This window comes from Strix uralensis, chromosome 19 (genome assembly GCF_047716275.1).
Source record: "Strix uralensis isolate ZFMK-TIS-50842 chromosome 19, bStrUra1, whole genome shotgun sequence".
Taxonomy (NCBI): domain Eukaryota; kingdom Metazoa; phylum Chordata; class Aves; order Strigiformes; family Strigidae; genus Strix; species Strix uralensis.
In genome coordinates this window covers 9201798-9337301 of record NC_133990.1, presented here as the reverse complement: position 1 = coordinate 9337301, position 135504 = coordinate 9201798, and the positions used below count along the sequence as shown (strand labels likewise).

The 135504-nt window shown below is 44.6% G+C and overlaps 4 protein-coding genes across 22 annotated transcripts; 3 read left to right on the top strand and 1 right to left on the bottom strand.

Annotated features, from left to right (window-relative positions):
• Positions 1-15557: 15557 nt before the first annotated feature.
• MYO15B (myosin XVB) lies at positions 15558-60682 on the top strand. Its single transcript, XM_074889119.1, has 67 exons — positions 15558-17891; positions 17967-18028; positions 18925-18988; positions 19749-19858; positions 20469-20543; positions 20920-21040; positions 21588-21691; positions 23458-23521; positions 24034-24147; positions 25711-25872; positions 26224-26337; positions 26745-26803; positions 26894-27017; positions 28780-28875; positions 29469-29600; positions 29779-29904; positions 30382-30459; positions 30796-30944; positions 31069-31114; positions 31467-31591; positions 31728-31845; positions 32345-32520; positions 32936-33029; positions 34085-34213; positions 34714-34791; positions 34875-34967; positions 36351-36408; positions 37967-38097; positions 38206-38301; positions 40110-40345; positions 40430-40608; positions 40754-40826; positions 41269-41472; positions 41580-41659; positions 41849-41946; positions 42122-42209; positions 43577-43687; positions 43857-43951; positions 44553-44780; positions 45250-45352; positions 45703-45849; positions 46148-46337; positions 46470-46557; positions 47105-47309; positions 48669-48922; positions 49477-49536; positions 49777-49852; positions 50354-50472; positions 50722-50840; positions 51281-51422; positions 51559-51670; positions 51993-52153; positions 52422-52534; positions 52651-52714; positions 52958-53030; positions 53412-53488; positions 53868-53944; positions 54520-54650; positions 55258-55352; positions 55630-55707; positions 56024-56120; positions 56467-56615; positions 57016-57143; positions 58132-58265; positions 58749-58882; positions 59314-59454; positions 59722-60682. The coding sequence occupies exons 1-67, from the start codon at positions 15558-15560 to the stop codon at positions 59797-59799; spliced, it is 9969 nt and encodes a 3322-aa protein (XP_074745220.1). The 3' UTR covers positions 59800-60682.
• A 947-nt stretch (positions 60683-61629) lies between these two features.
• Positions 61630-100878, bottom strand: RECQL5 (RecQ like helicase 5). 9 transcript variants are annotated; one of them, XM_074888896.1, is made up of 20 exons: positions 100756-100878; positions 100055-100185; positions 98673-98794; positions 96366-96884; positions 95539-95644; positions 94983-95094; positions 92626-92788; positions 92184-92266; positions 70485-70712; positions 68887-68986; positions 68358-68394; positions 67501-67559; positions 67277-67353; positions 66715-66808; positions 66105-66245; positions 64971-65644; positions 64699-64774; positions 63566-63817; positions 62999-63071; positions 61630-62895 (listed from the first exon to the last, which is right to left on the bottom strand). In XM_074888896.1, the coding sequence occupies exons 2-20, from the start codon at positions 100173-100175 to the stop codon at positions 62774-62776; spliced, it is 3159 nt and encodes a 1052-aa protein (XP_074744997.1). In that variant the 5' UTR covers positions 100176-100185; positions 100756-100878; the 3' UTR covers positions 61630-62773. The 9 variants fall into 9 exon arrangements, with proteins under 9 accessions (XP_074744997.1, XP_074744998.1, XP_074744993.1 ...); XM_074888897.1 differs by having other exon boundaries at positions 61630-62874; XM_074888892.1 differs by having other exon boundaries at positions 100780-100853.
• On the top strand, positions 73847-90373 carry SMIM5 (small integral membrane protein 5). Of its 9 annotated transcripts, none has more exons than XR_012631507.1 (5): positions 73847-74498; positions 80576-80661; positions 82877-83030; positions 84421-84746; positions 89665-90373. XR_012631507.1 is itself a non-coding variant. In XM_074888913.1 (4 exons), the coding sequence occupies exons 3-4, from the start codon at positions 82904-82906 to the stop codon at positions 84540-84542; spliced, it is 249 nt and encodes an 82-aa protein (XP_074745014.1). In that variant the 5' UTR covers positions 73847-74498; positions 80576-80661; positions 82877-82903; the 3' UTR covers positions 84543-85677. The 9 variants fall into 9 exon arrangements, 2 of the variants coding, with proteins under 2 accessions (XP_074745014.1, XP_074745016.1); XR_012631504.1 differs by having other exon boundaries at positions 89662-90373; XR_012631506.1 differs by having other exon boundaries at positions 84421-85382.
• A 29-nt stretch (positions 100879-100907) lies between the features above and the next one.
• SAP30BP (SAP30 binding protein) lies at positions 100908-132107 on the top strand. 3 transcript variants are annotated; one of them, XM_074888911.1, is made up of 12 exons: positions 100908-101063; positions 101227-101336; positions 104405-104452; positions 118291-118333; positions 124781-124869; positions 127366-127457; positions 127929-127989; positions 128474-128525; positions 128925-128983; positions 130199-130283; positions 130943-131127; positions 131790-132107. In XM_074888911.1, exons 1-11 carry the CDS (start codon positions 100949-100951, stop codon positions 131122-131124), a joined length of 936 nt encoding a protein of 311 aa, XP_074745012.1. In that variant the 5' UTR covers positions 100908-100948; the 3' UTR covers positions 131125-131127; positions 131790-132107. The 3 variants fall into 3 exon arrangements, with proteins under 3 accessions (XP_074745012.1, XP_074745011.1, XP_074745013.1); XM_074888910.1 differs by lacking the exon at positions 131790-132107 and having other exon boundaries at positions 130943-131467; XM_074888912.1 differs by lacking the exons at positions 104405-104452; positions 131790-132107 and having other exon boundaries at positions 130943-131467.
• Positions 132108-135504: the final 3397 nt, after the last annotated feature.

The following is a 135504-nucleotide window of genomic DNA, read 5'->3' as shown; positions in this document are numbered from 1 at the left end:
GTGGACCTCTGTTTTCCACCTCTTGTACCAGGCACTGATGCTGCAAATTTACAGGAAGTTATGGTTTAATCTGCAGCTTCTGAGCTGGTGTGATCCTGTGCATGTGCATCATCCTGGTGTACCCAGCGGCTTCTTTCTGCTCCTCACAGATGGACTCATTCTAATGCCTTTTCTGAGTATTTCATTTGCTGGCAGGCTTGGGGTAAGCGACATGGCAGTCCAGAAAGGGCAGAAGCAATTTGTGATTTCTCCCCATTTTCACCCATGTAACTTGAAAAATCCAATAGGTCCACTGAAAGAGTTAAACAAGTCACAGAAATGCTATCGTAATTTGTGTACTTTAAAGTGAATTTAGATTTAAAAACAAACCAAAAAAACTTTATCCAGGCTACTTGTTATTTTCCTGAAAGCACAAGCCAGACTATTAATGGGATTGAGTAGTTTAGGATGTGTGCTGATATATGGCAGATTTTTTCCTAGCAATGCTTTGAAACCTACAGCTGAAGGACTCACTGGAGTAAGCTGCGTGACTTAATTGATGTGAGCAGGGGCATTAAGAATCCTTTTAGAGCTGCCATGCCTAAAATACAGGAGAAATAGCAAAGGGACAAAGCAGGAGAAGACCGAAACTTGTGTCTTGTGCTTTCAGTTATATTCTGAGCTGAGTACAAGAGGATGGAAAGTCTCAACATTCAGAACCAGGGTGCGTTTTTTTGTGCTGTCAGAAAACCACTAGCAAGTAAAATCAGTGATGGGATGAGGTGTTCATGAAGGATGCAGTCTTCAGTGAATATCTGTAAGCAGGTTTTGAATGTAATGATGAAAAAAAAGTCCCTCTGTTTCTTCCTTTCAGGAATTGCCTTCTGAGTCTTGCTGTTACCCTTAGTCTGCCTGTCAGCTGACAGTAATAATAATAGCCTGTTTCTGATCAGAGGATTCAGCTGCTGCCAATGTCCTTGAGTTTTGTGCCTACCTCTACTTTTCACTTGAACTGCCCTTGTCTAGGATCTGATAGAAGCTTGCTGTCTCCAAGAGCTAAAGCTTAATGCTTGGAAGCACTCTGAGGGCTCATTGGCCCCTATTAATGTTATTGCCAGTCAGGCTTTGGCAGTGCTCTCCCCTTCTGCTTTATGCAGTCTCATTGGGGTCTGGCACTGTAAGTGCCCCTTCACTGCAGGAGCTGAGCTGCTGTTAACACTGGCTGCCAGTGCTTGAAAAAAATCCTTTCTTATAGCCATGCTGGCAGCATGTTCCCTAACTCTTGCAGACCTGTTTCTCTGCAGAGGGAAAAGTCTTGGATTGCAACTAAAGAACAGCCCAGATTTTCCACATCTGAATACACATATTGGGTACCTAATATGGGATGCTGTTTTATAGTGGCCTGAGTTTTAGGTCAAATGCTTTCTTGTAATGTGAGCTCTTTTATAGGGTTGCATATTTGGTGCCAAAATTCTCTAGTCCTAGAAAAGCTTGGCCTGTGGCTCTTTTTTTTTTTTTTCAATAGTAATGCAAGCTTTCCTCAGATGTTTAGCAACTGAATATTTGCTGAATTTCTCTAACAATTCTATTAGAAGAACATAATGTTGGAAGGAGAAGTACTTTTCATCCTAGTCATAAGGCCTGAAGCATGTCTGGTTAGTGAAATGAATGAGATTTTTTTTAGGGCTTAATTGGTCTGTTTCTTAGAATATGGTTTGTATCCATTGCAGCTAGAATAAATACATGCCTGGACTGTAGTCCTAAATTCAGCCTGCAAAGCACGTCACTGCCGATGTGGCCCCATGAACTGGGATGTCTTTAATAAGAGCAGGACTGGGATCTGGTGTTGAATTGGCATGGCTGAAGAATGAGACAGACTTTAGTGGGAGTTTTCTTCTAAAGCCCAACAGTCCTTGCTAAGCCACATTATTTGACTTAGTGATCTCTCTCAAGCAAAGGCCAAGGTTGTGTTGCAACTGTAGCTGGTTCCCTGAGGTAAACCAGGTGGAGAAGACTGATTCCTTCAATAGCTGCCAGAAGCCCTTGCTCGTAGAAAACTCGATGCCTTCACTAACAGCTGCAAACCCCAACTGCTTGGATTATTTCCACACAGCACATTGACCTCTTCTGACATGATGATGATGGGGGCATTTGACAAGCTTTCCAGATTAGGCACAAGTTACAAGAGGACCAGCAAAAGCCAATGTGAAAAGACTGCTGTAGCAGTAGGATGGCCCTAGAGATCATCCTGCTGTTGATTAATTTGCTCCAACTGTTGCTTGGGTAGAAATGGTCCCTCTCAAGCAGAGCCACTTGCTAAACACATCTGGGTAGGGGTTTCTGTTGAGAAAGGGCCTTTTCTTTGTGCTGTACCTGTGGAGATGGGTAGAGGTGGCCTGGCTTGCTTTGGTGGCAGGGGCAAGCTCTGTGATGATAATAGTAGATGGTTGCAGTGAAAGGGGATTATTTTCTCCACTTAACTAGATTATGCCATCTTTCCCATGGCATGGGAAGTGGAAAAACTGAAGTAAATGCTCTTCTCAGTGTGAGTGGGCACCTTCTACTGACTGGTTGCGCGTAGGTGCGAGGCTGCATAGGCTTACGCGTCAGAGGAGAGAGGGCTGAGACCACGGCTGGGGTGAATTTCTTCCCTTCTTGGCTGGGTGCTCCCCAGCCTCGGGAGAGGTGAGCCTTCGTTGCTTTTTATGCTTCCTGTCACGACGGCCTCTGTTCAGAGACATGTTTCCAGAGTGGGAGAGCTGAATCTGCCCTCTCGCAGCTGTTGCAGGGTCTCAGCTCTCTCCTGCTGCTTCCCCTCGCCTCAGGGCGGGCCGCGGCGCCTTTTCCCGCCCTTTTCCCCGTGTCGCGGAGGCGGCAGAGGGCGCTGCCGCCCGCCATGGCCGCTCCTGGCAGGCGGCTGAGCGCCGGGCCGCGCCCTCAGGGCAGCTTCCCCGGGCACGCAAGCCCTGGCACTGCAGTCACTCTAGAGATATACCGCTAAAAAGCTTTCCACATTAGGCACAAGTTATAAGAGGATTTTTTGTGATATCTTTTGTGATAACGGTGGAGCAAGAGCTACAGGAGTCCAGGTCAGTCCCAGGAAGCACCTTTGCCCCGTAGAAACGTGCTGAAGTGTCCTGGGTGAGGTCTAGATGCTGTTCATGACTGCCGCCATTGAATGCCTTCTGAGCATGGTGTAAACGAGTAAAATGCTTCACGTTCCTGATACTTTACCCTCAAGCTGGGCCCCAATGTCCATCCCCTGCTCAGCAGAGGGTCAGCAATGCTGTTCCTTATACTGCCTTTGCAGCAGCCTTGCTTTTGCCACCTAAAATAGGACTGTGAAAGCTACAAAGCAACAAAGGTGGGAGATGGGAAATTCAATCTTCCACCACCATCTCTGAGCAGAAAAGGAGACTGCCCTGGTGCTGCGGAAAGTCATACCCCGCAAGGTCAGTCAGCTGTGCCAGGGCCTCCAGAGGGTCTGATTTTCTTGTAATGAAACTCTTGTGTAACCAAACTCCTCCTTTTCCTCTTGCAGCTCATGAAGATGTGCTTTTTATAAATGTTGACTGAACTGTGGGAATGGCAGGAGGAGGGTTGCTAGAAACACAAAAAGGACAGGAGAGTTAAAAGGCTCCTTCCACTTGTGGCCTGTTTCAGTAGAGAGTAAAATAGCTAGGAAAAGGTACTTTGATGTGTGACTGTTACCACTGCACACCTCTTCCCCAGTTAAATGTGTAGAGACTGCTACTCTCCAGCTTTTTGCGGCAATGCTTTTGTGTCTAGAGCTAAGTTACATTTTAAAATGGCTTTTTGGTGAGGGGGCTCTCTTTAAGATGAATAATTCTGAACACATGCTGACAAGCAGTCAGGGAGAGTCACCCTAGGTAGGAAGGACCTGTATCTTCATGGGCAGAGCCCAGCCTGCCACTGACTCTTCCCCTTCAAAAGATACAGATCTCTTCTTCCTGTATGCTCCTGTGGCAAATGAATCTGTACGTTATGTGCTTATTCCTAAAGAGACTCTGAATGTTGTTCATTCGTTTGAAGTCAATGTCCTGTTCTCTGCTTATGCTTAGGGCAAGAACTTCAAAAAATGAAACTTGGATTCTACTCACACTTTCCTTCCTTAAAGGGAACTTAGCTTTATCAGATTGCTGTGCTGAGCCCTTGAAAAACAGGCCGAGCTCTTAAAAAACCCAGATCTGCTACACAAGTACATGCCTGGGCTGCTGAATGCCACCCCAAAGTCAGATGTTACAGCTCAAGTCCTGATGGAGGTAAGAGTCCAAGGAAACAGAGAATATGCAGGTTCAAGTAAACAATGTTTAGGAGAACCTGCTAGCTTAGGTGGTATATTGAATTGAAAATGGTTTAAGCTATTGCTGAGGGAGCTTTATTCCAAACTGCAAAATCTGAAGATAATTGGGTTTAGAAGAGTGTCTGTGCTGTTAACCACGCTTGAATTTGGTGGAGATATTCTTAAAGGATGTGATTGTTCTGCAGACAAGTACATCCTTCTGTCTTTATTCTGACACAGATAAGAACAGATGAAGTGCAGGCCTGTGATCAAAGGATGTATGATACCCCTTAATTGGTTTGATGGCCTGTGATGTTGTCACTGCTGTGACAGTTTGCTCACAGTTCAGACCTGATGACATTTGCATGTACTTTCATTATAGAAAGACATCTTGAATGCCAATGAACAGCAATGAGGACTTAAAAAAATCCATCTCAAGGAAATTCAGTTCTGTCAAGTCAGGCCCATGAGGCACAGTTTCTGGAAATAATAAAACTTAAGCACTAAGTGGTAGTCACCTACTATTAACCTTTAAAAAAAAACTGGTTTAATTTCATACTTGGTTGACTTGCTGGAGACTCCACAGCAGGTGGCAATGCCTCAGTCCTAAGGGCTTGGGAAGCACAGAAAGAAGCCTTTACTACAAACAGTCTGAGAGTCCAGACACTATGACTTCTGTTGTGCAACATTCAGGGTCCGTCCTTAAAAAGGCTTGTTTTGACTATGGTAAGTGGGACATAAGAAATTCAAAGTGAAATAATGTCATCTCTATGAAGTGCATTGCACTTTCAAAGACTCTAACCTTGGGTTGGATGGAAACCACTTCTAATCTGTTTCAACTGTGTTTAATGCTGTTGCATAGGCAGGTTCCTCCCTACTCTTCTCTGTGCCCATTCAACTGTTACTTAAAGGTTGGTTTGTTAAACCATTAGAAAACCCTGTTTGAGGGTAAGATCTTCATCTAGCATTTTTTTTTAGTGCACAAGAAAAATGCTAATTTCTCAGTAGTTTACGTCACATCTGTGAATGAATGTATCAGAGCTCCATTTGCCTCATTAGTTCATAACATGGGAGGCAGGTACCATTAACACTGGTAGATTTTCTCTGACGAGAAGCAGCAGCTAGTAGCTGTGATCTTTTCTTGTTTCATAAGGCTGAAGGGACTTGGTTCAGCAGGTCAAGTTGCTCACTGATGTGTTTGTCTTAGGACTTCTTATGTACAGAAAGGGAACTTCCCATTAGAATGTACACTGCATGGAAGTGACTCAAATTCTATAAACCATTTCCTTGTTAAAGTGATATCTATTGAGAGGTATTTATTACTTATGAGGATATCTCCTGTGCATAGGGACAGATGAGACTGCACTTAAAATGAATAGGGATCTATCTACAGAAGATTAAGGAAATTAAATATCTGCAGTGGAATAAAGCACAAGATACTGACAGGCTTGTTAATATTAAATAGGAGAAAATGTTGATCATCCTACAAAATAAATGTCAAGTTTTGGAGGCAATCCCTTTGAGAAGAGTCTTTGAGTGTGTCTTCTAATGCCTGGCTAGGCAAACCACTCCCAGTTTGTCCCAGATCTTTGGTAGCAAAGCATACTAAGAGTGCCTATGCTTGCAAAGCTGTAAAGACAATATAACAGGACACAAAAAGCATGAGAGGACCAATATCACACTAAAGTTTCTGTTGTTCCACTATAGAATAACCTACTTTAGACAGAGCATCTGTCAAAGTTTCAAAACCAGGCCCTCTTTTAGGTACTCTAACCTCCCTGTACTCTCCTCCTCGTTCCCTCCCAGACCTTAGGAGCACTAAAAGAGTTTCACATCTGTAGTGTTGTTGCTAAGAGCTGTTCCACCCTCCTGTGTCACTTGTTCCTGCTCCCTTTCTTCTCCTAGTACATATTTGTGCTTTTCAATTTTATTTTTAACTATGTTAAATTTTTGCTGTATCAGTCAACTGAACCAATGCCTTATGGTCTTGTGTTATTATCTGGAGTAAGGGAATAACCAACAAGAGCAATTGCAGGCAAGTGGGCTCACTCGTTTAAGAGGAAGCTCACCGTTAGATCAGCTTACCTTTAAAATCAAACTGCACCGAGATGACCACCAGAACTGGTGCAAAAAAACCAACTGAGGAATATAGAAGACACTGGAAGGAAGGAGCGGCCCCTTTCAGATGGCAGTTGTAAAGTCAGTTGAGCTGTAATATGAAACCTCACCCCTAGCTGCATGGTTCTTTTTACCTTTATCTCCGCAAGCTTATTAGCATCTGCTGGGGATTTTCAAATACTTGGGTGTAATCATTTCAGTCTGGACAATCTAACTTTCCTCTTTGATCCTTTGATTTATACTTCAGGGGCTATGATGCTTTCTGCAGAGAAGTAATTTCTCATGGGAGAACAGGCCCTGTGGGCAGCCACACACCAGGGCTGTGGCCCACACAATTGGAAAGTCTCTTGCAGCCATGTATAATTGGTTTGAAAAACAGTTCAAATCCAGGGGATTTCACCAACTCAAATGAGTTCTGTATCAAACCCATGTTTCTCAGCTATGCAGAAAGGAAGAGAAACAAGGACTGGTCCTTATTTGAGGCCACCCAGGAACCTCAGTGTGCCCAGGAAAGAAAAAGTATGATGGAAGCGCAAAGATTACATCCTCTTTAGTTATACTCTAGCTAACACAGGACACAACAGCAGCGAAGATGCAGTAGAATGACAATGGGCCTGTTTGCTGGTTTCTAATCATGCCAGAGCTCCTGCTGTTTTCATTACTCTACCAGTTACTCACTTTTGTTACCTGCTCTGGTTACCAAACCAGCAAGACTAAAGTTAGTACAGGCTTGCCTGGCCTTGCATCTGCAGTTTGCTCTTTTTAGACGCTAACTACAGAGGTAGGTCAGGGGATTAAAAGGAAGAAGCCTGAGCTGTGTCTTAGCATAGTTCAGAGACTTTTGGCTCAGACCCAGATGAAGTCCATCCCCCAGTAGGCTGTAATAGCATCTGTACAGTGTGTGGGTCTGTCGTTTTGGCTGACCTCTGGGTAGGGGCCATGGGACCCTGGCTTCCAGTGTAACAGGATCATCCAGCCTCACTGAATGGCAGACAATTGGGCAACAAAGTGCTCCTGAAATATTCAAAGAGGCTGTTTTCAAATGTATGTAACTTAATTGTTTTGGTTTCTTCTTGCAGTCATGAATACTTTATTTGGCTTCCTCAGGTTATTGCTGGGGACGAGGACCTTGGAGACCTTCTAGCTCATCTTAAAATAGCTGGAAGAAGAGAGCAGAGGCCTTACCAGTTTGAAGCAGTGAGAGGCCAAGAATTCTCTCTCAGTAGCCTGGGGTACAGGCTCAAGGGAGAATGTTTTCTGTCATTATGAGGCAGCATGTGATATGGAAGGAACAGAGTAGGTGTTTTATATTAATGCAGTGAGACCTCAGGGGCAGGGGAAAAAAAAAAAAAAAGGGTACAAAAAAGAGGAAGATAATTTTAAACAAGCCTTCCAGACTGCAGGGTCCTGACTGGATTGTCAATTCTACTTTCTATGGAACAAAACCAAGAAACGAAACCAAGAGGAGACCCTATTTATACATTTCTCAACCTTCATCTTAATAATAGTTAGGAACAGTATTGACCAGCCCCCTTACCCAAACTACTACCAAACAAGGTTGTTGTGAATTTATGCAAAACATCATTTCTCTGATCAATCATGACCAGTTTCTACTCTTTCATTCATGTGATTTAGCCATTTTAAAAAATTGAGTTACCTTCTTATCTCTCTTTTCTGTAATAGCATCAATATTTTTATGTAGTTGACTTGAAGAATTTGCAGTGGAAAATCTGGATCTGATGTGTTATCCCTTTCTAACAACATTTAAAAATAATAGTGGCCAAATACTAGCTGAAAGGACCTGGTATTTTGCATAAATAAAGAAATCTTTAGGAAACTGGGGAGCCTTGTACTTTCTCAAGGAATGTAGCCTTCTGTTCCTTCCATCTGCTGCTGGATTCCTGGGTCAAAGCAGTTTCTTCAAGGTAAAAGAGATTTTAAATCAGTGGAACTGGCCAGCTGGAAATTCCCTTTGGTAGTGGTATCCTGGATAGCACATCGCTGGCAAAGACTGTACTTCCCAGCTGCTTACTGCACCCAGCATTGCCTTCTCAACCCTGCATGTGCAGACAGAAATGGGCAGAGAAGGGCAGTAAAATTGGGCAGCACAAACAAGATTTTAGTTCAAAAGATGACTTGTCATTGCATGTACCAAATGTTGAGGGTGCTGTGCATGAGGGTAAGTTGTGTCAGTATTCATACTCTTGTCTGAAGTGAATCTGTCTTGTTATTGAAGCAATAACTTGGGCAAAACTACATGGCAAATCGGTGGTTAAGGTGGGCTTTGAACTCCAGCCTCGGGCCACAAACTCCCCTGTCTGGTCTGGTCAGGGATCTGGAGCTGAAATCTGGAAATGTTTCATCTTTCCTGGTGCTTACGTCCCCCTCCCTTGAAAAGATCTGAACAAACTGCCAGCATCTTACTAGGGGCGCTTTAAAAGACAAAGAAGTGCAGTGTTTAGTCTGTGCAGAGAATTCAGGTTAGAGGTGCTGAGGCAGACAGGCTTGAGACTGAGGTGGATAGGGAATATTTGCACAGCATCAATTTAGCCTTTCTCATCTCAGTGTAGCTCAAAGCAGACAGTAGTCTGATAACAAAGTGAACCTGATCAGTAAGTACCTTTATCTTGGCCATCCTCCTCAGGCAAAACCCAATCATATTGTCTGAGACTTCTGACAAATCAAAATCAAAGAAACAGAGGGCTCCAGTTCTGCCTGGGGTATACAGAGACCTGAAGAGGCTCCAGCTAATAGCAGCATGAAGTTTCTTAGAGCCATTTCTTCCTCAGGAACTGTGAAGGGTTGGATTTTTCAAAGAAGTTTCTCCTCTCCACCATGCATGCATTAGAAGTTTAGAGCTAAGAGCCCCAGGGCTTTTTTCAAGGTTGGGTAAGGAATTCATGGTCCAGATGACATCAGTCATTCTGGGCTCTACAAAAGAGATCTCTCTTTTGTGCAGAGAGAGATAGAGCATTATTTATAAATAATGCAAAAAGAATGTGATGAAATAGTTAACTAAGCTGTTACTCTACAGCCTCATGAGTTAAGAGGACCATCCAGTGACAGAAAGCTCAGGTAAAGTGTGTTTCTTAAGTTCTCCAGCTCAGTGTCCAGTTTTTATCTTTGCTTCTTAGTGGATGAGCCCTCAAAGTACAGTACATAACAGCCAGGGGGTTCTTGGAAGGAGATAGGAAAACAGGCCCCACCCAAACTAATGCTGCTAAGCATCTAATATCTTATCTAACAGCACTCATCACATTTTATGTTAGGGTCTCTTGTTCTGGTTGCTGGCCACACCTGAGTTTATTTTGTTTAATCTCCAACTCCTCTGGAAAGCCTTTTTATTAGGGGGTAGAGGATAGAAGGGGACTTTGCCTTAAAGAACCAGGGTCATCCTCAGGGTAGTTAAATCCTGCACTAACCATGCTGTCACTTGGCGGTCTGGTGAGTGCAGAGGGACACTGCATGTACAGACTGCACTAGACTGTGTGCGTTTGTGTTTGCTCTGGTACCTGTTTCCTTGAGAAAAATCTAGGAAGGGGAAAACCACCCCTGAATTAGACAGCAATGTTGCATAGACATAATCACCTGCTGTGAGTAACCTTGACCTGTCTGCAAAAGGGGAGCACAGCTTTATTTGAAAATTCAAATTGAAAGGAGATTTAGTCATTCTGCTTGATTTGGACTGAGATTTAGGCATAATGAGGACAAAAATGGTGCCAGTGTTGCTGTCTTTTCAGTGCTGAGCTGGAAATTACTTTCCTGTTGTCAACAGAGAGCTTGGCATTGGCAAGAAGAGGGCACAGGCTGAGATAGCCATGCTTGGCTCCCTGAAATAAAGCTCCAGGGAGGCAGAAGAAAGAGGCCTATGATTTAATCCTTTTCACTAGCCTAAGCTCTTATTTATTCACTGTGCCTTGACTGGTAGCCTCTTGGTTTATAGCAGACATGTTTTGGTATTGGGATTGACCTCTGCTTTTCAGCCTTTCTTTGGAGATGTACCTAGTCATATCACGTTCGAGCCTGATTCTTGTCTGCATGAAATCCCACCTCTTCTTTTCTCCAAAACTCTGCCAACCAGCTGGTGATATTGCTGGTTGAAAAGTTCAAAGGTGCCATGAGAAAGTTTGAATTATTGATGCCACTTTCCTTCCATATGCCTGTAATCATCTGCTGTTTGGGCACAGCCCAGCCGGAATTGATGTTAGACTCCACAGCTGGGCAGGCTTGCAAGGACACTGGAACGGACTCTAGGCTGCATGGAAGCAAGGTACAGGAGAGTGGATATGTTACCATGTACATGAATGTGACCTATGATATGTGGTACTGAGAAGCTGGCTGGAATCAGGATGGATGGCGTAGGTACGTTGGAAAAGTTACTGTGCAGAGTGATAAAGAAGGAGCTTGAGCAATTTGTACAGGTAAATGAAAGCAGAAACTGTTAAGAATTAAGTTCCAAGCACTACCCTTTAAGATTAATGATTGTACTTTTTCCTCTGTATGAGTTTGGAGAAACCACTGTGTTCAGTGAAGATGAGACTCCTGGTCTTAAAATAACAGCATGAGCTATCTGCTTTTCTTTTTGTCTGTAGGTTCATGCAGTGTTTTTCAATAGCATTGAGGTTCTCCTTTCTCTGATATAAACTATTCTTATTTGTTCTAAAACGGAAGAAATTTGAATTGTTCTTTTCCTGTAGTTATTTAGATGAAGTTGGCATAGTGAGGGGAGTTGAAAAACTGATGATGAGGATCTTTCACCTGCTCTAGTGTGTCCAGGAGGCAGATGGTCCAGGGCAATTAATCAACGCAGGTCTAATATCAAAGGAATTGTTTATATAAGCAGTGATTCATTTTACCATTTCCAATAATAGTGGTGTTACAAAACAATCTGCTCTAAAACCTTGTCTCAGAAGAATTGCGAACTCCAGGTTTTCATGTTCTAATACAGATTCAGAGTCTGGGGTCCTATCTTTACAGTGAGTCAAACTGAAGTCCTGTGTCTAAGCCCCCTACAAATCTGAGCAGTGCTCCTGATCTTCCTCATCATCCAAGTACTGCAGCATTTTTGTTTTGTCGAAGGCTTTAGCTTTCCAGACACGACTATCTAGCAGTAGCACATAAAAGTAGACTTTTAAATTTATTTTTTTTTCTATTGCATTTGGCATTGTAGAGAAGCAGTCTCAACTTTAAGCCCCCAGGAGAATAGAATATTAGAACTATTCTGTACTGAGGATTTAGGGTCCAATTCAGCTGCCATTAATCTCAGTAACAAAATTCTTGTTGCAGGATTTAGAGATCTAGGCCACTAGTATTGGCGTATTAAGCAGGGAGGGAGGCTGAAATAAGGTGATCAGACACCTACACATTATAGAGAGTGCTGTTTAAAGGGAAGGATTAAAGAAGAGGATTTGATGTTGAGGTAGAACTCTGTAGTATGCAACATACATGTCCAAGGTGTTTTGAATATTGTCAACTCTAGACCAGAGCAAAAAAGCAAGTTTAGAGGAAACACTAAAGGCACTGATCGTTGAAAAATCCTTAACTGTACATAACAGTGCTTGCAGGGCAACAGCTTTTTCCTCAGCATCAGAGGTCCAGCTGGAGATACTTTTTCCAGTTGTGGAAGATTGTTCTGTCATGCAGAAGAGTACAAAATGGGTAATATGCAAAAAACCCATTTGCAATAAAACCATGTGATTTACATGAACTTAGTGTGGTTTTTTTAGAGCACGAGCCCTTCTGGACTGTGTAAATCTCAAATGTGGTTTTGCTGCCCTCCTTGGGGTGATTGAGGTGAGACAAACTTTGATTCACTGAGTTGTTTTTACCAGTTTGTTCCCAGAGCATTGGAGTGTATTTTTTAAATGGCTTTTTGGTTGGTTTTTCTTTGGTTGGTTGGTTGGTTTTTTAATAACTCATAAGGATGCTTGGACAAGTTTTAGTCTGCAAGTAAGTCATAAGGTATTCTGGAGAGTGGATGGTTTTCCATCCAGCAGAGTAGGCTGTCTTCTTGATGTGCTAAATGTTAAAAATCCTTATTCCTTTTCAGACTTTATAGTAGCTGCAAAGATTTAAAGCTTTATGCTGAATTGCAATCTTGACTGTGTACTCTTTCCTCATCGCTCTATCCTAGGGCAAGGAGAGGCCTGTGGATGGAAGCAAGTTTCAGCAAACCTTGGCCAGAAGTCTTTTGGGCTTGTACATGTGTACAATAATCAGCAAGGGTATACTTTTCATTATAGGGAAGAAAACACGTGTACCATATGGTATAGCTAATCCTCCCAGCTCAATCCCATCTCTCATGAATTCCCCACCAGCCCTTGTGTGTCTTTGCAGTCCCCATTACTGTTGAGTATGGCTGTCAGAGCTGGTACACTGCAAGCATGATCACTGAAATGCAGGGTTCAGAGCTGTGAGATGGGTAAATATGTTGCCAGCATCCCATAATAGTCCAACATGTGAGTGAAAACTTCCAGACACTGTATTTCAGCCTTTAAATAAATAAGTTAATGCTTTGTGGAGTTACGATGACGGTAGGAATTAGTAATAAAATCTTGACTGCTAGGTCCTCTGTTACCTATTGAGAGAAATTGTAAGGCTATGATGGGTGGAAGTTTTTCTCCTGCATGTAGGGAATCTATGGAGTTGGCTGAAAATCAAAGAGAAAGAGAAAGAAGGAACAAAGGGAGAGAAGAGTTTAACAGAAAAAGAAGTGAGAGGACAAAATATATAATGGAATTTCCCCGTGGTTTGTTCATTGCCCATCATTGGCTAAAGTAATCGCTAAGGTGGTTACAAATGGCCCTAACAGGAGACTTTTAAGCTTTTTTCTTTGGAAAGATGTTGCAGACTGTTGGATTTCCTTCCTATAAGATTTTTTCTTAGTTCCATTCTCCTCTTCCATTCACCTCCAAGTTTTCCTTTCTCTGGTCCATCATTTCCTTTCAGTTATGCCCTCTTTTCTGGTTTGGACTTTTGCCTTGAAGTGTTTAGTGACTGGGGAATCAAAACCAGGCTCTGCCATTAGCACTTCATTCAGACAAAGGGGTAGAAGTGGAGTCTGGAGCCCAAGTGGTATTTTGGTCTGTCTGAAGCAGCAAGAGGTTGACTCATAAAATAAAGGATCTTTATAACTGGAAAGGATAGAAGTGATATTTTCCAACAGGCTGAAAGGTCAGGACTAATCCTTTGGGCACTTGTACATCCTTTATTTCCTGCCTATGATTAGAGGAAAGATAGAGATAAGCCATGCTGATTAACACTTAGAACACTGGACATTTCCTAGACTGTCAGCTAATAACAGTGCACTCAGGAGGAGTTGTGTGGAGTAGTATTTTTCAGCAAAGTAGTATTTGCTTTGGACGACTTGCTCAGTTTAGCCAGTTCCTGGAAGGCACTGAATGTTTGTTCATGGAACACACCATTCAAAAGCAGCCCCATCATGCTAAAAGAAAAGATGGAGTCAGGCAACTCAACAGGCATGCCCCAGGTCTGCATTAGGAGCTTTCTTTGGCATACAAACACTTGCCAAGGTTTATGCAGTGTGTTTTTGTAGTACAGTTATGTATCAGCAAAAATCCTGATGTAGAATCAGTTATAATGATTTGAAAATCGTTTTGCAACTAACATACACTATCCTAAAAAAAAAAAAAAAAGGCAATCTTCTGTCAGTATTTTATGTCTTCAAGCAATTCTGCATGTAGGCACGCTACAAAGTTAACCTAGTTTCAACTGCCTTTTCCTGCAGAGATTCAGTTTACATGATTGGATTGTTATTGTTGTTGTCCACTCTTTTTCTATTACTTTATTTCTTCTCTCTTTTCCTCGTTCCTCACTAATTCCCTTATTTATTTAGCCTTCTCTCCAGTAAGATTTCAGGAGACCTGTTCAGGGACAGATGTTATTTACTATGAGAGCTGGTTTCCTCGTAAATTTTGCTATTTGGGCTGAACTGTTTTCATGACAGGCCCAATCTTGAGTATGATCTGTTCATTAATGTCCTTTTCTTGCACTGCAGAAAATTTAAAAGGTTATCCCCTGGAAAATCAGATATTGTTTAACTGTAGTTATGATATATATTTAAATTTACCAAGTACTTATTTGCTTGTTAAGAGACAAACGCTCAAATAAAAGGGGGAAGAATAATAAATGAACACAAAAAATAGGGCTTTGTCAACTGTGAAAAATCATGGACATTCATTCAGTTGCCTGTATATGGCTGTCCTTTGGAAGAGTCTTAATAAAAGAAGAAAATAAGGGTGATTCGTGACAAAATAAAACAGATTAACCTGGAAGAGGACAGTCAGTTTGGCACTCCTCAGCTGCACAGGTATGATTCTGCAAATGTTTGTTTGGTTCTATAGAAATGAGGTAACTTACCGCATAGGAGGATCTGTCCTCTCTTTGTAGCTTATTTCACAGCAAAATGCACAATGTTTCCTTTCATAGGTGAATTGAGATAGACCCTCGCATACTCCTGAACATTGGAGAAATGCCTCCTTCTCGATCCAAGACTCGGCACAAAAGGGCTGCAAAAGAGAAAATGAAGAATTGTGAAAAAAAGGCAAGTTCCCCAGGAGATTCAAAGATCCACTGTGGGAGACAGTGGGAAGGTAAGAGTAAAGGCCAGGTGAAGAGCAAAGAGTCATTGCCTGAACAAGATGACACCATTGAAGAAGACCCCTTAAAAAGCCAGAGGCTGGTGAGGCTTCAGGGAAGCAAAGAAAATGGCCACAGAAAGTTATTCCGGGGAAAAAGAGCCTACAAGAGAAATGATAAAAGAGAATTTGGTTTGGGGAGAAAACATGGAGAGCAGTTAGTGTCCAAGTTGGAGGGGAAAAAAGGAAAGGCTTGCAAGTGGCGGGAAAAGACATCAGGACGAGAAAGTGAGGACAGTAGCGATAAGGAAGAAAAAGCCACCACAAACAGCAAGAAACACAATTTAAAAAAGAAGTGTGGAAAGCGTCTCGCTGTTAGCAAAAATGTCACTGAGTCAGAGTCTGTAAAGTCAATTGCAGTGAAAAGTGTTGAAGGCTCTTTTCAGAAACATGACTGGCCGCAGAAGGCACATAATGCCAGGCCTAGGGAAAAGCACAATGAGAATCATGGCTTTAATGAAGCTTCTGAGCAGAAGTCAGGCTCTCAATCCCAAGGCGGTATGGTGCAGGGAAAAAGTGAGAGAACTGGGAAAAAGCAAGTTGGAAAACATACCAGGATTATTGTCACTGAAAGTGCAGAAGAAAATATCCTGGAAACCTCAGATAACTCCTGCTCTGACTCCAGCAATGAAGGCAATTGGATCCATAAAGAAGAGTCTCTAGTGGACAGCACTGCAAGCAGTGAAGAGAAGAGTAGTTCTTCAGAGGAAGGTAGCATCAGTGAGAAAGAAGCCATGCTTGAAGATCCTCCTGCGGCTCAAGGAAACGGCTACAAGGAACTGCTTGATAAAAGCAACGAAGCATCTATTGAAAGGGAACAGGTGACCACAGATGGAAGGAATGAATCTGAGGATGAAGGCACAGACTTTGCAGGATTGGAGGCAGAGGAGAGAATGAAGAAGCAAGATGACATGCCAAGACAACCAAAATCTATTCTAGCTGAGAGCAGTGAGGAAAACGATGATGTAAACATTTCAGGATTCCAACTTGAAAGTCTTAAGAACAGAGAAAATGTCAATAATGAAGTAGGCAAGGAAAGTATATTAGAAAATGACAAAATTCAAGATATGTCAAAAGATGCTCGTGATAATTCTGATGGCAATGGCGAGAACAGTACTGAAGAGAGCATTAACAAAGGAAAAGAAAATGCAACAAAACAACCACTGCCTAGTACTGTGAAAGCAAAACTCCACGTTTGCCTTAGCAAAGTACTTCAAGGAACTGAACAGGAAGAGAAGGTGAATGATGAAGGCAGCGCACTGGAAGGTAGCCCTTGGCTCTCCAAGCAACAGATGACCTTGAAAGAGAAATCTGGGAGGTGTGAGATTGCAGAACAAGGTAAAGTGATAGGACATAGACAGAGGGACAGTTCATCAGACTGCAGCGAGCAGGAGTTAGCAGCGTTGATGCTTACAAAGAAATGCTCTTCTCAATCCCAAATCCTTCTCAATCTGAAAAACAAACATAAAAATGCTAAGACCAAACTATTAACAAGCTGTAAGCCAAATCCTGTCCAGATGGCTTTGGAAACCAACTCTGACCTGAAAAATGTTGAAAGCATCTGTTCAAAACCCACGACTCTAGAAACCCTCAGTACACAGAAAGAACCCAACATAGCTCAGAGTTTTGGAGAGACAAGATTAAATCTTTCAAATATTCCAAGATGCTCCACTATTACAAAAAAATCATCTGATAAGCAGCTCCTTGGCAAGAAGAAGAAAGTTGGAAAAGTTGTTGGAAAAGTTAAACTCAGTTCAGGCCAGACTTTAGAGGCAAAAAAAGAGAAAGCAGAAGAAGTGGTTGCAGAGGCAACTTCTGAAAAAGAAAATGTGCATGATGGGAAAGGATCCAAGTACTTGCACACCCATTCTGCTTTTAGAAAAGTCACCAGCTGGCTTGGTCAAAAACCTGCCAAGAAAGCAAGCCTGAAGGCCCGTCTTCTGAGTGTGGCACGTGCAGTTGGTGTTTCAAGGTGGCTCTTGAAGAAATTTGGGAAGAGAAAGAGGAGCAGCAAACCTTTTGGATTCAGAAGTAGAGTGGCGATACGGATTGTAAGCACTGCTGCGTGGCTTGGTCGGTCTGGCAAAGCCTTTCCTGCTGCAGCCAGACATCTGGGGAAGGCTGAGTTGAGTGACAAAGAATCTTCTCCATTAGTGGAGGGGAAAGGTGATCCTAAAATGGCAGAGGAAGTGGGACACAGTGATTTGCCTTCTGGTGATTCCCCTCTTCATGGAACAAGTTCCTTTCCATACTTACTTAGCTTGGATGAGGAGAACAATGCTCCTGATACCAAGTTTGCTATAGTATTCCCCAGAGTCCACAGCATGATTAAGGCAAAGACCTCCTTGTCCAGGGGCTCTGGGAATGGTTATTCTCTAGAGAAACTGAGATCTCGATCAGAGGGAAAATCTGTGATGTCTGTACAACAGAGTTGCAGATTCAAATCTGACCTTCCCAGATCTTTGATAAATCAAAGCCCTCAGAGAAACAGTGATCAGGGCTTCCTTCCGCATCAAGAAGAGGATCCAATATGTACATCAGATTGTTCCAGTGAGGCAGATGCCAAAGAGGGTTCAGGTGTCCTCCAGACTGCAGGGTCCATGGTCACACCTCGTGTTCACTGGTCTCAGCCACAGGCTCAGGGATGTGATCCTGCAGCATGGCTGAACGCTGAATTGCTGCTGCCACGACTAACCATTGAGAACTTAAGCAAATGGGCCATCTACAAGGACCCACATCTGGCCAACAGCCATGTGATGAAGGTCTGCAAGGGTCAGTGGGAGGCAGAAGACATCACTGACAATATGCTAGAGATGGAATTCATGCAGAAACAGGTACGGGTGTTGTCTCCAGTTTTGGAATGAAGGTGAACTTCTCCTGATTTTCAGTAATGTATCTATGCATTTCAGGTGTACATGTGTGAAGACCACTGTGTAGAAGTTGAGGAGATTGAAGATCTAACCAGACTGGAGTATGTGTTGGCAGTGGTATTCTGCAGCTAATTCAAGGTCACAGGGGCTTGCTTGTTATACTTCAAAGCTACTGTTGGCTCAAAAACAGCAAATGCATTATAGTTCCTTGGCTACCATGTGAGAAAATAGAATTAATTTGATGCATATCATAGCTGAGTAACTGATGCTCTGCAGTAAAGCTAACTGCATTGCACTATTTAAGTTATGGACTGAATCACGTGGGGAGGAGCACAGCTGCAGAGGGAGCTCCTGACCATTGTGTATAGTGTGTCCCCCAGCTCTGCTGCACAGAGTGCACATTGAATCTCCACAGTCACACACCAGAGACAGCAGCTCATCCTAGTCAGCAGACTCTTACAGATGCATCCAGGGAACTCTAGCTCCCCTGCTAAAGCATTCCTACTCCTGAAATGGGTTCCAAAAAAACCAAATATACTTTATGGGTAGGGGAAACAAGGTTTAGAGGCTGTGACTTTTACTGAAGAGGGACAGAACTGGGAATCTGACATACCATTGCCTTCAGCTGTGGCAAACTCAGGCCTTACATCTTTATCAGCTTTTAAATCATGGGTTCACTGCTGTTGTTGAAAGAGAAGCACTTAACACTGCTTCTCACATGTCCTGCACCCTCTACCCTTGCCATCCTGTTGAGATAAACAGCTGTAAAGGCTATGTGCAAGGAGGTGTGCTCACACAGAGATGGACAGCCTGAATGTTCTGAGCTTTGGCTGCTCTGTTCTCTGATGTGTTTAAACCTGGACATGTTGGAACCACGTGAAAGCAGTGAATAGTTTCAGATCCCAGCCTCCTACAAAATCCTTGGGAGGGCAGAAAGGTTAATATGAACACGTGCAAGTGAATCTTATGGCTAACAAGTCCTTTCCTCTGTTTGTAGGGAAGTCTGTGAGAGCTCAGTTCTGCTGTGTCTGAAGAAGAGGTTCCATCGCGACTTTATTTATGTATGGGTAGTGGTGTTTGGTTTTGTTTTTTTTTTTATTTCAGTGCTTATTCATTCTGACAAATGAGCTTGAAGAGAAAATAATTTCTATCATTCCATCAAGCTTTAATAATGCACCAAATAACTCAAGAGCTCACTCATTACCAGGAACAGTGATAAGAAGTATACTCGCACTCTTTTTGCTCAGAAAACAGGTAGCATGAAATATTTGTGGTAAAATCTGAAAGTCCCAGAGTTTCTCTTTAATTTTGGTATTTGTTGCTAACCCATGAGTACACTTGGATTCAGTTTTAGCCTCAGCTGCTCCTTGTGGAACTCTCCTGTCTTAGCAATACAGTTCCAACTAAAAACTGTGGATCTTGAGAAGAAACTTCAGAGTTTCTGCAAACATTTCACAGTGTTACAGTCCAGAGCTAGTTCTGGATGGCTAATTGTTCCCTTTTTCATTTGCTGGCTCAGGTGTTCAAACCTGTGCCTGTAATTTCATGTGAAGCTTGGAAAATAGACAGTGACTGGTGAAGGTGACCGTGGACTAGTAAGTGCGCACTTAGCCCAAAATATTAATGACAGATCTTTGAAAACAGCCATTGAACAATTGTGCTATGCCCTGAAAAAGTTGGCAGTATAGTCAGTATAGACAGCATTCCTTTAAAAGTCATCTTAATCTTTGTGTTGATATATGTGTTCTGTTGCATTCCTCATTCAGAAAATTCTAAGAAGCCACCAGATTTTTTTTTTCCCCTTTCTTATTTTTGTCCTAGACTTACATTGGGCAAATTTTGGTTTCTGTGAATCCTTTCAAAGACCTCAGTATCTACTCTGAAGATGTGGCTACCCAGTACCACCAAGGGACTCTCTCAAAAAATGCCCCGTATGTTTCTCTTTATCAAATAACTCCCTAAATTCTGTTCTGTTTGTGCTCCAGGAAGTATTTTATTTTCCTCCAGTTGTCTGATAGAGCAGGATGAATGCCACAGGAAGTGAACAATCCATTTGGCAAAGCTGTAGTTGCTCCAACCTGTAATGCTACAGAGCTGAACTCTTTAGGTCAGGTTTCTTCAGTATTGCTTGAAGGTCCTGAATTCAATGCCTGCTGGGATTGTACCTGAGGAGTTCTGTCAGTATGTGCTCCCCACTGCTAACACTGGCACAGGCCTACCAGAGCTAGCAACGTAGGCAGGTTCCTCTAGTGCAGTTAATACTGTTGGTGTCCCTTATATTAAACACCACAGCACAGGGATGTACTCAGGTTAGGCTGAAGAGGTCCTGGAGAAACCTGAACTTTGCAATAACTTGTAACAGTGGTATTAACCTGATGTCAGCAAAGAACAAGGCTCTGATTTTCCTGGTTCCTCACATTTCTCAGATCAAGATACTGGCCCATCTGTAATGTAGATCACTGATGAGTAACCTTTTGGTGCTGTATTTGTGAGGTAGGAATGTGAGGTTGGTTAACTGGGGTTTTCTTTCTGTGCATCTAGACACATCTTTGCCATAGCAGAAATGGCCTACACACTATCCCAGTCATCAGACCAAGAGCAGTGTGTCATCATCAGGTAGGTAATAAGGGTACTTTTTTGAAGGCTTGTTAATGTCTTTATGTAAGACTTTCATCTTTGTATTTTACTGTCCATAAGTTTATCATTCTGGCTCTTGTGAGAAGGCTGTCAGTAGAGAACACGAATAAGATGGATTTTTATTTCACTCTGTGCAAATACAGTTTGAATTTAGCTTCACATCAGTTTGGAGGATTGGAAGAGAAGGCGTTTGGCATTCCACAGTGGAATCTTATTTGGGCTTATTTTGTCAGGTTGTCTCAGTGTTTCTAACAATATGTGATAGATCTTCATTCATTGCAAATCAGTACAACACTGATTTACAGTAACAGGTTCTCTGATATGTCTAAATGAAGTAATTCTGTTTTGATGCCAGCTTCCTTACCTCTTGTTCCTCCAGTGGACACAGTGGATCAGGTAAAACAGAAGCTGCCAAAGCAATTGTGCAGTACCTGACCATGCTGTACCAGAGATCAGACAGCCACAGGATCAGACAGGTAAGAGGCAACTGAGACAGGCTTTATGCTGTGATGGTTAGGCAAGAAGTAGAAGCCAAAGACAGGGTAAAGAGGCCATACAGTTTATGTTATTTCTTTGTTCCTGTTTAACTGAGCTGGACTTTGGATGGCTTGTGGTTCAAGGTGAAGCTCTCCGGTAAAGACATGAGGACAGCTGATGTATTTATTGTTCTGTATTTTAGTATCTGGGAGCCCTGATGCTGTATAGAGTGCTGTATCTGTTTGAACAGAGAGATGATACCTGCCTTAGAGACCTTATAGCAGTGTCTGGGAGGTGAATCTGAACAAACGCAGAGCAGAACTAAAGTGAAATATCATAGCAGTGAAGGTAAAGATCTCACAGAGCAACTCACCAATGGTTAGAGGCAATGATACCAAGATAAATTTTAAAAGAGACTCTTTAGCCAGGGCAAGAATTATTTCAAGAAAGTCCCATTTTTCTTGCATTTTCAAACTAACAGTTACTTAAGTTCCTTTGGGTTTAAAAATCTGGGATTGCTACTGTTCTCTCCCTCTTTTCTTCAAGCCCTGCAATGTCCTACCCATCTTGGAGAGTTTTGGGAACGCCAAAACCATCCTCAATAACAACTCAAGCCGTTTTGGAAAGCTTCTGAATGTCCACCTGCGACAGTGAGTTAAAGGAACATCTTGGGGTGCTTGTCCTTCCCAGCTGTCAAGGGTTGCTTGGGTGAGGAAAGGTCTATCAGTGGTTAGAGCTCATGCAATAGTCCTTCCTCCCCTGCACTCTTGTTACCATCAGGATAGTAAGTGGGTGAGTTTACACCCCTCTTGGGCTTTTATGTTTCCTCCACAAAAGAACAGATCTTCACCTCTCAAGATGGGTGATAAATTAAGAACATAAGAATGGCTGAACTGGTTTATACCAAGTTATACACAGTGTTATGTCTCCAACATTGGCCACAAGCATTCACTGAGGCAAAAGTCAGAACAGGCCAAATATATATAATGATTTTCTCTAACACTCTGTTAGCTCTTAAGCATTTGCAGCAGCTTGGGAGTTTTTCTGAGACTCTTGTGGTTTTCCAGTTTCCTCTTGGACTTATATAAACTTTATGCCTCTGCAACAATCTTTAGTAAGTGTTCTACAGGTCTAACCAGTTCCTTGAAAAACACCTTTTTTTGTTTTGAACCTGCCTCCTTTCTAACTTCTGGTTTCTTTTTTTTTTTTTTTTTTGACTGTTACCAAGCACTGAACTGATATTTTCACAGAACTGTCTATCATAACCCCAAGGTCTCAGTCCTAAGCAGCAATGGTTAACTTGGAGGCTGCCAGTTTATATGTGAAGCTGGGATTACTTCAGCCTTGTATGCATCACTTTGCATATATCTACAGTGAATTTCATGTGCCATTTTCTTGCTCACTCTGTATTGTAAGGTCTGTCGGCATTTATTCACAGTTGGCCTTCATCCTCACTGCCTTGAATAATTTCATACAATGAGGAAGCTTTGTCGCACTACTGTTCAGTTCCTCTTTTAGGTCACTTATCAAACCTTGAGTTACACTCACAGGTCAGAGCACAGACACTTTGTGGAACCACCTTCCACTGTTAAGAGGATTAGCCATTTACTCCTACCCATATCAGGACCTTTCCCTGAAAGTTCCATAGCTTTGTCAAAACCTTTTGGAAACTCATGGAGACTATAGTCCTTAGATCATTCTTATCTGAAAATTTGTCATCTCCTTCAAACAACTCCAGGAGGTTTGTGTAGCAGGATCTCCTTTTACAGTAGCCATATTGACTCTTCTCAAATCAACTGCATATAATCAGGTGGCCACTAATTTAGCCCTTCATTACACATCTGCCTAATCTGCATGGGACACATTACATGCTTAAAAGCCTATAGATCCTTGCATGCAGCTTGACTCCAGGTTTCTGGCTGCATGGCCCACTATTGCTGTAGTACTTGGACATCCTGGTTTTGGTCCAGCATCGCTTTGTGCAAGATGCAATTAAATTACAAAACAAAAAGTAGTCCCTGTCCCCACAGGCTATCAGCCTGACATATGAAATGGGTGGGTAAGGTCAGGTGGGGGAGTGGTAATGCAACAGCAATCAAATACGGCTGAAGGGGTGTGGTGTGTTCCCTGGACTATTTTCAAGACATGTTCTGTGAGGATCATTCAAGTTCAAGCTCCTTTGTACTCTGGAGGCTGTTCAGAACCCAAACATGAATCTGTATGTTTCATAACTCCTTTCTCTGTAATAGTCTGATACAAAACACCAGTGCTGGAAAACTTTGAAATTCAGACCAAGTTGGTCAGGTCATACCCTTGTTTCTCAGCAACATTTCCCTCTGCTAAACCCTCAGAGAAATGTATCTACAGAAAACCTCTCACTAGCTGCTGACAGGATCTGTTGTTGTCTTATGCTCAGTGGCATCGTGGTGGGAACATCCGTCTCCCAGTACCTGCTGGAGAAGTCTCGTGTGGTATTTCAGGTGAGGACCAATGAGCCCCTCCCTCCTAGAGGGGTCCCTCTCTCCCTTATTCATATTTAATCTTAAATTTACTGTTAAATAACAGGGATGGGAATAAGTATAAGAATTGCCTCCCGTTTCTTGTTAGCAAGAAATATGCCTCCCCTGTGTAGCACAAGGTGATCGCTTATTTTGTTTGAATAAAACAGGAGGTTGCTCTGTCTCAAACAGGTTGAATTAAGCCACTTATAAGGGATCGCTTGAAGTTAAATCTTTCCTCAACTATTTTTTCTGAGTGTCTGGAGTGTGGAAAAGGTCAGATATTGGGGCTGTGTGAAGGCGACTGCTCTCAGGTGGAATGCTCTTAAGGTGTCAGTGAGAAAGCCTGGAAACTTTTCAAATTAAATAGTTCTTGGGCGGCTTCTGGCCTCATCTTGCTGGCCTCAGAGTTTCAGTGTCCTGCTCTTTGAGTGTATTCTGTAGGGTTTTGGAACTGGATATGAGTCAACTCTATGAACTGTGTTCCCTGTCAGGCCCATGGTGAGAGGAACTACCACGTGTTTTATGAGCTACTGGCTGGGCTGCCTGTGGAGCAGAAAGAGGAGATGTACTTGCAAGAGGCAGAGTCCTACTTTTACCTGAATCAGGTGAGGTGAGGATGCCCTGCAGCAGCTGATAGAGTGAAACAGCCAAGGCATCACTTCTGTTTGGTTAGTGAGGCACCTAACAACTTTGCTTCCCTCCTGATGTGTCCCTCACAGGACTATGCTAAAGTCTACTCTGCTCCTTCTCACATCTGACATAAGAAGGAATACCTTTGTTTCTTACGTGATCTTCTTCTCACCTTTCAGGCCCTTTCTGCTCCTAAAGAAAGCCTTTCAAAAAAGGAGTCATGGTGTAGGCCCGTGGCTCCACCCTGTGGTGAAGAAATCCTTTTCTCGTTGCCATTCCTTGCATTTGCAATTTATTGTGGGACTGAAAAGAGCAGGGGGTATTTCTTTCTACCTTCGGCAAAATAGTTGCTTCATTGAGTCAATGGGTGGAAATTTTAAACCACTGAAATGTACTGCTGATTACAATCTATTTAAATTGGAAAATTGTTTGCCAGACTTACGGCAAGCCACCACCTTGAAGCATGGTTTCTTTGTTTAAGAATGCTTTCCATACTCAAGAAGTTCATAGCAATAGCAAGATATCTTTCTTACTTCAGCTGTGTGGGTCAGCTTTCCCAGGTGGGCAAACTCTTTACAGCAGCTGTGGTCATGTGAGGAATCCTTGACAAATGATTGCTATTGTCTTTCCTTGAGGCAAGGAATGAACAAGTGTGATTAATGACTCCAGGATGGAGGGCAATTAAAGACCCATCCCTTAACAGGGTGATGTTCCTAGTTGGCAAAGGACCTGTATTGTAAATTAAACTCTTCAAGGTGATAGTTAACAGGAGTGTCTCAGCCTGCTGCAGAGAAGGAAAGGGAAAAAGATCAGACCATGTGTAAAGAAGTTAGCAGAGACTGACAAAATCTCTCTTGGATCTTGGTCTTGGCAAGAAGAAGCCTAAGGCCTGCCTGGACCTCATTCTTGTCCTCACTTGAATCTGGTGATCAGCTGGAAACTTTTGTCAAAGAGTTCGCTTGTACACAAACAGGTTCTACAGGCTCCCTTGACCCAGGATTTCCATGAACTTCAGGGTCACAGGTGGTTGTTAGGAGTGTCTTCTTGTGGAGAAAAGCACAAGAAGAATAAGAGTGATATGCCCACGTTGCAGTGAAGCTCTGTGGCAGAGGTGAGTGAGACTATAACCCAGGATGACTCTCCAGGTGCACAGAAACCCATTTGCTTTGATACATTGGGTTCTGGTACCATCTGGGGTAGCAGCTCTGACATGACTTGAACATAGATTCTGGCATCCCTTCTTCTCTCAAGCTGCACTCCAGCAGTGAGCAAGGGGTAGCTGGGGTGCCTATATTGGAACTATAATAAAAACTTAGCATGTGTGGGCAAGAGAGATCTTATTCTCAAAAACTCCGGAGAGACATGAGACTGGTCTGTCATGAATACTGAGCTCCCACTAGTGGTGTCTTGGTCTTTTAATTTCAGATTCCTCCAGTCCTTAAAACTTTGAACAACTACTCTGAAGATTGCTGCCGGTAGCTCAGCTCCAGCCTGGGGCAACAGGGACTGACCACAATTATCTGTCCCTATTCTCTCAGGGCAGAGCATGTGACATCCTGGGGAAGGAGGACAGTCAGGACTTTCTGGTCTTGGTGCAAGCTCTGGAGGGAATCAGCCTTTCTGACGACCAGCTGACTTCCACCTGGGCTGTCCTGGCTGCCATTCTGCAACTGGGAAATATCTGCTTCACCTCCTACGAGGTACACTAACCCTTGACAGCTTGGGAATGGGCTATTTGTGCTGAACATTGCTGTTATCCCATGTGGTGTGACAGGGGACATTATTCTTGACTGAAGATTATGTCCTTTGAAGACAATTCTGTTCTTTTGATATTAGGCTCTAGACTGACCTAGGCAGGGACAGAAGATGGGAGGCAACCAATGGTCATTAGAGCTTGGGTGGCTCTTTGAGGAGCCAAAATGAACCTAGATGCTGGTGCTTTGGCCTGGCTGTGACCAGCTCTGAGCAGCTGAGGTGCTGTCAAGAGTATTAATACTAGTGGAAGCTTAGTATCCCATCCATAGTTGATTCTGTTGTTCTCCATTAATTAGAAAGAATCCTATGAACATGCAGCTATCGCCAGTGGCACCGAGATTCAGATTGTGGCCAATTTGCTGCGTGTCTCAGCAGATTTCCTTCAAAGTGCTGTCACTCACCGTGTCACTGTGAGTACCTTTTTGGCAATTTCTCATTCATCCTGAAGCATGTAAAGCCCTAGCCCAGTGCTCTGTCAGCAGAAGTGCCACCACCTTAGAAGGTCCAAAATCTGGGAGGTAACAGCAGGAATAAAATGGTTGCTGTGCTGGATCAGTAATGAGGATGGCTGAACCCCTCAAGACAGCTCAGTAAAGATGGCAGAACTCATATCTAGGAGGGCTCTTTTCTGACATGAGGTGGCTTCAGGCTTAACACTTTGGCCAGCTGACTCTCACCCTCAAATGTGGCAGCAAAATTCTCAGGTCAAATAAAAAAAAATCCATTTATTAACTGGGCTGACTTCCTTGTGGATTTAAAAAAAAAAAAAAGTGTATTTGTGAGATAATAACAGTAAATGCTGTCTCTTTATTATCAGGTGACATCTTATGATCGGATCTTCACCCCTCTGTCTGTAGAAGGAGCCATCGATGCCAGGTGATTTCTGCTGTTGTGGTCTGGGTTGGGGAGATGCACCCAAGGGTGCTGTCTTTGCAGTAACTGGTTTTACTTCCCTCTCCTACTCAGGGACTCCATTGCCAAGACTCTGTATTACCTGCTCTTTGAGTGGCTGCTGCTGAGAATCAATGAGTGGTTGGCTCCCTGGGAATCAGACTGTGCCTTGGGTGTGGTGGACATACATGGTTTTGAGGTTGCTTTTCCTATTCTTTTGATATTGTCTGGGCTGCAAGTGCATGTGCTTGTTCTCCTCGGTCACTGCCAGAAAGGGGATGGTATCTGATGGGTGGGTTTTCTTTCTGGTTTTGTTTTTTCTGTTTTTTCTTTTTTCTGGAAAGGAGACAGAGCACTTTTTTTTTCAGAGGCAGTAGAGAAGTCCTTCTTTGGGGTGTGATTTAACACTTTTACTATAGACTCTTGTTATGAATTGCTATCTGGAGGAGCCCATAGTCTTCCATGACTGTGTGGCATAGGTAGAATCCTAAAGTATATAGGACTGGGTGGATGGCAAACAGTATTGGTGTGTGAGTGGAGTCCTAACAATCATAGGCAGTTAACAATCTAGTATTAATTAGAGGGCTTTCTAATGCTCCCACCATGTCAGCCTTACTTGTTTGATACTTTTGCATTACTGACCAGTATGGTGCTGCATAGATAGTGCACATCACTGGCTTTGGTTCTGTCATTCTAAGGAAGAGGAAAATTATTTGGTTTTAAATCAGAACAAACCCAGCACTTTAAGCCAACTTGGACCACTGGGTTAGCTCATATGCTGTATTAAATACAGATAAAAACTGTATTTTCAGCAAGTGCACTGGAGTTTAGAAACCAAGTTATGTGTGATATTGAAAGGACATATGGAGATTTTAACTCCATGGTTGGATTCTCACCTAAAGAAGGTTTGACAAAACCCGCAGAGTTTCTTAGAACGTTCACTTATACACAAATTCCCATAAAAAGCAGCTCGGAGTCCTTTCCCTGCAGCCTGTGTTCTGTTGCTCAGCAGTGGCTTGGGGAGCCAGATCACTCATCAGCCTGTTCTGATAGACCAAACCCGGAAAAATACCTAGTATAAATTTGCTGTACTGACGAGGTGAGCTGAATAAGCTAATTCTTAATGAATCACATTTTAATTATTCCCGGTGCTATTACTAACAGAAAGAAGAGAAACATTTCTAATGTTGTTTTAATCTAACTGTTCCCATTTTTTCCTGAAGACATGGATTAAGCTGAAAATATGTTAACACTATATTTTACAATTTATTTCTTTTCACATGCTTCAGCATATCCTGTTTTTCTGTTATTCCCAGCCTGAATAGGGAGAAGTCCAGAATCCACTGAACTTCTCTGAAGAGATTATCCCTGATCCACTAGGCTTTGGGTCAGGTCAGGGATAGGAGAAGTGCAAATAATTTTGTAAGAAAAGGCCCTGCAGGGTGTTACTTTTTGAAATTGAGGTTAGGGTAGCATGTAGAGGGGTCAGGAGTTGTTACCCTGTGGCAGGTCTCTCTCAGTGAGCTTCTGGGGGCTTCCCAGACATATGGTAAATAAAAAACCAGGCAGAGCAGGGACTTAGGGTGATATGCGCTCATCAAGGCCTGAGAGTTTTATACTTAGATTCCTGTTGAAAATCTGTGTGCTCTGATGAATGCTGAAAACAACGGAGCACATACAGGTGGGGGTGTGCAGCCCAGAGTAGATCTCTTTCTTTGTGCTTCTTCGCGGCTTGTCTTGCTTCTTGCTGTGCAGCCTAGTCAATAAACCAGGCTGAGACCTTGCAAACCAGACATGAGATGATTTGAATTTCTCAGGTTCATTTACACTTACTGATCAGGACAAGCTGCCTGAACCAGCACCTCAGATCAGCACCATCTGGTGCCGTGCATTATTCGCATGAAGACACAGCCTCCTGGGAGGGCTGTGGTCAGAAGTGTGATGTCTTTTTGTCTTTGCAGGATCTAGGTGTGAACAGCTTAGAGCAACTCTGCATCAACTTTGCCAATGAGCATCTCCAGCGTTTTTTCATCCAGACAGTCATTGCTCAGGAAGAGGTAAATGGAACTCATGTCAGCAGGTGAAAGGCAGCACACATGGAATGAGCTGAGGCAGCCTCAGCTGGAGAGTATCCTTTAGTGGGAAAGCAGGAAGCTGAATAGACCTGGCCCTCTTAAGCAGTACCTGTGGAATCCTAGTCTAAAGAACTGGTTATTTAATATCTTTTATTAATTCTGTAGTAAATTAAGGGGAGTTTGTTAGTGCCCTGCTCCCTTTTACAGATTTTATAAATGAGTTGGTAAGGATCAAGAACCCCAGACCTCAGCTGGTACTTTTAAAGACTGTTTGGTAGATTCATTGTAGTATTTTATGTATCCTTCATGTCCTGGAGATGAAAGTGTATTTATCAGACTTGTTGCCTTTTACAGTTCACTTTACCACTCTGCTTAGCAGCCTTCCTCTCTCAAATTAGGAAAATCATAAATGACTTTAGAAGAAGGTTCATAAGACAAAATCATGATTTTAGGCAAGTTCCTAACAGCAGTGAAGCACTAAGTTTGTAATGAATAAAGCAAATCCCTCTGTTAACCCCCTCCATTTTTTTCTTGTTTGCATGGCTGGATTTGACTGGTTGATCTTCAACATGCAGGAGGAATATAGGCAAGAGCAGTTAGCTTGGATTCCTATTTCCAAGATGTACAGTGAGTCATGCCTAGATTTCATTGCTGCAAAACCCCATGGCATCTTGTGTATCCTGGATGACCAGACTTCACTGATTCAGGTGAGAAGCTCTTATGTGATCTCTTTCACAGGATGGTTATGGTGAGGCAGTTATACAGATTGAAGAGGAACTGTGTTCACACAAGTATTAGATGTATTTACCTTTGGTTTAGCAGCGGCTTTTCAGCCTACTGAATATGCTGCAGCAGCAGGAAACATATTTGTCATCTCCTTTACAGGCCACTGACCACACTTTCCTCCAGAAGTGTCATTACCATCATGGAAACAGCCCTTGGTACACCAAGCCCAAGTTGCCTTTGCCAGTCTTCACTGTGAAGCACTATGCAGGCCCCGTCACCTATCAGGTGAGCTGGCAGGGGCTTCTGAGCAGCTGGAGCAAGAGGCCAGCTTGGAAGTGTGTTGTGGATGTCCTGATGGACCAGCTCCGAGTGCTGGGAACAGAGCCCTTCCTTTGTAACTGCACATCCCCCTAGAGCACCAGTTTATCAGAAATGAGGAGATTCTTATTAGGAGAGGCTACTAAGCTGCCTCTGGGCAGAAGGAAAATAGGTAATGGCCTCAGCTACACAACCGCCTACATTGCTGGTCTCAGAGCCCTGGAAATCCAGGAAAAAAAGTGAGGGGTCAAAGCCTGCTGGGCAGTGTGAAGGGGAAAAGGAGCAATCCCTCCTAAAAGCAGAAGTCATTGTCCCCTCCACTCCTGATGGCCTCTTGTTCCACCTCTCAGCTGTCTGCCTCAAGTCAAGGTGTGTGTAAGCGGGGTGTTTGCCTGTCTGCTTGGTGGTCTGAATGGTGCATTAAATGAGACTTTGCCTCTGCAGGTCCACAAGTTTCTTAATAAAAACCGTGACCAGCTGCGTCCAGAGGTGCTGGATATCTTCTCTCAGAGCCGCCTCGAGGTACTGTAGTGGTTCAGGATGAAGATCTCTATTGCAGACACCTAGTGAGCCATTCATTGCTTTCATGTGTGAAGCAGAAAGATCCTGGCCAGGTGTCAGGAGAACCTGGACAAACAGTGAGGAGTTTTGTTCTTCTGAAGGACTCTTGGGAATTGAGCAAGTTGTTTTTGCCCACAATTGATACATTTTATATATGAAATGCACAGACTGCCTGAGGATGCAGCTGGGATGCTGGCACTGCTAAGGGCAAGGGAGAATGATCCCCCAATTCCAGTTAGAAGAGATTATTCTTTCCACGTAGTTCAGGGAGCTTTGGTCATTTCTTTGTTTTTGCAGGTGGTGTCTCACATTTTCCAGAAGGCTAAAGCTGCCTATAGTCAGCAAAGGGAGCTGGGGGCCAGAGGCAAAGGGCTCAAGCCTCAGGCCTCCACACTGGTGTCCAAATTCCAGCAGTCTTTGCAGGACCTCACAGAGAAGCTGAGAAGGTGAGAGATACTGTTATGGTGCCATCCCTGCACTGGGATGATTGCTGCACCCAGCAGTGTGTAAAGTCTTCCCAGGTCAGCACAGAGAGGAGGATGATCAAAGGTTCTTCCTTTTATTTTGCAGGAGCCATATCTTCTTCATTCGGTGCATCACCCCTAATCCTAAAAAGGTAGGGCAGCACCCTGAGCTCCTTATGGAGTCCCTCAGTTCCTTGAAGTCCAGTCCTCTCCAGCAGCTCTCATTTCACACTTGGGATTTGAACTTCTTCCCCTTTCTCTGTCTCTCAACTTTCCCTGTGGCCATGTGAGCTGATCACATGCTGGAGGATAAGAAGCCGGTGTCAGCTGGACACCAAAGGAGGTGTTGGGTTTTGTGTTCCATCACCCACAGACCACGGCAAGATCTAACCCAAGGACAGGACAATAGAAGGAGATCCTTTCTAAACTCTCTGCCTTCTGTATCCTTTCTTTTTTCCTTCTTTATTTCTTGTTTTACATTTTTCTTCTGCATTATATTCATAGCTCTCAAATATCTTTGATGTGGAGTACGTCACTTGTCAGCTGCGACATTCTGGGATACTGGAGGCTATCCACATTAGAAAGGAGGGATACCCAGTCCGTTTTCCATTCCAGAACTTTCTAGCCAGGTACAGTAGTGTACTGGCTTGGGATTCCCCAGGCACTCAAAGCCTGGTTAAACTTATCAGCACACTGTGATTTGTTCTCCTCTGAGGACTCCAGTTACAGCCTTGGTTTCTGTCATATCAACATCTCATCTTCCAGGTATGGCCTCCTGGCTGGGAGAAGGCACAATGGCTTGGAGAAGAGAGAAGGCTGTGCAGCAGTGCTGTCTCACGTGGTGGGGAACCCCTCAGATCTCTATCAGATTGGAGTAACAAAGGTGATACCCATAGAGAATCCCACCTTAATCCCACAGGCTCTGCCATCTAGTCACTGGCTGTCAGTGCACATATTGCAGCTCGACTCCCTGGCCAAAGAGGGAGAACACTGCATGCCTTCACCTCCCTTTTGCTTTGCGTCTTGTCTCCAGTGTGAAGGAGGGATTTTTAGCATTTCGTATAAAGAAAGAGGGGACTCTGGCTCTAGGCTGTTGTAGTAGCATGGCCAACTCCTTTGCCTACCCATCATTCCCTGATGGAGATCTGGGATTCTGCCTTTCCTGCCTACTAACCTTCATCACTCCTTGATTCCCTGTCCTCCACAAATGCATCCATCTCTGTCACCTGTGCCTCCTGCCCTCCCCAATTAAGGGAGTGCAGTTTCTTTGGCAGGAATCCTGAAAGGCTACAAAGAGATAAACCAGCAGCTTTTATTATTGATTAAGTCTTAGAGAAGCTGGCTGCTTTCCTTGTGAGTCAGCAGCTGTTCCCTTTGCCCAGGTCTTTCTGAAGGAGAAGGCCAGGCAGCTTCTGGAGAGACGGTGGAACCAGAGGCAGAGTTGGGCTGTTGTCACTCTGCAAAGGAAATTCCGATGTCTCCTTCATCGCAGACGTCTCCGTGTCCTCCAGGAGAAAGTCACAATCATTCAGGCTCACTTCCGAGGTTACCAGGCAAGGTACAGCCCTTTGTCCTTGCCTGAGACAGGAATGTGGGGATGTCCCTAGCCAGGCCCCTCCTCATGTTGGCTCCTGACCTGCTCTGCGGTGGGGTATCCTGTTTCTGGAATGGTGGAGGAAGGACTTCCCAGCGTAGTTCCCAACACTGAGCAGAGATTCCAGTGGAAATACAGCTGCTGTCAAAGCTGTTATGGTAATTGACCTGTGCCAAGGCTGATATTGTGATAGCTGGAGTACAGGATGTAGAGAAAACATTTAAGAGACGACCAGGCTTAACACAGTAAGACCAAATCCAGACTGGCTGACTGTACTAATGTTCTGTTTGGCCCATATCCTCAAATTGAGTCCATAGTCTGCCTAAATTTTTTTGATATTTCCCTCATTAGCAATTCTTCTCTTTTCACATCCCTCTAGGAAGCGTTACAGGAGGTTGAAGAAGACTTTGGTGCAATTTAATACCATGATTTTAATCTCCAGACATTTGATTCAAAGGAGGAAGCACTGCCAGGTAACAACACTCTTCTCAGGACCAGGTGTACTTGCAGAAGCTATTTCTGCTCTAAGTAGAGAGAGCTGGTGACTGGATGAGGCCACGGCTCTACTTTAGAAAGTTTCTTGGAAATGATCCAGTGAGGTGTCCTTCATTCTCTGGCTGAGATAAATGTAGTCAGAAGAAGGAACCCCAGAGACTGGAGCCTTCTCTCCCTGGATAAAGTTCAGAACTGGCATAGGTGGTACAATTGCAGCTGATTCGTATCTCTGTGTATGTGAGCTTCTCTCTAGGTTGTCCCACATAAGACATGAGCTTATTCCATCTGTGGCCTCCAGACCTGCTGTTACACTCAAGCTATAAGGAGTCATTCATCTTGTTCTTTTAATTGTCCAGTTCAGTTTCTGGTGTTTTCTCAGATGATGACTGAAATGCAAGATTTTTTCAGTCCACAGTGATCCTTCCCTGACCCCTTACAGCTACATCAGGCTGTGGAAGTACTTGGCCTTTTGCTAATCAGCTGGGCCCATATTTGGGGTGAGAACAGGGTGGCAGTGGTTTGAGAAGATGGAAAATTGTGTGCAGGAGAAGAGCCATGGTTCTGTCAAAAGGGTTGAATGTATTTTGCACAAGCTATTAAACAGAAACTTGAAAACAGGAAATCGGACCACTCATCCTTAGAGTAGCAACTAACAACCCCATAGCTGTCAGCTTCATGAGGGAGGGACCCAGTACAGCCGCTGGCATGACTGGCATGGCCATGACATGACAGGGCAGAGGGTTAAGGTCAGTGGTGTTGTTGGAAGACTGCAGAGGTTCCTTCTGCTGTGCCGTGCCCAGAGCAGTTTGTGTTTCTGTTCCTTTTCCTGACTTTTCCTACTTGGACAGGATCCAGCTTTTCTCTCTCCCAGGTAACCACAACAGCACAGCTCTTTTGAATCTGTTTCTATTCATCCAGTGTTTGCTCAATGAGGTCTCTGTACATGCAGTAGCAACAATAAAGGTCTCAAAGTTCACCTGCTGCAAAGTTCCTCCTTTCCCCCCACCCCACAGCCCTGCCCTTTGGACTTCAGCATGCCTACTGTCTTTCTCAGCCCAACCCTCATAACCTCCCATCTACTCACACCATCCTGCAATATAGACAAGCAGGAGAGAGAGGGAGAGACAGAGACCCTCCTTTTCCATCTTGGAGTAGGAGTCAGGTGAGTGGGGAGACTGGGGGATGATAGCATGGGTGGGAAATGGCAGAGCTCCAAGGGAGTTTGGCTTTTGGTATTCCTCGCACCCCCTCTAAAAGGGTCCCTTTCCATGGACAAGTTTGTCCGTCCATGTTCATATTCTTTGACACTGGAGGAGGCAGATGAATGTTTCTGACAACCTCTGTGTGCTTTTGGCCTGAGATACATCAAATGCTAGGCAAAGGAGGGAAGGTGTGGCCGGGATGCTGGGCAGGTGATGAAGGCTCTTGCTGTTGATATGTGTTGTGCAGGGCAAGTGGTGTTTCAGCAAAGCGAAGGGCTTTGCCTGGGCACCCCCTTCTCCATACACTGTGTTGAGTCCCAAGAAGGCTCTGAAGCTGTTCTGTCATTTTACCTGCTGGAGCAGGACACCAGCTCCTGCCCATCTGCAGAGTCTGTCCCCAGAAGTAGCTAGAAGTGACCTCATATACATCTTTTCCCAACCCCCTTTCATCTCCTAACAGCAAGAGTTAGAGGAAAGGAAGCTAAGAAGGAGGTCCCTGGCCATTGGTGACACAGACAACAGTCCCAACCAAGGAATGGTAAGTTGTCAAACAGTCTGGGAGAGTCTGAGATAAAACAAGGCAGGCTTTCAGGTTGTTCTCCCTCCCCTGTTCCTCCTCAGCCCAGGTTTGCTGGGGAACAGCAAAACATCTGGAGAGTGTACAAAGCCAACATGTATGCAGGAAGCCTAGCAGCAAGAATGCAGTTTAGCCTGGTATAAAGAACCTTCTAACACATAACTATCTATCATCTCATTAGTGCTGTGTTTCCCAATCTCTGGGCATAGTCAGGCATCATAAAGTGGTCCTGGGGCAGAGTACTGTATTTGTTCACAGCACTGGACCTGTTCTTTGGAGCAGGGAGGAAGACTATTTTTGATAACAACATTCTATTGTGAAGGGTGGGAATGAGACAGTTCTGCACAAATATATTTATGGAAGGTGTTCTAGAGGAAGGGAGGTATTAAAGGCTTCATAACAAGTTTAACCTGTATCAACTACTATAAGTAACACTGCTAACTAATGTCATTATTTATACGTTTGTGAAGATGTGTGTGGCAAGGAAATCTGAATTGACATAATACACAATTTTGCACAGATTTGTCAGTAGCAATGGGAATACTTAGCGCTGGGTGCTCTTGCAATATCACCTGCTTCCTCAGGTGTGGATCCAGGACTGTGGAATTTCACAGTCCATTTCCTGAATACCCCACTGAAAAGCTAGACTTAAAGTCAAGAATCTTCTTATGACAAAAAGCAAACTGATCAAAAAAGCTGTGAATCTATCTTTAAGCATTGCTGAGAGTTTGTGGAGAGACATGACAGAACAGTATATTGGTGAGTAGAGGCTTTACTATGCAGAACTTAAAAAAAAACCAAAAAACAAACCCCAAAAGCTCAGGCTTTGTGCCTTTGGCTTGGTTTCATAGTGTCTTAACCTCAGTAGTCCTGTCTGAAATGCCCTCAACTAATGTTATATGCAGATACTGGTGTTGCATTGGCCTATTTGCTCCCTACCTTGCGTAAATGCATGCATCGTGCAAGGTGCAAAATAGTGAAAAATCAAGGCTCATTGGCCAGAGCCAGGTACAGATCTGAGCTTCCATAGGAACCTCCAAAACAGTGGCGTGTGTCAAAGATCAGAATCAGGTCTCTCTTTATTTATGCTGTAGCAGCCTTGGATACTGGAGAATAAAAATAAAAATAGCAGAAAAAGGAGCAGGAGGAAATGGCCCTTACCCTTCAACGGCAATCTCTTCTGTGCAATATGCCAAATTTGTTAGTAATGAGAGATGAGTCAAAGAAAGTCACCTTTCCTGTCACTTCCCCTTGTGGCAGTTGATTTTTTTTAAGAAATTACTTACTTTTGCCTCCTTTGCTGACCCATGTCATATACTTGTGTTAATATGATACTTCCCTATTTGTAATGTTTCTGAATGTTGCATAGGCAGAAATTACTGGGTTTGCTCAGATGCTCAGCCCTTGTTCTGGCCAGCTTTCCAGAGGCAGCTTTACCCAGCCTCAACAAACAGCTCCGGGTTTATATGTTGTTTCACTGCTGGTACCCCAGTGACTTGCCTTGCTCACTCTCTCCACAGGATGTGGGACTGCTGGAGATCCCTGCAGACCTTGCTGCCCTCCTGCAGGTAGCTGAAGGTGAGGAATTCTTCCTCCTTCCCTCTCTTTCCTGCACTGTTTTACTTTACCATTTATTTCCTTGTTTTCTAGCAGTGTAAGTATGTGCTTGTTCTATCTACTGTCTATCACCTGGGTTGTATTTGATTTATGATTATTGCAGTGTAAATATTATAAAGGCAAATGGTGTCATGTATATTGTTTCCCAACATGACAGGGCAGAAGAGGACTCGGGCCAGTGGGCAGAACACCAGATTCAAATTCAGTATCTTTGTTACCTTTTCAGCTCTTCTTTTAAACTGTGCGGATAGAACTGATGAGAGTGATGGTGCAAAACCTTTTGGTCAAAGCTATGTGACAGCAAACTGTTTAATGAACCCAAGTCTCTTGCAGAGCTGGATATCTGGGGTGTGAGAACTTAAAGCCATCTTTTGTCTACTCAAAACTCTTTAAGGAAATTGAAGGTGAAGAAGTCAAAACTACAATTTTGGCACTTTCAAATGAATGTTTTGGGGTTTTCATTAAAAATTACTTGTTCAAAAGTAATTCCTTATTTTAAAATAGAAGTAGGTAGAAACAATGTAAAAACTTCAGGATGTAACAGTGTAACAATTAAGGGAAATGTTTTGCTTGGGATGGAAAGTTTTTTGGTTTATTTTCAAATCGCCAAATTACCATTAACTGAAATAATTTCCCAAGTTGTTGACCTGACCTTGAGCTTGAAGTTGTTTTCAGTTTTTTCTGTAACTCTTTTTACAATGTATACATTTAAATTGAAATAGGTTGAAGCAGGATTTGCCTCTTTAGGTTGGTTTAGCATCTAACAAAATGACAGCTGTGTCTTGGGCCTTCTGTATAGTACAGGAAAAGATACAATCAGGCAGAACAGGCTTGTGAATTAGAGCAGACTGTGCTGGATTCCCAAATACTTCCTACTTCATGGCGTACCCCTCTAGGGACTATCAGCTAGTCTTGTGAGCAATGTCACTTAGAGGAGCTCAAGAGACAAACTGCCCTGAAACTGCTGAAAATGAAAGCTGACGGAATGTAAACAGGGAGAAGGAGGAGAGCATCAGGGGACACATTGGTTTGGAGATACAGGAATGTGCAAAAGCTGTGCTGCATTGAGAAATCTATTTGTTTAGGAAGATGTTTGCTCCTCTGTTATCAATGATAAATCCCTCATCCAGTGCCTCATCTTGAAGACCTCTCATTTACTTGTTGAGTGAACATGTGTCAGCAGTATCTCTGCATAGGCTCCGTGTTTCCTGCCTTGTAAACTCTGCCTAACAGAATTGAAACTCCAGGTGCTGACTGCCTCCTGGGTGTTACCCAGCGATAAGAGTCTGAAAGATCAGAAGTGTAAAAGCTCCCTCCTGAAGTGAGGTCTTGTGGTCTCAGGGAAGTGAGGATGTGCCTGTTTAGGGCAGCAGGGGCAGACTGGGTGTCCCTGGAGCCAGGGGGCTGGTACAGGTGCTCAGGCAAGGTTAGATGCATATTAGCCATGTGTTGCACTGTAAGTCGGATGTGTTCTGGCTGCCTTTCCAACTCTACAACACAAGACCTCTTTCTCTTGCAGGTCAATACCGAGCACAGGCCAATCAGATAACTGAGGCATTGCCTCCAGAAGTCAAGGTCAAAGATGACCTTTCCCTCCCACCTACCATCAACAGCTATCCTTTCTCCTCCTTCATTAAGTCACACTTCCAGGTGGGAACTCTTTTTGTATCTCTTTATTGCTTCCCCACTGGGGAGACACACTAGTTCTAGTAACACCAGGAACAAACACTATGTTTCTGTCCTTTTGTTTCTTTGTAGAAGACAGATTTCCCACCCCCTGGTCAGCCTCTGCAGCATCCCTTAACCCATCTGGAAGCTGAATACGAGGGAAGCGCGCTTGAGATCAACAAACTGGTAAGAGATGTTTTTCTTGACAAGAGCCTTATTAAAGAACAGGTGGGCATAAGACAGTGTTTTGATGCCTTTATACAACAAGATGCTGGTGGTGGCTACTGTTCTTACAATACACGGTGTGTTAGGACAGCAGAATAAATTGCTCCTTCTGAGCACTGGAGCAGTCTGGCCGAGATCATGTGCAGTCCCTTAGGGTTGCTGCGTTCTTGGTGAGGCATAGACCAGCCATAGACCAATGGGATCAAAGTGAATTGCCTGGTGGTGTAGCCTCCAAATTTGGCAGGACATATAGGAATTAGTCTGCTAGGCCTAGTTTCCCAATATTCCAGATTCAGTAGCAATGACAGTATAAGGGAGATCTGTCTTCTCAAGCAGTTACTCTTATCTGTCAGTCATAAAAAAGTTTAATTTAACCCAGATCTTTTCCATGATGTGGTTTATAGTAAATATATTGATTGTATGTCAGGCACACAGTTGTGTCAGTACACAACAGGGGACAGTGAACTGTGGTATAAAGGCTGGAAAAAGGCAGGGACTTTGTCATCAAGAAAACTACACCTGGAACCACACCCTAATTCTGTAGTGTTTGTGTGAGGGGGATGGTGTTATTTCATCTCTGTGGATGTGAAACATACATTTCTTCTTAAAAATGGTAATATTAACTCTCTGAAAATAGAATGAAACTTCAGATAATTTCTAAGTAAATCTGGCAATTCTTTTGAGAATTACATGTAATTAAAATAAGCCTCTTAGGAAAGGTAATACCAAAAATCAGTTGTTTTGTCCTAATGATCCCAACTATAGAAGAGCGTAAGATTCAATATAATCTTGTGAATAGGATTGTGCTTAAGCAGACTAATATTATTTTTCCTGAAGATCAATGATAATATTTCTCCATTGCTAATCAAAAACCAGACCAAATTATTTCTCTGGCAAAGGCCAAAGATTTGCTACATAGGGATTTGCTACAAAGAATTCCATGAGAACTAAACAACCACTATCTCCTGTTTTTCTTGGTGAATCTCTGACACGCTTAGTCCATTAACCATTTTAAGAAGTGTTGTTCTCCAAGGAAAAAAATATAGGCCATCACTCATAAATGTTCTTTCCAAAGCTGTCCATAGTACATTTTAGAAAAATTTCAATCTTATGACATATTGAAGTGTAGGGGCTGAAAAAAATGTTTCTGTACCAAAGGGTGAGAAATACAAACTACAAAAGCATCCAAGATGTTGATATGCATAGCCAAGAAGCTGAATCATTGCTAAGTGAGTTGGTTGAGACACCACATCTCATACTACTTGGTATAATATTAACTACACCGAAGTCTTCAACATTCAGTTGTTAGACAGCGTTTCCTCATGTCTGGTGCTCTGAGCTTTTCACAAAGATCAGCTAAGTATCAATTTCTTCTACATATTTTTACAGCTACGCAGCCTGTGGGCTCAGACACAGTAACAAATAGCCTATGGTAACTTGCTTGTGTATCTGAGCTCTGCCCAAAGAAGGGAAATATTTTGCCCAAGAACAAATTCTGAGTCAGAAGCATAACTAAGAAGAGACTGAAGTCGTCCTGACTTTTAGTCAGGATCCAATCTCTATGAACCCAGCCTTCCCAATTCCCCAGAAATTAGGTGGTACACAAAACCTGAGAATAGATCCCGATCTGAGTGTTGGCTACTCTTCTTAGGCTCACACACCCCCTGGTGCCTACAACCCAGGTTGTCATCTTAAAACACAGTTTGGAACAGAGGGTTACATCTAGAGCTCTCTCTTTTTTTTTTTTTCCCTCCTCTGGATGCTTCTAGATTTTGCGGTTCATTGGTGACAAGAATCTCCATGGCTGGCAGGAGGTACTTCTGGGCAACTACATTGCTGGGAGAGGTTTGAATAATGTGGCTCTGCGCAATGAAATCTTCAGTCAGGTGGTTGCCCAGACATGGAAAAACCCAGACATGGAGCACAGCCAGCGAGCTTGGGTCCTGATGGCAACTTTGCTGAGCTGCTTTGCGCCTTCACCAGCACTGGAGAAGCCGTTGCTGAAGTAAGGAGGAGAAAAGACCTAGCTACACCTTCATTAAGGTTAAGAGAAATGAGCAGTGTGCTAAATGCAGTTGCCTTTTCCTAGATTTGTGTCAGATCATGGCATGGAGGGCTACAATGCTGTTTGCCAGCGCAAGATCTTGACAGCAGCACAGTACACAGAGGTAGACTCTACATTCTCTCGGGCCTATCCTCCCACTCAACTGGAGTGGACAGCAAACCAGAGGAGAGGGAAGATGGTGCTGGATGTTCATACCTTTAATGGTAACTCGTGCTTCTGCCCTTCTGCTATCTTCTAGTCTTCTAGTGTGTAAGATTTTTCAGCTGGGCTCTGTGTCCTGCAGAATTTAGGTGTTGCTTTGGGTTCTCTTGGGGAGGCTGTGTGTACTGACTTTCTTTTCTGTGCTAGAGGAGAAGTTCTCAGCTGAGGTGGAGTCCTGGATGACTGGGGAGCAGTATGCAGGCTGGCTCCTGAGTGCAAGGTACTGCCAGAGGATGGGAGATCTGGGGGTGTGAAAGAGGCTGTCACTAGTTTTAGGGTTCAGACTGGTTGGGGCTGCAGGCTAGAATTTATATGGTCAGATGTGGAATAACCACTCCTTCCCCACCCCAGCTTGTGCTCTCTCCTTTGCCCTTCCATCTGTGTGCATAAACTGCAGGCCTCTTCAGGAACAGAGGAATCACTGGTGTGATCTGTCAGAGCAGATTCAGAGAAAAGATGATATAAAAAAGAACAAATCTTGAGTGATTCTAGGGTTTTTTTTTCCTGACCCTGGGCACTTAATTTTTGATTCGCACCCTGAATCTTAAGGACTTAAGCTAGGATAGACAAGGCAAGAAGAAACCGAATGCATTGGTTTTCTTTCTCTCCATTTTCTCTGTCTATCTGGACACCTTTTCTCTCCTTCCTTTCCCTGTTACCAGGGGCTGTGATAAGAAGTCTCGAGGGTGGTCTATCTCCATGTTTACTGGCAACACATGGCAGGACCTGCTAGGCTGTGACTTTGTGCTGGACCTCATCGGAGAAATGGAGGAGGCCAGCAACTTCAGCAGCCCCTCTCAGTCAGCTGAGTACCCCATCACTCCTGAAAGGGACAGAAGCTTCCTCCAATACTCTGACCTGGATTCGTAAGTCACCTAATACTCCTGCCCCACCATTCGTGGCCCTGTCGCCCAGTGGCTTGTCTTTCTCTCAGCACTCTGTACTGTCCTCATCTCATTTTCCTCTTCAACAGGATCCCTCCTGCTCCAGAAATCCGGGCCCCTACCTTCCCACCACCTAGCCTGCCTCCAGAATTCAATGATCTCCATCCAGGTAAGCCCTTGCCCAGGACTGTGGATGGCACTGGGAAGGGCCACATGGGCCCCAGGCAGTGAATCAAAGCAGAGGGGGAGACAGGTGATTCTCCTCGATGTAGGGCAAGGAAGGGCTCCACTCCAAAACATGACTGTCTAATGCTCCTTACCTGCCTTGCCTTGTCTCCATACTTCTCTCTGCTCTTAGATCCAAGATTCAGAGATGACCTGAGGACGCCTGTAGGCTTGGATCACTATGTGGATGATCTCTTCAGCACTGTGCTGCATCAAGGCTCCAGAGTATCAGTAAGTCCCTTTATGTTCCTTCTTACTTTCTCTCTGTAGCTGTCCTCTCCCTGTGATTCTCTCAAGCATACCTCTGCCTATTCACTCTGCCTCTGCTCAGCTCAGCTATGCCTTTGGATGGCTCTGCCTCTGTGGAATCTATCTGAGCTGACATAACTGTTGTTTCTTGATGCAGGATATGGAGAACAGGGAATTTCTGAATGGACGCATGAAAGGAGGTGGGAAGATTGGACCCACACAGAGAGGAATCTTTCCTTCTACAGGTCTGTAAGGGGATGGGGGCAGCTGGGAACACCTGTGGGGTTACATAAGCTTCAGTGAGCGCAAGTCAGGGAGTCCCTTAAATGCTAATTATTGCATGGGTCAGCTGATTCATGAAGAGCATTGGTCTTTAGCGTAGGTCATCAGAAGTTGCGCTCCTCGCCCCTGGGTGCTGGGAGACAGATGCTTTGGGGAAGCTTGTTCTGCTTTTAATTTCTCTCTCGAGTTGGTCTTGAGGTCAAGGTAACAGGTACCTTGCTTCTGACCCAGGCCATCTCTTCCCTAGGCCAATGCTCATAAGTCCTGTATTCAGCTTCTATTCACCTTGTGCTTTCACAAAATAATTGCTGCCTTTCTCAGGGAAGGGTTTTAATCTTTCTTATTGCTTCCTTACAGACTTTCCCATCATCTCTAGCTATTCCTTGGGTTAGTAAGTCTGAACCCTACAGAGGCTCTGGTTTGTGTGTTTGGTTTCTTTTCCTCCTTTCTGTGGAGCTAAGACTCAGGCATTTTCAGTAGGGTGGAGTCAAACACCAATATATTAGTGACACTGAGAAATCTGCCTGCGTAGGAACACACCCAGCTGTGTCAGAAAGGCGGGGAATGTCCTGTTCAGATCATAACTGAGACTGGAACTATTTTTGGCTATTGTAGAGATTCTGGGGCATGACAAGCCCTATCACTCATGTGGCTGCTTAGATCAGTGAGGAATGTGAAGATTTCTCCATGGCATCCCTGAGCTGTTCTCACTGGCGAGGACATCATGATTCAGTAGACCTGTGCTGTGTGTTGGCTCACTCCTAGCTGAGACTGATCTCCATGCCCTTACTCTATTGGCTTTACCTTCAGTGGGATTTCTGTTTTGTGGCCTCATGTGGGACTTGACTGCTGAGAGCAGAGGAATTCCTTTCTCCCCACAGTTCCTTCACATGATACAAAATGCCACCCAGGCCAGGGCTCATTGTTCATTCACTCTTGCTACCAGCTGCAGAGACAGATATGGATGTGGCAGTCCCAGAGATTTTTGCCCATCCCTCAAGAGAAACCTTTCTCTGTAATCATACACAGGCAGGAGTTATTTATATGTTTAGTCATGAAGAATGGTGGTGTCCTAAGCTAGACTGCAGAAGCAGGGTCTGCATATTGCTATCGTAGTGTGGCAGGTCACATATTTCTCTTTGGTTTCCTTTTTCCACCTGAGTTTTGCTGTGTCCTGCTGTGTGTGACGAGATAAACTAATCACATGTCCCTGTGGTTGGTGCATGTGGAGAGAGCCAGAAGTACCCAGCCTATGCGATGTGCTCTGTGGGACCGATCAGGGCCTTCTCATCTGCGATTCCCCAAAAGCACTGTGTGTATGGTCTTCTAGGCTTCTCTGGAATGACTCAAGCACCAGTTTACCAGCCCATGCCTTCGATGATGGGGATGCCAGCAGCCATGCCTATGATGCCGGCAGCTGGTGGGATTGCCCCTGTGCCAGGTAGTAACACAGTGTTCCAGTAACTCCACAGGGGAAGAGGATGGGAGGGTGGGTGTCATCATGGAGCCTCTGCATTTGAGTCTCAGTGAACACTCAGCTCTGGGCTGATGCTCAGGCACTGTGGGGAATGATTGCCTGTGGGTTTTGCACACATGTGTGTCTTCCACAGCCATGGTTATGCCCCAGCCTGTGGTTCCAGCTGTAGATCCCAATCAGTTAGCAGCACAACAGCAAGCCTTTATCAACCAGCAAGCCATGCTCATGGTGAGTGGAAGGGACTGGCTGGGAGGGCCCCAGGAACTGGGGAAGAACAATGCACTGGTATATGTGCTTAGAAGAGGTTAGCTATGTTCCCATCTTGCCTTAGACCTGCTCTGTAACACTCTGTGCTTCTGTGCTGGGTGTTAGCTATATAAAGTTGGCATTATTTAAGACTGCAAAACTGGGAACCCCCTTTTTGCTCCTTTGTGTACACGGGGACACTGAGGCACCATAGGTGAGTGAAGTAGCAGGGACAAGAGCAGGACCTGAGAAGCCTCAGCTGTAATTCCCATGTGTTTTTAAGCTGGGATTTGCTACAGGTGCAGATTGGCCATGTTCTGCTTTCTGTACAAAGTCTTGTGAGTGCATGGAGGCCCCAGGCTACCTCACTCGTAGCTGAGTCTTTGGGGTGTTGTTGGGAGCTCTGCATACTTGGCTAGGTGAGAGCTGACTCCCTGGGCATGCCTTGTCTATAACACTGGGAAACTTGCAGTGGACTGTGTAGATGTTCTGTGATTACCAGCGAAAGAATGGGACAGCCTGACTGGTGGCTGGTGGTTTTGTGTAGCCTAGAGCTCACAGACATTGCAATTCCTTCCTGCAGGCCCAGCAGATGACCCTTCAAGCCATGAGCATTTCCCAGCAACAGCAGCAGCGGCAACAGTCTCTTGCAAACTCAAGGCCAAGAGTCTCAAGCCCACCACGAGCCCAAGCCCCTGCTCCAGTGTCAACCCCAGTCCCAGCCACTTCCCCAAAACCCAAGAAGCATCCCAGCAGCCAGAATGCTGCACCACCAAAGGCTCCAGAACCGCCAGCTAAGGCAGAAGAACCGGTATGAAAAACACACAGCGGTGGCGAATTTGGTTTGAATTTCATGATTTGTGTTTGCTCTGCTTCCCTCACAGTGTGGCAGTGGTTTGGCAGAGAGCTGTGACTACCTATGATACTGAGGCCTTTCAAACTCTGCTTGATGAGTCTTTAAGACACAGGATCAAACCTTGGTGGCATTAGCTCTGTGGAGGTTTGGCTACAGAGTTGGCTGATCTAAATTTTTCCATTGGAAAATTCATCACTCTGAGTTCTTTATCTTCCAGCAAGCTGTCTTGGGCCTCTAACATACTCCTCCTTCTCTGGACTCGGTTGATGATTCCTTGGGTCAGAGACAGATCTCTTGGGACACTCCCAGATGGGGAGAAGTTCTAAATCAGAACTTGACGAGGGAAGATCACCTCTGAACTTAAGGGCACTATGGAGGTATCTGCTGGCTAGTGCTAACTAACCATGTCGTGAATTGCTTGCAGGTTTATGACTACACAGAAGACCAGTTCTCCGACAGTGATGATGATGATGATGACTATCCTCGGGAAACTTTCCAGCAGAAGAGAGAATATTTTCAGAAGATGGGTGGGTATCTACCACTTTGGGAATTTCACTCATCATAAAACTTTGTTCTGCAGCCTCCTTGGCATAACAAGGTGTTCTTGTCTCCCTGTCTGGAACCCAGCTGATCCCAGCAGAAGCTGCTGGTGCTGTGTGTAGCAGGAATTTTGGGTGCCCGCTCAGCTGGCTACAATTCAGATTGTGAGATGTTGTATTGCCAGTTTTCTAGAAATCTTTGGGCTTGTGACTCCCACACCTTCCTTTGCCTCTAGAAAGCATAGGCTTCTGCTGACTGATACAAGGGTGGGAACTATGCCATTAGTAGTAGGTTTTGGCTGTGGGTTTCACTAGCTCAGGTCCCCCTTTCTACACAGGAAAGCAACATATCCGAGTGAAGAAAGTCAGGCCTCCTTCCAAAACCTGGACCCCTCCAGCAAATCCCCAGCCAAAGCAGGAGGAGGAGAAGGAAGAGGAGCAGGAGAAGATGAAAGAAGAGAAGCCTAGCCCTAAAACAGAGGCAGGTAAGATGCTGTGCAGTGAACACCCAGGCAGGCTGACAGGCAGGAACTTTCCAGGAGCATCAGACCAGGATATAGCCAGAGGAGGAAAGGATCTGGCTCTTCTGGGAGTCTGCATGAGGGGAGGGGAGGGGAGGGGAGGGTGAAAGGCCTGAGCTTTGGGAAGTGGGATCACAAAGCAAGGCAATGGAAGACCATGGCCAGTCAGCCTAGGGGTGAAAGACAGGGAGCTTCAAATGAGATAAAGGGATTTCTCTTGTGTCTTTGCTGGTCTGTTGGTTAAAGCTGTCATCCCAAATAGCTCCTGCTTCCCCTTTGCCACCTCTTGAGCCAAAACCAAAAAAGCAGACACCAAAAGTGAAGAAGGAGCCACCTGTAGTGAAGCCTTCAGGCCCCAAGACACGTCCTGAACCCAGCCGGGAGATCCGCAACATCATCAAAATGTACCAGAGCAGGCCAGCCCCTGAGCCCCAGCCTATCGAGCCTGTCAGGTGAGAGCGTGGGATCCAGCCAGCTGGGCAGGAAGATGAGTGGGACTATATCCCAGCACTGCCACATGGCTCCACTGTGGCCACAACCCCTCTGCAGCCCCTGTAACTGTGTTCCCCATTTCCTTGCAGAAGAGTGTCCAAGCCATTTTTGAAGAAGAATGACCCCAAAAATGAGGCTCTGGCCAAGCTGGGAATGATGAACCTCCCATCTCCCAAATCAGTGAGTTCTTTGCTCCCCAGTCACCTTAAAAGCTCAGCAAAGAGGGCCTGTATAACCAGTCCCTAACAGGTTGGGAGCTACCTGGTAGTGCAGTAGCAGCCAGGTGATTTCTTGTTGGGTTACTAGATAGCTGTGAGCTCATACCATGGTGCTGCCCATCCTAGACTAGGTTGCAGTCTGTAAAGTCTGAGGTCCTGAAGAAAAGGCTCTGGAGCAGCAATTCCTGTTGTGGTATGTTTAAGGCTGATCTGGAAGCAAGCAACTCATGTTCCCCATATTTGGCACCAAGTCTTGGCCCATTAATGTATTTTTCTTTCCTTCCCAATTGGAGGCTTCATTCTCAAATACTTGGTTCTCTGCACCTGGGTTTGGTTGATCTTCATCTGTTTAGATCATGTGTTGATTTAAAGTTCCTGATATCCCTGTTCATACAGATCTTGCTTCCAGAGTTGGACTGCTGCTCTAGGGATGATTTATAACAGCGGTGTCAGGACAGAGCACAGTAATGCAGAGAATGACTGGGTCAAATGGTTTTGCTGTCTTGCAGCCAACTCCCCTGCCACAAGAGAAGACACCTCCACCTCTCAAGCCCAAGCCAGGCTCAGCTTCCAGCTCTATCAAGGAGAAGCAGTTGCCTCTCCTGTCCATATTCAGCCCAGAGGGTACCCCACCTTCTGCTCCCCCTCCTCCCCCACCATTGCCTTCGCCTCTCCTGCCTGGGAGCCCAGGCTGGCAGGAATCCACTGGGAAGGGTGAGTGCTGACTTCACCCAAGGAGGATTTGGTAGTGGGGGGTGAGGAGGGGACAGGGTCGAAATCAGCCCAGTGGCCTAGGAGTGTCACAGCACACGTTCTGTCATCGGCCAGCTGGCCAAAGTCTGAGTGGGCTGTGTGAAATCAGAGAGACTGTCGTAGTTCCAGTCTGGCCCAGTGATCAGCATGGTACTTCCCAGCTCTAGCTCTTCCCTTTCTTCCCAGTGCAGCGCAGGATGTCAGGCACAAATGATGAAGGAGGGGCTGGGTCTATCTGAAAAATGCAGCTAAAACCAGAAAGGACCTTTGGGCTACAGCTTTATCAAGGTCCCGTCCACAATATGTTTTATTGTTTACCTGAAACGTAATTACTTTATCAAAGCTGCAATTCAATGGATGAACTTTAGACCAGGGAGGAATGGGAAGCCAGGTGTTTTACCTTCTAGAGCCTCTGAAGGGTCCTTAGAGAGAAGCTGAGGAATGAGGGAATGTTTCTTAGAGGGAGAATGAGAGCCTGGGAGACCTTGGGACATTGGCTGCATAAAGAGTGTGTGGATGTTGTCCACCTAAAAAATGGCATAGCTAATGCTTCTCAGCAGTAGTTTGGAAGTGTTATTCAGTCTTAGGTTTTACTTCTGAATTTCCATAATTCATTTTATACTTTGCTGCTATTTTGGATATGTACTAAAGTATTTCAAGCTGTTTAAAACACTCATCAGCATCACATTTTATAACATGCAAGGAACAGTCAGCCAAACACATTACTGAAGGACTCCATCCTGCAGCAACTTCCCTGGTATAAAAGAATTGCCCTGTTTTACTCCCCCTCTCTTTTAAAAAATGTTTCTTTAGAAGCCCTGTGAAAGTAAATCAAAGTAACTGGATTAGCCTGAAAAATCCCTATGTGCTTTTGAATAGAGATATAGAAACAGCTGAACTGTGGGATCTACTATATTTCTTGTCTACAAACTCTGAAGTTTTGAAAGTTGGGAGTGCTTAAATGAAGACATTCCTACCTCATAAAGCAATGCCTTTCAACCGTTGCCTTCAAACTGAGCCTGTCTTTAATAGATCTCCTGCAGAGAGAAAACCCAGTGAAAGTACTGGGTGCCTTGTACCAGAACCTTGCAGTCTATTTGTAGCAGCCTTTTTATAATGAAATAAAGTGAAACTTGCATCTTCAACCTTAAGCACAGGGGTAGTATTTTGCCTGGGATGCTGTGTGCTCCTTATCTCTGGAGTGTTTCTATTCTGGGCACTGAACTTTGTGGCTAATACAGCAAGTACAAAAGCTATCAGAAATGCAGGTACTCACATGATGACTGTTTTGTGCATGCATTGACATTAGCTGATCACTGACCTTCAGGAGGGTTCCTGACAGTAATCTTCAGTCAGGCATGTGGCACTGTCCCCTTTCCCTTGGTAGCAATCCAGCAGGTGGGAAGGTGACCCTGCAGTCAGCAAAGCCCATCTTCACTGCTCTTTCTCCTCGCACAGACTCTGCTGTAACAGTAGCAGACGATGAGGGTATCAAGACCCAGCTGTACAAGCTCACTACCAGTGTCAGCTTTTCCTATGCCAACCCTGCCTGGAAAATCTTTCTGCGCAAAGAGGTACAGTTCATTAGCTGAGGGCTGGCTATGGGGGGAGGGAACTGGCCCTGCATTTGGTTAAAATCACTCTTTGTGATAAGACACCCAGTGTGATATAAGAGCACAAAGATAGTTCTGGGAGGAGCTCACATGACACAGGAGTTGGCGGCAGGGGATCATCTCATAGGAGAGCTGGGTCCTACTCTGCCTTACTGACTCTTGTGTCTCAGTTTCTCTACCTGTCCTTTCCTTCCTCTAAAGCACTAAGAAATCTACAAGTAAAGTAAATTTGTTGTTACCTGGTGCTTTCCTGTTAAAATAGTACAAATGTGTTCAAAAACAAGTATTGGAGAGTGCACTGAACTGACCAGGGGTCATCCCATAGTCTCACCAATTTACTTTTGGTCCTTCGCTCCTGGTCCTTCTGTTCACATTCACAGTGTCTCTTCCCTCCCTGTCCTTGGAGATGAACTCACTCCTCTCTGGCAGTAGGGCATATGGATTACAAAGCATCCCTGGGGAGCTATTTCTGCAACATCTGTAACATCACTATCGTTTTTATCCTCCTCTTGCAGGTGTTTTACCCCAAAGAAAATTTCAGTCATCCTTACTGTCTGAACTTGCTGTGTGAACAGGTATGTACTGGTGTGTGACTCAAGGCCTGTTGTCTCTCTGGGGACAAACCACTCCATAATTACATTGCATATGTTGCCTTCACTTCTGCATCCCTAGCAGTGTTAGTCTCTTCTCCAGGTCCATCCAGTCAAGCCCCTGTTTACTCCTTTCTGAAACTCAGCCTGTTGAACATCCTCAGATGCTCCAACACAATCAGATGTGGCCTTTTTAATGGAAGCCTCTGTTTCCTTCCTCTGCAGATCATGCGTGACACCTTCTCTGATTCCTGCTTTCGGATCTCCAGGGAGGAGAAGCGCAAGATGAAAGACCTGCTGAGTAATTAACAGCCCCATCATCCCCTCTTCCCTGTGCCAATCCCAGATTTTGGCCTGAAATGAGAAACTGGCTTCCAAGCCCTTTCAGGCAGGACTTAGGAGAAACGTTTGTCACTGCAGCAAGAAAGTGCATTTGTGTGTACTGTGTAGTGCTGTGTAGGAATATTTGTTTACTCCAAATGGTCAGAAAATGGCCCTGAAATTTCTCCAAGACAGAAAAACTTAGTTCTGATATGTTTATTGTGGGGAGAGGAAACTGAGGCCCAAGAAAGCGATTTTGAGTTGTTTCAAAATCCAACTGTCTTCTTTGACAGGAACTTCATGGGGGAGACAAACTAGTAGTAGACTCGTGTGTGCAAGCAATGTCATATCCTTTTGCCTCTGCATGTCGTTTGCTGCACTGTAATCACTGAGCGGTGCTGGTGGGAATGAGTCCCTGGGCAGAGGGAGGCTTGGCCATCTTTGTCTTACTGAGAAAGTATCTGCTTTGTAACCCTGCTAGTGGAGTTCCGGGTTGGCAACGATGTCCAGTCCATTCAGGAGGATGGGATAAAGAAGAGGATTGTACTGGCTGCTCGGGATAATTGGGCTAACTATTTCTCCCGCCTTTTCCCAGTTCATGTGAGTCTTAATCATCTCACCAGACTGTGGGCTTGCTTTAGCTGTGTGGCTCTAGTTCACCTGGGATCTCCTTCTGTCTCCCTGCCAGGCCACGTATCACTCATTCTGCTGCTCCTTCTGTACCTTGCTGGGTTTGACCCTGTCAGCCCAGGGTACCTCATGGTACATGTGGTAGCATCTTCTTCTCCTGCTGCATCCTATCCAGGTGGGATGGAGCCTTTGATGCTCTCTGCTGTCCTTCCCTTACAGGGTGAAAAAGGAAGTGATGTCCAGATCCTGGGTGTTTCTCACCGGGGTGTGCGGCTGCTGAAGGTGGTGAAAGCAGCTGGCTATAATCCTGAGCACCTGAAGATTCTTCGCAGCTACAGGTGAGCAAAAGGGCACTGGTTGCTGCAGGCTAATAACTGTCACTTGCAGGATGCTTTCAGAGTGTTAGGAGGCAAACTGAACAGGTGAGCTCAGAAGTCCCTGGTTGTGCTGTGCTCTCTAGGATTGTCCTAGGCCAGTTGTGGCTCACTGATCTTTCTGATGAGTTTGGCCTTTCCATTTCCTTCCTACCTTGTGCTTTGCTTAGAGTAAGTGAGCACTAGGTGCTCCACGCATGTCATCACAAGGGAGGTCCTCAGCGTGGTACAGTCAGTGAAAGCCATGAGCTATTACTGTTGTAATCCAGCGCTGGTGAAAGGCCACTCTCTGGAACATGCTGAGGCCTGTCTCCATTCTCAGTCCTTGGAATGAGCTCCCATCCCTGTGATCTGCATCCCTACCTCTGGCAGAAGGAGCCTGAGCATGCTGGCTGTGTTCTCAGTTTTGCAGATGTGCTCTCAGTGGAAATGAAGGGCAGTGATGCCCTGGAGTTCTCTCTGAAGACAGAGCAGCTCATCCTGCACTCTCCGAAGGCTCCATGCATCAAGGCCATGGTGGAACTGTTTATCCAGCAGCTGAGGCAGGTGAGGGAGCGGCTGTAGTGCAGTAGGGCATTAAGGTGGTTTCCCACATGGACTTGAGAGGGTCCATGGGTTGACGTGCTCTGAGTGCTTCACATCCTGGGCATGAGATTTGACCTCCCCATTGCTTTTTCCCCAGGATACCAACTACGTTGTTGCTCTGCGCAGCTACATCACAGATGACAAGAGCCTTCTTAGCTTCAAGAAGGGTGACCTCATTGAGTTACTGCCCATGCAAGGCGTGGAGCCAGGTGAGGGAGTTTGTGGAGAATGGCAGGAAAGGTGGGGACTGGGTTCAAGAGCCTGCTGGACCCATGGTGCCCAGAAACTCTACATGCTGCTGTTGAATAAACCAAAGGAAAGCAGATGGTTAAGGGCTGACATAGTCAGCCTTCAGCTCTGCCATATCCTGACCACAACCCACCTTGTTCCAGCTGCCATAGTTATAAGGGATGTTATTTTAGACTGCAGGAAAGCCTGGTCAGTCTGATGCTCTCCTTTGCCAGTAGAATGCTTAACTGCCTGTTTCTCTTGGTAACAGCCATGGTTCCTGACTCTCCCCTGTTTCTGCAGGCTGGCAGTTTGGCTCCACTGGTGGCCGCTGTGGTATTTTCCCCACCAGCCTGGTGCAATTGGCTGCAGCCCCTGATTACCTCAGCACCAGCATGGACAGAAGTGGAGGGCTGCAGAAGAGCATGAAAGCTTCCCCAGAGAGCAGGAACACCAGCAGGGAGGTGAGTTGTCCTTGGGGAACTTCTAGGGGCTGGGTTCTGTGGGAGCTGCCAGGGTGGGTACATGGCCCTGCTAGTGTTTGACCTCCAAGGCTAGAGGGAAGAAAATGACTGCTTAATCCTTGCAGATAGAGACACTCAAATACTATCACAGTGGGAGGGGGAGGCACCCCACACAGATGAGGCCTTCCCAGGTCTGGCAGGTGAGGAGAATACACACTGCAGCTCCTCAGCTGACTTTTGAGGGTGGGTTTGGTGCCTGTCCCTGCAGAGTTCTGTTCCCAGCCTGACATCAGAACCCAACAGCATCATGTTAGTCCCTGCTGGTGATCATTATACCATGATGGACTTCGCAACAGCCTACTTCCGAGAGGCTCAGTCCATGTGAGTAGGCTGTAGTCCCTCCTGAACAGGCATACACAGAACCTGTGGAGCCTGATTCACACCAAGCCATTTCTGGGGATATTTCTTGGATTGCATGTTCCTTCTCCTCTGTCCAGGCAGGGACTGAAGGGGACACCTGCTGAAAAGAAGATTGTAGCTGACCTGGTCCAGCACACCAAGGTGAGCCCAGTATCTCCCCATGGCTACACCCAGAATCCCAGCTCCAGCATTGCCTCTAGTTTTGTCCCCACATAGCAAAAGTGCAGAGGGCAGATCCTTGGCTGCAGCCTCTGGAGACATGTAGGTGCCCCTACTTTTCAGTGCTGCCTGCAAGATACTGGGCAGTCATGTCTTTCGTGAAGCCTGCAGCACAGCTCTGTGTGATCTGTCTCCCCAGCTCACCCTTTTATTCTGGCCCTGCAGGTCCCAATCCAGGAGTCTTTGCTGCGGTACTCTGACAGTGAGCTGAATGAGCTTGCTACAAAGAACTTCAAGAGTAAGTACCTTCCTAGGACACAAAAATGCAGAGGCTGGAGCGGGGGTGAATGGGATGGCCTTGGTGGTCACACATAAGCATTATGGGGCCCAGAGCAGGGAATGAAAACTGCGAGAGGAGGGCCCCTCCTAAGGCATTTCTGCAGTTAATAACCATCTGTGTCCATGCTGAAAGCATCCAGCAAAATGCTCTTTGCCTCAAGTGCAAAGTGTTCAAGAACGCACACTGCCTGGGCTGATGCTCCACGAACTACACATGTCCAGTGCAAGCCTCGTAATAGCCAGTGGAGCAGAAAAGCTTTCAGGACATTTTCTAGTCTACTGCCTGCTCCATGGCAGGATCACCTCTGCTTAGACCTAAATGCTCACCTTCGCTTTGCAGCTCTGATGCGGTTCATGGGAGATCAATCAAAGCTCAAGAACCAGAATGAGGTTAACTGCATCTATGAAATCCTTCAGGTTTGTGACCTTCCCCTGGGCAAGGTACTGAAGTACCAATGCGAATGAAAGGCCAAGACCTTGTGAAGGGAGAAAGCAGGGAGAGCTATAATGCAACCTCCTACATGAGAAAGGGAGCTGAAACAGAGAGGCTGATTAAAAAACATGGGGGTGAGGGGTTGCATGTAAATGGTTTCCCTGGATATCACTGGATGAGAGCACAATCTGCTTCTCCTTCTTTGGGCCTAGATAGCACTAGAGACCAGAGGCTGCAAAGCCCAAGCTTTAAGCCAGACTGGCAGAGCTCTGGAGCTGGGAGAGGAAGGGCACAGAAATGAGCCGGGGCCTCTCTGATGCTCTTGTTTCCTCTCTGATGCTGTCTTCTCCTCTCTGAATGCAGCTGTGCAAGGAGAAAGAGAATTTGCATGATGAAGTCTACTGCCAGGTCATTAAACAGGTCACCCACAACCCTAACCAGTGAGTACCAGCACTGTTGGCTCCTGTGCATGTACAGCTGCAGGGGAACTGTCTGCTTCACTGCACGTCACCAGGCCCAGGGCAGAGGCTGTCCCCTAAAGATGTGTTGTCCCCAGCTGCTCAGATGCTGGGGTTTTTGCTGAGCACTCAGGAAATTTAGCCAGTCACAGGGTTTGGCATTTTCACTTCAATGGATGTTTGTCCTTGTATCTCTGGCTGCTGATACAGCTGGGCACTGGTAAACATTCCTGGTAGCTCCCAGTAGTGTGCTGCTCAGAGCCCCAATTTCCTCAACATAGCCCTGGGGAACTGATAAAACAGGGACTGGCCTGACCCCACACTGCCCTGCAATGTGGCAGCAGTGGCAGCAGAGTGGTCTTGACTGTTCCCTTTCTTTCTGCTGTTTGAATAACTGAATCAGTCCCTCCCTCAGCATAAGAAACCTCTGATCGAGGGCCACCACCTCATTTTCTGCCACCTGCCATAGGTGTTCAGAAAGGCAGAGGCTCACTTTGAGCTGCTTGGAGCAGGAATTGTCTTGTTCTGAGGTGCTCACAGTTCTTTCTGTTCCACAGGGAGAGCGTGCTGCGTGGCTGGTTGCTCCTAAACTTGCTAACTGGGTACTTCCTCCCTTCTAACATCCTGATGCCCTATGCCACCAAGTTTCTGCAGCTAGCCAGCAGTGATCCATCTAGCACCCACCATGGTATGACTGTTTCTGTGTCCTGTAAAATAAATGTCTGCCCCCTTGTTATTAAGGTCCAGTGGTTAAGGAAAGAAGAGAGGATTCAGGCAGGGACACGGTCCAATGCGAAAATCTCCTTATCCTGTTAGGCAGGAGAAATGAGTGGGGTACTGGGGGAGCTGAACCTGCAGGCAAGAGCCTGATTTGTATCTCTAGTCTTTCTGTTTGCAGAGGTCATTTCCCATTATGTCTTCACCCAGGCAAGGTGGAATTGTGTCTCTGAGGCTTAGGCCCAGTTTGACAGCTAGACACTGGGGAAAAGGCAGGCTGTGGTCTCCCAGAGTCATCAGCTGCGAGGTATTTGGGGTGGAATCCTGCCAGAGAAAAGGGTTCTAGTTCTCCCATCCTATCATTCCTTTGTACTCCTACTGCCCTGGGCGCTGTCTGGGGCTGGCCACTCATGATTTGGATGTGTCCTGGCAGAGCAGAAGATGAGGTCAAGTCTCTTTGCTCTCCCAGCAGCAGCCCTGGGTTAAATTCAATACAGCCAGGATGACCCAACAGCATAGGAGACAGTGCTTAGTCCTCTGTTCGGCTCAGCACATGAAGCTTTTTCCTTTTTCTGCAGATATAGCCAAGATCTGTCAGAGCAACCTGCGGAAAAATTTCATGTACGGGGGCCGTCGCCACCTTCCTTTCCCTGTGGAGATAGAGGCATTGCTGGTATTGAGGGGCAGAGAAGTGGGGATGTTGGGAAGAGAGGGAGGGCAGAGGTTTGCCAGGAGCTGCCATGAGCAGTGCTACAGGGGCGGGTGTGTTCCAAGAGAGGTGTCTGTCAGGGCATTGGGAAGTGCAGTGCCATGGAGTAGGCAGGGGTATGGGCAGGGAAGAGACAGGTATCATGGGCAAGCAGTGGAAGGCAGAGATGAGGAGGAAGAGGGAGAAACAATTGTGGGCTGATGGGATGCATGTCTTGCTGCCTAAAGACTGTCCTTTGCAGAAGGGTCATGGTGCCCGCCGGCTAGTGATACTGATGCCTGGAGGTGTGGAATACCTCACCAGAATCAAGACATTCACTGTGAGTTTTCTGCTTTGAATTTCTTCATTGATCCGAACTCTGAACCACACCAGGGAACTCCCTTATCTCTCAAAACCTTGGGTTTGGCCTGTGCTTCCCACAGTGCTGTGACAATTTCCCACTCACTTCCTAGGAATCCCTGTAGCAGTGTACCTCTGCAGGGCCTGCACAACGCTGGGATGCCTCACCCAGCTTGCTTTGTGCAGTGGCCAGAGCCATACTGCTGCCCTCCAGCAGGCCCAGTATGTCTAACTGCTCTGGGGCTGCTCTGGCCTTGCCTGGCCTTGGTATTTACTTGCTTCTTCCCTTGCTTCAGGTGGCCAAGGAGCTCTTGCAGGAGATCTGTGAGCAGATGGGAGCAGGCGAACAGGAAGAGATACAGGAATTTGCTCTTTTTGCCATCAGGAGTGACAGCAATAATCCTGGCAAGTAGAGACTAGCACCTAGCTTCTTAAAGGAGTTTCTCCAACAGGGAGTACCATGGCTACTGTTTTGGATAGTTCCCCCACACTTGCTGGCTCTGGGGAGGTTCCTCCTCAGCAGTTTCCCTCTGTACTAGGGTTGTACCTTCTCAGGGGCTGTGTTGCTTGTTCCTGAAAGAGGTGTGTGGGCCCGTGTCCCTCTGGAATGGCTGATGTTTGGTGTCATAAGGGCAGGGTGGGATAGAGGTGTGCAGGAAGGCTCCTGTCCCAGGCCACAGAGCTCAGCCCACTCTCTCAGCACCAAGAGTGATGACCCTCTCTCTGTGTAAACATGTAGATAAAATGGTGAGGCCGATAAGATCGGAGGAGTATCTTCATGATTACCTGCTGGAGGACAACTTGGTCACTGTGACTTTACGCAGGCTCATCTGGAGGACACCTCTGCACTTTGAGAACAAAATTTATACTGATGTCCATTATGGACAGGTGAGCAACAAGGCCAGTGTGAGCACCAGGAACGTCCCTAGCAGGGGCAGAGCTGGTGCACAGGCCAATGGGAGTGTCCCATGGGGGCTGGAGAAGGGGAAGGGCTTTGGCTGATTGATTGGTACACTGTTTCTGGGAATGACTAATAACTGAAGCTATGGATGCAAGGCAGGCAGTGCACCTGTAGCCTTAGCCTGTGAGCTGTACTGCTCCAGACATGGTTTGTGCCATTCTGCACACTCTTCCTGAGCCCAGAAAGCCTTTGCTTTCGTGTTATCAGCCTGAGCTGGATTTGTTAGCAGCAAGGCAGGATGTGGGTCTCTGCAGGCTGGCACTGCCCAGGCCTGCCTGTACCTTCTGGCAGGTTTAACAAAGGCCTCTTTGCTGCACTGTCTCGCAGATGCTGTGGGATTACCTGAATGGGAGGATACTGTTGAGCCGTAGCAAAGAAATGGAGATGCAGGTGGGCATTTTGGCAATGCTCCAGCACTGGGCCAAACCAGAGCAGAACAACTCTGCTCTCTCCAGGTATGTCTGTCCCAGGGTGGGTTTCTATCTCTAATGGCCATCTGCACCCCAGGGGTTACATGTAGGTGCCTGGAGATACTCTCTGGATAATGAAGGAATGGACAGTTCTGAAGAACATAAGCTACTAATTAATGTCACTTAGTGACTGACTCCTGCCCATAATCAAGAAAGTTCACCTCCTAATCACACTCCTTTGTCTCTGATCCACATTTCCTTTCCTGACTCCTCCCAACCTGAGGGTCATGAGGGTGCCAGAGGCATTTCTTTTGACTGCCATGTGTTTGTAATACCAAGAAGGAAGTGCATGAGCTTAGAGTTGGGATGAATGCTCCTTTGTTCTTTCTCACAAGTGCCAGAATTTTTAACCCTGCACACCTGAACTCTGTACTGATGCCTAATGGGAATGAAAGTGTCCCTGGGTACTGGAAAGCTTCTGTCCTGCAGCCCCGAGCTCTATTTTCACACTCCTTCATTCCTGTATCCTTATGCACTTTCACTCAGATTTGAGATAATGTCTCCATCAGCTCCCCTTACAGCACCAGCAGCAGGGGGTAATGGTGTAACCCTGCTGGGCATGGGGAACTCTGCTCTGTGTAGTGCTTTGGACGCAGAGGAGCAAGACAGGGTTGGAGTAAGGTGGCGTTCAGCTGAGATTGCCTGTGAAAGAAACACCCCGTGGCTTTACTTCCCTGCCACAGTCCTTATCTGAAGAGCTCCTGTTGTCTCCAGAAAGAGGGATTTCTCTCAGCGCACTGGTCAGTGGTGCCCAGCCACCTTCTCTGTGGAAAATGGTGGTCTCACTGTCTCTGATGTTTTCTTCCACGTTATCCAATTCAGATACAACCTGTTGTACTCTTCCCCTCTCCCTCCACCCTTGGCCCCAGCCACGCAATTGAAAACCGTTGCCACATCCCCTCCTTCCTCTTAATCCCCCTGGTTGATCTTTTAGCTGGGCAGGGGGTGAATTAGATTCTGCTTGTTGGCACAGGGAAGAGCTGAACGAGTACACGCCAAAGACCCTGCAGTCCTCCATCAGAGTCCAGGCTCTGGAGAGCCATGTCGGCATGCTGCTGAGAACCAGGCAGCCCCTCCAGCCAGTGGATGCAAAAATCCAGTTCATAGGTGAGGAGACATCCAGATCTGCTGGAGTTGTCCTTCCTGAGCATGATGGAAGCTGCTCTGAATGCACTTTTGCGACAGTTCCTGAGGTTGGCGACGATCCTCGGAGCCTGGAATGGGCCATGGCATAGAACTCCCTGGCAGCCTCCCCCTGCAGACTGGCACTTGTTCCCAAGCATGGTGATCATGGTAGAAGTTTCACCTCTTTTGTAAAAGTCTGCAGTAGATTTTCAGAGCTCTGTACAAGTTGTGTTTTAATTGATATTCTGGCTGCACGTCTATTTTCTGGTCAGAAAAGAACGGGACATCCATTCAGGCTGCTGGGAATTGAGTATCAGCAGCCTGGGTGTGAGGGAGAAGTTGTCAATCTTACTTTTTAACGTAGAAAAGCTTGGGAACACTTGCAGCTTCTGACCGTCTCAAGTTGGTGCAGTAGATTGCCGGCTGGAAGCTGCTGCCTGAAAGCCACCTTTTGCTTTCTTACAGAGCACATGATGAAATTGCCTTTCTTTGGCTACAACATCTACTTTGTTGAGAGAGTCAGCGATGACACAATCCCTGTGCCCTGTTTCTTTGGTGTGAATAAAGAGGAGATCATCGTGGTGGATGACACCACTCAGGTACGCCAGACAATTCCTCTCTGGAGTCCAGAGCCCTGATGTCTGTCAGATGTTAACTTTGACTTTTAGAAGAACTTGAGCAGGAAGAGACTGTATTTACCTGCATCACAGCCACGCTAACAACAGCCCTAGCCCAAAGCAGGTGACAAGAGTGGTAGAAGAGCTAGTACTGCCATATGCTCTTTTGTAAGTAAGTCCAGTGGTCATGCTAACAAGTGCAGATCACATTCCTGGTTGTCCCAATCTTGCAGAAGTTCTAGGGACACACTGTCAGCAGGAACCTGCCCTGTACTCTGTACACACTGCCCTGTGCCCCAGTCCTTGTCTCACCTTTCAACAGGCTGTAGAGGTGAATCCTCCTTGGTGAGAATCAGATGGTTTTATTTGTAAGGACTGCACCAGAGAGTTTTGTGGCTTTTCTCCTTACACAGGCAGTCTCCTGCGTCATTCCACTGAAAGAGCTGCAGAAGATGCGAACCCTGCGGCCTGTCTCTGACGGTGGCCTTCCCGGCATAGAACTGAACTATGGCTCAGCTGCCAGCCCCAAGACTATGTGGTTTGAACTGTCACAGGTGAGATCTGCCTGGACCTACAGCTTCTTCCTGGCAACTCAGAAATTGCCCTCCACTGCCCAGCTGAGCCTCTGCTAAGAGACAGTACTACTGCTCTCTTCTGTCCCAGAGGTGGATGGGGGCACTGCATTTCCCAGGCCCCAAAGCAGCTTTGCCCCAGCACGACCTGGTATTTAATTATGGAAAGTGATTTATGGGAATATTTAATTATGAGAAGCAGCCATTGTGGAGGCAGAGGATGACTGATACCAATTTGTATTTTGACAGGCTAAAGAAATGTATCACACAATTGTTGTCATCCTGGATAAAGCGGAGTTGCACCACCAGAGCCTAAGAGGAGACTGACCAAGCAAAACAGCACTATTTTCCTTTCTCTGAGCTTGTTCAGTGCTCCCTGCCGTGTCTTCTGGAGAGGACTCTTCCGAAAGACTTCCATGACCTCAGAAAGCTGCTTTCTAAGACTGCCACCACAGTGTTTGTTGATGGTCTGAACCGTCCCCTCCTGACCTGCCATTCAGTCCCCAAGCACTCTTCCTTGAAGCCATGTATGCAGTGGCTAAACCAACCACAAGACACCCTTTCTACACCATTGCTTTTTCAGAGCCTGTCTCAACACAGAGCAGCTGAACAGATGCAAGCAGTTGCCTTCAAGCTATGCAGTGTGGGACTCTTCTTTTTTGAATTAATTAACAAACATGACCAAAGACTGATACTTGCTAGAAATTTGTACATCAAAATGCCCACCTGAGGCTATGAAACGACTGCACTGGCTGCTGCTGTTTTCCACAGGCAGCTTTTTCTCTGTTATTGATATCCAAGAGGCCCTATATCAGGATTTGTGAAGCAGGAGCTTGTAGAAAGCATCTTAATTGCAAAGCAGATCAGTGTTAATATACAGTTAACACATATGCTGGGGCACAGATTGAGCTGCAATGGTAAGAAAGTTTATTGTTAATTAATTTCTTACTGACATAATTATATGCGTATGTTTCCCTCTACTATAAAGAACTCAGTCACATCCATGCAGCTGCCATACGTGAACGGTGGCTCCATGCCCAAGGAGAAAGCGTATTCAAATGGAACTTGTATTACAGTAGAGGAGTGTCCTGGGTTGTACAAAAATGCTTAATTTATTTTTATTGCTACAGTTATCCTACTGAACTGAAAAGTATCTGCACTTTAGGAGATTGCAATAAAATAATCACATAGAGATGTTTTGAAGCTATGACATGACAGATACTGGTTTACATCTAACATGGGAAGATTGACCTGCAGGTAACTGGCAAAGCCTGAGGAAAAGGTTGTCACTGTTGGCTGGGAAGGGGATAGATCTGAGGGTGCTCATTGCAAGCCACGATGCACAGCCAGTTCTTGCTGGTGAGCTGATGTCAGCAGCAACTACAGCATCTTCCCTGTCAGGACCTTCCCTTCGCGTGCTGCTCGCTGTGGTCTGCGAGGTCTTAGCTGAAGCATGTTCCACCCTCCCCCTTCAGCAGTGGCTCTACGTAAAGCACCACAGTGACATGAAAGAAAGGAATAGAGAAAATAGCTGAAGATTAACTTATCCTTATTTCCCCTTCTCTTCCTCTGAGCTTTTGCTACCTTACTTAGAAGCCCAACTCATTTGGTTAGAAATGCCCCATATTGTGATAAAGCACTTTGTCACACAACCCCCTGACTTAACCAGCCCTTTTGGGAGCTCCCTGATTTACAGGATAAACAAAGCACTTCTGAGAAGTTCACCCAGGCAGCAGCTGAACTCTATAAACACTGAACTCTGGACAGATAGTAGACCCTCTTAAGTGGTTGATGAAACAGGATTTTTAATGGGAAGGTAAAATAGAAAACAGCAGGCAACAGCTGAAAAATACTTCTATTGCAGAAAGGGCTTTTTGTAAAGCCCTTTGTCCTCTAGTGAGCAGAGAAAGCTGAACACGAGTTACTTTTGAGTTAAACATTTCTTGGTTCTAGCTGGAGAAGTCCTGCAGCTACAAAGGGGTGGAGGTGGCTGCTGGCACATGCTTCCCATCCATCCCATCCCGCTGGCATTTATTAACTGTCTGTTCAGATAAGAAATGAGCTTTCGTGTCTATGTTCAAGTGATGGAGTCTTAATGTATCTTAGACCAGCCTGTAGGACTGAGTGGTAAGAAAAAGCTCCCAGGAAGAGTCCACAGCAGCTATAACACTGTTTTATTGTCAGTTCCACACATACCCTTCAGTACATTTAAAAAAACCAAAACATCTGTTGAGTACAGCCATCCAAAAGCCTGTTTGATGGCCTCTCAGGCTGCAGACTCCTCTAGCAGCGCTAGTGCTTGAGGCCACCAGCCTCCACAGGCATGGAACAAAGGCAGAACCCAACAAAAAGCCAACAGAAAGGACTTGGGCCAGGGAATCAGGTTCTTTCAAGCCCACTGATACCCTAAGGCCCAGGTCCTTATATAAATATAGCAGCAGAGACACCACAGTGTCAGCTGGAGGGCCACAGCAGTACCTTAACCAGTCGTAACAGCAGCATCGCCCTCTGTATTGCAGAGTGTGGGTGAGGCACAGGGAGCAAATATGGCTTTAGGGGTTACAAGCAAATGCTGGATAAGTGTTGGCAACCTTGGTGCCACTACTGGAGAGGTTAATACTGAAAGAACATCACTGCTTAAGTTAAAGGGCAGGCAGAACTAGACAAAAGTAAAAAAAAAGCTCAGATTAAAAGAAAAAGAGGAATCTGAGTTTCTCCACCTTCAGAAAGTAAGCATTGCCTGCATGGTAAAAACAAATCGCTCCCCTCCTGCCCTTCAAGGGGAAACATTCCATCCAGGAACTCAACCATCGAGTGGTCATTGGCAGCCCTGAGCAAAGCATGTGAACCTGTAGCGTAAGGCTTCTATTGGTAACACTGAAACAAGAACCAAGAGATGGGGAGCGAGGGGAGGAGCCCTCTAGGAAGCAAGGTGCCATCCCAAAGCAGAGTCCCAAGTGGAAGTCTGAGCCTTTCCCAGATTGCTGCAGGGAGCAGAGGCTGGAGATGCCGCAGAACATCCGAGGCAGCAGCCCGTAACCTACCCAGCAGATGCAGACTTCACACCTCTTGGCAAGAGGTACTAGAGGGCTTCAGCGCCCTCGTTACTGGAGAAACTCTCCGTAAGTTCACAGAAACGGGTTTCCTGGAATTGCATGTCGCTAAGGACAGAAGTGAGCAAAAATGCAGTAGGAAAAGAAAGCTCATTTCTGCAGTTTCATGAAACTCTCCGTGGCTGAGTTCTTCAAGATCCCCCGGTTGTGCTGCTGGAGGAAGGAAGACAGCCAACACGATGCAAGGATCAGCTCTCTGAGCTTTGCAGCTCCTGCCAGTCTGTCTCACTCTCACACCTGACCCTTGTTTTGAAAAACTCCTTGATGAGTCTCTGTGCTTCCTCCTTCACTGCAAGAGAGGAAGCACCACCTTTGAGATGACACTTAAGACATCTGCCCCCTCTAAAGCCATCAATCCATTTAGCACCAAAAGAACCCAAGATTCTTGGTGCTCTCCCCAGCTGCCAACTCACCAGTCTTGCGGGCAGGGTTCTGCTCTTCAGCCAGTAAGTGAGAGAGGTGCCGAGCAAAGCCCTTAAACAGATCCTGCAGAGTTGGGGAAGATAAAGAGCAGAAAGCAGACACTGGTTACCTCACCAGACTGTTTCCACGTCTGTCTTGCCCTCAGCACAGGCTGGCTGTAGCACAACCCATTCACAGATTTAGACTACAGGAGCGTTGCAAACCTGCAAATACACCTGACCCTGCAGTGCTGCAGAAGACACGCACACACGTGCTGCCTTGCAGAACACACCAAGTGAACTACACCAGAATTGAACCTGATCTGTTGCCACTCCACAGGGGGCAGTTCTTAAAAACGTGCCAGATTTTTGTGTGAAAAATCACAAACAAGTGTGGAACCAACATGATACCACTCTAAATCACACACAAGCCCCTTCCTGGGAGAGGTGAGTTGCTGCACCTAGATGGGACTTGGAAATGAAATGTGGTATCCAGATCATCTTCCCCTTCTCAGAGCCCCTGATCACCAGGGAGATGCCATCTCCTTCTGCTAAAGAGGGTCTTGAGCTGTGCCCTACCTTGGAAGCAAATTTGCCACCCTTGTAGAATGGGGTCAAACATTTGACAACGATGTCTGCTGTCTCTTTGAGGGACATGCCTTTGGTCACCGGCTGTATGGTCTTGCTGCTTCCTTCTTTATCACATTGTGATAAGTTTGGATCAAAAGTCACCTTCTTCTTTGTTGGACCAACACTTTTGCTTTCTGGTTGGGACAGAATAGAAGATTTTGCCGCTGTCCGTAGCCGCTTTGTTGCAGGACTTTCCATATCCTGGAGATGGAACAGAAGAAAACCAAACCCACCAATTCCTGTGGCAGCATTACACTTCCAAGCAGCCACTACCTTCTGAGAATGTGCAGCATCCTGCAGGCTCTCCCTATAGTGAATGCCATGCAGGAATCTACGTAACCCATTTTGCTGTGTAGACGTAATAAACTGTTTCTCACACAAAGGGACTTTGAGAAAAACCCTTTAGGACTATCACATTTAGAGTTACCCCATGCTCTTATTAGGACAGGTAATTGCTAGACATTGTCCTACACAGAAAAAACTGACAGGAAAAGATTTCCTGGGATGTCTGCTGAGGATACACCCCTCAGGAATAGTCAACCACTTCAGGTGTGCCACACTCCAGTTTGAAAGAGCAAGGAGAAGACCACACAGTGCAGACAGCTACCACGCAGTCTCAGAGGCCAAATGCAGAACCAGAGACTGAATGGCAAGGAAGGCTGTGAGCATGGTTTGCTTCTGAGTGGTCCTGTGTGTCATTGGCCTGTGGTTGTTCCCTTGGTTTGAGAAAGCAGCTTGCTAATTATAGTTACACATCTTGAGGGGGTGGAGAGACTCATTCTGGGCAAGTCGTCAGCAAAGGTACAGTCACATGTGTTGCAGAGAAGAGAAAACAAAGCAGAGTGGAGGGGAAGCTTTCCACTGCAGCCTGAGGTGCTGGCACTGGCGCAGTGGGTGGCAGGGGAACACCGGGAGTGCAACACAACTACGGTTCTCCCCTCTGCTGTAACTGCAGCCGGGCCCTCCCCAGATAAAGAACTCTATCGGGTGAGGTTCAGGCCAGGAGTGTCACTCCCAGAGAGAAACTTGGCACAAGATGAGCAGAAGAAAGAGAGGAAACCCAGCATCCATTAAAGTCTTACCTCATCTGATCCTGGTCGCTTCCCACTCTCACCTTCAACAACAGTTAGCTCGGTTTCTGTGACATTTTCAGCAACACTAGTGGGAAGAGCAGAGAGAAGGCCGATTTTAATCACTCCACAGTGAAGGTATTACTGCATGCCCTGTCAGTGGTAAAGCAAGAGTCTTCCTCACCACATCTAATACAGATTTCTCAAGTTTCCAGGACAAGGCTGGTGGGGCTCTGCAGCTCATTAACAGGGCAACACAGGGAGCAGAGAGGCAGAGATTTTACCTGGATTTTACAGCAATTTCTTCCTGAGGGAGTTCAGATTCAGCAGCCTGCTGGGTCTTAAAATCCTCCTCTCTCTCAGTCAGTGTTACTTCTGTCTCTCCCAGTTCTTCATTCTCTGCCTGGGACTGTCCAGTTACATCTTCTCCAGAGACATCTTTGTTTTCCTGAGGTGTTGGTTTCTCTTGACACATGCTTTGAGAAGAAACCTGAGGTAGTATACTTGCAGAACAGCCATCTTCCTTTGCTGAGCTGCAACTTTTGGCTTTAGACCCACCTTTGGGGAGGGAGAAGAATTTGGAAATATCCTGTGATTCTTTTTTAGCTGCTTCTGCGAGCATTTGCTGCTTCTTGCTAGGTTTGGACTTCTTAGTAGGGCTGTCCCAAAGGACAGCTTTTGTGTCTGGACTGGGTTGCTGTGCCTTCTTTTCAGGAAGGAGTACTTCTACCCCAGCATTCTCACACATTGCTTTGGCTCCTATTTCTTTCTTCTGGAGAACAGGGTTTCTGGTGTCCAGTTCCAGACTGCAGTTGCTGTTGTCTTGCCCATTTGGATGATCTACTTCTTTTTTGACAGGCCTTACATCGCTCTCCTCCTGGATCTTCAGCAGTTCTGAAGCTGTCTGAAACAAGCTGGATTTCTTTGGAAATCCTGCTCCCACACGCTTGGGTTTGAACTAGGGAGAAAGGGAGAAGAAGAAATTTTGGATATGAGAGCATTAAGGAAGCCCTGAGAACATGTGCAGAACCCTGAGAGGAGTTTCTCTACACAATACACCAGTGTGTACAGCCATAAGCTGGGGAAGGCTCCAATACTGACTTATCATCGTAACCATCAACGGAGCATCAGGGAAATGGATTAGGTTAAAGTCATCAGCTCGCAGTAAGGAAACAGACAGCATCCTTGTTTAGGGCAAGATGAGAAAAACTTATTTAACGTATGGCCTGCACATAGATTATATTCACTAATAGGAACCAGCATGACTAGTTGATCTCACTCCAAAAAGAAAGGACAGACAGGGAGAACAATTATAATAGAAATATACAGCTAGGGCCACAGAAAGGACTTAAAATTTTAAAAGCAGATAGACAAAGCACACCATTCCCTCCTTGTCTATCCCTTCTGTACTCACTCACCGAGTAAACCTGGGATGCAGGGAGGAAGTCCTCTTCCGCTGGAGACATGGATTTTGTTTCCAAGCTGCTGTTGCCACCAGTTCCAGACCCAAAGACTGAGAACAACTCTCCTTGTTTTGAGGCTTTGCTGATTTCTGCTACCTGAAAAGAGAACAGAAATATTCTCTAATGGCCAGAAACCTTTACGCATTCCTACCTTTGTACCTACTAAAAGTTGTAGTGACAAAACAAATGTCTCCCTGGAGAGACACCTATCTCAAGAGCAGAAACACCTTCAGAGAGACTTATGGCAACTAGCTAACCTAAAATAAGGCTCCTCTCTGGGCAGCGACAGCCTGAGGAACTCCCCATTCCCATTACTGCCAGACCTAGAAGATACCTGGAGGAGCCTGCACTGGTATGTGCTTCCAGAGCTTGTAAAGCCAACAAAGATGTGAAACAAACCTGATTCTGGGCCCTCCTGGAATTAAAATCAAGAAGAAAGATTTGGAAGACATCCAAAGCAAAGCAGAGCTTCTCCTGCATCTTTTCCACACAAACTCTACCTTATTTTCCCTCAAGCGGAGGCCACACCATGTTCAAGGGAACGACAGCAGACGTATGGCCCTACCTTCTTTAGCACAGCTGCCTTGTATGAGTTAGCCATTTTACTGGTTCGGAAAGCTTCATACTCCAGCTCCACAGCACAGGCATGAGGGTCTGACCTGTAACACAGCCTGGGGTGATTTCTGGCAAGACACACTTCTATAACTGCAAAGGGAACACTAATGCTTAAGCACCTCCCAGCAAGTACAAAATTCACTCCCTCCTGTACAAGAATAAGTGATAACTTCCAATTAAGTCCTAAGGGGTGCAGCGGTGAATTGCTGGAGCATGGAAAGGGTGGTGAAAACAGACTAAATTGAAGTCCTCTTGTCCAGTCGCTCAGTTTGAGAGGTACGCCACCCCCATCTTGTGGGACAGGGAAGAATTGCCACTCCTAGGATCAAGCTGATTCAGCAGAATCAGACACAGGAATGCTCATACCTGATTCTGAACGTCACTCCAAGAAGGATGCTGTTAAGTGAAACTACGTGCTTGGACCAAATAACTTAAAAAGGCATTCCCCGAGAGGGGTAATGCTGCTCAGGGAAGACTAGGTCCTGTGTTAAGGAACTCCTTTTCTCTCATACCCTTTTCTTCCTGTTGCTGGAACCTTCTGATTGGTGCTCAAAGCTTCTTCCAGCATCTTCAAGCAGTGTTCCCGTCCCTAGGAAACATGGGATACTCAGACATGCTCTACAGAAGTCACAGTGCCCCTTGGACTTCTATCCCCGAAGGAGGAAGAACAGTGCAGGCAGAAACTTTGTTGTTCTTTGCAAGTCATCAAGACTGAATGTTCACCAGCCTTTCTTACCTTCACTGTGAGCTTAGAGATTCTCCTGCTGAAAGCATCCTTCAAGGGACAGTCTGCACCTACCACAGAAGAGCATTTGGAAAAGGCGTCACATCAGGGCTGGGGCTGATGGAGAACATCTTCCCTGTCACTGGGAGGGTGCCAGTCCAGTGCTGCTTGGCATGCTCCTCCCTGCACAGTCACCCCAAGGACCACTACGCTCACCCTTCTTACCTGGAGAAGCTACAAACTCCAAAAGAGCAGGCAGAAGCCAAAGTGAGATTTTTCTCTCTGGATGAGAACATCTACTTTGCCAGTTTATGACTAACAACTTTCTGAAACCTCCCCATCTCAGGAAACCCTTTTCCAAGGAACCCCAGCTCTTAGAAAACTCAACTCTTTTCCGCTCCCCACAATACCAACCAGAAAAAAAAAAAAGAAAAAAAAAAAAGAGGCTGAATAGAGTAACACAAACTACCAGATATTCTTTTAAAATAACGCAGGAACTGTGTTGCCAGACAGGGCCCCACATAGCACAGTTATAAACAGCAAAGTTTTTCAGCAGTTTCCTTATAGCCCAGTTGAATACTGCTGCATAACCACTGCAGAAATAGCCTACCAAATCATGTTAGGGAGTTTTCCTTCACTCTTGCTTATTTGGAAAAGTTGTTCAGAAAGATGCATTCCATATCTTCACCCCAACCAAAGCTAAGCTCTGATCCATCTCCTCCAGCCAAGCTTTCACAGCCAAAAGCCTAACCTCTGTGTCTAGGGACTGATACCTCCAGTGTTGATGCTACATAGATTGCATGCAGCTGCAAAATACAAGACTTTCTTCTCCCAAAGAAAACCCACTATAAATCAAAGAACGTATTTACTTGGAGGAACAAAATCTTCCTTTTCTGGTTCTTTGCCCTGGAAGAAAACAAAGTTCAGTCAAACATTTCCATTACTGCAACACACATGCAGGTCTAGAAGCACAAAAGACACATTTTATACCCCTGCTTCAGGGAAAATTAATGCTGAAGTTACAAAGCTACTGAAAAGGCACCAAAATGGGGGAAAGAAGATAAAGAATGAGAATCAAAGCCAAAAGTTCACCTTTGCTATAGGAATACGCAAGAGAAGCTGAACTGGGAAATCTGTTTTTACTAATCTCAGAGGTATTAAAGACAACGGAATCCTCTTGATTAGCACTGCAGAGAAATCAGTACATGAATAAGCTGCGTTTCTTCTCACTATAGGACTGTGTGGAGAACACAGCAAAAGCAGAGGTACAAGAAGTAACAGAACAAGAAAAGTAAGACGCAATAATTTACTGTCATTAGTGCCAGGAAGCCTTTATGCCTGTAAGACAAGCCCACAGCAAACAACCTGTGAATCTCTTACAAGGGGATACCAACTCACCTTGCGCAGACTCATCTGCTTTTTGTAGAAGTTGTTCCACTCCCGTTTCCGACTCTCTTCATTGGCTTCATCCCCATTCCCACTGCTTTCTTCATCATACCTGGATAAGGCAGGGACACAAGAGGAACAAACATGTCTGTAGCTGCAGCATTAACTGGGAAGAGGCTTTGGAAAGACTAAGTCATCCTAGTATTTACAAAAGATGATGTATTTCACATCCTTTCTGAACAATCAGCTTTTGGTTTCACTACCATCCCATAACCTGGACAGTAGTGAGCGTCCTCCAAAAATTCATGGGATTTGTTAAGCCCATGAACTCGTAAGCAGTAACATGAACTAGCAGCACATAACTAGCGCTCTGAGAATGGAGGGCTCCATTTGAGAAGCTCCGCCAGATTCTCCCGTGGGGTTGAGGGGTCACTGCCTCGTGTTATGTACGCAACGTGTCAGTCACTTCTGCCCTTGGAGCAGGGATGGCAGAAGGGGCAAAGCACCCATTCCTCAGCCTCAGTTGTTCACAGACAGTTGTATTAAATTAAATCCCCATCACTAATACACTGAAATGCAGCAGCTGATTCTCGCCAGATGTAGCCCAAGAATTTACCACCTTCCACAGCTGTCACAGCTAAAACTTACAGATATCACAAATCAGAGCTTTAAGGCTGCTGACTGTTACAACTTCCAAGGCAAAGCAACGGTCAAGTCATGGAGAGGCTCAATAAATCAAGTGGCAAACAGTGTGCTGTACAACAGCACTGGCCATGTCTTCTCAGGTCCTGAGATCAAACATGGGCTTAGGTCACAAGTACACCAGTTTCCTCTGACTCAGCTGGACTTGCCTGAAGAACAAAGCTACCAGTCTCAAGCTGTTTAAGGTAAAGCAGAGGGGCTAGGCCAGCCCACAGTGCTGCGCGTCCTGGCAGAGCTTCACGGGCAGCACAGGCAGTGAAACTTGCATCCTGACAGCGCTGCGCAGTCACTGCAACTCAGCCAGAGAACAGGAAGAAGAGAAGCTGTCATCTCCACACTGCCAAGCATTTTACAGAATTAATCATGTTTCCCACTGCACATCTTCCTTTTGCTGTCAGCCTGATAGGGAACTAAAATTTAACAATCTGCAGAAGCAGCTGACAGCGGCACTCCATTGCATCCTCTGTGATGACTAAGTCCTGTCATTGCCCCCCAGCTCGCTGGCCCACAGACAGCCATACTAAGTCAGGAATGAACTCTGGACCATGTCATACTTTGCTGTCATGTTGCTCTCAATTTAAGCATTTTTGATCCTTGTGACTGTGAATGGGCTGAGCCAACTTACTGCTTTCAAAAAATTTCAGGCTAGTTTCCTGAACCAATTACATTCTGCAGGGCAATTCTTAGGTCAGTCGAAACAGCTTTTGGCTCTCTGGAACATGAATGTGATCGAGGCTGCCAAAGTGTGTGGAAAATGAAATTCCAGCTCCTGCTGCCAGGAAGTTACAGGAAAATACCACCACACAGAAACATGTGCTGCAAATAGGAGTGGCTGGGCCTGCAGCTGGGAGATGCTCTCTTCTCTCTGTCAGCTCCTACGAGCTGAGTTTGAGCTACTGAGTACAGACCTGCTAAAACCTCTGCAACCTCTCCTGCCGCCTTCATACAGCTCTGGGTCATAGCTATCCCAGGAGGAGCCTGTGGGCCCAATGCAGGTTTTGCTCCAGCTGTTGCTACAGCGCTCCAGTGACTCCAGTTGTCTTTTCACCGCTCCTGGGTTCTTGCAGTAATCACAGCATTTGTTACAAGGTGGGGTGACATCCCCAAAGTACTTGGCTATGGCAGCATGTCGACATCTAGGAAACAAAAGGGAAAATGATCTGGTAATTATTTTATTGACGAGAACTTCACCCTCCAAATGCAAGGTGTCTTTTGATAAGGACTTGAGTCTTCTTTTGCAGAGAATGCCCATTCCAGCAGGAATCACAGGGATTAAGCCCTGGAGCAGAACTGGGGTTCTCTTCCTGGCACCTTGTTTAAGGTCTTTGCCTTCACTTCCCCACATACAAAACAAACAGTGGTGTCAATCTCTTCTGCTAAATGCTTTCAGATCTCCAAGATCAGCAAAAGGCATGGTGGATGAAATAGGCAGTTATTAATTCCGCATCGTTGGCCAAATATATTCCATTTCCAATCAGTATGGCCCTAGGATAAATGTGTAAAGAAGTCCTGTTGACACCTACACCTCAGAGTTCAGAGTATGTCTGTATATTTCACATTGGATAGCTTCTAATTTTATTGTTTGTGATTTAAAGGTGAAGAAATCTACATTTGAAGAAACTAGAATGTAAATTAAGTCACAGAAATAGAGTCCAGACTGAAGTCACAAAGGAGCACTACTCAGATAATACAGTCTGGGTCTTGATCTGCTAACACAGGCTTCAGATCAGCAGCCAAAGTTCGGGTAGAGTCCTACATCCATGAAAACCAGTCCATCTGTTCATACAGTATTGCACAACCAGTTCTACCAGCCTTAGCAAACTAGCCATGTGAAGATGATTAGATTCTTCCAGGAATCTTCAAAAGATTTCTGGCAGACACCAGGGCTTTTGGGTATGTAAAAAAGAGTTTGGTGACAGAGATATATATGTTCATTAGCAATAAAGGCCGGAAATAATTTCTTTTCTAGAACACTCCCTAATTTACACCAGTGAAGACACTGATTTCACTAGATAAAGAACCAGCAGGCGGTTACTTTATTTCTTTTTTCTTTTTTAAGAAAGTGGGCAGAATTTAGAGGAGCTTTATAAAACCTGGGTTTCTCAGCAGCAGGAGCCAGTTGTCCCTTAACCAAAATGCTGATCCTAGATACACAGAAACACTTACTTCATCAGGCATTTAGAGATCAAATCCTGCAGCCAAGCAGCAACAAGAGTTATTTTAGAAAAGAACTATTTTACTGCAAGGAAGAACAAAGTGGAGATTTTTCTTCTCTACCAAGGAGTGCCCTAGTTGGCTTACCAACTTCATCCGCAAAAAGTGGGTCAACAGAGGAGAAAATTAAGAGAGTGAGAACTTCACTTATTCTTATTATAAGCCCTTTAAGGCATGTCTGAACTTGCCAGAGATCTAACAAATGCAGTTTCCGTCTTGTGTGCGTGTGTATATGTGTTTGGGGGGAACATAACTGCATGTCTACCAAAGCATCACAAACAAACCCTGCAAGGGTCTACGGCGGCAGCTGGCTCACTCATTCCCATGGCCTGGGAGGTTCATTTGCCAAGCAGAGGCAGCAAAGCAGCAGGTTACAGATTACTGTCGCCATAGCAATGAAATGGGTGTGCTGAAGCGCAAAGGACCTGGCGCTGCTCAGGTAAGGCGGGCTGCAGCAGCCTGGGGTTGCACTGGACAGTGTCGGGCACTGAAAGCTTAGAGGGCTACTACAAAGCTGGCTTTATATCCCCCCGCGGAGCCGCACTGACTCGCTCTCCTCTTGCACTCAAAGAGCTCCTTTCACATGGTGGGGAAGGGTGGGGGGACCAGGATGGGGACAACACATTCGATCCCCTTGTCCTGCCTTTCCAAAAGGACTGCTGGTGCTGCCTGTCCTGCCAATGCAACGTGACTATAGAAATGTCAGCGAGCTGCAAGTCAGCTTTTTGTCTCCCCAAAAGAAAACAGGCAGGCATTCTCATTAGTCCATGTCTCTTTCTCTCGCACGCACTGATCTGTATTAGAGTTAACCGAGGCATACAGTAATGGTCAGGCCCTCTCCTCACTCCTACAGCCTGCTCAGCAGTCTTATGCTGGGGAGGGACATCCACACATACCTCTGTCCCTTAATGCAAACAAGGGAGATGCCCCAAGGGAAGGCTTTGGCGGAAGCAGAGATCAGCTCTGAAGTCACTGGAATTTGGAGTTCTAGTTTCTAACCCATCAGGCTCGTAAAGCCAAGCCCTTTCCATCCAGCCTCCTGTAACTGCCTGCATCTTCCTGCAGAATTACCCAAATCGGGGCCACAGCCCCACTTTAGCCAACGGTGCTCATGAGTTGGGTCATAATGGAAATTCAGTTGCAGACCTAAGATTGCTGTCCTGTAAGTCAAGTCAAAAGGCCAAAACCAGAGTTGCCAACAGGGATGCTGGGGGTAAACACAGGATTAATGCTTAACTGAACACAAGAGGACCTGAAACACAGTTAGGTATGCATTAACATGTGGCGAGAAAACTTCCCGAGTCACACAAGCACCTGACTGATGTCCACGAGATGGAGAGCTGATTTACATAAATTAATGGTAGTTTGTATTATTATAGATGTCCTAAAATTATTTCATCTTTTAAATATGCAACTGTATTAACTGCCTCCCCCACCCTTCAACGGGAGTATGTATGACCTGACCACTGGTCTTTAAAGTGTCTAAGGAAAACCATTTATTTCATTTGAGACATCCTACCCTGATTTGACATCATGGGATAAGATGAAGAGCAAATAACAATCCAGTTTACTAACATGTTTTTGTCTGTGGCAATACATTTCAGAAAAGTGCTAAACTGACCACAGGGCTGCCTGCACCATGTCTCCTTTTGGTACTCCTTGATTTTGTACCCCAGCTAAAACAGGAGCCCTACTCCTGCAATTAGTAGAAGCAGATGGTCAGAGAAGAAATAAGTCACATATTCCAAAAGAAGCTTTGCCTCTCCCAAAATATACCAGAAAAAAGCATTCTCTTGTATGAGCCAAAGAAGGGAACACAGCCTCAGAAGAGCTCCCCCTAAAAAAACCCCAGCAAGTCTTGGAATTAAGCCAAGAAATGAAAGCATTAAAAAAAAAAGACAAAAATCATACGAGGACAAATTAGTTACGTAGATGCCAGTTGCTGAACAAAAGCCATTTAATGAGCTTTATCAAACAGAAGAGCAAATTACGAGGCTGATGAGAAATTATCACTTTGCACCTGTCTGAAAGACTCTGTAATATCGTCTGAACTTCAACAACCCCCTGAGACAAGACAGTGGGTGTCAGCTGTCCCCAGAATACGAGAAGCAAAACGCACGGCATCGAGACAGTAAACGACTGGGTCAAGGGCACAGAGCATCATCCCTGTCCCGTCAGCGCCAGACCGTGCTGCACCGTCCTTGCGATTACTCGCTCTGCCCCTTCAAAGAACACAGGAGAAAAGCTCCTTCCCCGGGGAGTCCGAAGGAAACTGGGCAGCATAAAGAAAAGTTAATTGTTTTACCACACACCCAAACTATCGCAAGGAGAGAATCAATTCAAGTCTCGCTCCAGAAAAAGCTGTAATTAAAAGGGAAAAAAGTAAAAGACCTTGCTCGGAGGAGATGCACTGAGGAAGCGAGCAACAAGTGGTGGCACTCGGGCGCCTGCACCAGCGGCTGGCTCAGCCTGGGGAGGCTCCGCCGCCCGCCCTCCCTCTCTGGCACACATGTAACACGAAACTTCGTATCTCCAGGACAACCAATAACAAAAAAAAAAAAGGCAGAGACAACAGCTGGCTGTCAGCAGCAGAGCAGAGAGGAGCCGAGCGAGGAGCGAGACACAAGCCAGGATGAGGGGAGAGATGACGTGAAAGTTTAAGAAGACAGAACAACAAGAGGAGGAGAAGAGTTCGTGGCGCGGCTGGGGTAAGGCTGAGCTATTGCTGGTGTTCGGTCAACCGTAGCACCTTAGCATTCAGCTAGTTAGCAAGTAGCTGGAGCTTTTGTAGCTCTCTGTCTGGTGAACTGCAGAATCAGCCGTTGAGCAGAGCTTGCTAGCCGGAATTGGTTTGCAAGGGACACTCAGCAAAGGTGGCGAGAGAAAAGCTGTTAATAGGATTGCAGAAAGCTGCGCTGCTGCCGGACCGCTAACAAAAGGAACCAGCCTGCAGTCCTGCAGTGCTTCCACAGTCAGAGCAGGAGTAAGCAACTTCTTTGCTGATTAGAAAGGCTGTCTGCTCATTTTTCTGTTGCTGTTATGGAATGTGACCTTAGCTGATAAGCAGCTCTAGCAGAGGGCACTCGCCAGACTGATGACTTGATATATGAATGCTTAGTGCAGGCAAGAGAGCTGGTCTGCTCCTCCGTGCGAGTAGTGTGTGTGCCATTAGCAAGTAGCTGCCAGGGCAGGCAAGAGCAGGCAAGAGCATGTGAGACCAAGTGGGTGCCAGCCACAGCATTTCTCCAGAGCTCCTCCCAGCTGGAGCTAAGTTTTATCCCCCAAATCCTGAAGCAAACAGAGAGCTTGGAAAACAAACCCTGGTTGGGGAACTAGCATACTGTGCAAGTTAAGCATCTGTGTCCAATAGAAATAAACAGATTTTACACAGCTTCTAACAAGAGCGTTTTAAGGAAAGAATCAGCTAGTGTATGAGGCACAGATGCTGGTTTACTAGTCAAAACAGCATGAGAAACCACTGCTCTGAGAGAACACATACAGACACATACATGGTCTGTGGTTTGCAGTAACGAGACCATCAGGTCTGAATGCAGTGAGAAGGAAAGGAAGAGAAAAAGGATCCCCCAAATCCATGAAATTATAGAATCATAAAATCATTTAGGTTGGAAAAGACCTTTAAGATCACTGAGTCCAAGGCTTGGTTTTACATAGAGCGGCGTCCCACAACCTGTGCTCCTATCTCCATTTTGCTGCTGGGTACGGGAAGGGGGGCTGGCAAGGAGACAGCCCATAAAACCCCTATTTTCTGCCATCTGAAGCCGATTACTCACTTTGGAAGCTCTTGCAGCTCCTAGCACAGAGCTGGGACCCCTTGCCTCTTCCAGGAGGCGCTCGGACAGTCAGCTGTTTACAAATGGGTAGAGAGAGAGGCAGAAAGCCAGTTCTCACAGAAAGATGTCTTCTCGATCCTACACATGCCTGTAGGGAGGAATGTTAAGGATCAGGTATTTCCACTTCTCTCCATTCCCATTAACGTGGAAGGGAGGGCAGGTCTTTCTGACCTACGTGTTGTATAAACACCGAATTGGAACTGCCTGTGTGGGATCTAGTAGTTAAGAGCCACACGCCTCCAGTCTAGCCCTAGGTTCAAAAGGGATGGAGGGAAGTTTCCACCCTGCTAATGAAGGGTCTCTGTAGGTTGTTTGTTGCAGTTAAGATGGTTTCTCAAAGTACGTGAAAAACAAAGTTTAGGGGGAAAAAAAAAAGGGAAGGAGGGAGGAGCAAGGGAGAAGGGCAGGGGAGGGAGGGAGGGAGGGAGAGAAACACGCCAAGTTTTCCTCGCCAAAAGAAAATCTTAATGGGTTTGGCTGGGGGCTTGTCCAGCCGCAGCCGTGTTGTACATATGCGGCGGGGGGGAATAAGCAATATGAAACACATGTCTGGATACAAAGCAGGACATGGCTTGTGTTGCAGCTGTCATAGTGCACGGGCCTCAGCCTGACGGCAATGCAAAAGCGGTTGTGGGAGTGGAGGTACAAAATAAACCAAGTTTGGTAGAGCAGATCCTTTCTGTAACACAAACCCCTGACCCACACAGCTTGTGGTGGGCCAGCGAGCAGAGCTGGGCAAGCGGAGCAGCACCCACCCCTCACCTCCACGCAGGCTCTTACCACCACCCCGTGCAACTTCAGCTGATACAGTTTCTAACAGCTTCTTCTGAGGAAGCAGCTGTTGTAGCCTTCAGTTTTTAGTTCCTATACCCAAATGGCATCTTTACTAGGATTGGACCAGCACATTTCAAAAAACTCAAAAATTCCTGTCATTTCTGAGACCTATAGGTCTAAGACCAGTCAGGGCACAGAGGTGACTGAAAGAAGATGGAGGTGTTTCCAGCACTCCCAGGGGGCTCCAGCTGCCTTACCTCAAACACCAAACTACTGATAGATCCCAGTATATTTGTGAAGTAACTATTTAAAATGCTTTCACAGGCACGCAGCTACCTGTCAGCTTCCTGGGAAACGGTTATTTTGCTAATATTGTAATAGACATTCAGGTTAGATTCAAGCATCAGCAACCCTAAAAAAAGTTCTCTTGTAGAAGAGCTACAGGTTTATTTTTAAAATTGACCTTTTCCTTTCACTGGATGGCTCTGTGCTTTGGTTTCCCCACTTAAAAATGAGACTAGTAGTGAGGAATTATCTCATGGAGTTTTGTGGACTTGTTTGTGGGATGGACTGGAAAAAAACAGGGTGTTCTGTAGAGGTGTAGAGACTCTCAGTTCAGTGCCCCAATGGGTACCTCAGCTACTGAAACTGCTACTACAGGGAATTCAGTGCCTTTTTATATTAATCTAATATTAGCTTGTAGGGGAGGGCAGGAACATTTATGGTGCTGCCTCAAAACCAATCTCCAAATAGTGGTTGGTGGAGATGACAGGGTATTCCAGCCAAATGGCTACCCAGCCAGGGCAGCTTTATAATCTGAAAGAATGTATGGCCGCCTTTTCCAGACCAGCTGACAAAGTCAAAGCTTTTCTCCCATGCCACTGAGCTGCAATTTACCAGTTTGGGTGTGTGCTGTTAAAAGACTGAATTCTCTTGATACTTGAAACTATTTTCATCTACTTGGGAATGAATTACAGGTCTGTCTGACTCCTTTAGCTCCCCTTTTAGGAAAAAGGGCTTGTCTGTGAACTATAGATAAGATTCACATGGCTGGTCAACTACAGTCATGGCAGCAAACACTGCATTAACAATGATGAGGGAAAACCATGCACTGATAATATGACTACATTTCTATAGCCCTTTTCATCTCAGAAGTACATTACAAACTTAGAACAATAAACAATCATACAGGAATTATTACATGTTCTGCCAAAATGCATCTAAGCTGTAACAACACCTAGCAGCCCCACACTGTTTTAGGACAGGAAGCATTGCAGACCTTAACCATACAAAATCAGAAGCATGCTTCAGGAACCCAGAACAAAGCTGGTAGGTGTAGGAACTGGCCAAACCTTCACGTTCTTAAGAAAGTGGCCAAATACAGTGAGAGTTTATTTTAAAGTTTTAGACCAGAATAAAAAGCATCCTCTCCCCTTCAGCTGCTCAGCACTCTCCTTCCACAAGGCTGGGATTGCCTTCTAAAATTTTCTACCAAATAAGCTACCACAATCCGTACAGGCTTCCCATCCTATTATTGGTCCAATTTCAACCAACTTATTTGACTTGTCTAAGAACACCACAAAGTATTTGCTTCTCCACAGCCACAGTCTTGGGAAAAAGACAACGTTGCAATGAGAATGTTGCCCTGGCATTCTGCTTGCTTGGGCACCTCCGGGAGGTCCCACTTTGTAAGGTCTCTGGAGCACTGGTGATGGGGCAATGGGCACAGTGGAGGATATCCAGCTCACCTTCACTGGGACTTGCCACGTTAGGACTAGAGGTGTTGGCAGCTTCAGGGCATCCCCACCACCAGATTCCCCCCTCCAAAGCTTTGTCTCCATTTTTACATTACTATAGCAACAAACCCATTTTCCAGAGGGAGCACAGTAAAACCAATGGATCAGGATTATGTCAAGAGAAATAAAACCCTGTGGAGCATGGTTGGCTAAGGAGCAACCAGGAGTGGAAGCCATGCTTTCATGTACTTTCATCCTGAACAGGCTCAGTGACTGAATGTAACAAGCGGTTAGCAAGCAAAGGCCATTTCATTTTGTAACTGCAACAAAACCAGGGATTTACTGTCTTTCTATCTAAACATTTCAGAGCGTGTTAGAGACTTGGACACACAACAATTAACAAACAAACATCTCATGGTGGTTACATGTTCCACTGCTTTGCAGAGATGAGGTCACCCAACAGAGGGATGGATGACTTACCCCAGTCACACAACCAGTAAGCATCACTGGCAGGCCAGGAAGACTGCCTGCATTTACTAACTTCCAGTCCTGGGGCTAAACCACAAACTCAAATTCATGTTCTTTGCACTGAAATAGGCTGCTCAAATGCCACCAGGGTTATGACTAAAGAAGTGTCTCATTCCTCAGCAGTAAACTGAAGCTCACCCACTCCCTACAGTTCAATTTTTGATGCACCTGTGTAGACACACAGATAGGATACAGCTTTCCAAACCAAAGTCAGACCAAAACCACCCGATTAATTTATATCAGTTCCGAAATACTTACAGCAACTTGACTAGCCTAAGGCAGACAGAAGGATGTGGGACCTCACCTTACATGGTTATCTCAAAGCTTTTTCTTGCTTGAAGCTTGGAAGCTACAAAACACAGCCAGTTCACAGTACAACAAAACCCTGACCAAGGCTCTTCTCTTGAATGTCTAGATTGAGGCCTTTTAATGGCTTTATTCTCAAGAGGGCTGAGCTGCCAACTTCTTTGAGTGCTTCAATATGGCTTAAGTCCATTAGAACAGTTCAGAAAGATAATTTCAATGCTATTATGGCAATTTTCACAGCTTTATTCAGGGGCACAGCAAGATTAATCTGCATTAAAAACAAGCATTAGCACTTTCTGGGAATCTAAATCTACAGAAGCCCTAAACATAGGACATACTACTTTGGTTTTAGAGGGTCATCTAATCCTTTTGCTGAGCAGCACACCTGCAGACATCAGGCATCCCCCTGCATTATTACTGGGCTCTCTCTTTTCATCCAAGGCTAACGACTCAAGGCACATGGCAGACTCTGCTTTTTTTTTCCCTCAAAACCAAATAAACCCAAATTAGAAGATTTGTTTTATTCCCTCCCCTGCCAGGCCTTGTAACATAGCGGAAGGCAGAAAGAACTGATGATCTAGTCCCACTGGCAACACTGGATAGATGAGTTATTTTTTAAAGAGCAACCATGAATTTCAGGTTGCCACACCACCCCAGCAGGAACTTCCAAACTGCCCATCGCAAGACATCACCATTGTGTTCACTTTTTTTTCTACGTGTGTTTCTCATATTGCCTCTCTTCACCCTATTTTCACTTCATATGATCTCTAGCTACAGCTATAGAGCAAAAGTTCATGACTTTAGTCTGACAATGCATTATGAACACTACATTGCACAGTGATCATTCAGCATTTCTTCCGTAACAAGTTTCATCAGCTTTACTGTCCTAACAGCCGTGTCTCCTCTACTCTGGAGGGTTCCCATCCTCAGTGGATGCGGTTTTGAGGAGGGACAATGAGCAAGGAGAAGTTCCCAATTGAGAAAAACACTAGCAGACAATTATGTTTGCTCCAAACCACACAGAACGTGTGAAGTGCTTGGGTGGTTGTTCTAGGCTTTAGAACAGCACTCCAATCTTTGAAAGTAAACTGTCAGTTAAGACAAACAACCTTACGTTTCAAATCTCTCAAGACTTGCCCATTTTAACAATAATTATTACAGTTACTGCTTCAGCCAAATATACTGCACCACCTGGCCTTTACTACTGCTGGTGACCGGGAGCTTACTTGAACACATTATAATAAATAAAAAGGAATTAAATCCTATGGCTCCACTCTAGAATTTGTAAGTAACATCATCACTGTTGTGTTGTACATGAGGAAGATAAGGCAGATGCATAAACCAACTTAGTTTAAGTTACACAGCACTAGCCTTACCTTTATGCTAATCTCTAGGGTAAGATCTTGTTCTGTTGAAATCAGTTGGAAAAAGATCACAATCAAAACTAGCCCTGACCAAAGACTTTACATCACTAGTAGAATAGAAGATACAGAAGTCCATGAATACAACTAGCTTTCTTGGGGGAGTTTTACTTTTTTTTTTTTTTTTTAAGTAGTCATTTATTCTTCACCCTTTTGCTACGCTCCACAGGCAGAAATCACAAAGCAGCGAGCGCCCTTCGAACCAGTGTGCAGTCAGAAGTGCAGTCAAGCAGAAAAACATTTGCTTCCTCACAGGTAGGTTGGTGACTGCACCACCAACATCAAACTTTGTCCTGAACAAGTTCAAACTAAGGTAAACATTCCTTGCAATCTTTAGAATAAAACCTCCTTCACTTAGCTCCAGATCAGGTACCATGGGCAGAGGAATGTCCATTACTGAGACAAGCTCTTATCATTTTAGGCTAGGCACTTGGCTAATCCACGTGGAGTTCTACAATCCTAATCAGTAATTTTACACTGTACACCCAAACTTCAGAAGCCTGACTCTTATACTTGCTGCTTCTGGTGCAGCCCAAAACATGGCACAAAAGGTTACAGCAGATTCCTTATTAGGAGAGCTCCTGGGCTGGCAGAAACACCTCCAAAAGGAACAAACATTTTCAGAATGTTAGAGCCAGAAATACTTATTTTTTTAAAAAAAGTTTTTCTTCTAGAGCCAAGAGCAGAAAATACAAATCACTTCACCTCTGCCTGCACCACCATCTCTTGGAATTGAAACAAAACTGGAAACCTGCTGACACACAATCCTCCAGCACTGTGCGAAGAATAAAGCAGCCATTTTTTTTGAGCAGCTCGTTTGGGGTACAGCAATCATCTGGACAGAACTTTTTCACCCTAGTCTCAAAAGTGACCCTTTCAGGTCAAAAGGCCATAGCTATGCCTCCCTGCTAAGTTGCACAGAGATCTTTCTGTAGATGTAGATTTTCCATCCACACCCATCCCTAGGAAACCAGCTGGTTCAGATTTTTATTCCTTAGCTTGGATTTAAAAGAACAAAGAAAACCCTTTTTGAATTGCATAAACATACAAAATGTAATTTAACTTGGCACTGTAGTATTTAAGCCCAGCATGCAAAGAAACAGCCAAGGTCTCTCCGTCCTCAGTGTGTTTAGAAAAACTGAACTCCAAGCATCCATTTGTTTGAGTAACCAAACCAGATGTGGAGTTATGAACTGGTTGGCTTATTCTGGAAGTAATGTCTTGGTCACGTGGCTTTGTGTTATCGTCAAGACTAGGATATTGAATTGCAGTGTTGAAGTCCTAAAACAGTGTTGACTATTACAACAGACGCAAGCTAGTACATTCTGATATAATAATGACATAAGAGTTATAATCCATCCAAGCGTTCACCTGTCCAAACACTTGTTTTAGGTGAAACAGTGGATATTTCTCAACAATATCCTATTCCAGTTACTGACTGAAGTAAAATTTGAACTTTCATAGCTCTCATGCAAGCTTGTTTGTTGCAGTGCCTTCCAAAATCTTGCTCACAGGGCAAAAGGAACAGCAAATATTGGTGGCAAAACCAAGGCACTTAACTTTGACCAGACTCATAATATTTTGAAGTAACAATAATTCCTGGTGATCATTCTGAGAATAAAGAAGGTGTAAGATTACTGAGCAGGGCAGGAGGGATTAGTTCCACAATGAAGTATCTCCCTGACAGATCCAGGGGCTTTTGCTTTGCTCATCACCAGTAGTGATTGGTGGATGTCCACTGTTCAATTCATATATTGCTCAATTAGAACAGACTGTGGCTTAAAAGAAAAAAGCTACATTTAGTTACCATATAAAATTTGCAGTCATCTGTAAGAACTTGAAAAGCATCCAGCTGTCCCCACTGAATGCAGACTTTAGCTTTTAATATCACTTAATAGCACTTAATATCAGTAAAACTGGTTGATAAAACATTATTAATGGTATTGCAGTGAGGTGTTGAAGTAAGTGCCTTAGTTCTTGAAAGGGCTTTCTGTAGCTGAAAGTGTGAGAAGTCTTCAAGGGAGTCTACTTTGTGTTAGTCTGTAAAACACAACTGAAAACTATGTACCACTGGAGTTCAGCATTTGGAATTCAAGTCAAGTTAGAATTGCGTTTTTTTCTGGAAGGACAAGTTAGCACAACTGGAAAAAAAAAATACTTTCACTGGATGAAAGCCAAGGGTAGCCACTGTCCAGTTCTAACTCTATGCCTGCTGAAATAAGTGTCCCTTTAGAAGAAACACCATTTTGCCTTTGCTCAAGTGAACAAAGACACCCTCAGAGACAGATTTTGAAATTAAAACAGTGCCAGAACACGTACACAATTAAGAGTCCTCCACCTTAGCTACTGGGAGCAAGGACTGAGACCAGATAAACTTGTTTTCCTTGTGATCACCAGCTCTATAAGAAGGCTGGCAGCTTCCTAGCATTAGTCAGTGAAAAGGTTTCCTCTCTATTTGGTTCTTCTACAGCATAAAGCCTGGAGAGGTTGAGCCAGAATGTCATCTGAAGGCTTTCTGAAGGAAATGCAAACCATTGGTGAGAAGTTTCTCCTTAAGCTCCAGAAACTGCCCAAGGCTGACCCGGTGGAGATTGTGTCATTTTGTGTGGTTCTTCTGTTTATCGGTGAGTTTACTGGTGGAGGCCAAGGGGTGTCAGAATGTCTCTGCTCTTCTAGGGGGGCAGCTTGCTCCACAATCTTTGTTGGTGGGTCAGAGTTGTTGGTAGTTGTTTTCCAGGCTGTGCTCTGAGGCCCAGTTTAATTTTGAGGTAATTTTCTAATACTCAGTGTGTATCTCTACATGCACGCAGAGCACAATAAGCAACAAAGCTCTCATATTTAAGCAGTATTTTAACCAACCCAGAGCTGCTGCAATGTTTTGATGCACAGGACACAGTTTATGACTAATGGTGTTAGGGCATCTTGCTGCCGCAGGAGACACTTAAAGTCTGAGACTCTGAGTGTCATTCCTGTGCCCACTTCAGTGGAAGCCAGTATGCTTCAGATGAGCCTGTTTATTCTCCTCTGGTAATGGCAAGATCCCTCCTGCTGCTCTGTGTGGGGATGGCATGGAAGGAATAACAAAGAGCTGCTTGATCAAGGGGCATGAAGTTTGTTTAGACAGTGGGAAAACAAGCAGGAAGGAAGGAAGGCCCTGCCCCTCAAAGAGGTACACTTTGCTCCCAGCCAAAAGGAAGGGTGTACAGCCAGCCTGGACACTCCTCCCTGGGCTGGAATTCAGAAAGACACACCTGCTGTTTTATTTGTTTCATACCTACAGCTGGTTCCTCACCGGTCCAGTAACCTGGCAGTCCAGCTCCAGACTTTTAAGGAGCACATGCACGCACACGCGCACGTTCACGCACTCTTTCGTGTTTTGCAGGATTAAACATGCCATCCTTTTCTATTCCAGATGAACAAAAATAGCCCTCCCAACACCAGCCATTATTCCTAGTGTAGAATAACAGTAAGTTAGCCCACTGCTTTGTGAAACAAAACCCTGCATCTGAAGTATCTATTTTTTCAAGCTAAATACATAAGAAAGAGTAAAGTCAACCAGTCACAAATATCTATCCTTATTGAAGGGTACACTGCATGTACTCTTCAGAAATGCAACTGCCAGTTTGACTAACCAAATCCTCTCAAGTTGCCTCTGACACAACTATGGGGAGAGCTGGCATCTCCATACTTTCCAGGCACGCAGCTCCACTTAGTTACTGCATGTCAGCTCTGAAACAACAGCCCATTAGGGAGGTAAGGATATACCCCCATGTGGTTTGGTACCTAGCTCTTATGATCATGAAATATCCAGTAATGATTGTCCAGATTAAATGGATAACTAATACGAGGGAGCAGGAGCTTAGGAGGAGGGAGGTGGGATATAGGGCAAAAAAAATTGGTGAGAAACCAGGCTTTGTTCATTCTATTGCTCACTGAACAACTTGGAGGAGACATAGGGTTTCTGCAATGATTGCTCCTACACCATAAAGCAATATCCTCTGCTTCTCTTTCTAGTTACTGTCCTGGTGCTCATGATCATTGCCTGCAGTTGCTGCTGCTACAGCTGCTGCGGCTGCGACAGACATCCTGACCACAGACGTAGGAAGATCCAAGTCCGCCCAACTGCCCATTCATGAAGTACAACAAGAGGTGACACAACCTACTATGAAGGACATGCACGGACATCATGATTCAGTCCTATGGGAATGACTGCCTACAGTAGCTCACTGAAAATGACAATAACAATATTAATTAATATGACTCAGAGGACCAGAAATCACAGCATGGAATTCCTTCTTTCTGTGACAGCCACTACTGAGCTCTGTGGTGCTACCAGAAAGGTAATGCTCTTTTACCATAACTGTCTCCCTCTTCTGGGGTGGGGTGGGGGTACCTGGACACATGCTGCTGAGAAAACAGACAGGCTTTCCCAATGACAGCCCTGCAGCTGGGCCAGCCAAGGACTCCCTCTGTGAGCATGGAGCCACAGAACAAAGCAGAGAACACGCACCCTGCCACACACTAGGCAGCACCTACTCTCTTCACAAGTGGCTAATGCCGCAGGACGGTGCTGGGCACTAGCAAAACCCACCTGACATCACTGGGAAGTCCACGCGCTCAGTACATCTTGGATCAAGCCCAAACCTGCTCTCTTAAAAGCCATCTACAACAGACACATTTAGTGGAGATGTCTGCTGAAAACAACAAGTCGTGGACCTACTGACCCAGACATGCCAGCTGAGGGTCTGAGTACAGCTGGTAACAAATGCTTCCTGCTTGTGTCACTGGTGTTACAGTGATGTGAAATTGCCAAAGAGAAAAATCAGATCACGTGCAATACCCTTTGTAAACAGAAAGACGAAGGCAAAAGGGAAAAAACTCAGAAATGCTACGGCTTAATTTGATTGTTCTGCTGCTAATCATGCTCCCTCCCTACCCCCGTGTGGTTCTGCTCTTCTGCTTATTGCAGGTGAATGGTACGTACAGAGCATGGGAGTTCCAGATGAACAAATCCCTATCCTTACTCAAGAGACCTGTCTGCCTGACTCCCTGCACTCTGTGCAGTTTATTTTAGTGGACATAAACATTATGCCTAAGGTATGTTTATTAGCATACACAAAGGCATTTCAGAGGAGTGACATACAGTATGGTAAGCACCACTTCAGGGTATACATGCAGCCGCTGACAGCGGGCATTGTGACAAAGCAGAGCCCAGAACAGGCTGTATGGCTGAAGTTAACAAGTGCAAATAAACCCCTTTTCCATGCCGCAGCCACTGTGTATGTTTGGTTTACACTTCAGTGAACTTCAGGAAAGGATTTATGTAAGTACCAGGCTATGGTGCAGGCCACAACTTTCATAACTGGGACAGCCAAACGGAAGACCATACTGCACCTAACTCTAAGCCATTGGCCTTTCAGCCACAAATCTGAAACCAACCACCTTTATGAGAAGGTATAAAAAGTTACATGCATATAGATAAGTCGTCTTCTACCCTTGTATTCCAACTGCTAAGTGTAGAGGAGTCAAAAGGATTACACATGTATATACCAGAGCCAACATATAGCTAGAGAAAACAGTCATCAAGTTTATAACAGTGGGCTTCTAAACATGCTTCACACTTCAGAAGGGATAAAAAAAATGAAAACTTTGTAAAGAAACCTTTCTCTGATCCCTGCACCCAAATTAGTAAAAAGCACATTACATCAGTAACTTCTTATGTATTTAATGCACTTTAATTTTTGCAAAGAAACTAGATTTAGGTATTTTGCATTTTTGTACTGCTGCACATTGGAATATATCTGCAGCCAGTGACACAGAATAGTCTAAAAATTAAGAAAAAAAATACATCAAACTAGCAATGCTCCTTTTAAATTAGTAAAAAGAAAAACTTTCCAGCAGAAGATGGGGATGTTCCTTGAAAAGTAAATACTTGAGCCGCAACTTGACAACTGCCAACAGAAGGCTGCACTAGAATGAGCTACTGCATGCACAGTTACACTAAGACTAACAAAGCACCAGCCTTTATTACACTGTCCCAAAGATTTCACTCCCCATCAATATGCTAGGGTAGGATAAGATCAAACGTGGCATCAATTTACTCTAACCAACATTCAGAGGATGCATCACACTAACCTCTCTGTCAGATACGTCTTTGCTCATTCAAGGTGGTATAGGAAGTCTCTGAACCTCTTTTACAGGAGACAGGCTCAACAGACATTTCTGTGTCTAAGTCACGAGACCTGTGAAAGGACAGAGCTTACTTTCTTTTCCCAGCCCGTGCTACACAGTGCCAGCTGCAGGAATTAACAGAATCCCATTGAGAAATGTTTCAGCCGCATGGAACCAGTCTGTGCTAACAGTCAGGAGGAAGCTCAGCGGGCTGGAAACACACCAACGACTGACAGGTTGCTGTCACTAGGAACAAGCTGCCAGGCCTTATCTCAACAGGAAAAGCTACAAATACATGTTTCCCAGTGGTGTCACAAGTTAAACCACTGGCAGATACCAGGCAGGGGGACAAGAGAACTGGCTCCTGTCTTATCACTGCAAGTTCCTGAACTAGAAACAGAGAATAAACACAGCACTGTTAAAAAAAACCAAAACAAAACAAAAAAAAAAAAAGAGAAAATGAAGCAATTCTCTAAATAATTCAGGTGGCTTTCTGGAGCAGAGAAGCAGCTACCACGTAGTGGAGGGGTCCCTGGACCTATTTCTACATACTTGCCTGGACCTCACAGGCCTAGTGTTCTGCTTTGTACTATTTTGTACCATTGTACTCAGCTGGACTATTCCTATACTTGGTATTTAGGTATGCTGATTGCTTGCCTGGGCTGGGCTGGGTCTGAGGCCTTCTCGCATGCAATAGATCAGGTTGGCCTGAACAATGCCCAGCAAATCCCCAGCTTACTGCAGCTTTTCAGTTTCTGTTGGCTAGAAACGTGCCAGTCTCTGGGTCGCTGCTCACCACTCACACAAGCTTTTGTGGTTTTGGCTTCAGTCCTTACCCACATAAAGGGACTTGGAATGCCCTGAGCACTAGTGAGGATGGATCCTCTCTGTTTCAAAAAGCAGAGAGAGATTCCAAAGAGCACAGGCTAAGGCAAGACTGCTTCTAACACAGCAACTTCTGTACATGTTATGAAAGCCTGAGTGAGCCTAGAAGGAACCGCAAGGGAATACAATTACATCAGTCCTGATGATACAAGTGTTGAAATAGTTTCTTACCCTGAGGAACCTAAAAGAGAGTCAGGCCAGGCTCTCCAGCAGAAGTGGTTGAAGTTGTATTGACAGCTTAATGGAATAGCTTCTATTCTGTAACATCATCCCTCTGGTTTCAAAGTGATTTGTTTGGCTTGTGAAAAACAAGTTTCCTTTTACACACAGGCAGTCTCACACACCACACTCTCCTCCTCCCATCCCACCTCTCTCCAGCACCATCCCTCTGGTCTTCTTCAGTTAGGAAAGCAATAGGGAGTCAGTTTGACCACAGCCAACAGCAGTGCAAGACTCTGTAATGAGTTTATCCACCTAAACTGTCATGATGAAGTTTGGACTGGAGGGCAGGCTTGTTCACAGTCTCATTTAGATATGGCAGTCTCCTAATGCAGCTTACAATACAGATCTGGTCAGGATCCAGGAAACAAAGCCCTCTTCTCTCTACCACAACCTGCAGCCCTTCCCAGTTAGAGGACATAAGTGGGCCTTTACAAGCACTGGAACAGGTACATGAATGGATAAAGCCACAGAGAGGAAGAAATGTCCAAGCAACAGCTGAACTAGGTCTTTTTAACTGGGCTCAAGGCCTTTGATTAGATTAGCCACACCTTGGGAGGAAAGTCAGCTGTTAATTATTTACTGCAGTACAAACAGGCAACTTCCATACTAGCTCTGTGGGTCTTCAGGTGCAGTAAGGGGGTCCCTCACCACAGGCCAAGATCTCTTGGAGTGGGTGCAGAGGAGGCACCAGAAGAAACGCTTACTACAAACACAACAGCTTCAGGTATTTATAAAATTGCATACAACTCCTATTTCAGGAGATTAACTGTGGCTAGCAAGAGAGACAGGAACCTTCTAGGGTGTACAGTCACACAGGGTTTCTGCCTTGGGGTCTACAGAACTAGTATCTAGGCTGCCTCCTTTTTAAAGGCAAAGGAAGCTATCCAGAACAGCTTTAATCCTGTTGATTAGAGACTAGGCATAGTGATCTGCTATCATTCCAGAAAACAAAGCACAAACTGAATATATTTGGCTTCACCAAACTGAAGTGTGAGCTTGTGCTCATGGTCAAGTGTGACTTGCTGAGGATAAAATATGCTTTACATGGCTAGTTCTCTTCCTTACAATATTAAGGATACAGACATAAGGGGCAGCCAATCAAACAAATTTTCAAAAATAACAAAGATCTCTTCCTCTCTTAAGTCTGCATGGTCATATTTGAGAGAAAATGTGAGAAATAATCCATCCTTTCCCTTGAGAAGCTTTAGTAAAACCACAAGATGCTTGCAAAGAGATGCTGGATGTTCTTTAGAAAGCTGATAGCCAAGTCATTATGTGAAGTATCAGTGAAAGAGCAAGTGCGTAGAACCCACTGAGATCCCAGTTTAAATTATTGCTGAGCTTAAGTACTTCATGGGAGGAAAACTTATGCTTCTGTTGCAGAGCAACAGAAAGCATTACTAGAGCAAACCCTCTTAACAGGGGACCTTTTTTACATAACTACACTATTCTAAGCCCTATGGGGCAACAAGTTGTACATGAAGGTCTTTGCTTACTGTTGGTGGGGTTTTTGTCTGCTTTTAAATAAGTGTTCATTTAGTCTCCAGTATGTTCTCAGAGTTTAAGTGCCCAAGTCCTTTTTAGGGATTCTTCCAATGGTATCAAGCAAGTTCTCCCACTGAATACTTGTCTTTCATGCATAGGCTGTGCAGTTGACAGAGATGAAGGGTTCACACTGAACATGCTGGAAGACACACTATATTATGAAAAATATTGATAAACAATGATTAAAATAACTTTCAACCCCCAAAATCTTGTAAAGCCAGAAGCTTTCCTCTTTACATCTCTGTAGATCTGATTGTGAAACTGGCCTCAGCTATCCTTCTTCTGGTTTATGCTCCCATTTCTGTGAAGGGTGACTCTCCCTTTTGGAAGAAGGATGCCTGCAGGCATGCATGCTGATACTGGTTTCAGGACTGTGGCTGGGAGCATAGAGAGGATACACCAACATCTGATACTGTTCTTGTCTACCTCCAGCAGGGTAGAAGCCAGCATGCCATCAGTACAAGAGGCATCCTCAGTTCTGGAAGACCTAAAGGGGCGGATTGTAACAAGTGACTGGGCTCTTGGAGGGCTAGTGGTGATTGGCACCTTCTGTCTTGTTTTTATTGCTCTCCTCTTGTTTGCTGCCATCTTTGGGTGCTGCTCATCTCCAAGGCACAAACACAGTGGTGCATAAACAGTGAAGCTGAGACAACAGTACTTGGAGCCCTGCAGCTAAGCAAGAATCAGCCCAGCTACTACCCAATTGTGTTGTTCACAGAAAGCTTTCTCATTGTCTCTCCCTGGGTGGTTATTTCTCCCCGTGCAACTTTCCTGCATCAAGAGCAATGCACCAATGCCAGCAAGTTGTTCTGCAAGTCCACAGCAAACTCAAACATAAGGCTGTCTGTGTTCAGGAACTGCATGACCAGCCAAATACTAAAGTCAACTTATCTCTGCCTGATTTTCATCTTTCAAGCAAAACCACTGGTTAGAGGTGGAAAATAGTCAACCACCCCCTAAAACTGATAAAGATGTCTTCCGTGGCTGCACTGACATGTTTTTTTCTCCATCTTGCAAATGGGGAACAGGGAACTCTGACCAGCAAAAGGTTTGTCTAAACCCACTCTCTAAAAGCAGCTTATACCATTGTTCTCCTGTCATACCCAGACAATAGCCTAAATATACTATGCAAAAACTTGCCTGCCAGTATACAAGTCTGTCTTTATTTGTTCTTATTTAGAACTTGCAAGGTCAGAGTTTCAGGTTTGCTTTCACTGTTTGGATAGGAAACAGAACTATATTAATTCAAAATGTAAAAAAGAAATGCAACATGGCATTCCTTTACATAGCACCTTAGTCTCCTGTACAGTTATGAGCAGGGAAGCCAGTCAGTTGTGCTGCAATATGCAACCCTGGGATGCACGCGGCGTGTTATATAGTAGGAAGAATGTACTGAGCTGGGGGAGGGAAGAAAAAGTGTGGGAGACATGTGATTTCTAATTAGGTCAGTGATATTCCCTTACAGAAATCTCTCTTATGTACCCGGTGAAATCCTATTTCTATTCATCTGAGCAAAGGAGAATATTTTTCTCTCTGTCCTTGCTCAGTCACTGCTTCACTGCTGCAGTGCAACTCTAGAGAAGGTCCTCACTTCAGAGAGCAGTCAGGCTCTTTACAGCATGCTTGAAGTGAGAGATGCTGTACATGGAGCCTAACTCATGCCCTCCCTGGGACACCACCCTGGAACGCCCTGTGACTGCTGCTGGCTTGTTCCAGCCCAGTTCTTATGGCACTAGTGTCCACCCTGAGAAATGACTGTCATGACTAACTCTACTAGTAACCAGCTTAAGTCTCAAGGAGAAATAGATACCAAGACAAGGTTTCCTGAGCTTAGCATCTAACCAGATAGATACAGCTGCCTCTCAGATTATACAAAACCCAGACGCAAACAGCCATCTGACCACTTTTGCTGTGAGCTGGTAACATGCACCAGAAGGAGCAGAGCTGCTTAGCCAAGTAAGTGGATCAAACTCTTATAGCAAAGAAGCCTCCTAGTAGCTACTTCCCAGAATCACCTTGACTTTGGGCAAAGAAATGCTCCTTCAGGTGCCCCAGGACTCAGTGTTGTGCCATACTTCAGTACAAGCAAGACTTCCCCAGAGCAACTCCATAAAACCAGGATTTGTTTACCAAACATGACCACAAGGAGAGAAGGTGCTCACCAAGACATCAGTAAAGAAGCATGTGTTACATTCACACTAAAAAAGTTGCCCTAGACAGAGGTGCAAAAAATGAAACAAAATGCAGACTTGAAAGCAAGACACATGTTGCCCATTTTCAGCTAGTGAACATATACTGCTCTCTTACTGGCAAAATTATAGCTTTGATGTCTTATCCACCATAGAATAGCAATTAGTACAATTACAGCTTACAAGTCATGAACTAAACCTGAACAATGCACGTTGCGGTTGCTAGTCTGCATTTAGATTGGGCACATCCATAATTTGGGCTTGTTTTTGAAACATTCTAAGCACCATCAGTTCCTTCTAAGGTCAAGAATCATGGATACCTAGTGCTTTGCAGAGTGGAGCTCCTGAGATTTACAGAAACGTTAAATCTAAACGTTTCCATCCCATGCTGATTAGGCCATCTGTTTGTCTCCTTAGAAGAGGGATGATGTAGTGAAGGAGGAAAGAGTCAAAACAAAAGCAAATGCAAATAAGTCAGCCCATCATCAAAGATAGAACACAGTAAAATCCATAGCCAGAGGACTTAGAGTTTAACATCACCATGTCACTTGGTCAGGCTCCAAGACCAACATCTCAGTTAACTCAGAGGTGGGAGTGAGCGGGAGATGTCTCGGGGACACCTTCCTCAGTCTGGACAGCAAGATACCAGGTGATTCATTCAGTACTTTTTGTCCTGGATATGCAAGATCTTAGCCATAACAGTGCCTCAGAAGGGACAGGGCATGGTTTCTGAAACATTAAAGTGTTTGAAAGAAGTGCACTTACCCCAGCTCCTCACAGAAGTTCACAATGGCATCAAAAGCTGTCATCACAGCTTTGTCAGATTCCTTTAAGGTGCCTTTTTTTTCCTGAAAGTAGATGGGGACAATAACTATAGTCTTCAGTTTAAATATAAACAGATAAAGTAACTCTAGTGATGACCAAATCTAACCCTTCTGATCAATATGGCAAACAGATACAGACACCACTCTGCTCCACACTTCTGCTCACCCATGCCTCTAACAGAGCTGGAGCTGTATCTGGCAGCCCTTCCCCTTCCTGCTTCGCTCCCTTCTACTGTCCCTTGAAACAGGGCTACAGACAGCTCTAGACCCAGAAACACTCATTTCATCTTTGCATATTCAGAGGCCACTGCAGGCAAGAGGCAAACCAGATCAGAGCAAAGGCAGCATATCTAGGCAGGTGGATACTATTCTGCAGATCTTACTTGGATGTTAGAGAGCTCCTTCTTAATCAGAAAGCTGACTTGATCCCGGTCATTCCTTGAGTAATAGAGGCGGCAGCAGGATGGCTTCCCATCTCTCCCAGCTCTGCCAGACTCTTGGTAATATCCAGCCATTGACTTTGCGATATTCCAATGGGCAACAAATCTGCATGTGATAAGACAACGGGAAACATAAGGTTGCAGGTTTCTCAGGTCACTGCATACATGATTGTGTTGGCTGTGGACATCAACAACACTAAAAAGACAGGGTAGCAAAAGCATAAAAGACAGAGGATTTAGCAGAGCAAGGTATTTTTCACGCAGAAATTGAAGTCCTCTTAACACAAAAGACACATGGAAAGCAGCAGAGCTATAAGAAAACAAATGCATCTGAACAACATGTGAGCAAGATGTCACTGCAAATGCATGGAAAAGAATGAGCACATGAATATCTCAAACGTGCATACATTGTAGGGCTATGAAGACTGAGAATAAGGACATTGATTTAAGGAGTTTGGGAGATTTTACCATAAAATACAGCATTAATAAAAAAGTCCTATTTATTTTGTGGAACACAATTTGAACATTACAGAACATGCTTTAAAAGACTCGATTTTAGAAAGACACTTCTCTTTACCAACAAAGTCTGCATGGGAATTCAGTGTCACCAAGCTTACTTGTAGAAGAGGGCATCCTTCCTAGTCAGCAAATACAACTGTAGAATCATTACTAAACTTTCTGTAATCTCTGAAGGAAGGTTTTCAACACACGACTGCAGGACTGCTTTAAACCTGCTTGTACCTGACTATTCAGCAATTCAGCTTATACCTGTGTTGAGAGGATTTTACAGTACAGTAACGCTGCCAATGTTTTAAATACCAGTCTGCTTCAAAACCAGCGTGTCCCAGAGGCAGGTATGATGCATATGGGTGTGGAAAAGCAAGCAAACATGTTTCTTCAAACACAGACACTCCAGGAACAGGTCAGGCAGGAAGCATCAGAGCCCTATACATTTAATCCCCATCAGGAAGTTTACTGAAGGAATTGATAAATAATCTCTAACAAAACTGAATTAGCAGTGAAGAGAGGGGAACAAATTCTGTCAGAAAAAGAGACACCTCTGTTTTCCCTTTTGTCCAGAAGAGTCACCTCCAGAACTTGTCAGACCTGATCTTACTTGATAACACACACGTGAAAACTCAGAACTCTGCCAACACAGAGCAAAGGCTAAGCAGCAGTGCCTTGTTGCCTGGGCTCGGGTATTATGTCCTTTAAACTATTACAAAACATCCTGTGAAGAGTCATTTTAACTCCATTCCTTGAAAACCAACCATATTACAGGCATATTCCACTATATTTCACTCTCAATCAGCCCTATGCATTTCAGTTATTCTTTGCCTTTTTTAATGACTACTGCACTAACAGGGCAGAGTGGTTTCAGCAGGTCATTAACTCCTGCTGCTATCCCAGGAGACTTCTCATTTCTGTTGGGCAACATGCATCAAGCATGTCAGAGTCTGTCATTGCTCTGGGATGCTGCTATCTGGCAGCACAGTGGCACAGAGAGGATGGCAGAGTTGTGAACTGATGTGATTGTCTCAGTGACGTCCTGCCCTTCTCCCACAGCGTTCAGAGCAATTGCTTTATGTGGATTTTAGAGTAAAGATTAGGTCTGTGGGGGATGTTGTGTGAGCTGCACCTGAGTTACCTGAGTGATCACAGCTCATGATACTAACTCAGCATAGCCATACTGCAGTGCAGGAATTCTAACACAGAGCAATTACAGCGACAGTTAGAAGTCCCAGAGGAACAGCAATTGAAAACACGTGCAAATTTTCTGTCCTTGGACTAGAGCTGCATTTTTTATATGGTTATTGCCATTTGTGAATGCTATTTTTTCCCCATTGCATTGCAAAAGGAGATCTAAAAAAAGCTGGCTCTGACTATTTTAGTAGAGGGTGTATGAATTATTTTAGGTGCAGATTTTCTTCCCACTGCTTTTTAACAGCAACTATTGCACTAAGAGAAGTGAAAGGGACAGCTGTGACTGCATTGAGATGGCTCTTTTTGAAACCCTGGAGGGTGTGGCAAAAAACAAGCGTTCCTCCAATTTTCTTGGTTTTCAAGATGACTGGCAAAGAGGAGCTTTGGTATCTTGTTTTTAATTTCTTTACAAAACCCTTCCAGGTTTGTTTTTGCTGCTTCTAAGATTAAAAAAATCTCAGCTCTGTTTTTGTGGGTTTTAGCAAGTGTTCATCAGGCATTTTAGTGAGATGTATCAGGTAACAGAGAGACTGAGGCTTTCACTTCCCACTGCTCAGGTTTCAGGCTCTGGTGGTGCACAACACAGCCTCACACACCTGACGTTTGCTTTGTCTACTCCCATTCCAAAACTGATGGTTGCAACAATAACTGGAATCTTCTCCTCCATCCATTCATTCTGGATTGAAGTCCTATCAGCTGCCTTGAGTCCTGGGAAGGGAAAAAGAGGGAAGGAAACAACAAAAAAAAGAGGCAAGAGGATTTTTCTCCTCCTCCATTCCCCCATTGTGAGCCAAGCCCTCACTGAAACAGACATGTACATATTCCTCTCTGTCCATGCTTAAATTGGCCTGCGATCAAGCAGAAGTCAGCAGCAGCTGACTTTCAAAGAGAAAAATTCAGATCCCTCCTGGGATAAAAGCAGTTGTTACATTTAGGCCATGCAAGTTCCAACAAAACCAACAGTTCTGGAGCGAAGGGAATGCCATTCTGTTGAAGGCCCTGCATTTACCTCACAGACCTGATGCATCAGCATCAGACACATTGCAGACCATGCCAAGAAAGCTGTTCTCTAGGTAGCCCCAACCCAGGCCTTAAAGGTGGTCCAGATCAGTTCTACCAGCTACTGAGAGATGCAGGTGCAGCTTCTAATACCTGCGTGATAGGCCTTGGCTTTCACTCCTCGGTAGCTCAGTTCAATAGCCAGCTGGTCACACACATCCCTCATCCTGCAGTACACGATGCCACAACCGGAGTACACCTGGACACACAGGAGAGGAAGTCCATGAGACTGTCTGAAGCCAATCAACAAAGCTGCAGTCATTAGCGTGGTGGACACAGGAAGGGTGCCTAAAGCTCATCTCTTCTCCAAGCTGATCCCCCAGCAACTGAAAGATACTGCTGCAGCACAAAAGTAAATCAGCCATAAAGAGAGTTTCCTTACAAGTCCTACAAGGCCTAACATCAACCAAATATGGTCCCCCAATCCTCTCCCAGTGGGCACAAGGCAAGAAGCAGTCTCCCTCCGCCTTACAGATAAACTCAGGTGCAGAGGCTATCACTGAGAATTATTTTGGGAATATTAGAGCAGGAAATTCAACACAACACTGCAAATGCTTCCAGTCACCCTTGCCACACTAGAAGAGCAGAACACAATCAAACAGAATGATCACCTCAGACATGGCAAACCAAGACAGAAAGGCTAGTTGCATATTCCTAACCCATCTTCTTTTAGACCAACCCCTTTCTGAGGCCACCTCTGGAAGGAACACAGCCTTCACATTCTAGCTATTTTAGAAGAACTAAAAAACATACGTGAGAACTTTGAGGAACTTAAAAAATATACGTGAGCACCTTCCCACCAGGGACCTCCTCCTTCCCTGCCACAGACCTGTTGGGGCCATGCTAACCACTGCAAGGTCAGTGACCATTAAGGTAGATTTTGTTCAAGTTTAGCCTTCTTCCCCAAATGTAAAACCTACCCCAGCGGTGTTCTTCACTTCAAGCGCCTTCAGACAGAAATCCTTCAGGTTGGTGTATGGATCAGTCAAGAGCTCTTTGAACTGCACATCATAGAACAAGTTAGATCTGAAGCAAGGAGTCTTAAATGTGGAAAGTGGCTGCTTTAGCTTAAGCGCTGCCACAATGTCCTCCTGGACCTGCCTGGTGGCAGTGGCAGTCAAGGCAACACAAGGTGTATTGGGTATGCGAGTGCGCAAGGTGCCCAGCCGTAGGTAGTCGGGTCGGAAATCGTGTCCCCACTGGGAGACGCAGTGCGCCTCGTCGATTATCAGGTAGGACAAGAGGTTTCGGGACACCAGAGAGTTCAGCGTAGGTTGGAAGGAAGAGGCGGCTGCCATCTCCGGGGTGATGTACAGGAGCTTTACTTGGGGCTTCTCACTTGCTAAGTCAGCCAGGATGGTCTTCTTTTCCTGGGCAGAAAGCTTGGAGTTCAGGGAGCAGGCTTTGATCTTCAGAGCTAGCAAGTGATCCACTTGATCCTAGAGTAAATACAAAATTAAAATTAAACAAAAACCAAATGGATATAAAGAAAGTCACCATCACCAAGAAAGATTACTAGGGAGATCCAGGATCGAGTCTCAGGACAACATCCACCTACAGTCTGCATATTTAGAACTTCAACTCTACACGCCTTTATCTTCAGCTGTGAGCATATCTGTCCAGCTCTAACATCCAACTGCATTTTTGTGCATCCATTCACTTTAAGACAGTCTTTTTGCCGCTAGGGAACACCGCAGGGATCTGTGCAGAATAACTCATCATAGCCACAGTGAGCTGAAACAAGCCACCAACGCGTCTCAGGATTTACACTATCAAGTCTCACAGATGGAAAATGAACACCACCACCCTACAATAACAGAGTGGATTTCATTCCAAAACAGCTAAAGGATGTTACAAACACAGCTGAGATAGGACAAAATACAAGAATCATGCAAATCACCACTGCCACAGAACCAAGCCTGGATGACAATCATGCCCTGAAAACCAACAAGAAAACATGGCATCACATCCAGATGAACCCTGGGCGTACAAATTCACCTCCCTGTCCCTCCACTGAGCTGTTCACTTGCACTTGACTAGCATGTAACATTTCAGAAGATATGAGTAGTCCTGAAAAATGGGTATCTCATTATTTCACTCAATAACTGGTTTCAGGGATTGATTTAATATCCGCCGGTTTTTGTTCACAAAGTCAACTCTCAGCCTTCCCTATAATAAACTACACAGACTAAGCTCTTGAAGTTTGGCTGCACTGAAATACATCACGATCATTGCAGGCAGAGCCACCCCACCTCAGGACTTGATGAGAAGACCTCTGAAGGTTCACTCCATTTCTGTTCCATAAGACTCATCGAGCCCTTCTCAACATATTTGTTGCTCTGACACATTCTGTTTCCCCTGCAAATCTTACAGTGGTAACTTTTTTAACCTCCGTTTCACTGATAAAATATTTCCTGGAGCTTAATTAGAAATCCTCTCACTTGGAACAAACTCACTATTTATAACACCTTTCCAAGATGTATTACCAGGCCTGCTCTTAATTCTTAAAATGTATTACATTAAAACTGTAAAGTAGTTAAAAAAAAACCCACAAAAACCAAACCAGCAGCCTATAACACCAGATATCATGCAATGTTAATCAGATGCTTTACAGAAGTCTAAGCATGGTACAGCTGCTCTTACAGAGAGGTGTTTCTTCCAACAGGTGATGAAATAGTAGAAAAGGCAAATTAGAGGAAAAAAAAGGTCTCACAGGTGAAAGTGCTCAATGAGCAGCTCTGCTACAGCAGCTTCTTCCCATGACAGAAAGACTGACCACAACAAAAAGCATTTCGATGCAGAACAAATTATGCCTTCACAGGCAACTTCATCATTTCCAGAGTTATTACTTTACAGGTAAAATGGCAGTTTTCTTCTGGGGAAAGATCCAGTTTGGTCCATTTGAGGTACTTAGCTGCTTCTGTATAGCACACTGGAGATAAAAGACAGCTGGAGAAAATGGAGAAAGGCTCAGTTACAAAAACCACCAGGTTATTATTAAAGAACAGAAACCTCCTTTGAGAGAACTGCATAGAACTGCATACCAGAGCTAAGCTGCTCTGCAGCTAAGTTGCAGTCTCTTCGCCTAATACCAGGGTAAGGAAAACACACTGAGACATGAAGATGGGAATCCAGAGGCAGGCCAACAGCAGAGAGGCAGCTGTGCCTCCAGCGTCTCCCGACCCCCTTCACTGACTGCTTTTCCAGAGCTGACAGGAGACAGTTACCTGAATCAGTGCAATCAGAGGTGAAATGACAATGGTGATGCCCACTGCCAGAACTGCAGGAAGCTGGTAGCACAAGGATTTCCCTGCCCCTGTGGGCATGCATACAAAGACATCCTTCTCGCCTGCAAAGACAACAGAAGAAAGCTCAAGGCTCCTGAGTGGTGGTGAGTTCCCAGGGCTCTGACTGGAGGGGTGGGCAGCAAGGCTTGTAATCTGCGAGAAACAGCATATGTGTGCACATACTGTGTGGCATACCAACAAAAGACACTTCATTTTAGGTTCTCAAAGCATGGCCATACTTTGCATGCCTGCAATAGTCTCCCTCAAAGAATCTCTGATTGCTTTGTAAACATTCAGAAACAGCCTTACAAAAGTACCAGAAAATACACAGAAACCAAGATAAAGAGAAGTTAAACAAGTTATTCATGTTAATTCTCTTCCAGACAAGCTGCTTTCACTCATCTTACAGACCTCCAGTTACCAAATTACCAGCCCCATGACAGATCTTTACCACATCCTCTTAGAGCTTATCCCAGAAAGGTACCTCCTAAGAAATAAGGGTTGGAAATTCCAACCGCACAGATAATATCATGGGGTTAGGAACTGTCACTGCGCTAAGCAGTATCCACCTCACGTCAGGGAGATGCCAGTGCCTGCAATGCTAACAGAGACACCCTGCTGACAGAACACTGCTTTTGGCCGCTCTGTTGTCCATAGCACGTTTGCATAGCTGCTGGTGATAGATGCAAACTGTAACTCTATCCTCGGTGCTAAGTTTGACACTGTTCTGACTCATATTGTGAGACCTGCCAGGGGAGCTAACTGTTGGCAGCTTGTATGTGTGAACTGCCTGTCCAACCAACAGTGGTATGCTGGGGGATATGTTAACACCAGCTAAATCATGTTTCTGATAATGTCCACATGATTCAGAGAACAGATGTAAACACTGCCAGGAGATCAAGTCTTCTACTGGTGTAATCTCTAACACAAGAACAGGTTTACTCTGAAAATGTATAAATGCAAACGCTTTTGACCTCACCTGACCATAAACATGCTGGCAGATGTCTCCAGAGGAGATACCAACAATACTACATTTTAATCTCCTATTTCCTAGTTGATGCGATGGTGGTGCTACAAAACTAATGCAAAGGAGAACAGGCAGAGCAAAGCCGTGCTCAGAGAGCTTGTGTGCAGCACATGCTCGTGCTCCTGTGCCACTCAAATGATCTCGGAGCAGAGGCAGCTTAAGAGGGCCAGGTGGTCCTGTCTAGTCCAGATGAAGTGTCTCCTCAAAACAGGCACAATACCAGCTCCTGCAGTACCACCTCACAGGAAGATGGAAAACCCGACACATTTCACATCTTCCCGATGCTGAGCCTCACCTCTCGCCACAGTCATGGTCGCGCTTTCCTGCAGGGAAGTCTTGAAGGACTCAAACCCGAAGACTTTTCGCAGTGTTTTCCGGACCCTGCCTTCCAGGCCCGGGGGAGCCTCGCCGCTCATCTCAGAGAAGCTGCGAACAGTGACAGGAACCTGAATGCCACCACCCTCCTCTAGCTGAGGCCTGCCCTGTCTCATTGCCACCTGGGCGACCTCCCCCATGGCTGCCCTGCCACGCTCCCCCTTTTTTTAGACACCCCCTGTGCCCCCCAAGGATGCTATCCGGGTCCCCTCACTGGAGCAGACCCCAGTATCGCTTATTGTAGAGCAGACCCCGCTGAGGCCTCCCCATGGGGCACGGGCTGGGCACAGCTGGGGCCTGAGGGTGGCCATAGCGGTGGGGGCACCTCGCTGTCCCCCAAACCCCCCACACCCCGTCATGGGGAACGGGGGGGGAAGGCAAGGACCTTCACACCCACACCCCTCTGCCCAGGCGGAGGCCCCCTTCCGCCGCCTCATCTCATACCATGTCCTTCCTGCCCGGTGTCCCCCTCCCCATCCTCACCGCAGCCGTACCCCTCCTCACCCCGACCCCCGCCCTCTCACACTCGGTCAGGGTTCGGCAGGTGCTGTCGTGGCGCCGCGCGATGACGTCAAAAGCAGCGCTTAAAGGGCCAGCCCCCACTATAAATAGGCCGCGCACCTTTTATCCCTCCCCCATACAAACTCTGCTCCGTCTCGCTGAGGATTTTTCTCCTCTCGCCGTGCGCGGACGCCGGAGCTGTCCCGGTTTAACGCAAGTTCGCTTAGAGCAAAGGAAGGGCGGCGTTGTTATGGCGACTGCGCTGTGCGCGTCATCTCCGCGCGCCGGAATTCCGCTGCGGCCGAGGCGGAAGATGGCGGCGGCCAAGCGGAGCGTTCTCTCCTCGTTGGCGGTTTATGCTGAGGATTCGGACCCGGAGTCGGACAGCGAGGCCGGGACGGCGGGAAGCGATGGGGGAGCGGCTACGGGTGAGGGCAGGGAGGGGGCCGGGGAAGGCGGTGGACTGGGACGGGCCGTGTGGGGGTACCCGGGAACCTGCCCCGGCCCGCCGCCTTCTCCTGCGTGAGGGGAAGGCCCCGCTTGTTGCCACCGTCCTTGTCCTCATCGTTTTCCTTTTCTCTTCCTCTTTAGGAGAGAAAGGAGGCCTGGTCTCAGTTGGGTACGGAGACGACGACTTCACCCGCTTGGATGGAGACGAGGACGGGTATGAAGAAGAGGATGATGAGAACAGCAGGCAGTCAGTAAGTACCTCTATGCTCTGAGAGCTTGCCCTGACCCTTTTCATACATTGCAGAGGCTTTTTGCTCTCCAAAGAAAGCCCCTGAGCAACAAACCGTGATGGAACCCAGAATATCTAACTCCTGGTGTGGGTTTCAGTGCTCTCCAAATACTTATGTTTGTTTTGTTTTCAAGTAGAAAGCATTTGCCTTGAAACCCATCAGCAGCTTGGCACAGCTCGTGTTGTTTGTTACTAACTGTGTTGATGCCGTTTGACTCTTCTATGGGAAAAAGGCTGATAAAAGTCAACAGCCACACTAAAGGAAAATTATTTTTTGATCATGGTTGACACGTATGAGAACTTTGTAAAAAGAACACACTGTTGTGTGGTCAGCTGGAGGATTGAATAAAGTTCTGTGATGTCTTAAATAATTCTTTTGTGTGTAACTCAACCCACTCACTACATCAGGTTACCTTGATGTAACAGTGTCCTGTCTGGGCGTGAGTGGCTTTTGTTTGTCATAGGTGCATGGCATGTGTATAACATTACCTAAATATTGAGATAACTGTTGCATTGTGAGACAGGGCATGTAGCTCAGTGCTATGAGTGCAGCTGTAATACACTAAGGATATATAGTTCTGTCATGTGTCTATAAGAGCAAAACAGTGAGTTTTGGGGGAATGGGGATGGAGGTTGTCTCCTTTCTTTCTCATCAACCTTTTGCTGACCACTACATTATCTTGTCCTTGTTCTAGTGTTTTGGCTACACAGTAGAGGAAAGAAATAGAGCTAAGTTACTATAACTTTTCCTCATTAAAGTCTACTTTGTGTGCATGAGATCAGCCTCTTACGAAACACTCTCTGTTTCTGCTATCTGTTTTCCTGAGTAGCAGACAAGAAATTTCTCTGTCTCTTGTTCTTGCTTCTGTTCTGTCACTAACTGGAGAAGGTGCAAGCAATAGCCTTCAGGGTCTGCTCCTGGCCTCTGGCTAAGCAGAGTAATGATGCTTCTTTACTGCTTCAGTGATTCTTCTTTTCATATCCTAAACTCTAGACCCTCCTTCAACAAGATCTCTTTAATTTGAAGAAAGCAGTAGGTGCTTGTCAGGACTATCTGTGCTTAGTTTGCATTGACAAATGGGCAGGTAAATGGAGTAGCCTTTATTACACGCACAATTTTTAGTGCAGATCACAGCTGTCCATCGTTTGGGAGGTACAACTTGCTGTCAAATGATGGCAATTGAACAAGTCACTGGTGTCAGCCAGTAGGTCTTGTCTATATTTGCAGTTACTGTACAGACATGTGCAGGTTACACAGGGTGCCTGCTCTCCAGTCTTGTTGCAGGACAGCGGTGCTTGTTTTTTGTATTAAATATTCTTTGACCAGAATTGAGAGCTACCTTGATATCACTTGTGCTAGTAGCTTATTGGTAATGAGTTGACTTTAGAAAGCAGTACGAGTTGGACTCAGGCTGTCCTGGGCTTTTATCTAAACAAGTCTGTGCTGATATTATCTACCTTAACAGTGACTGAAAAGCCTCTGTTTTTTCAAAGGCAGTTCTCAGTAATGCTTCTTGTTTGTTGTTATTGTTTCAGAGATGTCCCCTGTTAGGTAAGGAGATTTTGGGAGCTGTTTCAATTACCTGTCTATAACATGAATGATTCAACACGTTGCTTTGTTGAAAAGTACTTTTATCTTTATAATATAGGTGGGACTGTGGAGGGGAGAGGAATCTCATTTGTGACAAACACCAAGTTACTTGGTACTATGGTTCTTTTCTAGTTACAAACTTACTGTTATTAAACTTTGACAGTTAAGACTGAAATATTGGCATATGTGCATGTTTCGGAAAGGTAAGCTGGAGAGTAGCTGAAGTGAGTAAAGAGTTTGATGTCTTGCTTCTGTGGAATATGCATGTTAATTCAGGCAATTAAAATTTACTGATGTTATTGTGTGGTCATTCTCTAGCTTACCTTGCCAGAACTTGCTCGTGTGCTAATACTCAGAGGTGGGCATTTCGTGGTGAACTCTTCCTTTCAGTTGCATGTAATCATCTCACTACTTTTTTGTTTTTCTTTTTGAAGCTGAAACACCAAGTTCTTGTTTTGGGGACAAAGTTGAAATTTGTGGCGAAGTTTGGAGGAAAAACCATTCTGCTGAGTTGTGTGAGCATGAAAAACATTTTCTGCTCCTCAAACTTGTTTTGAACCCAGAATATGTATTTATGTCTAGATTCATAGGTAACTCTAGGATCCCCAGTGAAGTAGCTCATCGGGCAGTAGAAGGGCAGGCTTACCTGCCAGTTCAGGCCAAGGCTGGAGCTTACTTCTCATGTAGTGTAGAATTTTACACAAGGCTGAGTTCAGTATTTCAAGCTATCACAGGGTGGAAATTTGTCCAGTTCTTTGGTTTATTTCTGGGTAGAAATAAAAACTGAATGGAGTCTGTTAACTAAAACAGTGAAATTTGTCAGTGGTTCCCTTCTGTGCAAGTTCACGTCACCTGCAAACGAGGCTACGACAGCACTACACAACTAAGAAAGGTGCGGTGACAGCTGGCATCACCGGATCTTTGGAACTTGGTGCTAGGCCAGCCCCTCACCAAGCCTGCATGTTGGGTTGGATGGCAGGCCAACTGTGTGTCCTGTGTGTGTTGCTGATGTATGCCTGGGAGTATAATAGGTCTTGCAAATGCTGCTTTTTCTGTGAGTACTGCTAAATGGGGGCGAAGGCAAAAAGCCCCCGGGCCAACTGGAAGGGACAGAATTATCAAATGGCAAATGCTTTTTTTCCCAGTTCTGTTGCTGCTTATTGTCTAGTTCCGAGCATTCAGGAGCTGCATGCGTTTTGCGGGGGACATCTGCTACTGAGTGATGCTTTTGCCTAACAAAAAAAAAATTTCCCAAACAAACACTTCTTTCCCTGACTGTAGGACTTGTTTTCTGGTCATGAGTGGGTGGGGCAAAACTAACTTGTGTGGAAAGGGTCTTGGACTACTGCTGGGCTGCAGAATGCAAGCCCTTTGCTGTAAGTGCAGTTACTTGCCAAGCCTGCTCTTTAAGCTTAATCCTGTAAATTCTTGTCTTGTAGGAAGATGACGATTCAGAGACTGAAAAACCTGAGGCTGGTGACCTAAAGGTATTTGGAAGTCTGGTATGGTGGTGGGGGGGAAGTTCAGTATGAGAGAAATAAGTCTTAACAGCATGGCTTGGTGTTCGTTTGTGATCTTCCGTAGCTAGTGTGATACTTTCCTTTTTGTAGCTGTAATGTGTTTTTTGACTTTAGTTCTGGCTTCTGCCAAAAGTAATTAACAAGTTAGGTTACAGGCTGAGTCACGATCAAGACCTGCGTTCGTGAACTTAGTGCATTAAATTTAATGCACTTATGCATTAGATCTGAGGTAGGTTTTCTGACAGCTCTGGGAGATGTAGCATTCAGTACAGAATTCTCTTATGACCAGTATTAGTAGGAATACTTTCTTCATTTAGAACAACTTAATGAATAAATAAATGATCTTATGCTCCTAGAGGTCGTGAAATGTGTCAGAATCAATTCAATCATCTCCATCTCTTTCTGTCCTTCTGAATGAAGATGTTTTGTAAAGGTTGTATTTAAAATTAAAAAAACGAAATAAGATCCTTAGATGATAGCTATCATAAATAGTTGAAGTCATCTTTGTCTTGTGATTACATCTTGTTTCTGCTGAACAACAGATGTTTAACAGCACAAAGGAACATACATCAGGCTAAAAGCTGGAAGACAGAGGAAAGACCAAACGCATTTGAAACTTTATGGAGAACTGTACTCAAATTTCTGTGCTAGTTCAATCCCCCATATAATATAATCAGTCTTGTGGGATACCAAGTGAACAACAATTTCAAGGGCCTTTATTTTATCCAGTAGCTTCCTCAAGGATGCAGATGGTCACGAAGCTCTGCGAAGGAAACCAGAGGACTGCTGCAAACAGATTCTGTAGAGCGTTCCAATTAGCATAGGGCTTTGATAGGACAAAATGAAGGCAAATGAATGTGTTCAGCTATTCTGCTTAAATGAGTTTTATAGCAGCACCTTTCAGTATCCACAATATTTTTAAGGGTTTATAGTGATACACAGTTGAAAATCTTGGCAGCTGTACTGCAGCTGAAGTCTCTTGCATCAGTGTGTGAAATATCATTAATGCCTCTGGCATACTGGTAGGAGGCATGTGGAAATGCAATGTATTGTTTCCTTTCCTTGTCACAAGAAAAATAAATTACCTCTTTTTTTGGAAGAGAGGAAAAGGTAATCTCTCATTCTTACTTTTTTCTACTTCTGAATTTTTGCTGTGTGGCTGGTATGCGTGCTAGCAAGATGTTTCTGTAAAAGCTACTGGATTCAAAGGCATACAGTAAAAGAAGAATAGATGGGTTTTCCTTAAGAGAAATTTGGTGTACATCGCCACAACCTCTGTAGTAGGACCCTGTTGCAATTGGACGCGTTTGTCTCCTCTAAAAGGGCTCTAGTACTTCAGAGCAATGGAGAAGAGATCTGGTAAAGAGAGAAAGAAGAAAATCAGACTATAGTAGCTCTTGTCTGAGTAATGATGCATTGCAGAAATCTTACCACTTCTTTAATATGTTGCTGATGTTTCATGTTGGCTTGTTTAAAAAGCCCCTTGATTTCAGTGAGTACTATGCGCTACTGCCCAAGTGCGTTTTGCCCTTCTGAAGAAGAGCTACCCACGGCCATGGGGCAGTGTTTCAGCTTCAGTGGGGAAGTGAGCAACACTGAATGTATTAAAAGCACTTGGTATCTTCGGTACACTCTGCAGTAGCAATGCCGCAAGAACTGAAAATGTAAATTAAAGTAAAACTTCAAAAAATAAAAAAAATAAGGTAAAATGTAATTCCTGCCATCCTAGCATGACATGAAAGGTGAGGATTTGAGAGGATTAGAAGGGAGGCAAATGTGAACTTCAGCAGTTTCAGACTTCCATGTCATCCTTAATAGATGTCTTCATCCATAAGTGAAAAAGGCAATAGCCTCCTCTGGGCTTTTGGGTTTGTGGTTTTTTTTTTTTTAATTTTAGCTAAATAGCCAGCTGGCACATGTGGGAGAGGTAGAAGCACACCCTTGCTGCGCAGCTCACTGCAAGGCAGCCCCGTGCTGTGCTGGTAATAGAGCAGGCATGCTGCTCTGTGATATTCTGTGGGGCACCGAGGGAGCTGCACTAGCCATGCTGTTAAGAAATTCACTCGTGATGGGGGGAGATGGAACATCATTGTAAAAGTAGTTTTACTTGGAGCAGTTGCAAATGTTTCCTATCCCCCTTTTCCACCAAGTGGCAGTGTTCACCTCGTTCTTCCTCATTGCTTTGAGCTTGCAATATCTATGACAACTAGTAAGAGTTGTAGTTACTGTAAGTCCAAAGTGCAGCAAGGAGTGAGGCACTTGTGTTACCACGTTATAATCTTTCAGATAACTTTGTTTTGTTTTGTCCCAGCTGAGTGCTGTAGTTGTTCTTGCTCTATCAGTTTCATTGTAAGACATCCCAGACCTGGAAACATGTTTAAACAGGTATCACAGGCTGTGGTATATATTAAATATATATCTATATATTTGTACATGGCTGGGACTTTTCCAGGGTCTGAATCTGACTGTATGCAGCAGGTAGATCCTTTAAAATGCATGAATGAGATAAAACCATTGCAATTCATTGGTTAATTATAGTAATTTCAAGCCCTAAATATACATTCAACATATTTTTCTGGTGTTTTGCCTCTTTGTATGTATGGTGAATGAACTGCTTTGAGATTATATCTTGAATAATTGACCAGGACACTTGAGCCAGGTTGTGTGGAGAAGGAGTTTCCTTGTTGTTGGTGCATCCTGTGGTTAGGCCTCATTCTGCACTTGGTAGTACCAGATGCAAAACACCCAGAAGGTTCAGTTGGTGTCAGTTGTGGGTATACACGGAGGAGACTGAAAGTGGGGAATGATGTAAAAACTGTCTGATAAAGTGATGATGGGGAGAGTGGAATCTGGAGCCTGCCTCAAATAGTCCCACTGGGGAGATATTTTTCTACCCCACCTACGGTGTTTATATTTATCTTAGGTTTTTATCTTGATTCCAGGGAGTGTGCCCTTGTTGACCCTCACGAAGGTGCATCTGTCTGTCTGTGCAGCCCTTGTTCCTCACTAGAGGTGGAGTCAGTATAAAGGGCTGGATGGGACTGCAATTTTTCTGTGTTTTTTCTGCTCAGTAGCAAGTCACAATAAGCTTTTCAAGTTCAAACACCGTGATATCAAACTGTTGTTTTCTGTCTACCCTCAGAGAGATAGGTGGACACTTTCTATACACCTGTTTGGGGGAAAGGGTGCGCTGGCAGTAGAAGAATATTTAAGCTTCATCAGTCATCTGAAAGCATTTTTCCAGAGCAGACTTCTGGCCCATGGGATTCTCTGTTACTGAGCACCTGTGAACCGGTCCCAAACACTGTGTGCTTGCAGCAGAAAGCAGATCCTCCTCTTTAAGTAGCAAAGTCAGATACGTCACATCCTGCAACTGCGTTTTGAAGTGCTTGAGGCACTTGTGGAAAACTGGAGATTCAAATCTAGGTAAAAGTAATTGCTCTTTTAAATTTCACTCTGGATGGATGTGCTCAGGCTCTGGAACAGGACATGTTTGTTAGTGACCAAAATCAATTTAGGGGTCCCTGCTTTTAAGTGAGTAGTCACCAATTGTAAACAAGCATCTGTCTTAAAAGAACTTCAGAAACAAAGCCTCCTGCTTAGAAGGGAAAAGTGGTCAACAGAAGGAGTTGGCAAAGGTGTGCTTCTAAAAAAAATGGAATCCCACAACCTGGATGGGTTCTTTGTGTCTTTTCCTAAGATGATGGTGCCATGGGTACAAAATGAAGGATGTTGTGGAAATGAGTTTGAAATTTGGTGTTCTGCTGGCAGTGTTGGTTTGGTATAATGAGGGTTAACGGGCTGTGTAGTGAGTGTGAGTTGCTTGGGCTCTTGCCAGCAGCTGGCTATAGTTACAGTCTTGATGCAGTAACAAGATACAAGCCTTCAGAGCTCACTAAATGGACCAGCCCTGCAGGAAGAAGGAAAATGAACCTTAAATGAAATACTGACCTTGCACTGCGAGTCTCACCTGAGGGGTTCTGTACTTCACATCATAGGGCTGGATGAAGAACAGCTTGCAAGGACAGAGCCCAGCCCTGCAGCTTGGCTCACTGGAGTTTTCACAGGGGGAAATCATTAACTCTTGAGCCTTGATTGTGGTATCAGGACTAGCCAGCGCAGGGAAGGGGATAAATACTGCCACTCCCTTGGCAAGTGAATGCCTGACACATGGCAACAGTTTTTCAAAGCAGGTGGCTACTTTGATGTTTTCCTTTTCTGGTTTTGTTTTAAGGGTCCCCTCTGCATCCTTGTGGCATTGTTATGTTTAGCTTTTATTGATCCAGCATACCTGTAAAGTAATTTTACTGTGTTATGATGCGTAGGTGTGTACTAATACTTAGAGACTTTTGATTGCAATGTTTATCTTGCCTGCCCATTAACATGTTTGTTTAAATACCAAAATTATCTTGATTTCAAGTAAAAGCGGTAAGTGCTAAGAACCAGTAAATGGGGGTGTGTGCAGTAATGTAATCCCTGTAATTAACTCTTATTTTGATAAGGCATATTAATTTTTCTGAATTCAAGATACATTCATCAAGCCAGATTCTCAAAAGATGCCTGAACCTACTCAGTAACTTTCACCTCAAGTTATAACTCTTTTGCTCCAAAGAAGGGGAGAAAGTGAGTTTGGGAAAAGTTGTATCGTTAAAGCACTGCTGTTCCATTTAGGTATTCCACAGCAAGCTGTATAGAAGGAGCTGGCATTAGTAAGCTTTAGAAAATAATTTGAATCTTTTACTTTGGCAGTGGCAAATTATGAAGGTTGCTTAGGAAATACTAGCCCTTAATGCTTTCAGTTGTTGAGACGAGGTCTTAAAAATTCTTAGACTATGTTATAGGTCATATAACTGAAGAACACGTATTAAAGCTGCTGTTCCACCCAAAACCAGTGCACTCTGCCGTGGCTGAAGTGACTGTGTATTAGTCTAATTGCAGGGGCTGGATTTGGTAGGATATGACTGGTTTGTAAGTCTGTTATAGAAAGGCGCTCCCAGTGTCTCATCAGAAACAAAAAAATATTTCATGTTCTTCTTTTTCTGCCCCGCCCCCCCCTCCTGGCTTGTTGGTGCTATCTGGGTTAGTACTGGCCTCTGATGGGCAGAACTGGCAAAAGAGCAGCTGTATTTAAAAAATGGCCTTGTGTTCTGCATGGCTGTGCTGCGTTCCTCTTTGTAAGCACTTTCAACGTGTGAACTGTGCAGTTTCCAGGGCTAGGGTTAAGGTTAGATCTCCGGTGGTTTTTCCCACTCCCTCTGTTGCCTGTGAGCACAGCCTGAAGGTGCCAGTGATAAGCGCTGCCACCTCGGATTCATTTTTTTCTGTTTTCTAGCTTCCTTTTAATATAATTATGTAAAATGCTGTCTGCGCTTCCAACTCCGCATATTTTTCCCTCGTTTTAGGTTTAGCACGCTGTTTTCCAGCGCTCTGCTGAGGGAACCAGTGAGTTTGGCAGTTTAGCAGCCAGCATTACACGCAGAGAGCCTTTAGGGGGAGTGGAGTGAACTCGGCTCCTAATGCTGTTCCCCACGCTATTACAGTGAGTGCTCAGACATTAAAACAGCTGATACCTGGTTCCTATTTTTTAACTAGGTGGTTGACCTATTGCCAGAGAGTATCAGCAGCGGTTAAACAGTATTGCATGCAGGAAACGAACGGGCATTCGGCATCTTTGATTATTTTGCCCCTTGCCCCATGTACTTCAGTGTCTCCAGCTCTGTCTACCTGAGAGGGAGGTAGATCACAGCATTGTTGGTCTCTGAAGCTCGTTTACCTACTTTATAGCTGCTGGCTTCAATCCAGCTCTTGAGCTGTTTGGAAGATGAGACATGTCCACGGACATGCTCGTTCCTTCCTCCCCGCCAGGCATACATGCTGTGGCAGACTCTTCACTCCCTGCAGTACTAAATACCACAGATTATTGACACAGGTGTGGCTTGCCTTTCTCCAAAGGAAGAGCCAGGCTTTTTCTGTTTGTCTTTAAACTTGAAGAAAAGTCCTTTTTGGAGCTGCTTCCCCTTGCATATTTCACCTGATAAAGGTCTAAGTTCTTCAAGTCCAGTTCTGTTGTTGCAATTATTTCTGTCTGCTGTACTGAAATAGGCTGTTCTGAATTTGCATGTTGGTGCATGTCAGAGTGAGAGTCTGAACAGTCAGCACAGATGGAGGATTGCCTCAAATACCAACACATATCTGAAAATAGCTTCCCCATTTTGGGTACAGAAGGACCAAAATCTGCAAAAACTCTGTAGGATCCATTCATGAAGGAGCGCATATCCCAGGGAGGATACTTGCTTTTACACCTTGCCAGTACTCCAAACCATGCAGAAGAATTTTTAGTGCTATGTACTAGGGAAGAAAATCTTCTGCAAGAAGTTAATTGTCAGGTTTCCTGAGCCTTTCCTTTGCTGCTGTGAGGCTTAAGATTTCTCTCAGCCCAGCTTCGCCTTCTACTTGATTCTGCACTACAACAATCAATAAAAAAAATAAAATCATCAAAGTAGCTTGACACCTCAAGCTCTGAATTCCTGTTTGACTGTAGGAAGCAAAAGTGACTTGAAAGCAGAATTTAGGGGCTCTGCAGAGCGCGGTGGCTTCTGGTGGAGACTGCTGGGAGCTGTGCTCGGAGCGTGGCAGCTGTTAACTGCTGGTGGGCTCCCGCAGGCGGTGCAATCTTCCGTGCAGGCTGGTTTGCACATTTACACCACTGTGCTGTGGTTGGTGTCTGTGCCGAGGAGAGGCTGTACTCTGTGGTCTTGTACAGCACGTGCACAGGGTGACCTGCAGATGTTGAACTTGGAGGGCCCCTAACATCAGAGGCGGAGGAGGAGAGAGAGGAAGCAGGTAGCTTTTGGACCGGGGTGCTGTCGTAAGGCAGATGTTATTAGCTGTACCTCCAATTGGAAAGCGACAGTTCTGGCACACAGTTCCTTGGCTGGAAATAATCTTTGTCAAATATTGAGATAGCATATGTCAGGTGAATGGAATCAAGTTTCAGAGAAGCTATTTAAAGGCTTTCATGCTATGAATGCTTCCCTTCTAAAGCGTTTGCTCACTGAAATGTTTTGCCAGATCTTGGTTGGGGGTTTTCAGGGTTTTTTCAATGAAATTGAAATTAAATTAAGGTGGATTTTTAGACTTAAAAAGTAAAAGGTGGTGTCAGCTACCCATGTTCCTTGTTTTGATAAGATGCTTAAGGAATGTCTCAGGAGTTGACTCTTTCCTGACTTGTTCTTCCTTCCTTTTTTGTCTGTGACAGTAGTATCTCAAAATAGGTAGGTTTGTACAGACTGTATGTAAGTGTCACTGAAGGTGTATCTAGATCATGGTCCCTACAGTTTTTCCTTCAGTTTCTTACCCTGTACTGGGCACTTTGCCTGGAGCTGTGTATTGGAGCTGGCAAACAGGATATGGCTGTAGGAAATAAGCTTGTTCCAAGCTTTCTCTTGGGATTCTCCTCTCTCACAATACAAGAAAAAAAAAAGGGGGGGGGGGGGGGCAGGGGGCAAGAGGAATGAAAGCACTGTACTTCTGTTCCCTTGCGTTCTCTTCCCCAGACTCTGAATACACTTGACATGCACTCTGCTGCCCACCGCCTGGTAGCACACCATCAGGCAGACCTGGTGAGCAAGAAATGAAGTAGTTCTTGTCATGAACTTTTAATATTAAATGAGAAGTTTCTGGTCTTCTCTTCCCATAAGCACTTCTGATGTTTATAGAAAAGCAAGAACATCATTGCTAGCATGTTCCTTTAGGAAAAAAAAAAAGAAAAAGGAAGGGCAAAAAAGCACATGATCCAGGGTTTGGAGAGGTCTTTCTCCTGCTGCCTGCATGTAAACATTTCACCTGCTTGTTCTGGCAAGGCCATCTTCACTGTCAGCTTAGATAACTCTTCTAACAATTTATGCTAAGTTACAGATTTTTTTTTTACATCATACTCAGCAAAATGAGGCTTTTGATACATTAGGACTCCAGGAGATCATCTGAATTCTAGAGAGGGAGGAAAAATTACAAAAACTTATTGCTGGCGCTTGCTCAGACGAGAGAAATCCACTGTAACAACTATTGCAGCAGCGTCCACTGGCTACTAGTGGAAGGCCTGCACTGAAAAATTCTCTGCATTAATATCTTCAAATAGTCCACTAGCATGACAACAGTGTGACTGGTCTATATGTTTTGTGGCTGTCAATCTAAATCAGTGTTAAATTTCTGTATGTGCAAGCAATTGGGTGAAAGAGTTGGGGGAGAGAAGAAATTCTGGAATTCAAGAGCGTTCTCTGGAAAAAAAGAGAAAATGTTGAGGGGTACTGTGGAAGCTTCCTAGCTACTTTTTTTAATATCAACAGGAAGTCAGCGGAAAAATGAAGCTGTAGGGCCAAGTTGGCTGCCAGTCTGGGAACACAGTTGAGCGGTGGCAAATCTGGCATCAGCTTCTCCACTTCTTACAATTTGCATCTTACTTAAAGCCATCAGTTTCTGGTTTTGTATCTTTTCTGCCTTCTTGTTCAACTATCTTCTCTTGTAGTTTGAATTAACATATGCAACTGCTTCTATGAGAAATTGCTAGTTGAATTTGTACCTTTTGGCGACAGTTAATGCCAACCGTTATGTTCGATGTGAGCTTTGTACTGGGTTTATGGATCTTGTTTCAGGAAGGATTTAGTGAGCATTGTTGTAAGTCAGTCCATTCTTTCCATTAAATAAAGCTGGAAAGACTTGCCCAGAACAAACTTGAATTCATCAGTCTCAGATTCATATTGTTTTTGCTTCCTTCCTTTAATCTCTGTTCCACGCTGTGAGGATTGTGTTTAGTTGTTTTTATTTTCCATGAACCTGAGCAAAGACTTTCTTATGTAACTGAATGGAAACACTCTAAACTGAAAAAATGGTCCTTATTTTGCCTCAGTAAGGTGAAATCTTAAGCCAAAATGCAGCACTTCCCTTATGTGTGTACATACACACACACCCCCCGCCCTTCAACTTGCTCTTCTGTAACTGATTATGATACATAAAAGCTGAGCCATCAAGCTGGGGTGATACCAGTCAGGCTCTTGCAGGCGGCGTCATCTTGCCCAGGACTTGAAGAAAGCATTTGTCTTGGGGAAGTAGAAAAAAATGGAAAACCTTTTCCTGGATGCATACAGGAAGAGCAATAGAGTAACTGTTTTCTGCTATTGGTGAGCTGATGTACAGATTTGCCCTTAGAAGCACAGAAACTGTGACTTGTTAGTGGTCCGGTTAGATGTTAAAAACTGATTTTTTTTTTTCTTGTTTTTTTTAATACTTTGTCCTTGCCTGTAGCAGTTAGCACTCCTTAGAGGCTGCCCTTTGTTAGTCTCTGAATCAGGGGAAAGGCGTCTGCCTCCTGCTTCTCTTACTGTCTTTCAGTCCTCTTCCAACTTGGCTCTGAACCACCATGGCATCCCTTGATTCCTTTCAGTGGGTCTGCTGGAGCAAGGCCGTCTGGCTTTAGGCCCTTAAACAGCTGATCTTGTGAGATCTAGGCTGCAGTGTAGATAGCAGCCAGAAAACCAATTTGCTGAGTGCATGAGAAGAACGAAGTGCAGTGCTGCTTTTTTTTAACTCTAGCCATTCTTAGACGTCATCATGTAATACTAAATGGGATACAATGACTAGAGGGAAGAATGAACACAAGACACATGTTTTGCCTGAGTTTTGTATTTCCACGATGGTAGACGGAATTTTCAGCATAACTAATGTGTCCAGCATGACTTTGTACAAGTAGTGAGAGACTGGCTGCAAAAGCAAATTCAGAGATGCTCCTGTACAGCCTTTCAGAGTTCAGGCTTGTGAAAACTGGGCAGTATTGGAAGGTGCCACTAGTGAAGTCTTAACTTTGTTATTTTTTGAAAGTGATGAAGATCCAAATGGAAATGAACCCATTAAATGATGCCTGTAGCTGTGGGATACTTGAAGGCTCTAATAGCTTTCCTATATTTACTCTGATAGAGAAATTTGATAAAATCCCTTCTGTTTGGAACCACTCATCCATTTGATTCTGTGCTCTTCATGTGAGATACTGATACATAGCGCGGTGGGTATTGATGATGTAGTAATCTACAAAAAGATCACCTTTCCCTGAATAGATTTAGGTAACTTCCCTACTTAAAATTGTTACCTTCCAAATTTTCCATTGTTTAAATGCCTTGGAATTCCTTTAGAAATCTCTTATCCATGTCTAAATATTTCTTCCCCTTCACAACCAAAAGATAGCGACTGAGCAGTATTTATTGTACCTTGTTTCTCCACTCGGTGATTCTCCATTTCATTCAACTTTATATTAGATTAGATAGGCAAAATTATTTTTTTTAAAATGCTGTCTTTTCTAATCAGTTTATCGTATTCAGTGTGTCTCGCAGGCTTAAATTAGCCTAAGGGAATGTAGGACAGTTCTTGTTGGGTGATTACTGAAGGTTTTTAGGCTGTTCTTAAGTTCTGGATCTTCAGTAGATACTCAGAGGCTTGGACAAGACTTCTTGAACCTCTGATCTGCCAAACTATACGTCTTTGGTCAAGTTGTTGATACTTGCCTTGCCACAGTGTTAGAAAGTAGACTGAGCAAATATGAACAAGCACTGTAGGAGGAGTCGGTCATCCCTTTGTTTTCTGAAGGCATTTAAGAGGCTTGAATGTAGTCCGACTTAATGAAAAGCTGTGTTGATGTCTTCGGCTTGTTAATGATGGAGCAGTGGGTGTAGGTACGCAGTAATTCATCAGTAAGCAAAATTCATATCCTCTGGGCAGTGAGGTGTGGCTGTATATTAGGGAACTTGTTTTCTTTTGCTTGGTGTAGCTCTGGAGTTTCTGATGTCTTGGCTATGGCCTGAGGATGTGGAGACTAGACTTGCTAGAGCGGCTGTGGTGGAATGGGTGTAGGCGATCAGGCCGGGTAAATACACAGTGGCAGCCTGATAGGACTGGCTTTCTTTAGCCTGTTATAAATGGGGCAGACTCTAGGATTAAAAGATGCAAATTAAAGAACAAACTTACTTCTGGTGAAAGCAAACTTACTGATGATTCTGGAAATTCATAAAACATACTGTTTGATGCATCTGACACTTTAGAGATATTTGTCTAATGTAAGGTACATAACAGGAGAGGTTTTGGCCATGAAATTATCTTTTGGAATATTAGTTTCCATTTCCTGATAATTGTGTGCTACACTTGGTGCTGGCTACAAACAGCAACAGGAGACTTGAAAATGGGCTTCTGAAAACTTCAGAAATACAGCAAATACCCTTGCAACCCTGTTAACTGGCCACATAAGAGGACAGCCTTCCTAAGGGCATTTAACACATGTCTGAAGCACATGAATTTTATTGTGCCACTGGGTTGCTTAAGTGCCTGCTTGGCAATGTTGGGCACGGGGGATTTTTTTTCTCTCGCCTTTGTGTTCTTGGATGGCGAGAGGACAAGTGGGCAGAAGAAGGTGGGAGGGATAATGGAATAATAAATACAGTGCTGGGTAAGAGGAAAGATCAAGAGGTGCTCAGGGATGTAGCCAGTCTCTTCCTCTTCCCTCTCAGTCCACTTAAAACAAAACTTTCAAAAGATAAGAGTGCAGGATGTAATTCAGTTGAGGTTGGACCAAAGCAGCTCCCTCCTTTCACCTCCACAAACATTTGCTTGTTGTCGCAAACCAAGGCGAGAAATACTTTTACACATCTAGCAAGTTCTCCCGCGAAGGGAATAACGCAGCCTTCTGACCACATGTGTTTACTGCCTCATGAGTCATTGTACGTTGCCTGGACATACGCTTACCTTGTGTCTGTAGCTCTGAACTTCTCCAGCCTGCATACTAATCTGAATTTGTCCTCACAACCTGTTAGGCACCGCCGAATTGCCCCCACCTCTCTGGAGGCAAACTGAGGCTCACCACGTTAACGCCACGTCCACGTGGTTGAGGCTCACCACGTTAACGCTGTGTCTGCGTAGGTGTGTGGAGAACATGGCCTGGATTCCTGTCCAATGCTCTTGCCAGAGAGCTCCTTCTCTTGGCATAAGTTTTCTGCTTTGAAATGTCATGCTTCTGTTTTTTCATTTTTTTCTGCTTGTGCTGTTCTTTCTGAAGACCCTGGGAGAAGACGTATTAATGTGCTACACCGAGTGCATTAGCTTAGAGGGGTTGGAGCTGTTACACTACAGTCCATCTCACAAAGGGGCCTGGGGCCTCGCCAGCTGGCCAGTGAGAAGATGCATGTTCCTTCGTGTACTACTTTTTTTTTTTTTCTAAAATAGCTTTAGTGTTGTATTTTTGTGATCCAAGTGTACTTACAGAGAAACAGTGCTTTTTTTATTTTTTTCATGAATGGCTATAAAAAGTGCCCTGTAACAGTTAGTACCACACAAAGAATTTGTTTTTCTACTTTCAGAGGGCTCTGGCTTCTCTGGAAATTGGTGGGTTTTCACAGTGAATTTGGCACAGCCTGTTCCCAGATCTGGCTTGGTGACCTTGCTGCTTTCTCCTCACCTTATGTATCTCTCACCTGATTGGAAATGGAGTAAAGGAGGGGGTTTAGAGAGTGGTTACTAAGCAGCAAGGAGGCAGCATTATGTCTGTGTCAGGTTGAATGAATAGCTTCAGTGTTTGGAGGCACTGAGGAATTTTGGACGCACAGTCCAGTGAGTCACAAAAGGTCTTTGGGAGGGAGGCAGGGGGGAGAGGGCAATGTTGGATACAGCTGATACTGTTTCAGAAACTTTCTTTGTGCTGAACTTGATATCACTTGTGACTCTCCTGGGGTCTCTCAGAAGCACCAAAGTATTTGCACATTGGTCTCAATATGGTGAAAGCATATTTAAGAATGTCTTATCCTACATCACACCTCCTGCTCAGCAGACTCCGCAACTGAAGCGGGCTTAATTTATATAACTAAGGAGGGATTAGCTGTGTTGAGGAGATCTCCAAACAGAGCATTACAAACCAGTGGAGGTTGCCCTTGAGTTTCTGGTAGAGCAGATCAGCTGTATCACTCCTGGAAAGTAGCAGCCAAGAGAGAATTGACAGTGAGAGCGTTCTTCCAAGATGGGAATACACGATCTGCATCACCACCACGCTCCCTGGCATTTTGATTGGTAGAGGGTTTATCAGCCAAAGCCCTGAAGGGCACAAATGCAGAAGTACATTCTGGCACCACGCACAACTGGCAAACCTCTGCAGCCCAGGACCATGCAGAGCCCTGGGTCTCTAAAGAGAGGCCGATCAGATGCTGCTCTGAAGCCGTCACGCTCTGCCACTGGTTCTGGGAGAATTTCAGCCGTTTTCATGTTACTCTGGGGAATGCATCCTGCTGGCCCTGCTTGGAGGACTGCAAGTTGCCCAGGCCTGTGGTAGCCATTCCCAGGGCTTAAGTAGTTTTCTGTGGGCTGGATCAAGCTTGTATTTAGCTAGCTATGCTCTAAAGCATTGACTCTTGGCCTGTGCCAAGGGCCAGTCACCAAAAATGAAGAATCTATGGTTTAATCTGTTTTGAGGAAAGGCTTCAAGTACAGCAGTTCTTGTGGAATTCAATAGGAGCTGAGTGTCCAGGACTCAATAGAAACAAAGCCTGAATTCTTTAATCAAATTTAGACTCTAGCTTCGAAAGGACACAGAGCATCCTGTTAGGCTTTGACTTTCCATGGTACAAACATTGCCCTATTATCTAATAACTTGCATTTAATTCTTAATTTTTATTCTTTTGTCTCAGAAGTAATGTGTAAATTTCTACACAAATGGACAGTATAGCTTTTTTAGATTGGAAGTACATCTTGACTAAAATCTGTTTCTTCCCCCTTCCTCCCAGGAATTCTCAGAACTGGAGAAAAGAGATCCTCAGGAGCTAGTTGGTAAGTTCACTCGGAAGTATTTATTCACATGTTTTTTCAAACTAGACCTTCTAGTTTCCCCCTTTGTAAAAAGCATCTTAATTCTGTCCTGACAATGCTGTAATTTGAATTATTGCCTGTAGTGTTTTATCTCAGTGGAATATTTTCAGTTAAGTCATCTTTTGGGAGAAAGGTACCATGCCTAAAAATATGAAAATATTTTCATATATTATATGTCAAAGATGTGTATGTAAAGGGCAGTGTTGGTGTTTTTCTAGATGAGCTTAAAAACAATAAAGCAGTAACTGTGCAGACACCTCTGTGAGAGCCAGTATAACCAGGAATGATGACAGATACTTTGTTCTTTGGCTTCAAAAACATAACTAAAATATCCCCACTTAAATGTGATCCACATAGTGATTAATAGCTGCTGTGTTGACACAGCATGCCATGTGTTTTCTAATAGTTACTAAAACTTACTTCATTTTTGTGACATCTCACTTATTCACTGCACCATTATTAGATTTGGGAAGTCCAGGGTCATCAGCTTGAAGTAGTATCCTCTGCCTGGTCTCTGTGGAGCTGTACAGAAAGTGTATTTTATGTTGAAGCTCTGACTATCTTGAACTAACCCTTTGTTCCTGAGGTTGCTAGTACAGTTATGTGGTAGCATGTAATAATATAATAAAAAAATTTAGAAGTTGCTCATTATCTGTCAAGTCAGCTTGTCAAGGCTCAAGCATGGTACTTCAGCCATAAAGTGTGATAAAAGTAAAATAAGACAGTAAATACGAGGATCCTGAGCTGTGACTCCTACAGCAGCCATCACTGAAGTTTTGGACTTAAGTCCTTTTAAATTGGCCTGCCCAGACTTTGCACCAACCCAACTGTTACATTGAATTTTCAACTTTTAGAGGGTAAAACTGCTTTAACCAGTCTCATCACAGAATGCAACAGAGATTTTTCTCCAAGGTACTGATCTGCTTCAAATGCACACTGGAAACATGGATGAGACAACAGCATTTAGGGTAAAAAGTAAAGAAGAGTATCTGAAAGCCAACTGCCCTTCTGCTCCCTACATATGGATGAAGCTCTACACTTGTAAAGCAATGTTGTGGGAAGTCCTTTCTTGGTAAAGGTGTAGGGCTCAGGTTACAATTTTTAGTCTCCTTTTCTCCCAGTGACTGCTCCATCCACAGAAGCTTAGAAGATTGAACCTCATTTGTCTCATGATAGCCCAGAGTCGTATGCAGGCTTAAAAGCTGCACAGAGGGTGCTTTATTACAGTGTCACACACTAGTGAGTGGACAGTGTTGGCGAGTCTGAGACCTGAATTAAGGTTTGCAATATATCTTTAATATCCTTTCCAAATAGTAGCGCACACAGAGCAGCAGGTAGGCTAACTTGTGCAGAACCACGTTGTTAGAGGCCAGCATACTTGCCATGCTGGATTCTGTAGGTATTTTGCATTAGACTATATTGAAAAGCAACTGTTGCAAGAACTTTATGGTTGGTGTAAGGTGAGAACCATCCTCTTCCTGGAAACTTGGACTTTTAGAGTTAGAATTTTTGAATGGAAAAAGGTATAAGATTTTGACACACCAGGTAACTTCTCCAATCTGGACATCTAAAGTTTTGTCTAATAGCAGTATGTGGAAGTCAAAGTCTTCCTTAGACACAGTTTTCCACAACGGCTTTTTGCATTAAAAGCTTGTGGGCCTGCCCTTCGCAGAAGATAACTTTATGTTGCTCAGCATCACCTTTAATAAAGTCTGTGGTTATGCAATTGCTTAACTACAGCATAAATGTAGGCTCTTGCCAAAAATAATGTTTCGGTTTTACCTTCCCCAGACACATGCTAAGGTTTGTGTGCCTTGAACTGGTCTGGGAGTTGGAGCCAGCTGAGATTCGCCTTCGCTGCTGGTTTTTTTATTCCTGTGAGGCTTCCAGCTGGATCCATTCCCTGATCTGCTTAGTGCGTGCTAGGTGAGCACTAGAGTTCACGCAAAGAAAATAGTAGGGATGAGCAGCTGGGAAGGGCATGGTTGTCCTGACTTATGCTGAAATAGTGATCACATAACCAAAGCCTGAAAGAATGGGAGGGGAGGTGTCAGCAGTAACTGCCCAGTAGTTGATGAGAAAGTATACGTGAAACTTATTTTGATAGATTTCTGTATCAGTGTTGTCCTTCTGGGTTTTTGTACCACTCTGAAAAGTACGTGGTGCTGGCAAGACATTGCATTTGCTGTTTCCTGTGGCCTTGCAAAATAATACTTCTAGGATGTGTTTTTTTGCCTTGAAGTTTTTGCAGCATGGTTGTTTACCTTTTGGACTGTAAGAAATGTTCTCTCCAGCCCTTAGGATATCTGAGCACAAAGTCAGTGTTCATAAGAGCAGAAAATATGGCTGAGTTGCAGGTCTCTTTTCTGCATTTCTCAGCCCACGGAGCAGAAAGGGAACTAGTGTCCTTCCATGGATGGGTGAGTCACTGGCATGTTGTTGCCTCCAGTTCTTCCCTCTGATTTGGCTGTTCTGGTGCCAGGAAATCAGAAACCCACACACCCTGGTTTATGCCAAGCAGACTTGATTAGAGTGCCAAAGAATGCAGTTTTTAGAGACCAGGCACCACCAGTTTGCATGTCTCCAGGGGAAAGCCATGCCCCTCTGATCACCTTTTCCAGGTCTTTGCTTGTCTTCATAAAGGTCACACTATGCAAAGACAAACTGGCACCAGGTACTGCCCGTTATCCCTTGTGGCTGCTTAAAAGTGAACCTTGAAAGGGACCAGAGTTCTTAATTGTGCCTGGGGAGCAGTGTTATTCACTGAGAGTGCTGAGGCAAGGTGCTTTACCAGACCTCGGATGAGCCACACCCCCATCTGTCCAGGTACAGCCAGCTCTCTACTCCTATGCTCTCTATTCTTTCAACTTTCTCTGCACTAGGAAAATATGCCTACCCATCTGTAGGAGACAAAGCTCCTGTGTCCCCCAGTCCATGTCTCCAGCATAGCCTTTGGACTGTGGGCAGTTGTTTCCTGGAAGGAACTGAGTGTGCAGTTTGTGCTGTGGTACTTTCTCTCCTGCTATGCAGTATGTCTTCGTACTGTTGGATATACTGGTCAAATAACCCATTTATCTGAAACTGGAGCAGATGAAATGTAGTGTTTCCATTTAATTACCTGTCTCACCAAGATCTGGCAAGCAAATATCTTCATTGACTACCGAGATGCTGAATCTTTCCTAGGTACACCCTTATAGTTGGCTGTGCTTTGGCCTCCTGCGCAGAGCCTGGGAGCAGCTGAACACCTCTCCTGTGCCACAGTGCACGTGCTGGCTGCACAAAAATCTTCAAGCACCTATTGTTTGTGCTGATGAAATTTTTAACTTGTAGGTCAGCTTGTGAAAGGCGGATGTACAGACTAAGCACCAGTGGCCATGTCCTTCAGCAGCAGGATGCTTGAATTGCAGCCCTGGCAATGCGTTGGCTCCTACTTTCTTGAACTCCCTTTGGAGTCATGGGATCTGCTTTATGGCCTTAGTTCTTTATCTGGACTGTGAGTCTGATTAGGGGAAGATGTTTACTTACCATGAGCCAGAATTTGGGTGTGCCCATAGTGATTAATCATGCCAACAGCCAACATCCTGAGGTCCCCACATGGAGATCCTCCAGGCTGTGAGCCAGCAAATCACAGGCCCAATTAGAGACTGCAGCCAGTGTCACTACCTATGACTCATCTAAAAGTATAACTTTGATCTTGGCAGAAATAACAGGATGCACAAAGCAGTTGGATGTATCCTGTGAGAACACGCCTTGTTGTTAGCTGTCCATCTGCATTTACTGCTGTATAGACAGTGGAAAGCTATGGGACTTTGAAAAATTTTTAACACAGGAGCCTGTGGCCATATGTGTGAGTTCCAGGATTACCTTGAATGATAATCCCAGCTGCCCCATTCTCTAGGGAAAGACCTGGTGGGAAGAGGTTGTGGAATGGACTGTTCTGCTATCTGTTGGGGAGGAAGTTTTGAGGACTGCTCGAGGGCATGGATAATCTGCACTTCCTTACTGTAAAATAAGCCTGAAGGGGTTAAACTCATCCTTTTCTTACTAATGATGTGGCATCTCAGTCTGCCTGTGATGTGATAAAATAACTGAGTAATGATGAATGTTTGTGCTCAGTTGTGCGGTGGAACAGTGCACGTAGCCTCACTGCTGACTCGGTCTTCAGGTGCGTACAGCTATGGCAGGATTGCAGCAGACAAAGATGTCTTGGTTCCGGCTCCTTGTAAGGCATTAAGAGAAGTCTTCCCCCATTAGTATAATGTTGATAAATGATTGTTTTCACATGGCTCAAACAAAAGAGCACCAAAACCTGAAAAGTCATGGGTCAAAATACATTGTCTCATCAGGAGCTCTGTTCCTCCTCCAGTGTTTTTTCTTGTTTCAAAGGAGCTTTGAATTGATTGCTGAACATACTCGTATGACTTTGACTTCTTTGATGGTAGGCAGAGTTCTTGCCCTTAGTTCTGAGTTTATATGAGCCCACAATTCCCCTTCTCATAAATGTTTTGTTTCTCTGTTGCCCTTCTGGTCATCTGCAGATAAGAAGCCTATGGCATGTCTAATTTAGAGCTAGGCTTGATTTATTTATTTATTTGGTCCTTTCTTTGCCTTATGAATTCTGGATTTGGTGTCCTTTTTTCTTTTTTAATGTTTCTGCTGTTGCTGTGAATCTCTTAAGCCGTTAATCAGCTTTCACCTTTTCCGGAAAGCCTAGTGTGCCATGTATTATGAACACTTCTGTCTATCTGATACTGTCTTCTGGGTTCCTGAAACTAATTAAACTAGAGGCTTCCCCATCCCACCAGCAGCTGTAACCTATAACAAATGTCTGCCTTGTTGTCAGGGAGCTCCAGTTTGCCTGCCTTTCTGTAGGGGCTCTGGCAAGCTTTCCTTCTTCCATAGAGGCATCCTCTTAGTAAATGCCAAAGGACACTTTTTGTTCATTACTAGCAGCTGCTGAAGAATTTAACCCTCAGCAACATCTTGATCAAAGAGAATGAGCGGTCAGCTGCCAGCTTTGCCTTTCCAAAGGATATTGTCCTTAGTGCTTTACATTTTTACAAAAGAAATAGAAACTGTAGTAGCTCTGAACACGTGTAGTGTTGATTATCGGTAACCTCAGGATCCGGCGCTGTCGGTGTCTGTCCTTTGGGCCCTCCTGGGCTTTAGTCAAAGGAGCTGAACTTGAGCATGCTGGAACTGCAGTTCAGGCAGCTTTTACTGAGGAATGTATAACTGCGGATCTGCAAATGTGAATGGCTTGGTTGATATGACTTCTGTACTGGTGTCAGGTCTCTCTTATCCACTACAGACTACGACTCCGGGATGTGTTCCCTATACAAATTATGGTTGAAAACAATCCCAGCTGCTTAAATGTGGCACAGATCTCTGCTCCAAGACTTGGCTAGAAAATTGCCTGGGTTTCCCATCATAATGGGAAAGTAGCAAGCAATAGGGGGAACCACGGCAGTTTCTTTTGCTGATAACTCTGTAAACTAATCTTCACAGGGCAATCAGGTACTCTAATAGTATATCCCACAGAAACAGCTATAGAAATCTGGCAATCTGTACTGGTCTGTTCTCAGTCCTGCAGAACGAGTTGTTCTTTCTAGCAATAGTCTGACTCTAAGCAAAGATCAAAGTACCTGTTAAGGAAATGTTAACTTAGGGATGAAATGTAATTTCTTGTGGTTAACTCCTGACAGCCTTGGGGAGGGTTGTTCCCTTCTTGAACCATTTTGGTTCGTGTAGGTATGTCCTGAAATAAACAGGATCCAAAGTGATTACCTCCCCCCAAATGGCAATGAGCCCGGCTGCTTCAGATTGATCCCGTGATCCTCCACATACACAGTCTGATTCTCTCTGAGTGTATCCTGGCACAAGTTTTGTCAGAGACTCCAGGTTATCTGAGCTGTTCAGAGCAGGACTTTAAAGTGCACATGGAAGACCTGGAGTAGTGGAGAGCTCAGTATGTGGTGCACAGTGCAGGGTTTTAGAGATACATTCCATGAACCAACCTTTGTTCCTCTGAAGATCCTTTGCCTTTGAGAATCATATCAACAATTGCAAATAGTAGTTTAGCTTTTCACATTTCCATTCTGGGGTGAAGAGACCCCTGAAAATAAAGCTTTAAGCATGGGTGTGACTCAGAGCCACAGTGTAAGGTAGGTATCAATAAAGCAAGCATCACATCCCTCTTCCAATGATCTAGCCTTTAGGTTAGTTGCTTCTTGCTCGGCACTTTGAAAACACTGCGAGTACCAGTTGAGAGCATTCCCCTGTTACCTTTACCCAGCGGTTCTCAATGATGGAGTAGCACTAGCAAGGACTTAAAACAAGTTTAATGACTTGCGTGGCTTAAATGCCCTTCAGTATTGCCAGGACTCATGCCCAGTTTGCTCTCTACAGCTTCTTTTTCAGAAAGAGTGCGGAACATGTCTCCAGATGAGATCAAAATCCCTCCTGAGCCTCCTGGCAGATGTTCTAACCACTTGCAGGTTGGTATAAGTCCACTTTACTTTTTTTTTTTAATAAGGCTTGCAGTTCAGTAGAGAGGGGGGATATTTGGGAACTCTGCTCAATATTTTTGCACATCAAAAATCCAGCATTAAATCTCATTTTTTACCACACTGAGTTTATGAATGCACTGTCTTAATGCTTTAGACTTTACAGCAATTCTAGTTTAGGAATCTCAAAGTAGCTTAAAGCTGTTTTCCAGTCTCTGTGGGTCATTTATGCTTTAAAATGGCTCTTGATCCCACCAGTGACACAGAAGCAATGTTTACTGTGAAGGTTGCTATCCTCTTACCTCAGCAAATTTAGCTCCATAGGAAAGAACAAATCATTGTTTTTCTACGCAGGGCCCAAGAATCCCTTAACTGGAATAGTTGAGGCAGCATTGACTGGATTCCTTTTCCACCTACATATCTCTAGATGATAAACATTTAGAGGCAGCAAAAGAAAACAGATTCATGTTTTCTCTGGTGCACACCCAAATAATTGCAGTAACCAACTTTGCAATAACCTTCTGTTCTGTTCTCCTCCTCCTGATGGAAGGCAAATGAAAGAGCAGGGGCTGCTGTTTCCTATCACCCATTTGACTTTTAACTGCAGTCATCTGCCCAGTAGAAATACAAGTAAAGAATCACTTCTGGAATGCTCTATAAACTAAGCTACCAATGTGCAGTGGTGATTCAGAATGACTCACCATCCAGATCACCTTTCTTCTCTGCACAGTGTACCTGGGCGCACCCATTCCTACTCTTGTGCTGTAGGAGGATTTTGCTGTTCTGACATCAATGAATTAGAGTGCGTTAGATCTGAGGAATGCACAGAGCTTGAGAGAGTAGACAGAATAAAGCAGATTTTCTTCCCCTTTGACAGCAGTTTACTATGTTAAATCAAAGGCAAACTTGTCCTCTGTTAGCAGGTCAAACCACATCTTAGAGCGCTCTGAGCAAGGAGATGGGATTGTTCTTTAGAGATGCAAAATGTTCTAGGCTTTTCACTGTTGATTTGCTCTTTCCTTTTGTCAGATTCTTCCTCTAATAAACTGTATCTTGAACTCTGCCAAAGGGAGTATTTCTTAGTAAAAAGCTGACTGAATAGTTCCCCATCTGTGGACTTTGTGAACAATATTGCTACCTCCATGGGGAGGGGGCAAAGGGGAACACCAATCATTTCTACTCCCCAAATTCACCTCTTTGCAGTTGTTCTTTCAAACCTCACAATGTGTGCACTGGATGTGGAAATTGTGTCATTTCTTCTTGCTAATTTTGTGAGGATCGGACAAAAATTTCTATTATAAAGCTTTTTTAAGGTTGATGAAATAGGAATTTCATATCCACTCTTACTAATCCTCTTGTATTCAGGTGTAAGCAAACCCTTAGACAACAGTCAATTCTGTATTTGAGTTAACCGTCCGTATGGAGGGAGACATGAAGTGACTTACCCAGAAGCAACAAAGGAAGATTGACTCAACTCTCCCATCCTGAAAGACTGAAGGCCTAGCCTCTGGTCTTTTTTTTTTATATGCCTCTTGTACATGAGAAATCTGTGTCAAAAAGAAAAGATGAAGGAAATTACTGAGAGTATTCTCCTAGCAGTACCACTAAAGTTTGTTCCATCTGAAGGTTTCTGCTTTTGCTATCCCTTCAGCATCACCAGAGTAAAAATACTTTTAAGGTATTTCACTACCTTGCTGAGGAGGAAAAAAATCATGTTTACTTTTAAATCTTTCAGTCCTCTTGGAGAGTAGACTTCCTGACATTTCCAGTCTGAGTCAGTTAAGTTGCCTTTTGCAGGGGCTTGTGGCTTCAGTAAGATATCCATAGACTTCGTAACTATGTGAGTGATCTGCAAAGAGAAGCTGATTCCTTCGAACTGGCCACTTGTGCCCAAGCAGGGATTTACAAGTGCATTCTTCCTGAGAGAATTTGGCTGCCAGTAGACGCCACCAGCCATACCTAGATTTAGTTCTCCAGCAGAACTTGGCTCTGCTCATCTGTTTCCCAGGCAGAGCCATAAGCCTTGCCTTCCGTGCAGTGTAGCCCAGCAGCTGTTTTTCAGGTGCAAGCCCGAGTCTGAAGGTGGGTGTGATGGTCACTGGAAGTTGTGGGAGAACCTTTGTGGTGGTCACCTGTCCCCCTCAGAGCTGGCTTCTGCTTCTCTACAGTCATGGCTGTAAAGGAAAACAACAGACTGGGAAGGAGTGTGCCCTACTGCCTCAAATGCAAATCTTTAATCACTGAAGCCTTCAGAAAGTGTAAAGATAATTCCCTTACACATCCAGGCAGTAAATGAAGATACTTTCTGACCTTAAAGGAAGGAGTGTCAGTATGAATCAGCCCGTCAGGCTGTGGGGGGAGAGGTGGAATCCTTGCTCCATGCAAGGAGGTCACTGGTTTGGTTGGCTTGTTTCCACATGTACACTTTTGATAGCTGGTGTGCTGCTCCTTTTCATACTGGCTCACCCTGTAATCTTTCTCCCTTAGGATAAAATTCAAAAGCTATATGAGAGGAAAATAAAAGAGGGCATGGATATGAACTACATCATTCAGAGGAAGAAGGAGTTCCGCAACCCCAGGTGAGCCACCATATTCTCCTCTGTGATCAAAGCACCACAGAGCAAATTCCAAGAATTTTCCTCTTTGTTGGAGCTGTAGCAGGAACAGGATCCTGAGCAAGAAGTACTACTGCTTACAAAAATGAGAAAGACATAATTTGATTGCAGCCGAAACAGTAGAACTCTTAACTTTGTGTTCTGTGAAGCAACAACTAGAGTTGGTGTGTTGGTTAGATTTTAAATGTCCAGGCTTTGGATGAGGTATTTTAGAAGATGTGTCTGTTCTGGGAGCTGGGAGATTAATTTGGGGGAAGCAGGAAATAATGTGGTTAATGGCATGCCACATCCATCATAGCAAGCATAGCTTCCCAGGTCCTGATTTACTGTTGCAGTGTGAAGAGGCGACAGCCTATTTCTACTAACAAATCTGAAACGCTTCTGTTTAATTCTAGCTCCCTGGCTCTGTTCTGAACTTTTGTCTTTCCTTTGCAGCATCTATGAAAAGCTGATCCAGTTTTGTTCCATTGATGAACTCGGTACAAATTATCCAAAGGTGAGGTGCAGTACTTCTGGCTGGCAAGGGAGTGGGTGAAAGATAATACAGCGATGTAAGGTCTTACCTCAGGTTTTCTTGAGCTGGTTGGTTTAGATGTCCTTCAAAGGAACTTTAGTCTGATCCTCTGCATTGAGGCAAACGTATTTATGTGGTACTGAGCCTCAGTGCCTCCAACTTTGCTATAATGATTCTGGACAAAAACTGCTGAAGTGTATGGATAGATATACATGAAACTCCCTGGGGAGGATAGAAGCTGAGAAAAATTGCATCCTTTTGGCTTCAGAGCTGTTTCTTCATTCACAACAGAACATGGTCCTGTAACAGAAAGTCTGATGTCATCTTTGTGTCACTGGGATAGAAGAAGAAATCAGTAATGAATAATGTCAGTGATCAGAAATACAGAAAACATTTTCAAACTGGGTTCTGCGTATATGTGGAAATAGCCCTAATCTGACTCTTTTTTTTTTTTTTTTTCCTTCAGGATATGTTTGATCCTCATGGCTGGTCAGAGGATTCATATTATGAAGCACTAGGTAATTCCAGGAAGTCTTTTCTTTTGTCCTAACTTAGGTCTTTGTGTTTTGGAGTTAATTAACTGCTCTGGAGTCTTTGCTTCCTTTATAAATGAGAAGTCATCACATGCTGCTCTTTTAACTACTTCATTCTGGTTGGATGTGCCTGAATGTTATTGATGCTTCATCAGTCTGGAAAGTCTTTTCATTTAAATTCGTTCGTCAATGTTTTCATCTCTTAAATCATTAACTGAGTGCAATAATACTTTGATGAAAAGGCAGTAGTTAGTTTCATGGCAATTTAATTTTCTATACACAATTTGAAGTTTTTGATTGTTTATGATGGGAAATGTGTGAGTGAGAGAGAACTATGGATTTTTACTGTTCCTAGTATTTCTTGTAACTTCTGATCTTTTTCAGCTAAAGCCCAAAAGATTGAAATGGACAAATTGGAGAAGGCCAAGAAGGAACGCACAAAGGTGACTATTCAAAACCAAAAGAGACAGAGATGTTAGGGGTTCTGTTTGTTTCCCTGCTGAATTTAATTTTGTTGCTTTGCTGTTTCTTAGGAACTGTGCTCTGTGCTAATACTGTTTGTTTTTTCCTGGGTCTGTCCTTTCTTGCACATCTCTTTCCAAGCTGCACAGATCAAGTGTTTGCCCTTCCTGATAAGTCCATTTCTCTAGGTTGTTTATTCCACTAGATTTCCTTCTGTTTTGTCAGTATTTTTAAAGCAAAGCTCTTAAAATGATATTCAATAAGCCAGACACAGGCAAGATAATGCATGAAGAACAGCTTTTTTCTTAATCTATGACATAGATGGTGGCATAGCCTAGTTAGAGCTTAAATTCCTCACCATATCTTATTGTGAGACAATATCTGCTTTCTGTTCTCCTTGATACTGCCTTCGTGCATCTAATTTCCAGAAATGTTGGGCCTATTTTAACTCTAGCTGGGCTTGTTGCAAAATGTTTGTTCTTATGTACCCCCCCTGAAAAGAACACAGGCTTTGGAAGATTTTAATGCTGTCCTTCAGTGGTGTTGCCTTTCAGCTAGTGGCTGGCATTAGAAAACTGTCTAATGTTAGAGATTACCATCTAACCTTGCAGAAGACTTCTTCCATATTCAGTATGTGGAGGTATTTTTTTTTTCTTGCAGTGCATGCTGTGTCTTGCTACTTGTTTTGTTTTTTGCACAGTAACTCAGGTATCTGATTACATCCTTGCCCATAGCTGCAGTTTTGAAAATATGAGACTGCATGCTGTTGTAGCTCTTGTTGCTAGGTTTCCTGCTATGATGCAATTGCAATAAATCGTGCAGGTAGGGACTTGTCTTGTATGTTTCTTAAAGGAAAAAAGAACAGGAACTTCTAACTGTATAAATAATTTTTTTAATGACCAGTATCTATCCTTTCTGAGATATATCACATTCCCATGCTTATACCAGTTAACAAACACATTTTTATTCTATCTGATGTAGGAGCTGAGTTGCAGGAATCCTTAATGATCATGACTTCAGTACGCTTTGGCCTGAGGTCTACATCTTTCTTCCTGCATGACAGTCAGCTCGGAGGCCAGTGTCTTATATGACATTAAAGCTGTTCTTAAAAACATAAAGAAGTGATGTGAGTTAAAAAGACTGTGTATATTTACATTGTCTTCTCCCCTTTCTCCTGCGTGTCTCTCCTTTCCCAGATAGAATTTGTGACTGGCACTAAAAAGGGTACAACAACAAGCGCTGCTTCTACAACCACCACAACAGCCAGTACCACTGTGGGAGGTAAAGAACAGTTGTGATTGTACCTATTAAGCTGCAGTAATGCTGGGATTAGTGCTTCTGGGAAACACTGAAGGCTCCTTGTTGATTGTGTCTATAATGTGTAGTGTTCCTTCCAGGAGCTGGTGGACTAGCTTTTTGTTAGTCCCTGTGTCCCATGGCTGTCCTTCTGCAATGAAAGCTTAGGAGACAGGTTGGATAATAAACCTCTTCATTAACAGGTCAAGAAACCTGCTGATGTTTGTGGTTGTAAAGTGTTCTTGGGACTGATACACCTCAAGAGACTTGGAAAGACTGAAAATCATTCTCCTGCCTACAGCCTGCCTTTTAAACTGAGAGGAACGGAGAAAAATCACGAGACTGTGTCCTGTGCCTGTACCTGAGCAACTGAGATACATGTGCTCTGTTAAAATTAAATATGCTTTGGGGCAGGGAGTGAACCTGTCTCCCATTTGGCTGGAGTTCAGGTGTAGAGTTTTACTCCTGAGGTCTTTCCTCATCAACATTTACTGCCAGTGTATGCTGAAATTAATGTGAGGGGAAAGTTGTCTAGTCAAGCAGTGTTATATTAAGAGTTGACAAGACAGGGTGTTTCAAAGGGATTATTGGTGACCTTTAACGTAATGCTAATCCTCGTTTGCTTTACCTAATCAAATTCACAGATGCCCAGAAGAGGAAGAGCAAGTGGGACTCTGCCATCCCTGTAACAACAATAGCTCAGCCCACCATCCTCACCACTACTGCAACACTGCCAGGCGTTGTCACAGTGACAACCAGCGCGAGTGGATCCAAAACTACAGTCATATCAGCTGTTGGCACCATTGTGAAAAAGGCAAAGCAGTGACTGGTGCGCTGGGCCTGGATTTGTGGACTTAATTGTCATTGAAGCCATTGTTCTCGGAAGGGAGGGGTAGCTTTCACCTTTGGTAAAACATGACAAGATTCTTTGAAACAGATCCTGGTTCCCTTTTGAAAGAATGGGGGCAGGAGCAGGCATGCCAGCTGTGTGCCCACAGGAATGGACCTCTGCCGAAAATGCCTCTGCCTTGTCTTGCTGTGGGAAGAAACAGTCTCTGTGTGTTGTGCTGGAGGAAGGTGGTATCTGGAGTCAGCTTGTAAAAGTTAGCTTATTAAATTACTGCGTTAGGGTCTTACCCTACTTGCAAGTCTGGTTTGGGGGGGGGGGGGGGGGAAGGCAATTAGTGAAGGAATATCAGTATTATGCTGTATATTCCAGGTCATGCTCAAAGGCTGCTAGCAGCTTGTGATATTTGCCCCCCTCACGTACACTAACTCAGTTCCAGAGGAATTAAAGCAGAGACAACTGGTTAGTGTCCATCTTCAAATGTGTAACAGAGGCTCGAAGCGATCTACGCTATGAATGTAGACTTGCTTCTATAGTACTGACATCTGTACCTGTGCATATCTGTGTAGATCTTGGTGATCACGTGTTAAATAGTTGAACTCTTGAGGAAACTCTGCTCAAATAGTCTTGTTACCGTCTTGCAGGGAAGGAGATTTCTACGCAGAACCTGTAAGCTGTAGAGGTTTGATTTGTGAGCTCATTTGAGAAGAGCTGTGCAGAAAACTCCTCCGTGGCCATGGAATGAGATTGGACAGCAGATAAGCAGAGGAGAGAGTCTGATCTTAATTGTGGTATTGTCCATCTTTGTACTAGATAGTGATGTACTGTGAAATGCACACATGGCAGTTACTGCTTGCTCCACTGTTGTGAAAAAGTATTTTCAGTTGAAAACTTTATTGTATAAATCTTCTTACCTGTGTAGAAAACTATTATTATAAAAATGGAAAAATCTTTAAAAAAAACCCCTAGTGTCATTGATGTGTCTGCTTTTCTCATCTTGGCGAGCGATGCAGTACCTTGAGTGGGTGTGGCATGAAGGTTTTTCTCATTACGGATTTCTTAAAATCTCAGGCTCCAGGGGGGAAAAAAAGGGCATTAAACTAATTTTAATCAGAGATTTGTTCTGAAATAGTTGGCAACTCGGCTGTTCTCAATGCTAATTTTTTCAAACCTGTTCCTGCATCTTCTTCAAAAGTCACCTTCTAGTAGTATCGCCTGGGTCTTTCATAAAACCTTTTATAGAGGCCAGTCTCCTAAAAGGAGCTCAACAGCAAATGAAGTGGTTTGCTCATTGTTTTGATATGGGTGGAATAAATAATTAGAATTACACCATTTGTGTAGAGAAACCAGGACTTTCTGTCCTTTGCAGTGGTCACTCCAGATTATTTAAATGGTCTTTAATTCTTAGACTGTGATTTTTCAGATTCAGTAATTTTTCTGTTTCCTGTTGTTTTAAATTTCTACCCAGAGCCTGTTTTTTCTAGTGTGTAAACAGTGATAGGAGAGAAGGTTGCTAGATCAACAAAAGTGTAAGTTTCTGAGAATTCAGTGTTACTTTTTCAGGTTTTTATATACCTTATGTCACTCCTGACCCAGGCTTTGCATTTATGGAGACCTAAGGAAGAAATAAGAGGTTGGTTTCATGCTTTTAAATAATTTTAAAATGTATTAAACACCTTGTCTTGGCAGTCATTTTAGCTTTCAAAAAACATATGTATACAGGAATGCTCATGGGGAGAAACCAGGGGACTGATGAGATTGTAGCGTGGGAAACTGGGGAGATGGTGGAATTGCTTTTTTTTTTTTTTTTAAAAGCAATGAAATATTGAAAGGCATGAAAATAGCAAGATGGAAACATCTTTTCTGTTAAATTACTCTCCATTGGGCTTCTAACTTGATTCCTGCAAGCGCTAACTCCATCCTTATCCTGTGGAAGATGGTAACAGCTCCCTTGACTGAGGGGTATCTTCTGTCTGGGGGCTGCTACGTACTCTGCAGAGGATGACACATTTCACCTCAACTGTTCAAGGTGTTTATTCCTCGCCTTGAGGATCAGAGTTTATAGAGTTTTCAGGGGTTTCTTTTAAAGGTCAAGGATGCACCTGTGGTGAGAAATACAAGCCATTAGGTAGCTTTGCAGCTCCGTAAGGTGACTCTCCTGTCTAGAATGTCTTGTACAATTCCAACCTGTTTGAAACTTGTGTGGTATAAACACCTATTTTCAAGTCCTGCTGAATGACATGTGGATGGATGAAGGTACAAGAGTAAAACTGCAGCAAAGTGGGCACCAGCTGCTGCGGTTTCTCTCAGACTGTAGATGATGACAAACTGGGCACCAGATGGATCGCTGCAATTGTCTACTCCTGTGAACAGGGGTGGGAGGTGTGTCTGGGCTTCTAGAACAACATTCCTCTAATGAGTATCCTTAATATGTGTGCTGTGAGCAAGTCTGAAGCTGAGTGAGATTAAATATCTCCGCGGGATGTGTGCCAGCACACAGAAATGCAGCCTGGTGCCAGAGGTAACAGCCAGTCTCGTGCATCCCCTTCCTCTGTCCTGTCTATAACTGTAACTGGTGGTAAGCACAAAGTGGGGAGTCTGAGACTATGTTAATTTAACCAAATTCACAGATTAATAAATTGTAATGGAAAGGATTTTGTGCCTTTTGTAAGAACTGACCATCTTTTGCCTAATGTCTTACGAGTCCTTGTAAAGTTGGATCAGAAATGGTCACTCTGTCTCCTGACTGACATAACCCCCTTGCAGATACAGTTTTTCTCAGACTGTTGACATTAGTGTGATGTGAAGCTCCTTCCTGACTCTTGCTTCTGCTCAGTTTCTCTAGTCATTGGGAAAAACTCTTTCATGGAAGTGAACAGCTACACCTGACTGATGATTCAGTAAAAGTAATTCTTGATCCTAACCAGGAACAACTGTGCTAAATGAATTAGCTTGATTACAAGGAAATATTATTTATACACCTAGTTAAGCGTGTTGGCACTTGTATCTTTGTATGCCCTACCATATCAGGGGAGAGGAGTACCAAAGGAAAGTGTGTGTGAGTTTATTTTTTTGAAAGCAGCTATCAGAATGCAACTGAAGATGAACTAGAGGAACAGGTTTGCAGGAAGAGAAAAAGGACTTGATAAAAAAATAAATAAAGTAAGAAAGTGCCATCTGCAGCTGTGAATGTGAAGGTGGGCTCCAGCCTGCTGCTTGGCACCTGACACAGGGCAACGGCTGAAGTTCTTGGGGATGAATTATTTAACTACAGAAGCTACTGAATGTTGTTGAAGTGCAAGTATCTTATTCATATCACACATCCTGGCACCCCACCCCTTCCTCTTTGTGCACCCTCTTCCTTTTTGCTCTGCAGTACCCACAGTCATTCCAAACCTCTGGATTTCTTTGCAGATTTTATGACCAGAGCAAAGAAATGCTGCTTGTTTAGCTCCTGCCTTGCTGTGGCAGGCAGGGAGCAACAACGCCCAGCAACTCGGAAGCCATGATCAGCAGGGCTTGAGGATGCTACGTAGAGGGATAAGGAGGAAACTTCCTAAAACTAGCTCTGCAGAAGCGTGCTGAGCAGGGATGGCTGTGAGGCCCCTGGAGCAGCAGTTGTCAAACTCCTGCGGTAACAGGCTTCTGGGCTGTGCTCTGGCAGCTAGCTCCTGATCTCTCACGACTTGAGTGTTTGCTGTCCACAGTGGAGAAAGCAACTTGAAACATGCTTGATTTGTTTGATTTTTTTTTTTTTCTCGCTCCTTTCTAAAAAGCTGGAGTGGAGATGCCAACCATTGTATAACAAACTTGCAGCCAGTACAATAGCTTGCTGCTCTTGTTTATCTTGCGTGTTGCTATCGGAAGTAATAGATGGATACACAGGTTGGAAACTACAGTTCTAGGAAAAAGCCTCTTTCCTGTCTCAGAGAATGTGATTGTACAGGTTGGTGGCTTGCACTCAGCTGTGGGCAGCCAGTGCACCAGAGGAAGGTGGGGGGACCTTCATGTGTGCAAGAGTGATGTCCTGAGGGAAAAGGATGGCCCATGACACCATGGCCTGAAGCCCTTGCACTGGAGGTTTGACAGGTTTGCTTGTTAGAAATCTGTATGGCTGTGATCATACCAGGGCTCTGTGATGGCTGCTGCGTGCAGGAGGGCTGGAGGGACCTGCCGAGTGTTTAACTGTCTGTGTTTAAGTTGCCCCTAAGAACTGCAAGCTGTGTCCAAGCTGCACTAATGCAAACTCACAGCTTACATGGCTAAAAGGTTCTTTATGCTGCTGCTGCAGTAGTGATTGCTCAGGCTGTGACTCTGACTCCTAAAAGCTGTAGATAATAATTTTTACCTCTCTTCCCA

What these genes read in the sequence shown, in the direction of transcription:
- MYO15B (XM_074889119.1), top strand. Translation starts at nt 15,558, where the DNA reads ATGGTGCAGGGAAAAAGTGAGAGAACTGGGAAAAAGCAAGTTGGAAAA. An exon ending in TTCCGAGGTTACCAGGCAAG is followed by an intron (nt 32,521 to 32,935) that starts GTACAGCCCTTT and finishes ACATCCCTCTAG; the next exon opens with GAAGCGTTACAGGAGGTTGA. An exon ending in TGGTGGATGACACCACTCAG is followed by an intron (nt 58,883 to 59,313) that starts GTACGCCAGACA and finishes CTCCTTACACAG; the next exon opens with GCAGTCTCCTGCGTCATTCC.
- SMIM5 (XM_074888915.1), top strand. Translation starts at nt 82,904, where the DNA reads ATGTCATCTGAAGGCTTTCTGAAGGAAATGCAAACCATTGGTGAGAAG. An exon ending in TGTGGTTCTTCTGTTTATCG is followed by an intron (nt 83,031 to 84,420) that starts GTGAGTTTACTG and finishes TTCTCTTTCTAG; the next exon opens with TTACTGTCCTGGTGCTCATG.
- RECQL5 (XM_074888896.1), bottom strand. Translation starts at nt 100,175, where the DNA reads ATGAGCGGCGAGGCTCCCCCGGGCCTGGAAGGCAGGGTCCGGAAAACA. An exon ending in GGTTGCAGAGGTTTTAGCAG is followed by an intron (nt 68,987 to 70,484) that starts GTCTGTACTCAG and finishes TGCCTTATCCAG; the next exon opens with GTATGATGAAGAAAGCAGTG. An exon ending in GAAATTGCTGTAAAATCCAG is followed by an intron (nt 64,775 to 64,970) that starts GTAAAATCTCTG and finishes TCTTCCCACTAG; the next exon opens with TGTTGCTGAAAATGTCACAG.
- SAP30BP (XM_074888911.1), top strand. Translation starts at nt 100,949, where the DNA reads ATGGCGGCGGCCAAGCGGAGCGTTCTCTCCTCGTTGGCGGTTTATGCT. An exon ending in AAGGAGTTCCGCAACCCCAG is followed by an intron (nt 127,458 to 127,928) that starts GTGAGCCACCAT and finishes TTTCCTTTGCAG; the next exon opens with CATCTATGAAAAGCTGATCC. An exon ending in AGCCAGTACCACTGTGGGAG is followed by an intron (nt 130,284 to 130,942) that starts GTAAAGAACAGT and finishes TCAAATTCACAG; the next exon opens with ATGCCCAGAAGAGGAAGAGC.